General features: G+C 38.7%; 1 protein-coding gene across 2 annotated transcripts; it reads left to right on the top strand.

Moving 5' to 3' along the window:
- The first annotated feature begins 35,667 nt into the window (after window positions 1–35,667).
- Window positions 35,668–112,416, top strand: LOC135459280 (transducin-like enhancer protein 1). Of its 2 annotated transcripts, none has more exons than XM_064735064.1 (20): window positions 35,668–35,812; window positions 36,395–36,495; window positions 37,985–38,048; window positions 38,143–38,187; window positions 55,825–55,887; window positions 56,695–56,769; window positions 75,678–75,882; window positions 76,635–76,651; window positions 84,571–84,687; window positions 87,731–87,784; window positions 89,401–89,553; window positions 90,411–90,555; window positions 91,252–91,442; window positions 92,881–92,957; window positions 100,403–100,652; window positions 102,324–102,571; window positions 104,266–104,413; window positions 104,795–104,945; window positions 105,367–105,443; window positions 105,607–112,416. In XM_064735064.1, exons 1-20 carry the CDS (start codon window positions 35,789–35,791, stop codon window positions 105,712–105,714), a joined length of 2,313 nt encoding a protein of 770 aa, XP_064591134.1. In that variant the 5' UTR covers window positions 35,668–35,788; the 3' UTR covers window positions 105,715–112,416. The 2 variants fall into 2 exon arrangements, with proteins under 2 accessions (XP_064591134.1, XP_064591133.1); XM_064735063.1 differs by having other exon boundaries at window positions 56,695–56,799.
- The last annotated feature ends 31,763 nt before the right edge of the window (window positions 112,417–144,179 follow it).

The following is a 144,179-nucleotide window of genomic DNA, read 5'->3' as shown; positions in this document are numbered from 1 at the left end:
CTCTGCAGGGCCTCTCCCTGCCCTGGAGGGAGTCAGCAGCTCCTCCCAGTTTTGTATCATCTGCAAACTTGCTCAGTATCCCTTCCAGTCCTGTTCTGATGGCTGTGACTGATGACTGTGCTGTCTCTTAGCATTTTCAGTATTTCAAAGAAAAATCCTCTCTAAAGAAGAATCCAAAGAAAAGCTAAAAAAAAATCTAAAGAAAAAAATCTAATGAAAAGCTTTACCGGGCACTGAAGTGAGACTGACTGGCCTGTCATTTCTGGGGCCCTCCTTTTCGCCCTTCTTGAAAATTGGGACAGCATTCCCCAGCTTCCATTCAGCTGGGACCTCTCCTGATTCCCAGGACTGTTCAAAAATTATTGAGAGGTTTTTGTGATGACACCAGCTACCTCTTTGAGGATGCTGGCATGAATTCCATCATGCCCCATAAATGTGTAGGAATTCAGCTGAAGCAGTGAAAAGTTCACTAGTCAGAGATCAGAACCAGGCCTTTTAGACCCATGAAGAAGGCCTTCAAAAATCTGGCAATATTGCAGTACAGCCTACTCATGTTGCCAATGCCTTTGGGATTCCATTGAGCAAGTTTAGCACTTATCCAGTATTTCAAAATTGAGTTCAATAAGTCTTTTTACACAGTTGTGAAGAGCCCTCCCTAGTAAATAAAAAGTATTAACAACACAAACATACATATCAAATTAGATTCACCTGAAAAATATATAAACCTGATTTCATTATTACAGTTTTATTACAGTTTTAAGGAGACACAGAAGGTGTTTGATAATTGAACCCAATTATTTCTGCCAACATATTTACTGGATAATATCAAAACTTGTCTCAGTAATACAGGTTCTAAATAGCACCAACAATAAATGTAGCCATTAATTTCGCAGTTTCTCTGGAAAGCAGTAATTTACTGTCAGAAAGTTCCTTGCTGTATTTCTTAACACTTCAGGGTATTCTACAGTATGGCTATAAATGAGGATGGATGTCTAACCAGAGTATCTCATATTGCTCAGATCTTAGACCAATTAGAAATTCCAACATTACTGAGGATGCAGTTCATTTTCATCTAACATATTTGAAATTCAATTTTTAAATTCTAATATAGTTATGATCTTCAAATACAATTCAATTATTCTCTTACTTTATAAAGTACCTTACTTATAGAGAACACTCAAAGTATCTCCATAAAGGATTTAAGGTCAATTGCAAATTCTTTTATCTATGGTTCAATCGAGAAACACTGAGGAAGGCTTGAAGGCTACATATGTCTAGCTGAATTCATCTGAATCTTTAAAATTGTGGCAATAAATGGAAAAATATTTGATAATAAATATCTTTGATGTATCTTTCTCTGATACACAGGGAATCACTTTCCCCCTATGAACAATGCTTCTTGTCTGGGTAATACCATGGGACTACCATGTAAGAGGCCTTTAATTTTTCTTTCTTGGTCAGTAGTAATCACCAGCCACCAGAGACTTCCTTACTCTTTCATATTAAGCAGTGATGATGGCAAAGTCATGGACAATTTTGGTGAGAGTTATTATGTGTTGATCATTTCAAAACCAACCACAGTAATTCAAAAACATTGTAAGCTTTTCATGGATGAATTCTGGAAACCAGTCCAAGGAAGAAATGAAATCCAATGTACCTTCTTAGATTAATTTAGATAGAAATATTTTCCTAGCGATTAAGCAATATTTCTAGAATTTATGTACTATGCAGGTGCTCCAATAGGGAGGTTAATTCTGTTGCTATAGTGCTTGAAGTTCACTGGGATTTAATGTTGACTTATACTATTTACTCCTAAAAATTTTCCAGAAATGTTGTTTCATTTGACAACTGAATTGCACAAAATTCAGCAATTAAAGGGCTGACTTGTGTATGTGACCATATGAAAAATTATTTTCATTGTCTTTCTTCATCCAAATAACCACAAAAAGGCCACTAAATTTGGAAAACAATTCTGGAAAATATTGTTGCATGACTGCCAGTTTGAGGCTTTTATGACGCTGGCTTAACATTTTCCAACAAAAGTTTTTTCAGAAAAACCTTGTTTGATTGAGGCGTTATTGTGTCATGGGAAGCACAAAAGTTAATTTTGAAGAACTTCTGATGTAATAGTCAGCATGCCTTTGCAAAGCTATTTCTTCACTTGCCACCACAGCCGTTGTGCTTCTTTAAAGCCTAAAGCCCAACAAGATTGGGTAGCATACCTGTGGTACCATTTTCCCCTAAGGTGCTGGATTGTGGTTCTGTAGAGAGCTTGGTTTGTGAACCTTGCAGTATAGTGAAACCAGAGCCTGGAAGCCTAAGAAAGGCCAGCAGCTCAGCAGGAACTGGAGCCTTCAAGAATGAAAGCTTGAACTGTTGTTCACATGACTTTCACGCTTCTTTGTTGAAATGAACCACAAACGTCTTCTGCATTCACATTATCTACACAAAACATTTGACTAATTCAGAAATAGTATAAATTCATAGGTTATTTTCCCATCCATGTTTTGGTTTTCGTTTTTTTATTATTTTTTTAAAAATTAACCCATCTATTTTACATTCCAGAAATTGAACTCTGTGTAGCTGTTTTGGGGGTAAGCTTTTATTTTTCAAAAATTCCAGGGAGAGAGAAATGCTGATTTTCAACACTATGTTTGTAGCTGTTTGATGCAGCATGACTCCATGGATATGTCACTTTAATGTCTTTCAGAATCATAGCAATCAGATCTTGTTTGGTATTCCCATGAAGGACAGTAATGGGAATGGATGCTTGCCTGTAGCTGGTTTCCCTCTTGGCTTACTACAAATGAGATGAAAGGAGATCCAGAATTTTGCCTTAGTGTGAAAGCCAAATGTTACTTGGAGCATTACACTCCAAAATTATACCAAGTTTAAAGACATCAGTCAATGGGTAAATCTGCGTACTTAGCTGCACGGGCTGACATAAAGATAAAAAACACACTGTACTCATAAAGCTGATTTATCAGAGAATGTGGAGAAAAGATAAATGTTTAGACCTTTATCATGTTCATTGCACACTCTCTCTGTACCTAAAAGAAATATGCCAGGATAAAGACCATGACTGACAGCCAGTACTCTGAAACAAAGTAACTTTAAAGCCTATTAGTCATTATAGAAATCCTCTTTGTACAAAGTAGTTTAAGAGTAAAAAAGAAAACTAAAGGTCTTCACAATTTTTACCGTTATCTGTTCCTACTTCCAAGACCAAGTGCTTTGATTGCACTAACTAAACAAACTTTATATGGGCATAATAAAAACAAACAGAACCCTAACAAAACCAAATACTGTATTTTTTATATGTAAGGCTAAGAGAAAACCACAGATAGCAGATATCAGTCATGGCAGTTTAATGATCAGTTGAAGTCAATTAAGTTATCTAAGAATGAAAAATTTAGGAGAAATAAGTGCAGAAGTGCTAGGTATTTATCCAGTTGTACTGTCTTTATCCAGAAATTTTCTGACCTTCACCTACGGCTGCACATCAGTGTATTGGGATGCATAGGGCAAATAATGAACTGCAAAGCATGAGGCAGTGACATAGAGCAATATCATATCTGGAACTGAGCTGTTGCAGTGATGTCACTTCCTTGCAGCACAGCTTGTCAATAAGCAGGTTATCTTGCAAGATCCCACATTGTGTTGTGTTGGCACAATGCATCTTTGATGGCATATCTGCTCCTTGCATAGTTTACTATCTCTCCATATGAAAGTAATAGGGTATAAACACAATATTTCATGTTCTATATCAATAAAAATATATTTTTTATAATGCAAAGTATCATGAAATCAGGCTTTCTTCAAAACAGAACTCCAGTCTTCTTTGTCAATTGCTTTAGTTTTAAAAATACAGCACTGGCATTGTAAGATATTTCCTCCTTTCAAGGTCACTAAATAGGCACTTGCAAAGAGCACACATTATAATTATGCAATGAGTACCTAAGACCTAAATTCAAAGAAGCAGGTCTGTTCATATAAGAAATGGTAGTGAATTGGACTTAGGACTTAGCACTGTATTTGAGAATAGTATTTGAGAATTCTATGAATTGTGCCACTACTTTTGAAATCTTTTTCTCTAGGCCAGGCTTGGACACCCAGAGTACTGTGTTATGTTTTTTTATACTTTCATTTTTCTTAACTTTATTCCACTGCAGACAGCAATGAGCTCCAATGTTCTCAACCGAGGCATTTACCTGGTCAGTAAGTCCAAACTTCTTTAGTCTTTACAATGACAGAAATTGGGTGTTAGTCTAATGCCTGTTATCTAAGCAAATTCTTTGGGAGTTGTAGGCCAGCTCTTTTTAAAGGTGTCTAGATACCTAAAAATGTGATAGAAAGAATCATAACCTACAAGAAAATGTAGTGATGGAATTACTCTGTCCAACATGTCTACAGATGTTAGCTTCCTATGCTTTCATATAGACACAAAGGCAACTCGAGGTTGTCATTCCTTTCACTATAAGGCGCTTTTTTTTGGCAATAATTCAGATGATTTATCTGTTAAAAGGTGCAACTTCACTCCATTGTCCCTTGGAGGTTCCCATATAAGACTCCAACATTTGCACCAAAAGCCATTGAGGCTGAAGTGCCCTTGGTGCTTGCTTGCATCGCTTGATGTAAAAGAAAATGTACAAACAGCTGTTTATGTATCCCACTGTGCTTACACATTCTCAAATTCTGAGTCTTCTCACACCAAGTAAAAATTGTTGCTACTCTGCATCGTCCCAGATTAGAATACTCTCAAAGTTCAAAAATTATTACAACAGCATGTAAACATGTTCTTGACATCAAATACTGCAAAAAAGCCTTCATTCCTAGCAGGCTGCTGCTATTCATATGTAAAATGAATATGTTATTCATACTGTGTTATTAAAAAAAAGCTTCCCAAATGAAAGCCACAAATTGGAAAAGAAGACTTTAAAATAAAAGTGGATACATTTTGTGTGTTTTTGAAATATCGCCAGACTAAATCATTAACTGTGGATCTGGTTGCACAAAGCCTGCAAAATTCAACCGCAAAGCCACCACACCAAGGCTGCTGTGCCAAACAAAACACAGCAAAATAGTTATGGTCAATAAAATCTCTAAATCAAATAAATGCTCTTCATGTTTGGAACACTTCCTGATTCCAGGGAAAAGATATATGAGTTTTCAGAGATATGGGCAAGTATTATGGTGTCAATTTCTTAGTTAAAAAAAAAGTCAAAATTCAAGATCAAAAACCAGAAAGGTCAGGTAATTCTTTATCCATCTTTGTAGATTTTAGTGGGTAAAAATCAGGGGTTTTTGCATCACTCAAGGTACTCATGGAATTAAGGTTTACTCTTGTAGGCCTAGAATCTTCTTTTTTTCTGAGGAAACTTGGAGGCAAAGATATAGGAATTATAAGCAGCTTTACTAAATAATTTTTTATCCAAATACATATATTTGTGTGTGTAATGTTTAGGGAGAAGGCACCAGGCTCACACTTGAGAAAGGAATCAGGTAATCTTCGTGTGCCATGACTTATAACAGAGGTACATGTTTTCAAAAGACAAGCATTTGCTGTTTCTCCAATAAAAACACATGTCACTGAGAGTGCAAGAAAACTATTTTGAAGGTAAAACTGTGTTGGGCTGACCCTGGCAAGTAGACAAGCACTCACACTTGCTCACTGCTCCCTGCCAGCAGGCCAAGAGACAGTACAAAGACCAAAATCAAGAAAACTCATGGGCTGAAGAAGGAAAAACAGTTTTACAAATCAAGGAAAGACAAAAAAACAAGTGATGCAAAGGTAATCAATCACCACCTCCCACAAGCAGACTGATGCACAGCCACTGTCTGAGTATCAGGTATTCTAGAAAACATAAGACCCCCAAACAACACTTTCTTCTGCTACACCAGCTTTATTGCTGAGCAAGACAATATATGGTATGGAAGACCCCTTTGGTCAGTTTGGGTCAGCTGGTCTGACTGTGAGCATTTCTAATATCTTGCTTGACCTCAGTCTACTCGTTGTGGAGTTAGAGAAAGAAAAAAAAATGAGAAAGCCTTTACATTGTACAAGGACTACTTTGTAATAAACAAAAGAATGGTGTGTTTTCAACGGTGTTTTTGTCCTAGATCCAAAATACAGCATCATAATGCTTGTCAACATGAAAGTTGACTCCATCCCGGCCAGACCCATACAAAATGAAGCAGTTACGTGGCATACTGTGAATGCATTCAAATAATTTTTCTCTATAATCCAGTTGGATTACTTTTATCGGCAATTGTTACTACATGTCATACAATATGTCACACTCAAAAGGACTCAAGCTTTCTTCAGTGCAGTTATACTAGGAAAGAACTTCTTAGAAATACTGCTTTGCAATAGGTAAGCCTTTTAGCAGTTTGGTTCAAGGATTGCTGCCAGTACCCAAACTGTAATGATGAAAGGACTGAATTACATTAAACACTGCATCTGTCTTTCCTTGGTCAGATTCAGGAGGACAATCAGACAGTAACATATTCCTCATTGGAAAGGAAACTGATCTCATGATTCACCTCCTTGTAAAATTCCTGTTCCTGGCAGTCAGAATGTTGATCTTCCTACCTAAGGAAGACTTCAAAATGGTTAACAGATTTGTTGAAAGTGACTGGGAACAGAAAGTCTACAATTAAGATGATCTTCAGAAAGCTGTTTGCTATTCTAGCCCCAGTAATCAAGGTTGTCATGTCAAATCAAGTTCTTGATTATCCTTGTATAATTTTATGCATCATCACAGGTACAAAAACAAACTGATGATAAAATGGTTTTGTTAAGCAAAATTAATATTATTGGATAATTCATGCCTCTGGCCCCACCTTCCTCCACAACCCTAACACACAAAATCTGCCTTTTTCTATACTGACTTAATAATTTAGAAAGCACAGATTTTGGGGGTGATCATATTTTCATCTTGGGAAAGAAATAATTAAAGACTAACTGTACTTTAAAAATTATTGTGCATGATTCTATAACCGGGCCTTTTAAATTTCTTCTCAAAGGAGCATTCTCAAAGGAGAACTAAATAAGTTTTCACAGGCAGGAATTTGAAGGACTGGACTTTACTGGGTGGATAGTTTTCACATGCGTGGTACAAAGATCTATTAGCATTTTTAAAAAATCTTCAAAGAGTTAGTGACCAAAGCAGACTTTTACAAGCATCTATTAAATAAAGACTACTACCCTGTTTTAAGGATGAAACAGCTGACAAGCAGGGAGATCAAGCTCTTTTACTCAAACTAAATTTAATCATGCAGCAGTGATCTATTTACCATCTTCAGGTAGATTACTATGAAAAAGGCTGGTATAGCATTCTTGAATATGAAAACCTGAAAAATTGTAATAGCCAATCTTAGAATATCTATCTTACTTCTCAAGGAAAGTGAAAATGCTTATGAAGAACAGTAAAATTTCTGTGTGTTGCTGGGAAGATAATTCCCACAAGAATTTTAAAGTTTTGACTTCTTTTTGCCTTCATCTTGGAATAAAACCCAGAAATTATATAAACATTTAGGAACTGAAAATCTGAAGGAAAAAAAAAGATGAGGATCTGATCTGTCAAAATATTCAATTTGGGCTCTATTCCTCTGGTTATCCATCCGTATGCTATGTGTGTTGTCTTTACAATGGTTTCTATTGAATAGTCATTTTGATCTGAAACAAGGACATTTTTGATGAAATCTGTGGTCAATTTTCTATGAAAAATCTTCAGATTCAAAATGAAAATGACACAGTGAGGAGGAAGAAGCCTCTATTTTAGTGCCAATCCAATTTTATTAATCAGAGATTTGCAATGAACATTACATTAATGGCTCAATAAAGGCCACTATATTCAACCTGCACCTGCTTGCAAGAAACTATTTTGTGTGAGCACATATTATTTAAATTCTTCAGAGGTTAGAAAAATTCTTATAGTTTTAAGCATATCTTGTACCTGAAATCCCCCCAAAACAAAACCTGGTCTTTTCCAAGAGTTTCTGTATCCATGAACTTAGTCCTACTCATAGTTTGCACAAGATATGCAGAGCCTTTACACAAGCTAATGCAGCCTATTTTAAAAATAATTTCAAAAAAGGTTTGCTTTAAAATAGTTTTGTAAGCATATGATGTACAGTTAAGTGATGAAGTAAATGAGAGAACATTTCAGGGAAGATTAATTGGAAAACGGAGGAGCACAACTTTCTTGAACACCTGGTCCAAAACATTACAAATTGCAATCTTCTGTAACTAGCTACTAATTCTATAAACAAGAGTCTATTTTAGATCATCCATGTCAAATGCTGATTTGTTATAATCTGTAGAACTCCAAGCTAAGGATTTATTGTGCAGTTACCCTTCTGAGAAAAAAAAAATCAGAAAACAATGAGTACTAATGTTTTTCCTATAACCCCAAATACATATTCTGTTCTATTAAGCTTGTCCTTATGTCTATTGAAATTGTACCAGAGGGAAAACACGTGCTTTGGAAAAGTTATTTCATTTGCTGGTTTGCAACAATCAGGAGAGGTACAAGAAATATTAGTAATTAATTTTTTCTCCAGTATATTCATGCATTTAGTGGCTCAGAAACTTCTAGACGGTAGAACTGCAGCAGAAACTCCTGGATCTGTTGTATATCTCTTTTGTATGTGAAGGGAAATAATTCAAATTACTTTCAGCAGAAGGATTGCTTGCACATTTTTCTGCAAACTTCCACCACTCTGTATGAGATGGTATTGTGATCAAATTTATCATAACTTCAGCATCTCTTGGCACCATATTCTAAACTTTAAATGACGGCAATGTTTTTTTGATTCTTGAGTGAAGGGAATTATGTGTAAATCAGCTCTCTAAGGAATCCATAGCTATTGCAGAAGTTCTTTTGTCCCATTATTCCAGTGCAATAACTTCCCTGCTGTTAGTTTAAACATTGTAAATAATTTTTGTTCTTTTACAGTAATTGGAAACTTATGCAATTTTGTGGCTTAATATTGCATATGTAAATATAGGCTAATTGAAATTTCCAACTAATAAATGTTCCTAATATAATATTCATAAACCCAGGATATTTCATACAAATATTTGGCTGCATATGAGACGTCTGAATTAAATTTTGCTTTGAATTTTAAAAAAACCCCTCATTTTATTGAATTAGGCTTAAAATATCATACTAGACATTGGAAAACAGAGTGAATTCACACAGAAAGATTAAGACAACTATAATATCAGAAGATGCATAATCATTTAGCTATTCTTCAGTCTTATTAACAATTTATACCATAAAATTTGCCTCTGGATAAGAAACTGCAATGATTGGTGGTGGCAAAACAGAATCATGTTTTTCATGTCAATGTTTCTAATTTTGTTTCTGTTTCATGCCTATCTCTTGCATTCGAAGTTATATTCTCAGCTTGCTCATGGTATATTGCTGCTCACAGCTTCCAAAAGGTAGCAGGTATGGCATGGGACCAGTAAATTCGCTAGTCAAAATCAGAATTATTTAAAATTAGGAACATAACCCCATGAAACTGTAAATCCACTTCACTCTTTTATATACTGGGTGCTTAGGAAGAAACACTGTTTAGTGGGAGCCATCAGGCAGCTTTACCAATAAGCAGAGCAAGCCACTAACACTCCTAGCACAAATGTGTCCTGTTGCTTGAGACAGCCTTTCCACCGCTGTGCACAGGCAGCTGTAACTGCAGGGGTCTTCCCCACACTGACAGCCCCAGGTGCAGAAACTCAGCCAGAGTTTCTGCAAAATTACCAGCTGAAATATCTGGGTCAATAAGACATTAACCAAACAGCTGAAATGTTGAATGTCGTGGAGGAACTAAAATAAGTATACAGTGGAGTAATATTTTTGTCAATAATGTTAACTCTAAAGCAAAATGACAACTGTGGCACAGCTTTATGCATGTTTCCCTATTGTTTCTCATGTCAAAGTAGCTTGCTAATGTATTGACTGGTGATACAGATCCTACAATATTTATGTAATTATGAAAAATTTCTAGAGAGACCTGCTAGTGATCTTGAAAGCTCACTTGTGAACTAAGAGCATATGGTTTTATAAAATCTCTCTGTATTCTCTGAATGGGCCACAGTATTTGATTAGTAGGTAATTTAGTGAACCAGCCTTTGATATCTCACTGGGAGGTGCAACATAGCTGTCTGTGAGTTTTGCAATGGCACAATACTTCTGGTCATATATACCCATTGGTGTTTCTTCCCCATAGCAATCAAAAAAGTGGTGAAGAAGGATTTCTCTTTTCTCTGAGACACTTTCTATTACTGAATTCTCCCAATTGGATGTGTTGCTGGCTCTCAGACCATAGAAAAAATTAGACTTACATTTGTACAGACATAAGGGTTGTGTCTGTGTACACAAACCTTTTTCCCATCTTTCTTCCGAAATAGCTTGACATTTTTTTCCTCCTAAATGCACATGGCTTTGAGATGTCAGCTATCCGCCAAAAGCTGAAGACTTGCCCAAGCTGACTTTGGCTAGCAAATTAGTCAGCATGTGTTTCTACTATGTATGCTATTGGCTTAATTAGGTTTAATTAACAAGTGCTTATGTCTGTTGTAGGGGACTATGACTATCTAGTAAGGGCTTATTTATTGGCAACATATGGTATTTTGGTGAATGATTGTCAGAATAACTATAATGAAGCATTTGAAAGAACTTGTTTAGTTCAGACTTGGAACACTAAAAAGGTTTTTCAGATGTCCACACCAATCTTATTTTTTTGAAAATGGGCCTGGGTTTCATCCAGGGAAGATGGGTTTCATCCCACCTCCCATCTCTTTAGGTCATAACACACTGAAAGAAGTGTGTTATGACCTAAAGAGATGGGAGGTGGGATGAAACTGTCATAATATTAGATTACTTCAGCAAAATCTTGCATGTGAAACAATAGAGGTACTTGAAGCATAATAGCATTATTGAAAAAGAACATAATTTTTAAAACTTACTAAAATTCCTCCTTTGTGTCCTAGCACAGTTATGTATGCCCTAGACTTTACAGTGATAACCAAAGAAACAGGACCACCATTTCAAAAGACACAGAAATTTAGCATTAACTTTAAGTAACTTGTAAGGCAGCACACAATTAGAAATGTATACTCATGGACTCTATACAAGCACACACATTAAAAACAGTTAAAAAGATTTGCCACAAAAATTTATCTAAGAGAAAAATAGACAAATCCAACATAATAAAAGATGCTGGTCTAAGCAAACATGGACTTTGCAATATCATGCTTTTTAATATGATTGGCCAGTGAAAGCACAAATTCAGAACAATAGCTTGCCATTAAAGTTAATCTTCTGATCCAGGGTCAATGCTGACAGTATTTCTGTCTGGATTTTAGCTAGGAGCTGGTTGGCAGTTTACCCACCTCTGAATAAAAATCTTTATTCTTTCATGGAATTATCTATAATTTTGCTGGAAACAAAGCTCTTTCCTTTTATTACTTCTTTGAATTCTTGTTTTCAGGACTGTACCTGCAAACCAACAGTAGAAAAAAGAGCCACACCAGTCTTGGCACCGCTTTGGCATAAAGTGGCATGCAAACTGAATTTACAGGTTTCTGAGAGAAACCTGTAAAGGTTTACAGGTTTCTGAAGAAACCTGAGAGGTTGCCTTGCAAATAGAAATTTCCAAGACAAAATTTTCATTCTGGATTAGTGTGCTCAGCATCAATTCCATCTCTGATATTACTGAGGCGACTCTACACCATTCCCTTCCTCACGCCTCAGATAAAGAATGATAGATCTCTTGTTGGTAGGCAGCTTTCATAGCTCCTTTTCCCCTGAAGGAGTCAGGACCAGGAGGTTATTCTACACCACCTCATGTTATTGCCAGGGATGGGGAAAAGGGAATCTCTTCCAGGCAGAAGGGTTCCTCTGGTAAAGTAAATGGGGCAAAGGGAGCACAGGAGGACCCCACTTCCAAGCAATCATTTTCAAATCACTCCCCTGTCCTGTAGATTTCATTATTGATTGTGTTCCTGTTACTGCTCTCTTTCTCATCTCATCACTGTTTCCAGTAAATTAGTATTATCTCAAGCCATGATCTTTACCTTTTGTGTCACCAGTTCTCCTCTTCAGCATGCCACAGGGAGAAGGGGAAAAGGGGTGGGAGAGAGTGAAGGGGAGAAAGATTAAGGGGGAGAGAGATGTAGGAACAACATTAGCAAACCACTACAGAGACAAATAAGATGTACCAGTTGCATGGGACTGTGTAGTTCAGGGCTGTTGTAATACAACAAATACTGAGCCAATCTAAAGTTGAAGTGTGGAAAAAGACAATCATGGGATCAGAAGTCCTTCATGATCACTTTTGTTGGAAGTGTTTTATCAGTATAAAATTTATAAAGGAATGTCACAAAACCTCTTAATCATTGATATTTAACAGAGACTGGTGAAACCAGGTGGCATTTCAGCTTCTTGTTCTGAGAAACATTATAAAATACTTAGAGTGTGTAAAAGCTCACAAAATTAAGTTTTATACTGCTGGAAATATGCTTTCAAGGGGAAAAAGGAGGAACTATTTTTGACTGATTGAAAAGCTATTGCTTAAATGCAGCTCATAGGACAAAGCTGATTTTATACCATCCACAGTCCTTCAGTAACTGAACGATTTACATGAAGTTTGCATACTAAGGGTAAATGCAGCCCTAGTACAACCCCACAGAAATTTGATTACAGGATATACTTCCTTGTTTTAACAACTGCTTGGCTCATACTGCAGTCATGAAAAATATAAACAAGCACAGTAAGAAAGCTGAACAATGGTTTTTTTTTGGAGGAGAGTATTTCCATCATTACCTTTGTTATTGGACCTCCACATTTAGTGCAAGTGAAATCCTGGAAGATCAGAGGCACCAGTTTCTACCCAGAAAATGGGGACGTTACACAGGATTCCTCATCAAAGTTTTATGAGTATGCTTACAACAAAATGCATTCTCAAAAGTTTGCTAATAATATAGTAGACAGTTAGAGGTCATCACCCACTCTGATACAACAGTTTATTTGTTGTCCAGAGCCTATGTGAATAAGAAAAGTCTTGTGAAATATATTCTTATTTGTGTAAGGGTAAGATGCATCTTCAGAGAAACGCTGCCATGGTTATGAAATAGTATTTCATCAGAAGATGCAGAAATACTTATAGAGTGGGAAATGTAGGTAGGATCTCTTTAAATCTGCCCCAAGAATGACAAGGTAGAATGAAATATGTATAAGAATTATACTTGAAAGCGGCATTATAGCAACATAAGAGTGGAAATTCTGTTTGTCTAAAAAAGTAAAGAAGCTCCAAGTCAACTTCTCACTGAAAGCCTGATGGTGTCCCTCATTACTTCTGAAGTACATGACTGTCTTAATTATTTATAATTGCCTAATATACACACTGAGTGAAGTCTCATAACTTAATGACTGACAAGGAAAAAAGGTGCTCCTTCCTGCCCTATAACCTGCAAACATAGTGTCATACAGACCTTTTGCATATGCTGAAGCAAAGAGGGAAAAAATAAAGTATCCTCACATGAGAACAGATTTGAAATTCTGATGACTGGTGCTCAGCTGAAACAGTGCTATGCTGGACAAACAGGGAATGAAATTCTACTCTTTCCCTCTCTCCTCTATTCCTCTAATGCACTTAAGAGACTCTGGCTTTCCCAGCTGTCTAAAGAAAAGGCTAATGTCCTTAGCTGTGGATGTACATGCTCCTTGCAAGTGATAGAGCCTCTCATTCCAAAAGCAAAGCAGTGAACTTAGACACAAATTAAGACATCAAACTATCCTGAAATTTCCCTACAACCAAGCTCAGGCAGCTCTGTTTTCTCTCTAGGGCTGTCCATAGGCGTCACTCTTCACTTGTGTTGCACCCGTAGCTGGAATGCATAACACAAAACAGCAAATTCACCAAGTTTATGGTGTAAGCCCAAGGGTTGTCAGAAGTCCCAAACCCCCATATGACCTGTGGCCTCAGCTCAGGGCCTGGCCATATCCCTAAACAATTTAACAAGGTATCACACTGCAGTATGAGTAAGGATTCAATTTCACTTGAAATGGTGGAAAATGTAGCCGAAAAATATTGCAACAATTTTTAAAATCAGAAGGCCCTTTAAATCATCTTCCTTCCTACATTCTTCAAAATCCTGTAACTGTGGCCTTCATCTTAGCACCAAGCATTACATTGCACAGAGCCAAGATTAGCCTTGTCATAGTGAAAAATAACCATCTGGCAGTCCTGGTGCAGTGTAACAGTGTTTTACTCAGAAAAGAAACAGTGCATTTTAACTATGGACATCTAGGCTCATATCTAATACCATTACTGTGCTTAAAAGTAACTTTAATTGTTGTTATTTTCCCTAGGAGGACCAATGACATTTTTCCATGAGAAAGTTGGCGGCGACAAGATTGAAGAGATGTGTGCAATGGCATTTAAATTTTGTCCCTCTATTCAAAAGACTCCTTGCCTGAAGGAAATAATTTTAAAATCTATATATTTTCCAGTATCCACCAGAAATTCATTGCCAGGTGTCAGCTTTCTGTTTCAGAGCAGTATTTCCATTTGCCACTCCTCTTCTGAACGAGTCATACAGTTAGAAAAGCACTGTTGCTGACATGACCCTGATAGGCTGACATACAAACAGAAATCAAAATTATGATGTTCAGTGTCCCACTCATTGCCAGAATGCCCTTATAATGACACTACTCAGACTGGGTGTTTACTATGGGAAGGAAACAATGAGGTTTGCTTTGTATGTGAGAGTACCCTCACATTTTCCCTAACATAAAGTGACTTTCAAAAGTTGTTTTAAACAGGACAAAAATTAGGAAACTACTTTCCTTCTATGCAGTATGACAAATCAAAATTACACAAGAGGGAAATCTCCTTAATATTCTTGAACTAGTTCTTGTAGGCCAAACAATGCAAAAGCATACATGTGCAGATAAAAAGAAATTATAGAAAGAGCAATGTATTAGATTATTCATCAGAGAGTATACTATTCATCAGATGTTTGACTGCATAGACCTTTAGTTTCCCATACAGTGTCTGCTGCAGTAAAAGTTGGTGTTAAAAAGCAATGACATTTAGAACAGCAGAGCTTTAGGCTTCATGCAGTAGCTGACCAAGTAATATAAAACCACCAAAAGACAAAGTCAGAATGGACATAAGAATAACTCAGAATGTCTTTTCCTCTCCTACTTCTTTCCCATTTTAAATTAATTGCACTCCTCCATAAAGTCTAATACAAATAACCTTGTAATTACATTGTAACTACACACTTTATGTTTTGCCTGTGGATTTCACAATAATGGTTGATCTGGATGTCAACAATGTTGTCAATTCAAGTAGAGCTTACCCAGCATTTCTTCATTATGTGCATTGCTGAATTGTCCATGACAGCAGGATGTGGAATTTTGGCATGCATTTGGTTTGTGCAGTTCATGGAAAGAACTTAGGGCAAGCCTACTGCTCCCTGTTCTTCCTCTACATTGCATCTTTAACACTGATCAGATTTTATTTATTTGTCAAAAGAGAAAAAATATTCCAGGAAAGATGAATGTAAAGTCTAATTTCAGATTGTGAGTCTCTGTGAGTCTTGGCTTTTCTTTGTGGTGTTGTGTTTACCGCAAAGGGATCCCAAACCTCACCTCAGTTCAGTACAAAAAGGAGACATTAATGACTTTCTGTGAAAAGCACACAGAAGCACAATCATGTGAGCATAGATTTTGCAGTATAAAATGGCAATCATCCATGTAAGAATGTATTATTTTTACAGCATTAAACAATTTCTATTTTTAGCAAACAAGAGAAGCCAATGGTGAAGAATGTAGTAATGCCTGCAAAATTTTCACAACCTCATTAATTAAATATGAAAATATAAATTAATATAAGCAATCTCAAACTCATGAAAAATTGGTTCCATGCACTTGAAATAGGCAAACAGGATGTGTTAGTAATTATTTCCAAATGGAATCAAAAATGGAAGGGTAATGTTTAAAAGAGAAGTATTTTAAAAATTTTGATTAGGAAAAATATCTTAGGTAAATACAAGGTTCATAATGAAACTTTTAACTATTTTTTTTGTTACAAATTGAATGATCTCTCAGTCTCAAAGACTTTCTTTTTCTTTAAGTAAATTGAACTTTGTTTGCGTATCAATCAAAACTCTACTGTAATATAACATAATGAAATCCCAAGCTGTAAAAGTGATACTCAGAACTTAAAGGTGCACATGGGCAGTTCATTTAACTATTAAACATGGAATTCTCAAGACAGACAATTTAATCTTATTATTCATGTAATGTTTTTTCACTATGTGGCACATATGGAAGCAGGGTACTGACTCAGTGATCCAGGCAGTCCTTTTCTGTACTCATGTATAACCTTTTTCATTTCCCTGAGCACTACCAAAGTTTCTTAATCCTGCTCCTCTCCTCTCCTCTCCTCTCCTCTCCTCTCCTCTCCTCTCCTCTCCTCTCCTCTCCTCTCCTCTCCTCTCCTCTCCTTCCTCTCCTCCTCTCCTCTCCTCTCCTCTCCTCTCCTCTCCTCTCCTCTCCTCTCCTCTCCTCTCCTCTCAGATGGATCTTACAACAAACAGAAACTGAGATATTATTACTAATAAAAAGCTTCCAGCAGTAAGGAAGTTAGTTCTTTTTGTATAAAGGCAGGGTTTTTTTAAAAACAGTGTTTACTCATAGAAGCGGATTACTGGAAATGAGAGACAGGTAATTGTTTCTCTCAGTGGTAAACATGAATTACTACTTTGTTTCCAAAGGAGTTTCACACACCCTCTAAAATCTGAATGGCATGTAAGGTGAAATGCAAGATTGAAAAGATAGAAAAGCTCTTTGTTGATTTTAAGCTTAGTTGAGAAGACAAAGAGACAAAAGAGCCATGGGTTGACATCAGATATGCATGATGCAGGAACATTAGTCATGTAAACAAGGCAACCTGAAAGGATTAATAAGATAAATTATATCCTAGTTATCACCATCTGAAAATCTGAAAGAAAATACTCTATTAAAACATCAAATCACACGTTCCACAAACAAAGGATAAAAGTTGACAATCTAGATAATAAACCATATTCTTATAGGCATGCTACCAGTTAAAAAGGAATGCAGTCCATTCTCCAGGTTTTCCAGTAGCAATCATTTGCCTGTTTGCCTACTTGTGGACATTTCTCTTTAATTGAGATATAATTATTTTCCTAGCACTAACAAACAGTTTGGGCCAGAATTTTCAGGTACATAACCTCCAAATAAGCAATTTTGCCCAGTCACAAGGCTTGTTCTCCAGACCCTTCACCAGCTCCATCGCCCTTTCATGGATGTGCTCCATCCCCTCAATCAATGTCTCCTGTCATGAGGGGCCCAGAACTGAGCAAAGGACTCAAGGTGTGCCTCACCAGTGCCACATACAGGGGGATGAACCCTTAACCAGTCCTGATGGCCACACTATGCTGGATCCAAGCTAGGAACCTCATATCACTGGCCTCAGTCCATAGATCTATTCTGGCCTAAACCTTTCATTTCTCCAGCAGATCAACACTCTCTGCCTTACCTGGAGTCATCTGCAAACTGAATCAGAGGCCACTTCATCACCTTGGTCAGTAGTTGCAATCTGACAGATCTAGCATGAGAAACCTAGGCTGTTTCTCTGCCAGCTATGTGCCTGACTGTATACTGCTCCTAAATATTCTCCAGCATTCTGAGAAATGTATGAATTATTTTTTATTTTGATGATGGATGTTACATTTTCCTGTTGTATTTCTACTTTTTGAAACCTGCCCACAGAGTCTCCAGTTTCTTTTCAGAACTTACCTGCCCTCTCTGCATAAACCCTTCTAAGTCTTCCTAAGAGGTGTTTCCACCTAACAGGCAAGGCCTACAGGCTCATGGCTCACCTTGCCTATTCTGCTACCAGCTATCTGGGGATTTTGGGAATGATTTTAATTTTTACAAGGCCCTATTTTTATGGCCTTCTTTCTTGACAGCTGCTGCTTTGAAATTTTCAGAGATCAGTCCCCCCCAGGACTGGGATTGGGAGGCATGCTTGTGACAAAAGTGAAGAACTGGCACTTTGTTGGATGGCCCTGGCCCTTTGATCCAGCCTGTGCAGATCCTCTGCAGAGCCTTCTGGCCCTCTGGCAGACCAACAATCTCCTCCCATTTAGTGTCATCTGCACATTGACTGAGGGTGCCCTTGATCCCCTTGTTCAGGTCATCAGTAAAGATATTAAGCAGAACTGGCTTCAGCACTGAGCTCTGGGGAGCCCCACTAGTGACTGGCTGTCAGCTGGATGTAACTCCATTCACAACACTGGACGTGACTCCATTCACAACACTGGACATAACTCCATGCACAACACTGGATGTAACTCCATGCACAACACTGGATGTAACTCCATTCACAACACTGGACATAACTCCATGCACAACACTGGATGTAACTCCATTCACAACACTGGATGTGACTCCATTCACAACACTGGACATAACTCCATGCACAACACTGGATGTGACTCCATTCACAACACTGGACGTAACTCCATGCACAACACTGGGTGTAACTCCATGCACTACACTGGATATAACTCCATGTACAACACTGGATGTAACTCCATCTACAAAACTCTGGGCCCAGTGTGGGCCATCCCATCGGTTTTTATCCAGCAAAGAGTGCACTCATCCAAGATATGGGCTGCCTGTTCTCCAGGAGAATACTCTGGATCACAGAATCGAAGGCTTTACTGAAGTCCAGGTAGACCACAGCCACAGCCTTTCCCTCATTTACTAGGCAGGAATATGGTGTGCGACAAAAGAAGCATGGTGTGCTTTCTCAGAAACACCTTACTTGTTCTCTTGTTGTTTTTTAATACTTCCTTCCTCTCATAATAGAAGAAAATAAAAAAGAGAGAGAGACCTTTTTTTTAAGTTTACAGCATGTGAATCTTTTTAACTGGAAACCTTGAACAATGGCATAAAAATCTTCAAGAATGTAAGGAAGACATAGAAGTAACCTGTGTTTCCAATCACAATATTTATTTCCAGAAGATTTAGGCCATGAAATGATGTAGATCTTTCAAAAGTTAATGTCCTTCTCGGGCTACTGCATAGCAGACATTGCAACTTTTCTGTGCTACCAAGTCATTCCCAGGTAGCTCCTCATATCAAGGCGCATCAATGGTTCTCACATGCAATGATAACTCAAGGGAACATAAAAATTTCAGAGAAATTTATATATTCTGGTTAACCAGACCGCTTTAATATAAAAAACATTGTCCTTTAGGAAAAGAGATATTTTTTAAAACAATTTTTCAATTGTAAGTGCTTTCAACTTCAGATATGCACATATGCATATCTGCTGGTAGGTATCATGGGGGCAGGTTATAAAGAAGCAATGACATTACAAAGATGCAGAACTTCAATGTCTCTTTTCAATTTGGATGAACTTGCACTTCTTTGACAAACCTCTGTGTTGTGTTCCGGTGGGGTTTTATGTCTGTTTTTGGTTTGATTGGTTGGTTGAGGTTTTGTTCAGTTTTTTGTTTGAGTTTTTTTTTTCTTTTTTTAAATAAAAACAGTGAAAGTAGTTGATTTCTGAAAGACAAGAAAGTAAATTAAGGTAGCAGCAATAATATAGCAGGAAACACAATCAAGATTTTTGAATACTGAAAGCTGTGATCATTTGTTGACCAATCTACTAATTCCAGTCAAGACTACTATGAAAAGTCTCAGTCCTAAGGAAATATCATATGTGATTGACAGAGGGAGGTTTTTTGCCCCTCAAAAAGAATCAGACATTCTTGGGAGCAGACAAGGTTTTTGCTTTTCCTCAGTATACTACATTTCAGACGTTAGAAGCTAAATGGAGAAGGACACCCGGTAGAGGTTCAAAAGAGTGTCATGGTAGATATTGTCAAAGTGAAAGATAATTTAGTCTGACTTCTACCACATAACAGCAACTCGTTTTTTTTTTTTTTTTCTTATTTAAGAAAGGCTTATTAATTCCCACTAAGATACATCACAGGTCTAAGAAAACTGAGTCAAGATTTATAAAATGGCTAATACAAAAAAAATCGCAGAAATTACTTTTGTAAATAATGTAGGACCTGAACTACAGCATAAAGAGAAGTACATTAAATGAGTTTTATTATTTCAAACATACATATAAAAATATGGAAATGCCTGACTTTCTGCTTATGAGAAAGCTGAACATGCATTTGATTTAAAATGTAAGTTTATTGATTTTTTTCATACTTTCCACAGTCTTTATCACTTAAGTATAGATGAAACAGAGCTTTTTAGTATTACATAAACCAAACCACACAATCTGTATAGAAATGTCTGACTTCCAGCAAAAGATTGTTTTAAAGTTGTTTTTGGCCAAAGGTTAGGAGAAACTCTACCAGAATGAAGACATGCCTTATGACCACACATTATCAATGTAGCATGGGCTGGCTAGCATGAAATCCATCTGTCTGTGGATGTGGCTCCTTCCCTTTAGAGTTACTGCAGCTCTATTAGATTTAGATGTTTTAGAACACTAAGCTGTGATTTATGTTGCTTGGAGTTCTTTCTTCTCATATTGGCTTGGTTGCTAAGTCTTTGGGTACTCCAGATGCCTCTTACTACTTTTTTCAGTTGCACCTCTTTTCTGTCATGAATTTTTAACTAAAACCTTAATGTTTGACCAAAAAAAAAAAAAAAAGTATCTTTGTGATTACATCTGACTACGCACCCCAAATTTTTCATGAAGGTGAAATTGGGGCAGTACAGAGGAACCTGCACAGAACTGTTCCATGTCAAAAGCACTGTATTGCAGTTACCAGGTGAAAGGACCTGATAATAGCATCCCCCTTGGCACAAGGAAAAGGGAACTACTTGCAGTGCTCCTTTACAAGGAATGTCAACACCACTCTCTTCTGAAAAAGTAAGCTTCTCCTCTTGGCGTACCTATTTCCTATCCCTATATTTTGTGGAAAGTGTAGACAGTGTTCCCAATGGCTGGTGTTGGTCCTCTCTCATCTTGGCACTTTATTTCGTTGTGTTAGTGCCATTTCAGCATTTGCATTGATCAATAAAGTATGGTTGCTATTCCTGTATTTCAGCACTTGTAAATGCCAAATAAAAAATTTTACTACATGAAAAATTCAATGTTTTGACAGTTGCTTTTTTCCAGTGGAGGTCTGAGTGTGCTCTTTGAAAGTTATATTAATATATCATTAGCACCCAATTATATTTCTTCAGTTCTTCAAGGTTGTTTTGTGGTTATTACAGTAAGTTCCCCATTGCAATGGGTTGAACTACTTCACCCTTACTCCGGAAGGGAAGTCAGTGTACTGCGAAACTACAAGAAATTACAGAACATTTTTTCCTTGCAGAAGTGCTTCAAGGACCAGTTTCCACCAAAATACCCAGCACATGGTTGATAACAAACTCTAAATGAGATAGCATGGACACTGGAAGTGACCTAGCCGTGACCACTAATTGAAAAGCAGGTTTATGTATCTTTACTTTATTTTGGCATGCTTCCAGTCCCATTTTATATCTTTTCCACAACCAATATGTGGGCATAGACCCACATACTTTGAAGAAGAATCTTAAATTGTGGAGAATAGTTTGGTCAAATGAATGTTTGTTTCTGCCCCTTAAAAGTACATCTTTGATGACATGAAAGAAAAATATATGTCCCTACAAAGATCACACAACAATCAGGTAATTGAAGCTAAAACCTATGCAATTAGCAAACTGCTCCAAAGCAATTATTTAAAAAGTACTTTTAAAGAAGTACTCAGGGTTTTTTAGCCAAAATTTTTATTGCATTCTAGTTAAAAGAGATACAGTGCTAGAATAAAATGCTATGAGGTTCCTTTTAGGGGGAAAAAAAAGCAAAACGGACAAACCCCAACCTTTTTATTGTAACTGCTTCCCTCTGATAACCTTCAACACCTATGGAATCCTGATACTCAATTTACAACCTGCAGACTTATTTTTGAACTAAAAGGAGAGGTCTTTTAGCAGGAAGCTGTAGCTGGATCTCTAAGTTGTTACTCAACTGGAAAGAATCACTAGATGCTTAACCAGCCTCAGTGACAGAGCTCCCCACCATGTCCTTCAGATACCCACGGATAAAAGGTTGGGTGTACAAATAGCAGAGAAACGCCTGAGCCCAACCTACTTGCAACAAAATAACAACTCCACTTGACTAAACCCTTTTTCTTGAAATACTTCTAACACATGAATATTCAGCTGATTTATGTAAAAGATTAGTTTCAAGTGGCAACAAAACAACAGACACTTTGATCCAGACTGATTAAAACAAAATTTTGAATTTGAATATTTTTAATATAACAAAAAATGTTATTTGACTAATTTATTCTGTGCTTTACGGAAGCATTCTGACTTCCCTTTAAAGTAAATGGGATAGACATCAAGCCAGACTTTTATTTTTTCCAATCTGGAATGACAAGACTGCATGAAACAGGGTTTCATATTTGTGGTTGTTTTCACCCTGAAACCTGAGGGTGTTACTTGGTATGTTAAAAAAAGAAGCCAACCAGTGATTATTTTGTGGGACCAAACCAACACCACTGTACACGCAAAGTGGTGTAGGAATGTCTGAATTTATTGGCTACAATGTTCTTTCATAAAACCTGAGGACTACATCACAGCGGAAGTTTTTGGATTGCCCTAGTAAACCACTGACTCTTTCATTTTGCTGTATATCTGCTGAAGAGCAAGATGTAATTTCTGAGTGTATCCTGACAGGATTTTCTGCATCCTTGAATGACATATCTTTTCCCCCTATCACCAGTAAGCAGGCAGCAGGGATAATTCAAATGGGAAAAGAGAGAATGGTGTGTGGAAAAGAATATAATATATTCTAAAAACAGTAATGGAGAGCTTTATTTTTATTTAATTAAAATATAAAATACAGACATATTGCAATTCTATATGAGCACCAACACTCTTCAAAAATCTTAGTCTGGTATATACAAAATCTCCACTGTACAAAAATCTTAGTCTGGTGCTAAGTACAGCTTTTTTCTTGGTGACCAGACCCAGTGTGAGCCACAAGTAAGATTTCTACATGGTCTCACAGTTTGCCCTTTGTACCTAGACAAAGGCACAATCTGTTCTCTTACTCTGCTTTAACCAGACTCAAGAATGAAAAGTTCACAGCTTGTTTGCTTCCTACCTATAAATGTAAAGCACCATGTCAGCTTCCCATCTAATAAGCTAAAGGACCAAGTACATATATCAACTAGAACATCCTTTTCACCAAAACATTACCAAAATATTTTTGTCATTTCTTTTATTCTGCATAAATTAATCACAAATCCCAGTGGCTTTGCATCTCCGTACTCATTAAGCATCTTTTGATTTTTGATGTATTTGTTTGTGCGAATGCATGTGAGTGTACAGACTTGTGTAAACAAAGGAAGAGAAAAGGTGGAACAACAGAGTCTCATATTTAAAAACATGGGTGTCAAAACCCATCTGACTGAATCATATAGCCCCAGAAATGGGCAGAGTGACTTGCAACAAAAAAATCCATAAAATGTCTAAAGCACAACTTTGAATCAGTTAATATGGTGTCACTTTTACCACTGATTTTGCATTTAATAAAATCAAAATGTTTAATAAAAGAAGCAATATATGTTGCCTTATTTTTGTATAAAACTTTGGAAAAAAAAAAAAAGAAACAGGAACTCAATATGCAAGAATATTCCACCATTTCCTTATGTTAAGTTAAGGTGTTTTGGACTCTTAATTACAGAACCATCTCCAGGAGCTTTTTTCCTCTCAAGGTACCAACAGATATATATGATTTAATTTAAATTATTGTCCATGTATTATTTTGTCATAAAAGCTATATTAATATGTCTGTTTTCCCAGATACACACGTTTTCAAACAGATGATCTAAATGAAGGTGATATGCCTTCCAGCAGGCTGTTTGCATTTATCAATGTCATGCCAATACTTTCAGTGCATTTCAACACTATTTTTCAGGTGCCAATTCAGTTTGCCATTTATACTAAGGAACAGAAGACCAAAAATGCTGAAAACAGAAGACAACAGGATTTCCTAGCATCTGATGCTCTTAAAAGGAATGTTTTTAACCAGAATGTTAACATGCATTTTGAATAATCATTTGGAATGGGAAAAGAAAGGGAAAAAAAAAGTGAGGTTACTTTGGTTTGACTTCATGGCATGAACTAAAAGTTTAACACCTCTGGATCTGGATCAGGTTTTCTTCCCAACCCTTCAGGTTCACTGAATGCCCTCCCTGGGAATTAAACAGATCAGTATTTCTTATGTCATATATATGTCTATATCTACATGGATGTAATTACATGTATATATATATGTATGTATATATATGTATGTATATATATATATATAAACATAAACAACTTCCTTATTTACTGAAGAACAGTAAATTGCTTTTTCAAAACAATCAAGAAACAAAATTACACCCTGTATCATATAATATTTTATGTCTTAGCCATAATTTTGTACATACCATACAGTGCCCTAAACTGTACCTGTGGGTTGACCTTCTTGCTCAGCTAATGCAAGATAAAGCTGGGAATAGTATTTGAACATTTTTCTATTATTTCATATGTTCAGGATATTTATAAAATATACTTTTCCAGAAAATTTGGGAAAGCATTAATATTCACTTTTTCATTCAAGTGATATATCTTATTCCTATGTGGGCAGCTAATTGTCACATACTAGATGGAAGATGGAGTTCAATCAGAGGCTCAGGGTAGTACATTCTGCCCTCTATAAAGGAAAAATCTTCCTGGATTGGCCCAGATTCTAGTAGCCCAGTTTCCTGTAATAATCTCTCACTCAGTGAGAAAATATCTAACTAGGCCCAAGACATCATGAAATAGTTTCTCAAATGTTTTCAATGGAAAAAAATTCAACAAAGCAAATATCTAAAGCAGCATCTCAATTAAACTCTATTTTCCACTCTCTCGTGCTTTTAAAATACTTACTACGCCAATAAATCTTCGTTTTTACTGGAGATTTACTGTAGATATCTTGCAATGATATAAAAAAGTTCAGGGCATTATCAATGTAATCAACTCATTGATTTGAATTGATTTCTATTTTTAAAGTTCTGTTACATTCCTATTAGAAAGCTCTGTTAAATGAAAAATCCAAACAAATGATTGATAAACCAAACCAAACCAAAAAACCCAAACCACCCCCCAAAATCCTTCCAAAAACAACAAACCAAAACCCCCCAAAAAACTCCACCCAAACAAAAGCAAGTGACAGAAGGATACCTTGAGAAAGAACTCAAGAGCTGCTTATAAATATTTTTAGTACTGTATTCCAGATAAAGCATATTCTAGTACTCCTTTGTGCAAGTAAGTAAACTAATCCCAGATGTTCTTCATAGACAAAAAAAGAAGATATTAATGCAGAGCAGCAAAATTATGAAAGACCTTGAGATATGAGTGGACAAAGAGAGACAAGTATTCCCTATGGTAAAATTCTGCACACAGCAATATTTCTGCAATTGCCCAGGTTCCTTGAAAGGAAAGCTGTGCTGGACAATTACATCAACATAGGTAATTCTGGACAGTTGCTTTTTTCTCTGAGAGAAAGAAAAATTCTCAGTATATCTTAGGGCATTCAGTGTATTTTACTAAACATGTCAGACACCTAGGATGAAATCCTACTTCTCCTGAAGCGAATGGGACCTGTTAAATGCATAGAGCCCTACAGTTAGCCTGTACCTCATTCATTGAAAGTCTTTCATGCTTTATGATTCAGGGGATGGGGACACACATCAGCTTGACTTATGCCATTAAACAAGGTAGGATAATGTGTGAGGCAGAGGTTAGCGCCAGGGTTAGGGTTGGGTTTAAGGTGATGAGGTTTATGGCTGTGCTGCAGCTGGCAGCCCACATTCAAGGGAAACCATGAGACAACCATCCCGGTGCAATATTCCATAAATGACCTGTTGCACTCCTAGGACCTTCTGTGAAATGTCCAACACCCTGGGATAGAAGTAAATTAGGACAGAAGTAAACATGCCTCTCTCTAGCCCCTATTGTTTTCAAACACAAAATACACCAGACTTTGTTGAGCAATTTGCTTGTGGGGAGTTTCACTCAATTGAGAATTCAGAAGTTGTCTTGCGGTTTGGCTGACTAGTTCAAAGAGAAACAACCAATACTCAAAACTTATTTAAAGACATGTGGGACCTTGTCTGCACAATCTGACCAGTTCAGCAGGAGTCCTATGAGAACCGCTTAAAGAAAAATCCTTTAGAGCACAGTCTCTTCATTTCCTATTACATCTCAGACTAAGACTGACCCAAAGTTCAGCAATCTGTGATTTTTTTTCCTCCCTACATTTATTTGCTTTCTTTTTCCTCCCAGTGAAATGAGGAGAGGAGAGGAGAGGAGAGGAGAGGAGAGGAGAGGAGAGGAGAGGAGAGGAGAGGAGAGGAGAGGAGAGGAGAGGAGAGGAGAGGAGAGGAGAGGAGAGGAGAGGAGAGGAGAGGAGAGGAGAGGAGAGGAGAGGAGAGGAGAGGAGAGGAGAGGAGAGGAGAGGAGAGGAGAGGAGAGGAGAGGAGAGGAGAGGAGAGGAGAGGAGAGGAGAGGAGAGGAGAGGAGAGGAGAGGAGAGGAGAGGAGAGGAGAGAGATTTGACTTGCAGATGTAAAAAGAATTGATAAAAGTTCTCCTGTATTGTCCCACCTTCAGAGGACTAATAATGTATCAAGTGAAACATCTTTTTGAAAACCAAAATATGGGCAATATAAAATACTTACTTTGGTGTATAGTAATGATAAATGCTGCATGTGCACCTCTATTCTTATATCCCTTGTGCTGCTTATTCTCTGCTTTTCAGGGTTTACATGGGTAAGATTTGCAAACTATTTCATTGCAAAATTAATGAAGATATAATGGTTTCACTTATGAGATTCAGTCTGTTCCCAAAGTACAATCTCCTGCCAGTTTTAGGGCATAGACATTCTCCGGAGCTATGCTCTACAGTCATGTTGCATTGAGATTTTCTTCTTCATGGATGCTACTTAACTCGGACAGCTGAGCACCTGAGCATGTATAAGCACATTAAGAGACAGCAAAACTACAGCAGAAAATGTGAGAGGCTGGGTAGAAAATGTCTTACTACCAACTATTGAATTTATAATAGTAAATTATGAATATGTGCATACTTTTCATTGCTTTTGAACTCAGGCAGATAGATGGAAAATCCTTCTTTTTCAAAAGACACACACACAAACTCATCCAAACAAACAAGCCAACACCCGAAACAATGAAACACAACCCCTCCTTGCACCCACCATTCCCTCCACTCCCAAGCAATATTCAACACCTCACCTATACTGTACTCATTGCTCTCTTGTTTTCAAAAGATATCCTGTCAGTGACTTTGGCTGCTCTCTCCTCAACAAGCAGTATTAACTCTTCATCATGCTTTCTTACTGATGAATATGCATATATTTGCACTGCTAACCATGATTATTCTACTGTCTGTGTAATCATGATGTGGTTTTCTGCAACAGAAGGCATATCAATATTTTAGAGGCAGTAATATGTAAGTGGAATTTAATGGGATGTGTCTATTTTTCCTTACCTTCATACAAACTCCTTATTGGGTGATGCCAATGATTATGAGCATACCAGTGTATCAGAACAGATGAATAGTTGCAAGACATGCCGTTTTGATTGGATGCTTCATGTAGACATTCACTTGATGACTGAGTAGATGATATATATTAGTGACAATTCTATGTGTATGTCAAATGGTGGAATTTATCATTTTGCATTTTGGAAAATGGATATACTCTATTAATAATCATTGTTGTCATTACATGTTAGCCCCTCAGGATATAAACTGAGACTCCTGCACTGAATGTAGTGGAAGGGCAGTGTAAGTAGAAAAATTGAGAGGTGGATAGTGCTGGGTGACTCAGACAGTTAATTATTTCATTTTTATACTGTGAGCAACTGTTACAGTTCACAATTTTGACTGAAGTTCAATGGCATTTTACTGAGGAAATTTCCATATTTGTTAAGAACTGCATCACACTGGTACTGATATGTTCCCTCCTGATTTAATTCCTCTCCACAGTTCTCCTCCCTATCACTACCATCACAATCCTTGCGCAGCAAGGATACTTCTTTCACATAATTTCTCCACTTTTCATTGAGTCCTAAAAAATACTTTTGATAATTCCATTCTGACAAGAATATGGGAGCCCAGAGCTTTTGAGGGATGGGAGAAGTTGGAAACAGACTTAATGCCTTTTTGCCACCAGTCCTGGAAGAGCATTTCCACAGACGTTGCAGCTGTATTACGCCAGCCCATTACAGCATCTGCATTATGAAGAGACAGCAGGACAGGACAATCTGCTCTCATCTAGACTCTACCAGACTGAAATCTGAGGTCTGGACTAGAAGGTTGGTATAAGAGCAGCTCATACAGCATTTATAACCTCAGTAGGCAAGAACCTCTTCTGAAGGACAGAGAGGCAGAGGTATAATAGGAAACAGCTGCCAAACTCCAGCCAGCTTTCAGCTGAATCTGCTTCCTATTGGCTGACAGAGACCCATGATTCCACACAATATTTCTGTACTACATCTGTTCTTAAAGATTCCTAAAGGCTGCTGTTTTTATAGGTGGAGAACAGATACTAGGGTAGTACTAGGTAGGAGGATAGTACCTTCATGTACCTTAGCAGTGGCAAGCTGGTTGCTGCTCCTAATCCTGAAATGCCATGGCACTTGGAGCCATCTCCCCCTCTCACACAATCCCTTTCTTTGTACAATGGAAATTTCATCAGCCATTTCCACAAATGTTTTGAAAGCATCATTTCCACAAGACTATTTGCCTCAACGCTATTTCCCCTGTGGCTTTAAGTCTAAGAGTCTTTGGTGATCTGTAGACTCTTACTAATGTTATTGACAGCTTAGGGGGGAAAAACCTCCTATTAATCCTGTCAAAAGACTATGAATATGAAACCAAAATAGGATGAAAAAGTTTTCATAATTTGCCAGGCAAGGAAAAATAGTAGTGCAAGGAAAAACTGAAGTGCAATGATTAACTGTACTTCTGTGGCAACCTTCCCTTTTAGGCAGCTCCTGAAAAGGGTGATAAAACTTCCACACTTGCATGGTGTCATTGGTAAAAACACATGTGTTTTGCATATGTATGTCACACCCAACCTACTATTCTGTATGCATGGCCATGATCTGGTGTAGTCTGACAAAAAGACATCTTTATTCAAGCAGGTATTGTCATGGAGTTCAAAGGGACTGCTTCCAGGAGTAAAATGTTGTCGTGTGTGTGATGACAGGATCAGGGAGCTGGTATGATTATGCACTCTCATTTACTGTACAAAATAGACACAAACTGCTCCTTTAGTTGTCACCTCCTGCAATGGAGGCCTCATTCTGCTACGGACTGAAGTGTGGTACACTGGCAAGTGGTCTTTATTAGAAAGGTCATTGACACTGTCAAGCAGCCTTTGAAAGGTGGCATTGCACCTAGAAGGTTATCAGGCCAGAGTCATGAAGTCTACAACAATTTCTCTGTCAATATTGTAAACAGGTAATACATCTGACCTCTTTTTGTACTTAACAAAACACAGATGATTAAAGTTCTTTTGCTCCTCTTTCACCATTCTGTCATCCATGTATTCACTTTCCCCAAGCTTTGTCTTGAAGTACCCTGCAGAAGTAGTGAAGTTGAGAAAGAGCTACTTTAATTGTAAGTACCACAGTAATGAATTCAAGTGCACTCATTTATCATAAAGGGCTTCCCCATCTGTCTCTAAAGTATGCTCAAAAATGCTGTGTATTTGATAACATGAATGTTGAGAATTTAACACATTTTAGTTTTAAGCACTCCATTTTGGCTAGCTTTTTGTAAGATTGTACAACTGGCTTTTGACTAAAGGAGCAGATTGGGGGTGGAGGGGGGAGTGTGTGTGGGGGTGTGTGTGCATGTGTGCGTGCGCGTGTGTGTGTGTGCATGTATGTGTGCGTGTGTGTATGTATGTGTGTGTGTGCGTGCGTGTGTGTGTGCATGTGTGTGCATGCGTGCGTGTGTGTGTGTGTGTGTGTGGTCTCTTCCTAATTTATTTGCACTTCAACCCACTGGGATCAAGCTGCAATCCCTGTAGGCAAAAGAAGATTAGGGAAAGCGACTGACTGTTTTTTCCCAGACACAGAAGGCAAAGCGACTTCTCAAGTACCGCAAGTTTTTCTGGCCACTGTACAAATTGTTCCTTAGTATGGAGAGTTTCCAAAAGACCTAATTAGCAACTCGCTACAAACATTTCTTTGCATTAGCTAATGATCCGGCTACACTTGTAAGCAAACAGTACCAACATATCTAATCAATGCAGAAAACCAACAGAATGCCTATTAAACATCTGGATGTAATTTTCTAGTTAGACTTAGAACAAAATGAAAACATATGCAGGTTTCTTTGATCTATGCCTCAACAAAGAAACAGTCGATAAAAAAAAACACACTGGCCAGTCAATGTGTCATTTTCATAAAGCCCGGTCATTTCTTTTCAAATGTTCCCAGTTTAAATTTTTTGGTTTCCTGCAATCTCTAATTTTACCATATTGTGTGAAGCCAAAAGGGATTCTTTGGATCTGATTCTATTTGAGGTTTTACTGCTGCATGATCTGCTACTGACTTGGTTTTTTTTTAAATTCAGCTCAGGGATTTTTTATGGGTGAAGGAATGGGGGAAGTGAATACAGTCATAATGGTAAAATGACCTAGTGCAACTTTTTGAACATTTCTGCCTACAAGGAAAGCTACTAATTAAAAAGAAATCAAATTACTAAGAGGGTATGCAATGGTTATTAGCCAAAAGACAGCAAATAATTAGAAATGTAATTGCTTTACCCTGTTCACATCATTTGCACTTCACAAATAAATGAATATTTAAAAAGCGATACTGTTTTTCATGTCCTTATAATAATTACTATTCTTTCAACTGTGTAGACAGTCACTACTGTACCACATGCACTGTATGATTCAAGGTTTTTTTCTATTTCACCTGCACCACATTAAAAAACAAACAAACCAAACCCTAAAACAAACAAACCAAATAGAACAACCCCCATCTACATTAATACATGCATGTTTCTCTTTCAGTTGAAAATCCAGTGATCTATCTAAAACTTTGAAAGCGTAAACTCTACTGAATTCTAGAATTGCTTCCTCTATTGGCTTGCTCTCCCAACACAGAGAGTAGAAGAGTGGGACAAATCACACTAAATTGTTTACTGCCCACCTGCAGCTAACACCTAGTGATTAACATCATCAACATCTTTGTTTTATATGCCAGTTTGCACAAAGTTAAAAAATATTGCTCATAAAAAGTACTGTGAACACTGAAGAAAAAAATAATAAACACTGCATTAAACAGAACATTATGGTTTCACTAAAGAATGGATGCTAGCTCTGAAACCCTTCCAGTACATTTAACCTCCATTTTGGACCCAAGTGTGCTTTTTTTTCGCCCAAAGCTCCAACCGCTTCCAGTGTGAATTTTCAGTAGCCAGTTTAGGATTAGGCCCTTTGCTTTATGAGATAGGAAGATGACACTAAAATTTTTACAGTAAAAAACAACTGACTTCAAGCAACAGAGTAAAATGGGTGACTGGACAGGTTGGTTGGGAGGGTTAATACTGAAGGAGATATTTTTATTTTTGAAACATGAGACAGACATTTAAAACAAGTATTTTTAATCCAGTTGGACAATTGTGTAGAGTATATAAAGCATTGTGGCAGAATGATCTGGTATGAAATGCTACCTACTTGAATACAACATGCCTAGCCATATTTTGCTGTCTTTCTATGGTGTAAATAGTGAATGTTGCTATGGAATGATAATGTTCAGTTTCCTGGAATTCATCCAGATTTATGCCCATCCAACAAAAATAATATTTTTATGCATTAATGAGCCAGTGATGATGCATTATAATTAGTTAAACATCAGATTATGTTGGTTGTTATTCCTGCTATGTAATGTCAGTAGCTTTCATTTGAAAAAAAACCCAGCATATTTAATTCTACTTCTGCTTGTACAGCTCTTCTATCTCAAATACAATGAGTAAGATTCAAAATGCCCTTAAGTGTCTGATTCCAGAATCAAAATAGGTTAAAAGCACTTACTAATAAGAACCAGGAAAACAGAGCTTTTCTCTCTCTGTTAAAACATGCCTTGGACTTTTTAATGTTGACAAATACAGGTAACGAGACATTTCAAGTTTTCATGTAGGTGAGCAATTAAGAAAAAAACAAACCCCTTTTGTTTATGTTCCAAAACACAGTGTTGTTTTAATGTCATATCTGTCAATATCTCATTAACAACTTGTGCCAGCAGGTTAAGCAAAGTACAACAAAAGTTAGGTAAGTGTTACATTATTATAGACTCCATAGCTACTAGGTACACACACAAAGTATATAATCATGGTTTGCATTTTTATGGCACCTTTCATCTGAAGATCTGAGTACTTTAATAAGCATTAAGTAATTAAGCTTTCCATTGCCATGAACAGAGCAGCGAGTTGGCTAGTCCAAGACAACAAGGGAAGAGCTGGGAACAGAATGCAAGATTTTAAGGTTTGCTTATGCAGGTGGAGCACCAGACAAGTTTACATTCCCGTCCTGGGAACCAGAATCTATCAAAGCTCACTATCAAGGGTATTTTGTCTCATCTCTTAGAAACCAGTAAAAGCCCACGTTTATTTATATGTTCACCAGGATGCACACCCATATGCACCATGAACATAAACAGAAACACACACGTGTTCCTATACACCTATATCTACCTATAGGTGTATATGTACACCTGCAGGTACAGACCCCATCACACACAGACATATACACACATACAGATGTGCACAGAGACACAGATGTATCATTGCTCATTTACAAAATTCCGCAGTCCGGGAATGAAGTCCAAACTTTTCACTGCAGAAGACTGACGAGGTTTCATTCCCTTTTGTGTTGGATATTTTAAAGTAAAAATACAGAATATTTTAGGAATAATAATGGGAAATTATCACTCTGAATGAGTAAAGCTTTGATATTCAAAAACATTAAATTTCCTATCAAATATAAAACAAAGACTGCTCTTTCTTTAGGACTCAAGATGAAGTACAATACAATTCTAAGGAAGTAATCTGTATCTAGTAAAGACTAGTGGGGAATTATGAGGAAAATGCAGACTGCAACATTACCCCTATCAGGTTAAAATGATGCAGTTCAACATTCTAATACCTCTTTTTGGGCAGCACACCAAGTATTTACCAACAGCAAAAGTGTGCATTAAGGCAGTGTTTTAAGTCCAAAGGTATTTCACACTTCATTGTGGAATTCTACTATGAATAAGGTGCTTGCTAATAGAGGATATGTTTTGAAGTGTACTTCCCACTGCCAGCTATGTCACCATTTGTCATCTCCTCAGCAAGCACACACAGTCTGTGGAATTTGTTTGACCCTCATCTATCTCAAGTGGGCCTATAAACCAAAGTTATTGACAGCTTTCCTCTATCAAGCCCCTCTTAAAAAGAAGCCAGTTTTACCCAAAGGACAACTTCCGTCTTATCAGAGGGTCATTCCAACCAGCACAGCAATTGGCGTGCTCCGAGCCGGACAAGCACGTGGGAGGGCTTATCCCTCCGCACCTCGGCGTTTCCGTGGCGCGCTGTCAGCAGGTGGACCCGCCGCCGTCGTCTGGCGGGCGAGGCGGGACTGTGCGCCCGACCCGCCCGCCGCGCTGTGAGCGCGCGTCGCCGTGCCGTGCGGGGCCGGGGCGGGCTGCGGGCGGTGTGCGGGGCCGTGTGCGGTTGCCCTGTGCGGTGTGTGCGGTGTGCGGTGTGCACGGTGCGGTGTGCACGGTGCGGTGTGCACGGTGCGGTGTGCGCGGTGTGCACGATGCGGTGTGCGGTGTGCGCGGTGCGGTTCCCTGTGCCCTGTGCGGTGTGTGCGGGGCCGCTGCCTATGCCGGACGGGGCCGCCCGGCGGCTCCGGCGGAGGCAGCGGTGCCGCGCGCAGGCGCGGCGCGCCCGCCGCCGCAGCCCCGCCCGCCCGCCCGCGCGGACCCCACGTTACTTTGATTGACAGCTCGGCCTCCCTCTCTCCTTCCCGCCGACCTTCCCCGCCCCCCCGCGGCGCCGCGCGCCCCGCGCGCTCCCATTGGCCGGCTCCGAGCACTCGCGCCGCTCCGCCACACAAACGCTCCTCAGCCAAAGCCGAGAGGCGGTGCGACTCCGGGGCGTTGCCATTGGTTCGCGAGGCCGCGGCGCGTCACGGGCCCACGTTGGCGGCGGGGCCGGCGATTGGGCGGGAGCCCCCCCGCGCGGCGGCGTGGGCGGGGCCGCAAGGCTGGTTAGCCGGCGGAGTGTGAAACCGCGTGCTAATGTAAGCGGCGCGGGCGAGCGCGGCGTGTCCAGCTCGGCCGCAGCCGCCCTCAGGTCCCGCCGAGCGCCGCCCGCCAGGCCGCCGCCTCGGCTCCCCCTTGCCCTTGGCCGGCGCGGAGGGGACGGGGCAGAGGAAGCCGGTGGTGTTCCCGTGCGCTCGGGTTCGGATTTTTCAGCTGGGGGGAACTTTATATCCCGGGTCGACGACGAGCGGCGGGCCGCCGCGGAGGAGAGCGAGGATGAGGATGATGCTGCTGATGTCGCCGCGATGTATCGCGCTTGGAGGGCTCTGGTGAGACGCGCAGCTCCCAGATCCGCGCCCGCCTGTAAGAGGCTGTAGTGGTGCTGTTGCACGAAGGAGCTTCCCGTCTGATTTAAACCTCAAACGGACGCTTTCATCTCTGTTTTATTTTTTTTAAATCTTCCCCAACGGGGCTGGTTGCCTGGACGCTAAGGCCAGCGAGCATCTTGAGGGGTTTGCTTTCCTTTTGTCCTGGGGACTTCTCTGCAACTAACGGAAGAGTCTGTGCTGCGTGTGTGGTACCCTTTCCTCTGCCCTCCAGCGTTTCGTGCATGTGCTATTGGAGCTGCTCCGATCGGCGACGGCTGTGCAAGAGCCCCCGCCCGCCTCCTTCCTCCTCCTCCTGCCTTCCTCCCTTGTTCATCGCTCTGTGTCTTGCCGGTGGTTTGGCCCCTGCGCCGACGCCTGCGAGCAACGCGTCCCTGCCTGGAGACTTTCTGTCGCCCCCCTCGGCTTCCGACGGTCCCGCCGCGGACACTGCGATCCGCTCCCTTCGGCTGGATTTTCCCCTTTTGACAAGGGGCAGAAGAGGAGAGAGGAGTCTCCTCCGCCTGGGATTTCCGGCCTTACAATCGCATCGACCACTTGCGAGTCCGTGAAGGGGATTATTCGCCGCCTCTGAGGGGCGGCTGTGGCCTCCCCCCTGCGCCCCGTCGGGTCCCGTCCCGCCGCGCCCGGGCCTTGCGGGCGCCGCCCGCCGGTCGAAGCGCAGCCGAAAGAGCGCGGGGCGCTGGTGACCGTCCCAAGCGTGGCCCGTACGCCTTTCCCGGCCACCTTCAGCCCTCCTTGGAACAACAGCAACAAAGGACGCCGCGGCTGGGGAATGTCCCCGCGGCGGGGGCACTGAGCCGCGCCTCGCCCCGCTGCTGCCCGCGGCGGCGGAGGAAGGCGGTCGGCGGGTGTCGCCGCTCCTGTCCCCTGGGCGCACCGGGTGTGAAGCCGGGGCAGGGCAGGGAGTCTCGCCGCGAGAGCCGCGCTGCGAGGGAGAGCCGCCGCGGCCGGAACCATGTTCCCCCAGAGCCGGCACCCCGTAAGTACGGCTCGGGCCGCCGCTCCGCGGGCGCGGTGCGCGGGGCGAGGGCAGGGCGCTGCGGAGCGCACCTCCGCTCGCTTGCTCGGCTGGAGCTGGGGAGCAGGGGGGGAGGGAGGGAGAGGAAGGCGCCCTCACAAGTTAATTCTCTCCGGATCGAGCGGCTCCTCCTGCCTGCCGGAGCGGCCCCAAGTACTTTTGTTGCGTGGGCAACTTACTCGCCTTGGGCAGGACGGCGGGGGGTCGCCGTCGGGCCGGGCAGCATCCGCCGAGCACAGCGCCCGGAATGGGGCTGGCTGTGCCGCCGCGGCGGGGGTCGGCGGGAGGAGCCGGCACTTCATGCTTTCGTGTAGACGGCGGCGGCAGGAGCGGGTGGGTCGGAGCGCGGTTAACCTCGGCCCCACCGCAGATGAGGGACGGGAAGGTGGGTAACAAGTGCGCAGCGCCCCGGGGCGGGCCGGGCCGGGCGTTCTCTCCATCCCTCCGGCCCGGCCGCGATGGACAGCGTCCCCTCCTCTTGCCCGCGGGGCGGCCGCGCAGTGTCTGAACGTGCATCTTTCTCCCGTGCCGCCGCCGCGCCAGACCCCGCACCAGGCTGCGGGCCAGCCTTTCAAATTCACCATCCCGGAGTCGCTGGACCGCATCAAAGAAGAGTTCCAGTTCCTCCAGGCGCAGTACCACAGGTGAGGGCCGTCCCGGGAGCAGGCGCTGCGGGGCCCGGAGCAGCGCGGGCGGGGGCTGCAGCGAACGGGCGCGCCCAGGCGGTGGCGTGCGGCTCGCGGCTCGCCCCGCCGAGGGACCGGGGGGAGCGCGGGCAGCCCCGGTGCGCGGCCCGGCGCGGCTTCCGGGTGCGCCGGCCCTGGGACACAGCCCTGCCCCGGGCACCTGAACTGTCCGAGCCGGAGCGTTCGGCGCCTCTGCGCGTTCGAACAAGTGCGGTGTGTCTTGGGAACCCGTATGTGGAGGGGTCACTTCAGTGTATCCCGGGAAAACCTGCGCCAGTTCTGTGGCACAGCGCGTTAAGGAGGTTACTTCTCATGTTTGCTCATTTGTGTGTGGTGTTAATGCAAAAATTAAAATCCCAGCGTCCTGTGGTTAAGAGCCAGGGAGGACGGTGTAAACGCACAAGTACTCAGAGTAGTAACACAAAGTTTTCCATAATCCATGGAAGTTGTGGGATGCACTCCTCGTTGCTGCTCTGCCCTTCAGAAGTTCTTTGTGGGTGTGTGCTTGCTGCTGAGGTCCTTTCAGAGATTTAGGGTACAGGTTCTTTTTGATTCTGGTCATCTGGTGTCGAGGATCATTAACCTTCACTGATTTTGTACTAATGTGCACCTGGAACATTTGGAGTAAAGTAAAAGCTTTACTGGTTTTCCAGTCAGAAATTGCTTGGTTCTAGTTATGCTTCCTCTTCCTTTACCTATGATACTGTAGTTTTAACTTTCTTAAGCCATTTATTGGCTAAGAAATATAAGGTGAACTCTAAAAATCTGGCTTTGTAGTTGTGAGTGAAAAGTACTGCTTGCACGCTAAGTGTTCCATAGGATGCTTGTAAGTATAATTTAAAAAATCAGTTTGATAGAAAAGGAAACATTGAGGCTAAGTGAAAGTAATCAGAATTATATCAGTTTGTGATGAGACATGCAAATGCAACTTAACTTTTGTTTATGAAAAGAAACTTGCCAGTAAATGATACTCAGAATTACCAGTTTTCAAGCACTAGGCAAGGTAACATTTGCTAGAATGTATTTAAGGTAAGAATTATACTCAAGTTGTAATTGTAAATGTGAGTGGTGTAACTTGGCAGTCATTTACTAAATGCTGTATAGAAAGAAATGCCTCTATTTTTATCTTTTTACTCCTGAGAAGTACTTAACGGGAAATTCAGACCCTATTCTAACTTGTAAGTTGCAGCACTTAATAGCAGCTCTTTGTCAAAGTATGAAGAGTCGATATGTTTAGGTTCTGTAGACAGTTCAGGCCTCATACAGCACCCATGAAACGTTCTTTAAATTTCTTCTTTGGCCTTTTTATTTCAAGTATGATTAAGTCTTTCTATGTTGAAAGTCAGTTTATGAATTTTTTTTAATTAGCAGCTTCTGTCAAAATACAAATAGGGAGGGTAGATGCCAAAAAACGATGTGTTACATTAAAACATGATCTATTTTGTAGCCTTAAATTGGAATGTGAGAAACTGGCAAGCGAAAAGACGGAAATGCAGAGGCATTATGTGATGGTAAGTATATTTGTTTTTATCTCTGTTTCAGTAAATATCTCCTAATACAATGTAAGTCAGTATAAGAAAATAATGTATGTTCATTTATTTGCAGTACTATGAAATGTCGTATGGATTAAACATTGAAATGCACAAACAGGTAAGACATTTTGTTTTCTAAGCTGCAAAATCTGCAGTCTGTCTGGTGCATTTATATGTCGCTGTGCTGTTTGTGCTCAGATGAAGGTATCGTGTCTGAATCAATAGCCTGATTTGTAGCCTGATTAGTAGACCTTTGCCTACCTCCTGTCAGATGAGGTGTAAATTAGGTTAAGCAGCAGTACCTTTTTTGGTACTGGTTCTGAAAGACTTGGGCATAAATAGGAAAGGTCTTGTATCTGTGGTTTTAAAAATGCACTTCAGTAACTTATAAATTTGAGGGCTTTTTGAGTTGGGTTTTTCTTTGTTTGTTTGTTTTGTTACTGGTAGAGGTGCTGACATGTAGAACTGATCCCATGTCTGTGTAGCATATGTAGTCATAGTTACTCAAATCCCTGCCTTGTAAAGGTATGAAGAGATTAGTGACTTGGAAAGCTCCAGTTATGACTGAGTTTGCAAGTTCCCATAAAATTCACACTTATGGCCACTGTAATGGTGAATAAAAAGAGTATTGAACTGGAACAAGACACTAAGGACCTCATAAGAGAAGAAAAGCTAAATGATTGCACAGCCCAGAGGACCCTCAATTGAGTAGTCATTGTCTGCCAAATAAAGCATTAATGGCAGGGTGTAAGTATTCTGTAGATATGCTGACATTCACTTTTTCATCAAGATGCTAGTACAATAAGTCTTTCAGAAATCGATGGCCTCTTAAAAAAATTATCATTAGATGAAGTTGCACAGTTGGACACATTTCAAAGTGCAACAATACAATTCTTTCTTGATGTGTATGTGCTATTTCATCTAAAACTCTTGTTTCATTAAATTAAAGAGCATGGCTGACCGGCTAGGGCACAGCGAAGAAATTGATTAGTTCAGGCTTCAGATCTTCAGTATATTCAAAGACATTCATTAAGCAAGTGAATTACGGAGTTGAGTTTTGCTTTTGTAACTCTGAACTCTTTGAATTTTTTTTTTTTGTTGTTGTTTGTTTTGTTTTCCCCTGAAAATGCCATGTTCGGTAGGGTGGCATTGTAATTCCATGATAGCTTTCTATCTCCAAATCTGGGTAGGTACTCTTTAGGGTTTTGGAGGGTTTTTGCTTGTTTCAATTCAAAATGCCATTAAATAAGTCGTATTATGACAACCTTTTTTTTTTTTTAAATAATGAACCAAATAACCAGGTGGAACAGCAAGCTTAGTATTTGACTTGGTTCTGTACTGTAGCCTAACAAATTTTCTTGTGTCTTGTGTTTTAGAAGAATGTCCGGTTTTCTGTGAGGAGACTTTTCATAGCTTTGTGATTTTGAGGTTTTTTTTCCTCGCATTTTTTTTTCTTCAATAATTTCTTGGCATACTGTAACCTATGAGGATGCCAGTATCTGTATAGGAAGATCATTTGCTGCAAAATGGATGTTATTTTCAGGAGCTCTTTGAAGAGAATGTGTGATTTCAGTTAGTGTACTAGGAATTAACTTTAGGTAAAATCAATTAAACCCACAGGATTAAAGTGGGTGAGAACTAAGGTTTCCACTTTGACCTTAACATATGTATAAAGGTTTAATGTCCTGTATGTGTGACAATTAGAATTATGTATCCAGTAGGCGGTGATACTTCGGAAGCTTTTAAGATTTATGACAGAGCATTATATCTGTGTTAGTTGTAGCTGGGGAGAGTAGTGCACACTTGCTCTGTGTGTGCTGTTAAGAAAATAATAGGCTTTTGAAGGTATAAATACATTTCTCTGGATGTGAGTCTCAGATACTATGCTTTTACATGTTAAGTAATTCTAATTTCTGGTAGAAGTAGCACCTTCATGTTAAAGGCTATTGATTTAGATTCCTGCAGTGAGGATGCCAAATGGTGTTGCAGTTCAGTATGTATGTGGCCTTAGATTACAGGAAGAAAAAAACCAAAACAAAAGGAAAAAAAAAGAAACCACAAAAAAACCCAAAAAACCCCCCAAAAAAACTAACAATGACATTCTTCTGAATTTCCACTGCTAACGATAAGTTCTGAGGAGGCTTTTGACAGATAGTAATCATAATTCTTATTAACTGGTGACGTCTACCCCCAAGGGTGTAGCCAGGCTCAAATTGATGCTTTTTGCTGGCTGATCACCAGCATGGCCTAAGTGCTCATTATGTTGTAGAAAGGGCCTTTGGAGCTCTCATTACGTTTGACAGGAATTCTCTCTAGGGGGAAACTGGGCATTAGCTAGACTCCTGACAGGCTGAAATTATTCCTGCTTTATGGCTTATAACCAAATGCTAGCAAGGCATCATCAGGGGACACGAAAAATTGTCATTTCTGACAACATCTTTGTTACTGGAAAATGCAGTGGTGGGGAAACTTTCCAGTGAACAAGCTTTAACATTTTTAAGGTCTTCCTCCTGTTTGGATGCTGTACTTGCTCTGTTGAAACTCTTCAGATTGCTTGGGCTGCTGTTTGAAAAACAAAATTACACTGCAGCAGAGCTTATTTATGGAGTGTGGTGTGTACATCACTGTTAAGGTACAGTCACTTAGATAAAATGAAGTACTTGCTGTATGCCTGCATGTAAATGAGTTTGAGTTCTTGTACTGATGGATATGTGTCAGCAGTTCTGTCTTAGTTTAATTTAATAATCTGTTATAATTTAACTAAAATAAAGTTAGTCAAGACTTGAATGTTGTTATTAACAGACTTAACTGAGGTGAACTTTGCATACACAAACAGCAGAGCTCATCACTTGAATATGTTGTATTTAAGTCCAGGAATGGCCACAGAAGGCCTTCCCTTTCAAATCTAGCTTTGGCTCTTTGCAGTGATGTGATGTGTGCTTAAATCAAGGTGCTGCTGTGTTTCAACCTGGTGGCTGAAAAGTGGTCGGGAAATAATCTTTTTGCCACATTTTTATCTGGTTTAGATTTGGTTTTGTTTGTTTCTCTCTTTTTCTGCATAGGTTTTTAAACTTTAAGAATTCCAGAGATTTCTTTTTATTAAGAGCATGTTTTATGTACACACCTACATTGTGTTTGTAGAAATTATTTTAAGGTGAGTAGTTACTGACCGAGTTTTGCATATCTGAAACAGAAACAACCACCTGAGGATTTGTTTAGGTAGGATGTGGTTTGATTTAGATGTTGTTTTCATATGTGTCACGATAGAATGAATAAGAACATTGTGTGGTCTTCAGTTTCTTTTCTGTGTTATGCTGTCCAAGTGAGATTTTCCCCAATGTGACATCTGTGGCTGGCAAAGCAGATGAATCAGCTGCTATTGCCAAGATGAATAGTTGGTTGGTTGGGTGTTAAAAATCCTGCTGTACTTAGAGTTCCTGCCCTTGGCTCCTCGGGCACTCCGTCTTTATTTTCGCCAGCTCTGCTTGTCATCTTCTGTCATAAGTCAGAAGATAAGGTTTCCTGTGCATTTAATGTCTGGATTGGTTAGGTGCAAGATTATCTTTTGTTCATTGGCAGGCAGCCACAGGAAAAAAAAATTCGGCAGTGCTGAACCAAGTGCTAGACTTATAAACTACTGCAGCGTCTGGGTTTCTGCTCTCCCAACAGTTACAGCAAGGTTTCCTTCTCTTTGGGTGGGTCTTTTTGATCCCTGTGACCTGCCTGGAGGCAGACCTGTCATTCAGTAGCTTGCCTGTTGTAGAAAAGTATACCAACTCCAAAGCTGCATTGTGTTAACCAGTTGTACAGGAGTTACATGTCTGTTTTATCCTGGACTGTTCTGTGGAATCATTTCTAATGCTTCATGGCAAAGGACAAAGTCTTCTAATGATATCTCATTAGAACATCAGTCTTCAGGAGAGGGTTAAACAGGAGGGAATTAAGGAGCTTAGTTAGCTCTCTGCAGCTCTTGAGTAGGATGGCTTTGCTGTTGAAAGGGATTTAAAGATAAATTAATTTTCCTCTCTTTTTCCTACATTTTAATTATTGGAATGAAAAACTCCTTAAGGTTTTGGTGGTGTGCAGTGAATGTTTCAAGAACATTTTACAGTTGGCACAGCCACAAAAGACATGCAAAAACTGTTTTTATTTAAAAGAGAAAATGGTAGGCTTGATTGTGACAGTATTTTTCTCTGAAAAAATTGTACTTATTCTACAAATATTTGGTTTCTAAATGAGTACAGTTGTGTCAGCAGCCTAGCTATTTCAACCACAAATAGAGTTGCCAGTTTTAAAGAGGAGAAAAGACTCGAGTAATTACCTCAACTTTCGTGACTTTTGAACCATATTTCAAGCTTGAGGCCAACATTATTGTGAAGGAGTTATCTGACAGATTCAGGGCACTGTGAAGTACATCTCCATGTGGCTTTCATAAAACCATGTTGTCAGATACCATCTATTATGTCAGCTCCATATAGAACTTAATTCAAAAGCATGTCAGAGTGTAAACACTGTACATATGTTAAATAGGGACTGATCATCTCTCATTTTAGACTTAGTCTACCAGATTTCAGGTTCCTCAAGGAGCCAGAGTGAGGAACACTATTCCTACCATCTACATTGTTACATTTTCCTTGCGTTGCTGGAGCTTGCATTGCAGCGTCTGTTGCTGTAGTTTGTGTGTCTGTTCAGTTGGAGGGAAGGAAAAAAAAGTGCTGGTAACTTCCAGGGTTGGGGGAAGAGTAGGAGGGGAAATGCTTTCTAAATGTGCAATATCCTTTTGTCACAACAGACTATGTGGAGAAAGCTTAATGGTTTTCCTCCTTCTGCTGGTTGTTATACAAAATGAAGCTGAGCATCTGAATTGCCTTTTGTCCCCCTCTACTTGAGTGTTTGCAGAAAAGTGCTAAAAATGCAGCATCTCCTATGCAAAATGGAAAATTAGGATCCTTTAGACTTGATGGATCACCACTGGCATACAGTAAAAGCCTTTAAAACCAATTTTGGATCAACTGGCACTTATCGGAAGACTGCACAGTACCTACTTTAAACATGATGACAGCTTTGAATGGAACTAATGAAACTTTCAACTTGGGGTAAGATTTAGGGACATCTAATGGCAATTATGTCAAACACCACTATTGTCACTTTCAGTATCACACTTAGTTGGATTTTTAAGTGTAGGTATTTGAACAATAGTTGCTTACATAGCTCCTCTCAGAAAGGGGAAAAACAAAGGCAGGGAGAATTCACAGTTTTGTCCACATTTAATTGTCAAAACAACTAGTTTAACAGATTAGTCCTTTATGATTACTTGAAGGCTACGACTTTTGAAGTTCTTGCAAGTTGATCCCATAGTCAAGCTGAATTTGCAATCTGTGTTCTTGTAAGTGTCAAATTTCTACCTAAAACAGTTTTTTGGAGGTAATATTGCATGACATGTCAGGGCAACACTTTCTAGTGTTTGACCTGCCCTTATTGTGAAGAATTTTGTCCTTCACCAACTGGGAGTTTACCTTTCCGCACTGGTAACCATTGTGTGCCTTTTGTTCTTCTATTGTGCACCTCTGAGAAGGAGCTGACATAGTCCTCTCCATAATCACTTCTTTTTCAGCAATGAGGTCTTGTCTACCCATTAATCCCTTTCTTCCTGAAGCTGATCAAATATATTTTCTCCCTGATATGATGTGTGTTCTGATTGCCTGATCATCTTACTGGTGGCACTTAGAGACTTGCTCCAGTTTACCAGCATCTTCCTTCTTGCCAAACAAGGGGAACAGAAAGGAGAATTGTTTCAGTCAGTTTGTAGCCAGTTGGTTACAGTCATTCTCCTGTGTCTTCACATGAGGTGTAGCCTCCATCAGCACGAATGTGGGGCTGATGCATATTCAACTTGTTCTCCAGAGCCCTCCTCTGCAAAACTGCTTTCTAGTGTGTTTAGACTATTGCTGAGCTGTTGTGGGGAGAAAGTTGTTCCAGATTTAGGACAACCCCCACCTTTGTTTGCTTTGAACCTGGTTTCCACTGTATTAGATGGTCACTGCTTCTCAGGACAGAAGCTGTTGATGCCTACCTGTGTTTTCAATGGAGTCAAAGTGGTGTATCTCTTGCAACCCATCTGTGTTGACTCCTTATAAGCTTGGGCAGTCTCAGTTTAAACAGTTGTGAAGCTTTCTTTGATCACTTTCTTTTTACTCAACCTTTTTGAATTTTTAACTTAGACTTTTGAAAAGGGGAGCTAGATGCAGCTCTCAGGATCCTGGTGAATGAGAGATTTGTATTATCACCTTTTTCTGTTTTCTGAATGGTATTTGTTTGGGTTTTACTTTAATTTTTATTTCTTTTTCAGTAAAATTTCCAAGTTTTTCCTTTTCACTGCCATGAAATGCTTAACTGCTGGAGACTTGTTTCACATTTGAGTTCTTACCATGAATGATAATTGTAAGCTCAGGGACCATCATTTTACGTGGCTAGGGATGTCTATTCCTAGTGTACGTAAAACTTGTTTATGTACAATTGTTTCATTGCCCATTTACTCTTTTAAGGTCTCTTTGCAATTATTTAGCTGTTGCTTTTACTTTCTTTTGGATAAAATAATGCATTTCTATTTCCTTGAAGTCTTTGTGTTTACTTTCTTTCTAATTCTTTTATGGAGCAATTCCTTTTATGGAGCAAGTTTTCTTACTCGCCAGTTGCTGTCTTTTCCAGGCTGTGCTGCTGATCATATTAGTAAAAGAGATTGCAGCAAAGGCCCCTGTGAAACTCCACTAGTGAACTGTTTCTGGCATAGTGCTGGTGGTGATTGAAAAGTGGATTAGAGCTTGCTGAAATTGAGTTTAATCTTAACCGAACTCTAGTTAAATCAGGTTAGACTTAAAAATCAGTTATTTCCTGAGGTTGTTGTCTCTTTTAAGAAAGAAGCCCTGGTGGTGCACAAACAAACACCTCCAACAAAACCAAAATTTTAAATGCTACAACCCTGTGAAATAATGCTGTAAGCCTTTTTTTATTCCAATTTCCCTTGAAAGTATTTTGATTATATTTTCAAGTTAGAGATTTTAACCGATGATTAAATTACAGATTTAAGTTCTTTGAGGAGTGTTAGGTAAACTTTGTGTCAGGGCTGTCTATCTGAAAGTATTTTGTACTTCACACGTGATCTGAATAGCTAACTACCCTTTTTGGCTATGTGATAATAAAACAGAAAACTGAGGTCAAATTGTGTTTTGGTTTAAGACTTCTTAATTTGTTTAGGTTTTTGGATTTTTTTTTTTTGTCCCCCTCCCTCAGCAACATGGATGTTCTCTTTTTTCTGTTTGGTCTTTTTTTTTTTTCCTTTGTCTTGAAGCTTTTTGATGTTTGTGTAAACAGTTGGTCCAAGTAACTTACTTGTAAGGTGACCAGTCACTGTATTGACACAAGAACAGACACAATAGAAAACTGCATTAGGAGGCAAGCCGCTGGGATTTGCAGTAAATATATTACAGAACACAAGTGCATTGCCGATACTGCTTGTTTAGCAGTTTGCAAGGGCAATGGTAGTATGGATTTTTGAATTAGAAGGGAAGGACTGATCTTTCTGTGTGCTGAAACATCTAGTTGATGGCTGAGGATAAAATTGATTTAGAGAACAAAATGCTGCCATCTCTACTTGTGCCATTTTAAAGTCTTCTATGGATTAGCAAGCAAAAACAAAAGATAGCTTTCATTTTGGAGAATGGGAACAGGAATGGGTATGCTTGCTGACCTGCATCTTGATAAGACATTAAGTCTATGACAACCTGCTTTTGTTAGCTCAAGAAAAAGAAAGGACATCTGAAACTGGGTGGGTTTTATGATCTGTGGAAATCTCCCTATTTATGAGTTTGTTTTTTAAGTGCTCTAAACCCCTTGAAATGCCATGCTCTCTGCTTCAAGACATGATTATCTCAACTTTGAGTATAGAAATTTGATTTAAGCTGGGAAGAAAGGATGAAAACCCTACACTTTCTTGGGAAAAATGACTCAAAAAGATCATTCTTTTGTACTTTTGCTCCAACAGTTCCTATTTACAACAAAGCTTTTCATTTCACTAAAGAAAAGGTAAAACATTCATCTTTCTTTAAGGTGCAAGGTCATTCTGAATTTCTGTTGTTGTAAAATATTGGTGTAAAATTCCCGTTGTTTAAAATGGCTGGTTATAAGATTTCCAGCCATTACTTTTCAGACAGTAAACTAGTCTAGCTGTCTGTGGCCTCAAATGGTGACTATAAATTGTCAGTTAAACAAAAGCAAAATTTTCAACAAGACCTATGGAAACCTTTTAGGTTGTTTATTCAAACTGAAATATGAACTCTAGAATCACGTCATTAGCAGGGGCCTAGTGCCTCCCTGTGTCCTCCTAGCAGGATCAGCTATACCCATGTCATTACTGATAGGATGCTTGTTCTATCTGTTAGCAAAGACTTCAACAGCAGTGGCAACCCTCAAGCTCTTCAGGTAACAGATTGCTTTTATGTCCTTGCTGTTGAAGTGCTTCTTGAGTTACAGTTTCAGTCTTTTCTGTTGTAACTTCAGCTCTTTACTATGCATTTTCTTCACCCTGGACAAGAAGAGCAAATCATTCCCCTGCCTTGAAGAACCGTGCTGCATACCTCTGAAGTCGAGTGTTCATTCTCTGAATGGTGTTGCCCAGCTGAAGTACAGTACTCCAGGGAGGAAATGCCTTGCTGAGTGGCACAGAAGGCTTGCTCTGAATACGGCTTACTGCGGTGGCAGCCTTTTCTGCAACAGCCTGCTATTGACTTATGTTCAACTTCTGATCCTCTGTGACCGAGAGTTTCATTCCTAAGGCCCATTATTTCCTTTTCTTTTATGTTCCTGTCTAGGCATGCTATGGGCCTTTATCCCTGTCCTTTTTACTTTTCAGTCCATTTTTCCATTCACTGTAAAGTGAGTTCTGAAGCTATTCTCTAGCATATTCTGTCTTTCTCAGCTTGAAACTCTTTGCAAATTGAGGATTAGGGTAAATGAAGAGATCCTTATGCTTGTTAGTGGGAAACACTAAAAAATACTGGACTTATCATGAATGCAGGACTTCTTAGTTTCAAAAAAAAACTCAAATGATTTTATCCATACATGGTTTAGTAATCAAGCGGTTTTGTCCTTTTTCCCATGAAATTTTTGATGTGCTGCTAGTGTTGTTCCTAATAATGCTATGACTGTCAGATTCTTAGCAAAGATGTTAACATCATCTTTCCCTCTTATCTGTAATTACTTTACCTTTTTGGACTTTGCATATATTTAACATCATTTGCATAAATCTGATGTTTTTTGCTGAAAAATATTTCGGACCTGTGGTTTTTTATGGCATTTTTGTCGATTAGAATGCAATTTAGATAGTCTTTTTACTATTGTTTCTATTCTGTAAGCAACAGAATATATATAAAAATAATAAAATGGGTAAGGAATTTAGTGTCATGTTCCCAAAGTTTTGCTGAAAGATTTGCGAACCTTTTTCCCTACACAGTGAAAATATCCATTATGTTAACCTTCCTTGCAAATCCTATGTGGTGGGTAGTTCCACTAGTTACTATCAAAGGAGTTGTCAATCCTTTTAACTTGTTATTCATTAGTGAGTCACCTGATGGCACCTGAAGCATTGATATGAATAAGTGTTTAAATTGTTTTTCTGACTTGATAGATTTTTGAAACTGAGCTGTGACTATACTAAGTATTTTAAAATGGTGAAACTACATTTAGAGTAGTACATGTGACTTAGTTGGTATGCTTACTTTGGTAGTTATTTCTAAAGTCTGATTGTTGCATAATGATTAGATTCTCCCCCCCCCCCCCCAATAGTTCAGACCCTTGTTTTAATATTTCTCTACTTATTGTTCTAGTAAATAAATTCTTGTCTTACTGCTGTTACAGTCTTACTTGAATGTTGATAAGAACAGAATCCTGACTGCAGATTTGTTATTGACTTGCATACTGTAAATGTATGTGCTTGGTTTGAGGAACTTCATGCTCTGATTTTTTAGAAACTGATTCCAGGTACTTCTCCAGCTCTGTAAGAGCTTTGACTTTCTACTGCCATCCCAATCAAGCGGCTCAGTGTGACACGTACTAAAAAGATATTTGCAGAAATAGGAAGTAGTTTTAAAATAGCATCCTAAACTAAATTAAGAGCTGCTGGTGCTCTTTCCTGGTAGGAGTGTAGCAGTTAGGGTTATACTTTTTATGTTCTTTTATCTTTCTGTGCTGTTTGTCTCCTCCTTATTACTGTGTGGTGCAATGTTGCTCAGTTGTCCTGAGTAAATCAAGTTCTTAGTGACCTTAAAAATAATTCTGCGAAGTGTGCTGGGTAATTTTGGAGACCATGCTGCTTATAGAGCACCATAACAACTCGTTAGATGAGAAGAGGGGAACTCATTGATAGCTTATGTTTCTCCCAAAAACCTCTTGGTTCTCCTGATACTTTGGGCTATTCTCTTACTGGATGGATGTCTCCTGTGAGTTTATTTAGCTACCTGATATAGTGGTCTACCAAGCCGGTCTTTTCCCAGTTTGTATTGTAGCAATGTTTTCTGCCTGATTAGTTGTTGAGATGTTTGGCAGGTCTCTAGATGTCTGCAGTGTGGTTCAAAGAAATTGTGTCCCTGGAGGCAAAGGTGGCAAAGACCTCTTCTGGATTGGAGTCAGCCGTTGATTCTCTCAGCATCTCTTGTAATCTAAATAAAAGTGGGAACTCTGTGTCCTGGAAAACAGCTTGAAAGTAAAACAAAGCTGTGTGCTCACTTAAGAGATTTAAATACTTCTGTGTGTATTTAAGGTTAGCTTAGGCTTGGAAACCAAACAATGGAACTAAAATTTAGATAAACACACCTTTTGTAGTTGTGAGTGCTTAAGCAAGATGGGCTGAAGTTAGATTAAAGGAGAAATGTGGTAACTGCCCTCTTTAGCCAAGTTTAAGAAGAGTCTTGACATAGTGAAGATATGTGAAAGGAGCACTTTGACATCCTGACAACAGACTCTTTGTTGCCCGTTGGCTTTGTTTCAACAGGACTTACAGCTGTAAATGGGATGGGCAGTTGTGTACAGTGGTTCATTGAGTTACACACAGCCTCTCTCTATTTTTATAAAGCATTGAAATTAGACATCTGAAATATATCCAGTCACTTTACACTTGAATGGGATCCAAATCTGTAGTAGATATTTGGCAAGTGTAGCTGTTGTCTTATGCATCATATGTAGCTTATGTTTAAATTATTGTGACCTTTCTGTAATTACAAATGAACATCTAAGAGGATTCAGATAAAAGTAGTTTAGGTACTGAATTAAAGCTCTCTAATTTCATTTTGGAAACTATGTAGCATTCAGTATCTTTATAATTTTGAATTTTTATTCTGTTAATATTTCTGCTACTTCTTTTCCCCACTCCTACGTGCAATAAAGTGGTTTTTTGGTTTTTTTATTGCTAAAGATTTTTCATCCCAGTCTTCTGGGATTTTAATATCATTTTGTGGGTGACTGATCTCAAAATGAGTAGTACTAATGTGGGGCAGAAGGAAACTGTATTTATTAATTCCATGTCATGCTAAACTGAAGTTTATGCCCAAAATTCAGAGATTATTTTTGTTGCTGAAATGAATGCTACCCATTGCTTCTTGTCAGATTGAATATTAAGTATCTGTTGAGAGTAAACCTTCTCACTCCTTCCTATTGGTGAGAGTATTGGTGATGAAAGTGTTGTAATTTTAAATACAGTTGGAAGGCCGACTTCCACAATTTGTCACAGGTTGGTTAGTACAGCAGTAAAAGGGGAGATGGATGTGGCTACTTGTGCAAGTCTATTACTCAGGAGGCCTGTAAATTTGATTGGCTGCTGCAGTTCTTCCAGAATCATTGGATTTGAGAGCAATAGAAAGATAAGATATCCAATTACCCAAATGATTTGCAGGGTTAGCCAACGTTGTCATGGAAACGCAAGTTGGAACAAATTAAATTTTAAGCAATAAAATAATCTTAAAGCACGTCTGGGAACAAGAAAATTTGGCAGTGGCACTTACCTGAATTGAATCTTAGCTTGACACGCTGTTGTTTGACATTGATATAGTGTGGGGGCCTAAACTTTTAAATGGCATGTTGCCTTTATTTTTATTTATTTTTTCTTTTGCAGCCATTGCCAAAATGGAATGTAGTGTATTAATTTTAAATTAAAGGGCATTCATAATATATGCATATCTCTGTGCTCAACCTGGATTCAATAACATGAACAGCAAAGTTCACAGAATGCTAGCCTTAATCATTTGAAGCTTTTGAGTGTTTAGGTTTTGAGATTTAATTATAATTCCAACATCCCCTCGTCTCCTGAATTCTTAGCAACTAATTTTTGAAGGTGCTGGAGTCATGCTGTAGCAAGTACTAACAAAGCATACAGAAAGCTAAGTACAGTGAAATACATTTTTTTCTGTAATTGCTCTCTGAATGTGTCTGCTTTCTCTTGTTTTTGAAGATTTTGATCACAAAAAGAATAAAGGCTTTGTCATTTAAGTGCATTGCTTGTTTTAATGATTCTGTTGGAAAAAATAAAACACTAAATGGATATTAAACTTCAACACAAGATTAAAATATACAGTTTCTTACTGCATTTGACAAGTTTTGGGTATTTGAATGAGTTCTGCCTTGCAGCAGGAATTTAAAAAAAATGGTCAAGCATGTCCCAGAAGGAGGGCTTTTATTCACATGCCTTATAGACGGATGGAGATGAAAACTGGGCTGAGGTCAAGCCATTCGCAGCATTCTCATAGGCTTCGATTTTTCTTCTCATCCCCACCACAGATAATCTCAAATGATTCAGTAATGACCAAAAGTGCAACGTTGACCTTTCCTCCCCAGTGGATTACTGTGTTACATGCTGTAAATGGCAGGAAGTCCATTTTGTCCTTCCAGGAGGAGTTCAGTGTTGTACTTGGCTTTCTAATTCCTGAAAGTGTAAGCAGAGGCAGAATGCTTAAGAATTACCTTCTAAAGCTTTTGTGAATGTGTTTTAACAGTATATTCCTTTGTGTGCATTAAAGGCTGATTCTCTGATTCTTTTGCTTGAGGGGAATCATTTGGGACATGCTTCTTTGGTATTATCAGAACATTGGTGGTTTTTGCTTTATTTTTAATCATATTGTTCCTAGGCTGTATTTTTCTGAATTTATTACAAATTTTACTTGCAAAATTGGATCAAAATAATAGCATAAATAAAAATGTAACAATACTTCAGAACTGGTGATAGATCAGATCTGAAAGCACTGCTCTAACTTTGTGATACTGGAAGTTCAGTGCAGGAATGAATAACAAGCTTCTGACATAAAATGGACATTTTTAGCCAAGCATCACTTTGTAAAATAGAATCTGGACAGCTTTGATGAGCCTGAGCCATAATAATGGAGCAGCTGTTGCAGGGCAAGTGATTGCTAAAACTGACATGTTGTAAGATTTAATTTTTGTCTTAAATCACCACGGATCCTATAGCTGAAGTTAGTACTGGGATATGTATTGGTAGACACTGCTTGGAGCAAACCCAAAATTACTCCCCTTGAAACCTCTGAAGCTGAAAGGGGATTAACTAATTCTCCTCAGAGAAAGTCTGTGTTCTTCACTCAGAAGTTAAACTGCTGGTTCCCATGAGTTAGGGCTTCTTACATAGAGCTAAAATACACATGGGTGTTTGTTATGCTGTGAAATACAACTTGAATACTTGTGTTATACTTCCTTTTAATTTCATTGCAAAAATCTGTCCTTTTCAAGAATTTGTGGTGATTTAGGTATGATACCTTATGTGGAACTTTGGAAAGTACAGGCTATCAAAGTGCAAAATTATCTGGAGCAGACCACTGTAAAGGAAAACAGGTCAATACTTTTTTCTAACAATACAGAAGGAAAGCAGAATTCAATTCTACAAACAAGTTTAAGTCCATAGTAAAAAGCCTTATTTAAATGAGTGTTGTATTTAGTAACTAGTCTGGCTGCTTTGTTCTTTGTCATTATGTTAAGAATTCACTTTAACAAATGTGCAAGACAAACTTAAGTACAAACACTTGAGTTTGGCAATGGTTAGGTCAAAACATTTAAGTCCTTAACTAAATGGAACAGAGGCAAAAAAAATTACATAAGTGAAGAGAAAAAAATCCATCTGCTGAACTTAATTTTACAAAATGCAGCTGAATTCCTTCATGTTAATTTTTAATGATACTTCAGAAAGGAGGGTAGCACTTCAGTCAGGGGTCTGACAAGCTAGTCATTTGCAAATAAATCAAAAGACAATCATTACAGCAGCAAGAACCAGTGAATGATGTAGTTTTGTTATTCTTTGATGGGCCTCACACTCAAGTTCTCTATTAAAAATGAATGTATTCAAGAGGCTCTGCATTAAGAACACAAACAATTAAGGGCACTTCAGATGCTTTGCTAAGAGCTGCTGTAGAGCTCAGAGGACTTTCATGAAAGATGCAGGCTTCTGTAGCCTGCTTTACCAAGGAGCCACAGAACATGAGCAATTAGTCATGTTTGTCTATGTTTGAGCAGCTTTCTGCCAAGTTTCCTTTGTTTATTCATCCTTAGGACCTCTTTATTTATATGTCTCAAAATGAGCAGTTAGGTAATAGTTATGTTATATTTGAAGGCCTCTAGAAACAGGAGATAAGTACCTTTATTTTAAGACTTTCAAATTCTGAGCCCCAGTCTGTGGGCTTACTCTAATGACACCAGTAACTGATGTCTAGTCTTGGTTAATGAAACTGTCCTTGACTCTTTCAGAAAGGGGTTTTGCTTTCCAGAATGAATGTGTACACACTTACAGGCACGCGTGCACGCATACTCAAGGGTATTTCACCTTAAAAAGCAAACATGCATTGTCTATTGAACTGTTGCATTTACATTTAAAGTAACAAATGTTCATTATTTCTTAATTCTTAAGACAACCTCTTTATTTCTTAATTCTTAAGACAACCTCTTGCAGCTCTTGATCAGCAAAATTACATAAACTGTGGATTTGACAAATTGCTAGACAACAAAAAAATTTTTTGACATGTTTGTGAATGACATTTTTTTACTTAATATTAGAGTGCAGCAAACAGGAGCTGCATGAAATTGCATAGTAGATAAACAGTTCTAAGTACTTAAAACGTGTGTGAAAACTGTCTTAGACAAACTGCCTTCTAAAGGCAAGCAGACTTTTTTATGGTTAATAGACTAGTCATTTCAATTTTCAGTGTAGGTGTCTCTTAACTGGCACTTGTAACAACAGCAAGAAATCTCAAAATAAACTTATTTTAGGCATGTGCATTTAAGTTTCTGTAGCACTGTAGTTGAATTAAGGTTGCTGTTCACATATGGTCTTCAATGATGCCCAGGTTTGGTAAAGACAAACTAAGAAGAGTACACATTTTTGTCTTACTGTTTGATGTCATGTATGATATGTTATTACAGTGTAGGTCAGACGTTTGGGATTCAGAGCAGAAAAATCCAATAATATGGACAACTTGCATGTTTTACAGACTCCACCAAAAATAGGATTGCATTTTTTCCCTTATAGCAGCAATAAGAACACTTACCTTAGAATAGGGTAAACGTGTAGGCCATTTGTGTGGCCCATACAGGCCAAATAACTTTACAGTAGAGACCAAGTGAGTTTCTTTATTCCTTCTCTATCCTCTCTTGTCACCTGCTGTGATTCGTACTTGTTCCTGGCTGAAAAACAAAATTATTCCCATTGGTCTAGGGCAATTAAGTCTTGGATCCTAAACATCTTAGCTAAACATCAGCCAAACAGATTGCTATGCAACAGACTACCTTTCCACAGCTGATGTACCCTGCTTTCTGGAGAGATATACTAGGTATGTGGAAAAATGCCCATTAGTACATGTGTTTGGTTTTTTTCTTCCTTTAACATAGAAATACCAACAGATTTGGTAATAGTTAAGTCTCATGACCAGTAATAGATAAGCTGGTAACTTCCAAGTGTTGACTTTGCTATTATGTGTGTAGTATGAGTACTAAAGGCTAAATATGGAATTATAGATGTTTTGTGGTTGTGGTCCAGACAGAACTCTGTGAAATGATAGCTGTTTCAGTTGAGAATAGAGATATGGTCACCTTCTTGTAGGGGGGCAAGGATTTCCTGTAAAGCAACTGTCACTTCATTGCCCTTAGTTAAGGGAAACCTTTTAATCCTAGGAAGAAGCCATCCCGGAACTTCTTTGGAAGCTTCTGCAAAACTGTATAGTTTTGGATGTGTCAAATATCAGGCTTTGGTCAGGTGGAGTGCTTCACATCAAGAGAGATTATGTGTTTTACAGGTCTAGATGCCATCATGTATTTTCCCTGTGTCTGTCAGAGGTTTGGAAGGAGGTGTCCAAGTTGCTAATTATGCTTAGATCCCAAATCACCTGTCTCCTGAGACATAAAGCTAGACGGTTGATTTTGTATCCCAGTTAGGATGTGACTGATGTATGAGGATCAACATACCACAGCATCTTCTTGAAAAACCTCAGAGTTATGGAAAGATTCAGGAAAGGGCTTGGCAGAGAGTTAACAGTTTTAGTCTGACTTAAGTGAGTTTATCTTCGCTCAGCTTTAATACATGCGATTTCATAGAAGGCCTAATGATTCCTAGTAGTGACTGCTTGTTTCTTCTGTCTTGAAACATTAAAAAAAAAACCCCAGCTAACCAAGAAATGTCTTTATGGATTGATTATATGACAGGGATGGACAGGAGCTTTTCAGTGTCTCTTACATAAGCTGTATTCTTGTCTAGGTGCTGATTTTGGTTTTGTGCAACTGTGCTACAGTGACTGAAATTGCTGTTTTTAAGGAAAACTGAGGAAATTGTACAGGTAGCTTGAGGGTTAATTATAATAGCGGCTCTGAATTATGGGCAGATGTATGGGTCTGAAAGGCTGTAAACACAGATAACACTGAGTAATGAGAGAAAAGGATCCCTTTACCCCACCAGGAATCCAGGGTTTAGGTTGACATGACAAAGTGGGACATAGAGAAGTACAAGATATATGAGGTTGTTAAAAAGTGTGGCTCAAATTCTTTGTCCTGCTGTAATCTCTGTTGATTTCCCTGAAGGATTGTTCTGTTCTTTTCTGGTTCCTAACCTTGTTCTCCTGCTGTTCCTGGTTTCACAAATGTGCTGTTCACAAGATCACATTTTCTGATCTATTTCTTTTTTCCTTGTTTGCATTATTTTAATTCTCTTTCAATATGGATTTTAGAAGTCTGCACTTTTTGTCTCCATTCTTCTGTTTTAGTATTTCTTTTGTATTCCCAATGGTGCATTTCTGTCGTTTTACCTTCTAATAGGCAGATAAAATTGATCAGGAAAGAAGCATTTTTCTTCTACTCCTGCTGCCTTCATATTATGCTGCTTGATAATTTGAGTAATAATAAATCTACCTTTTAAAAGGCTTTATCTTGGAGTTAATGGATTTCAAAAATGCTCTGCTTAATAATGAAGTATATACAAGGACCAGATTTGTGCCTAAATGTGTGTACAGATTAGGTGCTTTAGACATGGCAGATGTCCTAGAGTAGCTAACAAAATCTCTTCCCATGTCTGGGCTTGTATGTTAAGTACTTATATTTGCAGTAGTGTGAAAAATGGGTAATATTTTGTTACTTTCTTCACTGTCTGAACTTAATATAATCCTGTATAATAGTTAATATGTCAAACCCCTAAAATGCAGTTTTTAATCAAAATACTTTTACTCTGTAGACAGAAATTGCGAAGAGATTGAATACAATTTGTGCACAAGTCATCCCATTTTTGTCTCAGGAAGTAAGTAAAACTGTTCAGCTGTTAAAATGCGATTATGTTGTTTTTCTGTTTGCAAATTAGCTAGTTTTAAGATGTTAATTTTATCACAATACACAAGTGTAAGGAACATCTGTTATAGCTGAAGTGTGCAAACCCCCTGCTAATGTGATCTAACAAATCTGAGTTCAAACTAGTGACAATGGCTCAGCCTCATTCAGTGCCTGAGGAGAGTGGAAGTCTGTAAAATAGTAGCAATACAAGAAAATGCTTTTGTTTCTAATCATGGTGATTGTTTATTAGATATTCAGTTATCAAGTATAGATCTAGTGAAATAAGCATGCTTATGTTATGTATAATTTATGTCAAAGGTGAGTGTTTAGCTCCTATGCAAAACACTATTTAAGTTTTTAGACCTACATTTAGTCTGAAGGACTGTGATTTTAGCATGTTGTGGGCAGCTTTTCCTTGTTTAAAATTTCAGTTGGTTTTGCTATGTAGGCACAGAGTCCATAAATGTTAAAATTGAAACTAATGTAAAGTTGACATTGTCCTGTTGGCTCAATTAAAAATGATTATTCATCTGCCAGACAACAAATAATGAAGGGACTTGGGGGAAGAGATAAGCTGGCTGCCTTCAGGTCTCTTCTTTCCTTTTGAGCAGGTGAAAAATAGGGTATTGTTACCTTTTACCTGCATGAGATGTCTTGCAATGCGTATTGTGGGCTTCTGCAGACAAGCTGGTTATTCAAGTATTTGTGATCCTGGTTTGATATGGTGTGGTAATGCCTTAACACAAATTCCTCCTTATACCCCTTCTTCTTTCAACAGCATCAGCAACAAGTGGCCCAAGCTGTAGAACGTGCCAAACAAGTGACCATGGCTGAATTGAATGCCATCATCGGGGTACGTGGCCTTCCAGGTCTACCTCCTACAGTGTGTATAACTTGCTTTCATATCTTACTGCTTTGCTATTTTTTTAAAACAAACTTAATGTTTTGATTTCTGACATTGTTTTGATGCCCAGTGTTGATGAAGTGTTTTTGCTTCACGCAGGTTTTAGCAGAGATAAAGGTAGTAATTTACTTTGTCAGAACATAATTTTGGTCAGCGGTGCTGCATGTAACAAAACTTTTCCTGCAAGAAATAGAGTTTTAGGAGAGTTGCTTGTTTATTTATGGGTATTGTATGTCAGTTGAGCTAGATACTTTTTCCTCATGCTTTTTGTGACACTTGAGTTCTTGGAGCTTATACAACTATTCATTCTTCTTTCTTTCCCTTTCTTGTGAATCTTTCATGAATTTTAAATTAGCAAGCTACTGAATAGAAACTTCACTTCCTTTTGAAGTAGTATTAATTGTCTGACACAGTGTTCTAATAGCCTTTCACCAAGAATGTGCTTTTAAATATGCTAAAAAAGTTAATACTACTTGCTTGTGACTGGTTGTCAATCACAAGTCATTTGCTTTGTATTAATGAACTTTTTGAACCATACATTCCTTCCACTGTATGAGTTCATTTCCCCTGCCACTAAGTCTGGAATATTTCTCATGTTTTCTGCCCTTCCAACTAAGTGAAAGAAGTAGCCGAAACAAGAACCTGTCCTTTCTGATTTTATTCATATGTGAGCGCCTTGAGCGGATTCAAATTACTCATTTATCAATTTATGTTAATTGCTTGTGAGAAGATGCCCTGCTGGTCTTTATAGTTCCCTCAGACACTTTGTAATGATAATTAGACATGCTGCTGTACGGATTAACAGTGCCATAGTCCAATGACGTCTACAGACAATGGAACCAGTTAATCCATCTGTGCTTAAAATTACATCCCAACTGGAGATGGAAAAAAAAAAATAGGAGAGAGGGAGGATTAAAAGAATGAGCCTCAGCTTGAAAATGCTCCTTTCATCAGTTTCTCAATTGCAGATCTGCAGTCGGTTTGCCTGTGGTAAGCTATTGGCAGTCAATTAGGTGAAATAAACTGGGAGGGTGACCTTCATTTCCTTTTAATAGCTTTTCCTCCCTGAAATGGGGAGCTTCAGTGGATTTTCAGCTTAAATTTTATTCAAGCTGCTTTATTACACTTGACAGATTAGCTTTGCATAAACATACCCCCCCTGCAAATCTGTGCTGTTTTTCCTTCGTATCAAATTTTGACTGTTACTTAGTTGATTTGCTAATCACATCTTAGAAACCCACACAATTACATCTGTATTTGTCAGAATCTCCTCTATGCTTTGCTTGTGTAATGAATTAGTTTATGAATACCTGATTTCATCTTTGAAATATGCCACATGTACATTTGTGGTATTCGATTAGCAAAGATTAGAGAACTGTACTTTCTTACATTTTTTAAAACAAATCGCTTCTTAAGGATGAAAATGAAATGGAAAACTCTTCATTATGAAGTAATTTTAAAGAAGAGTTTATTCAGTAAAAGGAAACATATTAAAACATACTTTTCAAGATTCTTTCTTGCCTTAAAATAGTGCTACTTAGACAAACCAAATTTTGCTATCTCAGGCATGTCAACTGCTTTTTTTAATGTCTGCACCAAAGTCTTAAAAGCCATAGGATCTACAAGTACCACATGCAATTAAGAACTTTAGGGGTTTTGGGGAGCAGGGAGGGAAGCTCTTTAGAAGCAGGAATAGTAGGCTCTAACATTTTGGTTTTATCATCATCTGAGATTTACCTGAAGAAATACTGTTCCTGTGTCTTCTGAAAGACTCCTGAATGATGCCATACAAATCCAAAACTGCGAGTGAGGAAATTAACATGCTGGGCACAAAACTTGTTTGACCACGTAGGTGCATGCATTTCCATAATGCCAAAATTAGATGTATGTCCCAGTGATCTTTTACAGTCTTATTAATCGATAGTTATCTTGTGCTCCACAATAAGTTTCATGCTCTGACATATGCTTGGTTTTGTTTGAAAGGGACGGTGTATGTCCTGGAAAATCTGAATAGCATAAAATCAGGCTGACAATTCAGTGGACCTTTGCTCCCCCTCACTGAGCACTGAGGGTGTCAAGCCCTTTCCCCAGAGGGGAGGACACATCAGAGGCCTGTCTGTTCCTACAAGCGGCAGCTGCACCGAGGGTGAGCACGGCACAGTTTGATAGCAGCTGTCAGTATTGTTCAGGGGCCCGACTTAGTGTAAAGAACAATGGAAGGGCCATGCTGCTGAAGTGCAGGGTCTTTCAAGATAAGAAAAGATATAGTAATTTAACGGTTTAGACACCTATTATGGGCATGAAAGATCATCAAACTTCTATTCAGGGTGCAAATAGGCTGGACCAATCTGTAACAGTAGAAGATGCAATTGGTGTCACACTACCTAAAATACATGCATATGATAATTCTTGAGGATAGGAGGGAAGTTTATTTTGCTAGCTGGTACTAACTTGCCTGGTTTCTCTTTACTAAATAAAATTCTGCATTTCTGCTAGGATTTGCCTTTTTCCCCCCTCTTCCTTTATGTCCTTAAGGGCCCTTGTTTCCTGACACCAGATGATTCAAGAGTTTCCCAGTTGGCTTCCTTTAGTTAGAGAAGTTCATGTTACTCCTGTGCAGTGTATGAAATCTGGAAGGAAACAAGGGCTTTTAAATTACTGGAAAAGTGTTTTGAAATACAAAATTATTTTGAACTAAATTTATTTTATACTTTTTATTTCCAGTTGAAAGGAGGGAAGCCTATTAGAGGACAGACTATGAGAATAGAGACTTACAGTCTCACAGGACCAGGATTTTTCAGAGAATTTGACTACAAAATCAAAAACTAGGCTTTGGAATAGGTGTATATTAAGCACGTACGGAACAGAATGAATAAATTGACACATTTTTTAAAGAAAGTAATATAGTTGGACTCAGTGAGCTTGCAAGCAGTGCTAATCCTCTGTGTTGATTAAAAATTCTTACTTCAGGAAAGAAACCCTGGATGGTGTTTGGTTATTAACAGTCATACTCCTGGCCTTACACTTATCCTACATGTTCTTGAAGGCTTTTACTGTCAGCCATGGGTTAGCAGTGTGGCTAAACAATCTCCTTTCAATTTTTTTAAAAGATAGCACCATTTAATATTTATTATATTAGAGTAGAATGAAGTAGCAATTTTGCTAGATAAATAATGAACAAAGCAGAAACCCTAACTAAAAGGATAAGTGCCCCCATTAACTCCTTGGCCTTGCTGCAGCTGCCAGCAGTGTCCACTTCTGCAGTTAAGGAAGACTGTAGATCACGGTATGAAAGAATTAGGTAGACTATTATGGTGTAACTTGAAGGCTTGTTTTGGCTTTTTTGTGGGTGGTTTGGGTTTTTTGTGTTTTGTTTCAGTGTCTGCTTGGTTTTTTGTGGGGCTATTTTAGTGAGATATGTCTAGAAAATAACAGGTTCATGTTAGGGAGTAAAAGTGATTTAATAAGTTAAATTGGTATGTCTAGGTGTGAACAATTGAAGATTAGATTTACTTTCCAATCAATAAACTAGTTTTATGAGTCAAATATGAAAATATCTGAATGAGAAATACAGGCAGCAAACAGGAAACTTTCTTCAGCACAGTTATTTTTGATGCACGATTTCAGCATACCACTGAGAAGCCAGCTACGTCTTATTTTTCCTGTTGAGGTGTGTTGCTAATGATTTAGTGAAATATAGTATCATTTGGGCTGACAGTTCTCCTGAGACAGATTGAGTTGTTGGCCTCCGAGAGGCCTCTCCACTGTTGCATGAGGTGATTGGCTAAAGGATTAGCAAGATGTGGGATTATTTTTTCTCTCTTGGCTGTGGTTGCCAGCTATCTCTGGGATTGTAGTGTGTGAAGCTTAAGAGGATGAGGTTAACCTCTTGAGGGTTTATTCTTATGAGTGTGTAGTTAATCCTTAGAAAGCCTATAAATAACTAGGCTGTATGTTTCATTATAAAATAGAAATACAGACTAGAGCAGGAATGAATGCAGAATTTAGTGCAAGGGAAGAGCTAAGCAGCTGTAGCATTACTTTAGATCCTTCTCAGGCATGATCTGCATTATGTGCTGAGGGAGGGGAAATTGCCTAGTTCTTTTAAATTAAATAAAATGAGATCTAGTAAGCACAAGGCACTCTCCTCACTTTTAACATAAACTGCATAACCGCAAGTCTAAATTACTGAACTCTGGCAATAGGAGCTCTATTGTGTAGCAATATCCTGGGTTATTCTTCATATTTGAGAACACACAGAAACCCTAATCTAATCCTAGAATTCATGGTAATTTTAGTAACTACCCAACTTAGTTAACCAGTTTAAAGTAGAAAGCACAGGAGGAAGCTACCTGTCAGCATGATGCTGAGTGTTCTCAAAATACCAGTCCCCAAACAATGGTCAGATTTTTACTGTTGGTGTCACTAAGCCTGGAGGAAAAATATGGAAGTGGTACTGGTATGTATTGGTAGCTTTACCTACTCAAAAGAAAAAATCTGTTAGAAGGTGTGTAAAATATGAAAGAATGGTATTAATCAAACTTGTTTTCCTCTTGATGCCTCACCCCCACACACCCACTCTCTGTGGACTGATGGGAAATGAAGAATCTTGGAGCAGCAATATAGAGGAAGGTAGTATCTAAACAAGACAATTTTCTGCAGAAGAAGATATTCTCAGTCATTCTGGAGAGAGCAAAATTGCATCCAAAAGTCAAATGGAATGGAGTTGCAGGCCAGACCTCCCTTGTCTTGTAAGGCTTCATGTGGGTTGGATGGATGGAAAAAGCTTCACCTTGGTTCTTGCCCAAAAAGAAAAACAAAAGAACTTCAGGTGGCTCTCATAAGATCTAGTATCTAAACTGCAAGTCAAAGGTGAGACCAAGTATGCTGTTGCAAATTTGTGAAGCCTAAGAGCTTTCAGGAAAAGAGTAAAAGTGTGACAGCTGAACAAAAATATTGTTAACTAGTGCTAAAACCTGAAGATATGCAGCTGCAAATGTGAATGCTGAGAGAGGGCAGATTCTTATGAGATAACATAGGGGGTACCAAATGTGAGTTGGTGCCACTTGCTAGATTCCTTCTTATTGAGTGGGTGTTGTGTACACTTTGAATGCTGTAGATCTCTAAAGTGGTCTGTTTCTCAGCAGAGGTGGAGTAATTTTGGTGGTAAAATGTGTGTGTGATGATAGTGAGAAAAAGAAAGTTAATTGGAACATGTGGTTTCAGGAAGGGTTAGATAGAAGGATTTGATATTGGAGAGTTGATTGATTCATTTTGTGTACTTGCCTCCAAATGATTCTGTTTAGACTGGTTTAGAAAGAATGATTTTGGTGACATATAAGGGACTGAAGTTGGATGCAAGTGCTGGAATAGTGCAGTTGAAAGAAAGAATTTGCAGAATGTGGTTGGAGCAGTATGTCTATATATTCATATATGTAATTGGCACAGAGGGTTTGTTATTTAATCCTAGAGGAAAGTATTACTTCCTCTAGAAAGTGATTTAACTCACCTCTCTTGATTCAAGTGTATAAACAGAATAGCTTATGTGCTTTGAAAATAGTGTTAAAGTGGATAATATTCATAAAAATGAAGCTTTTAAGTAAAAGGAGACAAAATGAAGAGATGTACATAATTTTTCTCTCTTAAAAATGTCTGCTTTGCTTTCATGCTTAGTGAGATGTGGGGGAATTGGAGTAGATAAAGAGTCAGTGGGCTGAGATAAAATATGATGTCACCTTCAGTACTTGTCTGGAAAGTGGTTGGAAATGTGGTGTGTTGGGAGGAGGAAGGAGTTGGGTGGGAGAGCTGAACTCTGTCTTTGGTGCAGACAAAAGAAAAATTCAGCTTGGACTCTGTATGAGGAGAAATGAAATGTGAAGAAGTTAGTTGAGTAAGGACAAAGGGTGGTTCTGTTCATGGAGCTGTCCCATCCCAGTGTGAGTAGGAGTAGAGAAAGTTGTTGGGACTTAGTACGTTGAACAGTGTAGAGCTGCAGGTTGACCTGCTTTGCAGTAAAAGTGGTGCAAAGAATGAAACATACAGATTTTGAGAAGAAAACACTGGTAAACTGAGGTGAACTAATTGCCACTGTGTGGATGGGAGTGATGTGGGCTGCACAGGCAAAATACAGCTCTGACTAGGCGTCAGTGTCAACAGTGGGGACACTTGAGAGTAGGAAGGTGCAGACAAAGATGCAGGGGGAAGAAGAATGGGGGGACACAAGTACTGTTAATATTAAACATTGGAATTGTACAAGAAAATAGCAACCTGCTTGCTGTGTTTTTCATGGAAGAAAAGCAAGACAGACTTGAGATAGGGGCTGTGGGAGGACTAGACAAGAAGCTTGCTTTCCTTATTCTTGATTACAGAGAGGCTAGCATAGGCAGTTAGGACAACTTTAGGAGATAGTAAAGGCATGACAAAGATAGGGTTTCTCCACAGTAACTCTTCAATATGCATAAGAGTTTGTTTCAATTGCAGAATTTCTGCTGTCTAGTAACTGCATTATTTTGGAATTTTTCAGAGTACTTGCTGAACTACCAAGGTCATTATCTTGTATAACAGTTAATTGCCTGAAATTGATACTCAGCTGCCTGAAACAATGTCTCATACTATTTATAAAGGTGCTGGCTAACTGGCTTTTCAGACTGAGTACTTACAAGCAGCAGTAGTTAGTAAGTAAAAGCAAGAATTAGCAAAAGTGCTTAAATGCCTGTTCAGAAGTAATTGTTTGGTGTGTCAAAGTTGTTGTGGAATGTAGAGAAAACATACAAGTTTCTGATCTTGGCTTGGAACACTAAATAAAGTGCTGCTTTTCTTATGACTGTCATATTTTTAATTTGTTATTGTCTCTGAAATGTTTTTGTAGTTAGTAGTAGGTGGGACAAAAGGATAGTGAGTATAATTTCAAATCCTCTATTTACCTTGTGGATTTTAATTTACAAAAAGCCTTGCTACTTAATAATTTCTGTCATGTTCAGGAAGAGTTAAATTTCTGGAGACTAAAAGTGCCTGAAAGGAAAATAAATACTTTTTAAGATAATCATACGTCAGTAATAAAACCCTCTAGAGCAATATCTGTAAGTCATTTCCAAATTGGTGCATGCTTGAACTAGTTGTTTTTGGCAACTGTGCAGTAGGAGCATGCTTTTGAAATGTTGTTGGATGGTAGTGGTATGCTAACAGTAGCTAAAAAGGCAAATACTAGATTTGAGGTTAGAAGGTGAGTAATAGCAGGAATTTATGATTGCCGCAGAAATGAAATGTGCTGGCAGTTTCTGCAGAGCAGAAGCAGTGGTGCTGACAGCTTCATTCTAGAGACTTCAGGCTTGCATCTGAGCCTTCAGAGAAGGCAACGTGCTTGTCTAAAATTAAAGAAGAGCTTTGTTCTTGAACTGACTTACACTGACAGTGATAGAGGAACATGAATGTTTTCAGAAAACCAGCCTTTGTCTTGTCTGGACCAGGAGATTTTAAGGTCATCTTCTGCCACTTTTAGACTGTGGTTCTGAATTTATTACTTTCTCTTAGAGTCTGGGAAGTCCTTTGGTGGAGACATGTTTTCCCAAGCAAGGATCATTTTTTCTGTGGTGACTCTGACTCTCCCCTTCCCATCCTGTGGCATCAGTTTTTTTACAAAGGCTTGTCTGGCTCTTCCATTGTGGCAGTCCTTCTCTCCTGGTTGCCTTCGGCTTTGCTGTTTATCCCTTATTTCTTCAGAATTTAGCCTAAGAAATAAAAAAAAAAAAAAACCAACAGCAAGATTTTATCTAAGTTAAAAACAAGGTAAATAACATAATTAATACAAAGTCTCTTAAAAACATGGTCTTATGATTCAGTTCTGTTTGGTTTTTTGAGGTTTCTTTTGCTATGAAGTATTTGAGACAGGTATTAATCTTAAATGAGCTCTGCAATACACATTTTTTATATGTTCAAACACATCGAAGAGCTACATTTTTACATAGAAACATAAACACTCAATATGTATGTAACATACACAGAACAGTACATGTAATATATAATAAAAGTTGTATGTAGCAATATGTTAGTGATACATTGAGATGTAAAATATTGTGTATTATAAAGTATTTATAAAGTATGGTGTGTTTGTACGTACATAAAAGGTTAGACGAGCAAAAGGGCTTCTTTGGTTTGTCGGCTGCTTGTTGTATTGCTCTACTCATGCTTCAGTGGGTCAGCACTGCACTGGTACAACCTACAGTTTTAGGCTGACTTGCATTGCCTAAAAGCACGGGGGAAGGAGGAAAACCCTTTTCTGTCAGCAAAAGCCTTTGTGTGGGTGCAGCCATGGTAGGGGAGTGTTAATGCACCTTGGGGAGATGTCACTGGGCTGGAAGAATTCCATCTGCTGGCAATGCCCTGCATCCTTGCTGCAGGGCTCTCCCTGTGTGCCGTGGGATGATCCACAGGGGCTGCCCAGCCTGGAGAGGCTGCTAGTGCAGGCCTGCTCCGGTGAAAATGCCAGTCCTGCTGGCAGTGCTGTATGATTATTCCCTCTGTGATAATGGGAAATCCTGCCATTTAAGAATTATCACTAAAAATTTGTTAAATAGTTCATTGCTGGTCACTTTGGTGGAAAAGCAGCCGATGGGCTTATTCAGTGGGTGTGGTGGAGAATCATTTGGGTGAGGCCACCCACACCTGTCATTTAGTGTTTACAAAAGTGATCTGAAGTGTATTATCTCTTATCTTTGTAATTCTGGTGCCTGGGCTTGCCCTCGAAGATGCCAGGAGAAAAGGCAGTGAAACCTAGCTGTTTACAGTAAGACAGGAAGGCCCAGAGATAAGAGTTGCTGCTCAGATTTGTACGAAGTGAAAGATAAGAGTAATTTCTCCCTTGCAATATATAGTGGAAATGTGGAAAAGAATCAATGATAAATAAATTATCCTTGAATATTAATTTTAAAATTCTTTTTGAATTAGGAAGCACTGAGGACCTATTTCTTAGTTCTGTAGGTGTAAAACTAACTATATAATTAAAATTAAAGAGTGGGATTCTGTGATTCAGCAAAAATACTATGTATGTACTGGTACTGGCCATGTAATTAAGAGCAGCCCAAGCCTTTCTGGTATTGGAAGAATTTTATTCTCTTCATGTTGAAAAAATTCAAAATTTCTCATAAAAGTAGAAAATATTTCAGAATGCAAGCCAAAGAATACATATATTCAGAATCAAAGAATGGGTAAGGTTGGAAGGGACCACAGGGGGACATCTGGTCCAGCCTCCCTACTCAAGCCAGGTCATCCCAGAGCACATGGCACAGTACTGTGTCCAGATGGTTCTTGAATATCTCCCTTGAGAGAGACTCCAAAACCTTTCTTGGCAATCTGTGCCAGTGCTCAGTCACCTGCACAGTAAAGGAGTTCTTCCTTGTGTACAAGTGGAGCTTCCTGTGCATCAGTTTCTGCCCATTGCCTCTTGTCCTACTGCTCAGCACCCCTGAGCAGAGCCTGGATCCATCCACTGACACTCTCCTGTGAGATACTGCCAGACACTGATAAGCACCCATCCGTCATTCTTCTTGAGGCCTCTCTCAGCCTTTCCTCATATGGGAAGTGTTCCATTTCCCTAATCACCTTAATAACTTCACCATGTGAAGGCTTCACTAGGGCTGAATAAAGGGGCAGGATCACCTCCTCCACCCTGCTGGCACTGCTCTTCCCAATGCACCCCAGGGCACCGTTGCCCTTCCTGGCCACCAGGACACACTGCTGGCTCATGGACAGCTTGCTGTCCACCAGGAACCCCAGGCCCTTCTCTTCAGAGCTGCTTCCCAGCAGATCAGCTCCCAGCCTGTGCTGGTGTCTGGGGTTGTTCCTCCCCAGTGCAAGACCCTGCTTTTGCCCTTGGTGAGTTTCAGAAGATTCCTCTCTGCCCATGTCTCCACCCTTTTGAGGCCCTTCTGAAAGACTGCCCTCTGGGGTATGGCCACTGCTCCAGCTCTGTGTCATCAGTGACACATTTGCTGAGGAGGCATCTGTCCCTTTGCCCGAGTCACTGATAAGCAAGTTAAACAATAGTGGAGTCATTTTGAACCTTGGGGTACATGCTTCCAGTCAGGCTTCATGTTGTTTGGAAGTCGGTTCATGGACTACTTTGAGTATTTTGCTGGACCTTCTGCATCTTTTTTATTTTAATAGTTAAAGTGACAACAAGAGCTTACTGTACTTGCAGTGGAGCACTGAAATACAGCTTCTCTGTCTTATTTCTTACCTTAGAACTGAAATTATTTGTGGGAAAAGGGCTGTTTGGGGAATGTATGTGCAAGCTGCCTTTATCCCTGTATAGCATCATTTTCTGTTTTATGAAAGGCAATTTATGCAACCCTTTACTGCTTAAAAATGTTGTTGTGGAATTGATACTTATTAGTGTGGTTTGCATTGTCTGAACAAGCGAAAACAGGAAATAGGAAAAATTTTGAAGAGCTTTCTGTTCAGAAATTTAAGACTTGAGTTAACTTACATCTTCTTTCTGACTTGGATATTTGCTTTCTGACATAAATTCTCTTCCCACTAAAGTTGTGGGTGTAATTTGGATTTTTTTGTGGGAGAGGAAAATCAGTGTGAAGACTCCAAGACACTAACTTGTACATTTCCTTTAATAAAGCATGAAAAATTAACAGGATTTCACCCATGAGACAGTTGGGCCTTTAAGTAATCGTGCCACTGACACACAAATTCTATATGTGTGAAAAATATGGTTTTGACTAGCTTTTGCCAATGTTGTCCTTTTATGGACTTAAATTTCTGTAGTGCAATGACATTTCATGTGGTTTATAGATGGAAGAGACTTACTGAAGACTCTGTTCTTTGTTTCTGAAGGGACATTCTCTTCCCACATTAGGCACTGTGGCTTGTATAAGGATAGTTCTCAAACAACTTCTGCTAACCCACATTCTTGGTTCATTAACTAGACATGCAGTGGTGGGCACTTTAGAGTTTGTTTACTGTTGTGGAGTGTGGCTTCCTGTCAGAATAAAGGATTTAGAAGACAAGGAAGCAAGGAAACCAGATTGACCAAAATAAACAAGTATTTCAAAGGAAGTATTTAGAAAATTAAAAAATTATAGTAGTAGGTGACTCACTTTGATAAAACTTGTTTAAACAGGGAGACAACAGTAAGCAGTGAGAATTGGCACATGGTCTAGTGGCAGGCCTGTCACTAGCAGGGGGCTACAAAGTTGGTTAAGGAACTGAACCATCTCACTTATGAAGAAAGGCTTACAAACTTGGGTCTGTTCAGCCGTGGGAAGAGATGACTGAGATGACATAGTTGATCCGTATCTGGAGGGAGGGTGTCAGTGGATGGATCCAGGCTCTGCTCGGTGGTGCTGAGCAATAGCACAAGAGACCACTGTCACAAGCTGATGCCATGGAAGTTCAATTTGAATATGAGGAAGAACTTTTTTACTTTGTGGGTGACATAGTGCTGAAACAGATTGTCCAGAGAGGTTTTGGAGTCTCTCTCACTGGAGATCTACATGGACACAATCCTTTGCCATGTGTTCTGGGATGACCTGGCTTGAGTAGGGAGGCTGGACCAGATGTTCCCCTGTGGTCCCTTGGAGCCTCAGGTGTTCTGTGATTCTGCAGTCTGCAAATCATAAAATTGGTAAGGTTGGAAGAGACCACTGGAAGTCATCTGACGTACTTGCCCCTGCTCAAACAGGACCACCGAGGATGAGTTATGCAGGACCATGTCCATACAGCTTTTGAGTTTGTTCAAAAATGGAAACTCCAGAGCTCCCTGGGTAGCCTGTGCAAGGGCTCAGTCAAAAATGAGTGTGTTCTAATGTTCAAGAAGAGCCTCCCATGTGTTAGTCTGCACCCATTGCCTCTTGCCTTTCGTCAGGCTACCATTGGTGATAGGCTGTAAAGGTAAGGGACTGGGGAATGTCATATGAGGAGGGGCTGAGGGATCTGGGACTGTTTGTATTGTTGGATGCTCTCTATTTTGTTCATATCTCATGCAAGGAGAAACTCAGAACAGGATATGGTAATCCAGCTGTAGTTTCCACAGTGAAAAGTAGAGACGGATCCTCTCTCTAGACCTGCTGCAATACTTTGTCTGATGCAGCCCAAGACTCACCTGCTTTTCCACAAGGGAACATTGCTGCTGACTCCTGCACAATTTGGTATGGAAGGACCTTTTCTGTAAAGCTGCTTTCTAGCTGTGTGGATCCCAACATAAATGAATTCATGGTATTGTTCCTCCTGGTGTAGGATATTGCACTTGCCCTAGTTAAATGTTGTGAGATTCCTGTGAGTCCATTTTTCCAGCCTGTTGAGTTGTCTGTGAATGTGATCTCAGCTGTCTGGTGTATCAGCTGCTCTTCACAGTTGTGTACAGTCAGCAAAAGAAAGCAAACTCAGACCTTAGTTTTGTAAATTGCTGCAGTGGTACTGAAGGTTAGGACTGAAATAGGTCAGAAGGAAGTGTCTTGTGGGGACTATTAACACACTTTATTGGTGATATTATCAAGGAAAAATAAACATGTAGAAGCATCAAGAAGGAAACATGACAGCTGCTGCCAAAGCAAAATTGGGAAATGGAGCAGTAAACAATGCATATTTGGTGTTTCATAAATAAATCTGTTTACCTATGATAGAAAGGTTTGGATTGGAAGAAACGTTCAAAGATCAAACCAAAACCCTCTGCCATGGGGACAGGAACACCTTTCACAAGACAGGTTGCTCAAAATCTATCCAAACTTGACTATGAGCACTTCCAGGGATGGGGCATCCAGTGGCTCACCACCCACTACATAAAAGTTTTGTCATTGTGTCCAATGTAAGCTTACCACCTTTTAGTGTAAAGCCACAGCCTCTTGTTCTGCAGCTACAGGCTCTGGAAAAAAGTCTCTTTCCATTTTCTTACAGACACACTTTGTATCTAAAGATCTCAGTAAGGTGTTCCTGGAGCCTTCAGGCTGAACAAGTCCAGCCTTGTATTTTTTCCTTAGGAAAGGTGTTCCAGCCCCCTCAGATCGTTTTTGTGGGCCTTCTTTGAACCTGCTGTAGGCCATTAATTTCTTTTTTGCACTATTGACCCCAGAGCAGGGCATGGTACTCCAGTAAGCATCTCATGATGTAGAGGGAAGAAGAGGAACAGAACCCCTTCCTTTGACCTGCTGGCCAAATCCTTTTGATGCAGCCCAGGATAGAGTTTTGTTTCTGGGCTGTAGATGCAGTAATCAAATGATTTATCTTCTAGCCCCCACCAATCCTTTTCAGCAGGGCCATTCTCAAGCCCTTCATCCCCCCAGTCTAGGAATTGTCACAGGTCAGTGCCAGACATTGCATTTGGCCATGTGGAACCTCTTGAGAACCATATAAGATGGTCCCACTTCTTGGACCTGTCAAAGTCCATCTTGATGTCACCCTTTCCCTTAAGTGAATCAATTGCACTGCATGGCTTGGTGTCGTCTGCAAACTTGCAGAAGGCACAGTTTTTTCAGTCCCATTTCCTGTGTCATTGATGAAGGTATTGCGTAGTGTTGGTCACATTTTGGGCTTCTGAGGGACTCAGCTCATTCCTGTTTTCCACAGAGGTGTGAAGCCATTGACTCTTTGGGTTAAGTTTCATTGACTCTTCAGATGCAGTTCCTCATCCATGTAATAATCCATCCCTCAATGCACTATTTCTTTGAGTGGCAAGAATTTTGTGAGGGGCCGCATCAAAGACATGCTAGAAGCCTTAAGTAGATGGTATCTTTTACTCTTCCCATGTCCACTTTTGTAGAAGAATATGAATATATTCTTCCAAGTGCTTGTTTGTTGTCCTGAAATATGTTCTTCCCTATAGCTGAAATACTCTTTAGAAAGTACTTACAGAAATTTAAATGTAAGTATTAATTAACAGCTTAGAGTGTCTGTTGAGTTTCCTCCTGCCTAATTTGACTGTTCTTACAGTGGATTGTACATACAGAGCTTTTGGCTTTTTTTAGGATGAGGGAAAAAACAGGATGTGAAAGGAGCATAGTCTTGAGTTACTTCCTTTTTTGAAAGGTTATATTTGAAATATTGGTTTTAAGAATATTTCTAAACAGTGATGGAAAAGGTTATTCCTTGATCAACTACCTGTATGTGCTCAGACAGTGTCCCTTTTGTGTTTAGTGGCTGCAGATATTTGATGCAGGCACTCATTTCCTTAAGAAATTCAAGGAAGCAAGTGAAAGACTGTAAGATGTTCCTTTGGTAAGGAAATGAGTGTGATAATGAAACTGAACACAGTAATATGTGGTTTTTTTCTCATGTCGGCATGAGTTGAGCAAAATCACATTTCTTCCATTTTACAAAAGTTGACATGAAATAGTATCCTTTACATTTTAGGTCTCTAAATGTCTTGTGTTTTCCAGATATTTTTTCAGAACACCTCTGTGGAACTTGGAGGCAACTGTTGATAGTATTACTGATGCTAGTGCTGATAAGATTTTGGAAACATTTTTCTGTGTTTATTTTTCAAGTGTTTATTTAGAAAAAGCCCAAGAGAAGACAGCTCTTGTAGTCTGGGACAAAGCATAACCTTTTTTCCACCATTCATTTGCAGTAACATCTGACTTTTTAATTCAGTGCTTTTCAAGAGATACAGAAGAGTACATCATACATCTGTTTAAGAACAGAAGAATGCTCTAAGTACTTAATGATAAGGAGTAAAAACCATATATTTAAGTGAAAAAGGTGTCAAAAGTAAAATCAGGTGTTTGAGACCTCACCAGAGCTGCTTTAATGTGAGGAGTAGGATTGTAAGAGCTGTTTTTCTGTCTTTTATGAGCAAGGAGCCTAAGGGAGACCTATCACTGTTTAATTATAGGAGCTCTGTTTCACAAAGACATACTAACTCTGTCTTTGGAAGTCTTTGTCGGAGATTGAAAATCTAATTCTGCATTTTAAGTCTGGATTGAAGATCTCTTCATAGCTGGACTTTGCCTAAAATGTGGGAGTTAAAAAGCTGTACTACCTTTAAAATTGTTAGGAGGTGCTTGCTCAGGGACAGTAATGCTGTTTTTTATATGCCGAGTTTCGATCTTTACGGTTTAGTTATGGAGACACTGGGAAATAAAAAACTGAGGCAATAGAACCTATATCTAAACAGTACAGTAATATGAGTTTGTCATTCCATTTCTCCCCTTGCAAATAGGAAGAACTTCTAGGTTTGTAACAAAATGGTGGGTGAACTACAGATAATTTTAAAATCACTGCTGTGGCTAATTATCTTAAGTGCAGTCACTTAAGTATGCATCATTGCACTCTTCTCTACCTTCCCACTTTCCTCTGAAAGTGGACACAGCCTTTGCTCTGCAAGTAATGATAATAATTGGTACTAAGACAGACCTGTTACTCATCCTTTTTTGAGCACATTTCTTATGGCAGATGTCTAGTTTTTAATTAACTGCTAATGAACATGCCTAGTAGACCATGATACTGCTGCCAGCCTACTCCGTTTTATATCTCACTGCTGCTAAGCTCTTAAAAGGTTACAGAGCAGGCATTAGTCTTTGAAGTGATGGGAAAGTGATTATATGCATAACATAATTATTTGTAGGATCTACTATGGCAAATGTTAGTTACTAAATGCATCTGGTGAACATTGCTGTTATCCCTCTCCCTATTCTTTATTTTTTTCCTTTGTGTGCAGCACATATTCCTTTTATCCCTTCTACAAAGATAATACAATGTGCTTTTAAAAATTAAGGTTTTTTAAATAAAAATAATATGAATTTCTGGAAAGGATCATCTTTATGAATGATCCTTCATCTCTTAGGGAGAACTTCAAACCTGTTATGAATAAATAACACATAAGCAATAAATCAATGTATTGAAGCCCTGAACAGCGATGAACATCAGATAATAAACATAAAATCATGATATAACACTGGTGGCTTAAAACACCATAATCAGGATTTCAGTTATAAGTCAGTTTCATGTAATGCCATATTTACAGATCTTTGTGTACAATGCCTGTAACTAAACATTTGCAAAGCTACAAAAATGTGCAGGGCAGCTTTGCAATGCACTTGCAACTCTCACACCACACCTTGCCCATTGCTCCCCACTATCTGTGTGCAGCACCACCAGAGAGCACAGGACCCAACCCTTCCACTCTCACCTTTAGAACCTCTTATCTGTTCAGAACCATTTATCTGTTCCTCATTTCTCAGACTATTTTCATAATGTGTGGTATGTAGGCTACAAACCAGAGCTGGAGATATGGTAGGTAAGGTGCCCCTGACATTTCTTAAAATGTTAACTTGTGCTTCTTGAAATCAAGTGTCTTAACTTGTTTGCTAATTAAACCAAGCAGGATAGAGATGAATAAGGGTTATCCTCCTACACTTCCCAAATAGTAGGGGCAAAAATGGAAACAATTTAACTCCTGTTCCAGGTTTCAACCTTCCTATGGTCACTCTGCAAAAGAAGCTAGTTTGGGCTTAGTGCCGGAGAAGGGAGGAGCCTTTTTGCCATGAAACAAGTTTGGAAGGAATAAATAAATTTTTATTTTTAGGAAGTTGCACATAAAATTAGGTAATGTGGGGTGATAGTGTAGCTGGGGACAAGTAAGACTGATGCCAACAATGCTGCACAGTACTGCTCATTGAAGTTGCCTCAGAGCTAGAGTGCAGATGACTGACCTGGCTGAAGTGAGGAAGGAAGTGACTAAGTTACCATCTCTGAGAGAGACACCCAAAATATCAGGTTATCACCCGTTTTGAGGAAATGTGCTGGAAACTACTGAAGTCTTATTAAAGTCAGTGTGGAGAGGGATGTCATATTGCTCTTTAGAGGCTGGATTCAAAAAACAGGCAAAACCCCCAAACCAAACCTCTGCAGACCTGTCAGACCTTACAGTGCTCCTTACTGATAGTTCTTCACTTAAGTGAAGCTTTACTAGCAAAAACTGGTTGATATTGTAGAAAGTGGTCTACTGTGTTAACTACTTTAAAATCAAAATGGTTCCTAATGCTTCCTTCAAAATGTTGCCTTTTGTAAACTCATTAAATTAGAAGAATAATAATAAGTTCTCTTTTACCTTGTTTTCCAAACTGAAAAGGGTGATGATCAGATGTATGTTTTGAAGTGTATACCAGCATGGCTTTTTATGCAGCATTCAAAAATAAATTCCTGATATGTGTGTGAGAAAGATTTGATAAATATGTGGCTTTACAGAATTGACTAAATGCATTGTGGTAAATTTAAAGATTGAAATTTAGAGATTACAATCTTTATTGTAATTTAGAGATTACAAGACAATTAAAGATTGTCTTGTAATTTAAAATAAGTAAATGCACGACAGTTAGGACAGCAGAAAAGTGAAAAATTAGCAAGTGCAGTGTAGAGTTCTTGAATGTCAGCCCCTGTGTCTGCATAATTTTATAAACAGCTCAAGGCATGTCTTGAGATGGGGTTATGAGAAGTAAAAGTGTAGGAGTTCAGTAGTAATATATATAAATAGTGATAAATAAATTCATTCATATGCTGGTAGATGTTATACAGGTATTGTTGACTGGTTGTCTTGAAAAGATTTCATACGTAAATAAACAGATTAAATATTGCTGCATTATTTTGAGTAGAGGTTTTTTTGGTGTGATGCATGAGATATTGTAAACTGCAGTCCAGGAATGATTTCAGTAGCAGTACATGTAAAAATTTTACATGCTGCTGCAGGACCACTAGCATTCACCTGGTCAGAGTTGAGTTCATCCTGTTCAGACATACGTTTTTTTGTCTCCTTTTCGATCCTGTGAACTGGGGGGCACTTTAGCTTTTGCCTGGTGTCTGCCTTGAGCAGAGGGAGAGTGACGAAGGTGGAGAGGATTGTTCTGTCTTCTATTCACATGTCCAGACACAAGGAAGCAGGAGAGAGGGGCAGAATACCTGTTAACCTGGAGCAGATTATGGGAGCTATGACTAAGCTAAAGGTGTTTTTGAAGCTTCATTTTCTAAAAAAAAAAACTGTGCTAAGCATTTTAGGCAAATTAAATGGATAGCTGAACTTGGTAAACATTAATAAAACCATGGAAGCTTGAACTAGAAAATATCTTAATATTTAAACTATGGGGAAGACATTCTAACATTAAAACTCTGTTTCTAAAATTACTTACGGATTATTTTAGCAGATTGGTTACTGGGTTGTGTGTCCACTCATTATGATTTTGATCTTGCAAACTCCTTTTAAAAGAGGTGGATGTATTCATTAATACCATGTTTCTTGTTGAGAACTCCATGCTATCTAAAATACCTGGATTTTCAGCTCAAATCTGGCTCCTAAACAGAGCATTAAGTCATGAATAATTTCCCCTCTTTCCCTTAAAAACCTTGGCTAGAATAAAATACAAATGAAACTTTACTAATATGGAGTTCATTGTATCTTTTACATTCTTTAATATTTAGGATAGAAAGGTACTTGCTGCTTCCAGACTGGGGAAAGAGAGGGATGTGAGTTTAAACCAATCTTGCTGCTGGAACTTTTTTTTTTCAGAGTAGTGATACGGCTTTCTCTGGAAAGGGAAAGGTGTTTGATTCTTCTGCTGCTGTTCTGTGTTGTCAGAGATGCTGTGGCAGGCAGTAGCTGCCCAAAACAACCCATAATTGCTGAACTTATGTGTCAGGCTGCAAAATAAGTTTTTCTGGGATGTGAGCAGAGTTGTCCTCAGACAGCATGATACAATGCACTTATATAGTGCGGTGGGTTAAAGGGGGGGGCTAGACTAAGAGGAAACAAATAAATGTCAAAATTCACTATAGATTCTCAATAATTAACCAAACTTCTGCCTTATCCTTCCCAAACTGTCTGCTGTACGTTGTTCTTCTGGGGATGATTATACCACTGGGAACAGCAGCAGCAGTTGCAGGCTCAGCATCTCTCCCATGGCCACGGACCTCCAGTGCCTCTAACACCGCATCCATCAGGACTTCAGCCTCCAGGAATCCCTCCACTTGGAAGCAGTGCTGGCCTTCTTGCCCTCTCCAGTGCTTTGGGTGGGCAGTCTCACTTGGCAATAAAAGATGACAAGAAGCATCATGATGCAGACCACCACAGAGGTGAGAGGCATGGCAGGCCTGATTAGGACATTGTCAAATTTGCGCATTGCTGCAAATTATATGCATCTCTAAAGAATTCAAGTTACATAGAACAAAAAAAAAAAAAAAAAACGTTGGCAAACTTTAAAATGTCTGCATATAAACCACTGAAGAAAAATTCAACTTGGAATTTTTCAGTATTTTAAAGGGGATCACTAGGTGTCACCTGCTCTATACTTTGCAGGGCCTTTTGACATCCTGGTAAATGCTTAGTTGTAATAGCAGTGGCCTGCACCATATTGTGGAAAATTGTTAAACTGCATAATGGTGATTTTTTTCAAACAAAGTAATGTTGTTAAATGGGTGGGTGGGAAAGTAGGGGGAACAAGAAGTTAAATTTTGGAGTGAATGTGTTCAAGCAAAGGATTTAGATAATTGCATCTGTTACTTTAGTTTCATAAGCTTAAATTCTAGTACTCAGTTAAATATTGGGCAAAATTGCACTTGACTAATTTTTGAAAAGAAAATAATTTATTCTGTCATGAAATAAAACTAGGCTTTGTGTATGGTTAAACTGTAAATCATGTTTACAAAATACTGTAATTTTCAGGAAATCACTGTATTAGGAATGTGCAATGACTTATATAAATAAAAGCCATTTTAAAACTGTTTGTGGCTTGTGTTCTAATTTTTTTCCCCCCTTTTTTATTTCTGTTCTTGCCTCTGTGTCTGAACGGGCATGTCTGTCCATTTCTTGGTTACTGCGGGAGCAGACAGAGAGCCAGGCACAGTAAGTACCAACGTCCCTGCTAATGTTTCCATTTCCAATAATGTGATAATCAGATGATGTGCTGTTTGTCTGTTTTGTCTTCCTTTTAGTTATTTTCATGATACAAGGTGTGTGTGTTTTCTGTTAAGATATGTCTTGGTTTATGCGGGACCCCAGATCATCTGTTTGATGGACTGTACAAAGGAGTCTTGTTTCTGAGCAGAATGCTTTTAGGTAAACTCGAGCTTTAGTTTGCTTGTTGAAGGCAGAAAGGGGGCACAAAGTTACAAATCAAAAAGGACGTTGCAAATACAGCATTCTTAGTCCAGAGTTGAGATTTTCAGTCTCTAGGATTTTCAGGAATTAAGAGTTGGAGAACAGGTGAGAAATTTAATTGTGAGAATTTTAAGTGTGTCATGATGGTGTTTGGCCCTAGGAGGTTTTTTTAACTGCATCTGTTGAAGCCATACTAATGTCACTGCTGCTTAATTTATGCTTCAGGTATAACTCCTACAGTGATACTTTTTTTCCTGTAGACAGAAGCTGTAATAGATTTGGCCTTCTCTGAAAATCCCTCTAAAGAACTACTTGCTGCTTTTCATGCTGTTTGGTTTTAAGTGATATTGCTGTATTAATCTGTTAGAGATGGTCATGTGCAACTTAATTCAAGTAACAAAGCTCATTCTGTTTGTTTACGTCAGAGGTGAATTTGGGCTCTGTTTTGTTCCTTTTCACAATTACAAAAGACAAGAACTAGGAAAAATTATTTGACAGATAGTTGTACAGTACTAAATTTCTGACTTTTATTGCTGCTTATTTAATATATATAAAAATTATTTCCAGTAAATAATTGCTTGACAATTATTTACTGGAAAGTATCTGCATATCTTTTGCAGCAGTCTTTTAGTTTTAGATTACTAAGCAAGAAGCATTCATTTCAGCTTGCTTAATGTTATTAATGACAGTGTGTCTGCAGAAATAATTTTAAGTTGGGTTTTTTATTAAGTCTCTGACTTATTCAGGGCTTTTTGCTCAGTGTGGGACGTACTTCTTTGAGTGCTGTTAGTTGACTGCAGGAATCCCCAGCTAGTGGTGGCTCTGTGTTTTGATTTGATATGTTTCATGTCCTTTCCCTGGTCCCAGCTTCCTGCCCTGTCCGTCATGCAATTTGGTTTAATTAATTTTCATTTTAAGTAATCTTGATCGAGGGTTTGAATTTAAAGTCAGGTTCTTAGCATTGTGAAATTTGGACTCTGACTTAATCTTGTAGCTGAGAGTACTTTTTGCCTATGGAAGGAAAAGTATCAAAAATTAAACCTCACTTTTGGGTTGTGGGAGAGTTGCAGGATCACTTGCTTAGTTAACTATAGATCTAAATTTTACTTAAACTATGTAAAGTTGTTGCTGCAGTTGCTTCTGTATCCATATGTCTAACTGATGATTGCTTGCTTATTACTTGCAGCAGAGTGTTTTTATGTTGGTTTATCAGTAATTAACTTTTAAATAATCTGAGTCTTTATATCATAAAGGAATTTTGCCATGTGGATACACTGAGTTTTGCATACTACACTATGGTCATTCTAGTTTCTTTTTGGCCTCAGTGCAGGATAATACTGCATAGCTAACTTAAACTTTAGTAGCTGAATACGGGTGAACTTGAACTTAAAATTCTTAAATACATTGTTACATCAAAATCTTAGCAGTAAAGGACCCCTTCAATGAAAGAATAACTCAAGAGATAGTTAAGTTCAACTCTATGACTAAAATGATCAGCTGGGAATTATGGGCTCTTCAAGCTTCTCTAATTCTCTTACATTTTTAATGGAATTTTCTTTTAATCTAAAATATAGTTTTAAGGATAATAGAATATGGGTCCCAAGTACACAAGGGATAGCAACAGGTTTGTTTGGTTGTTTTGTGTGGTTGAAATCACTTTATAACATTTGGGTCATCAAGATAAAATCAATTTGATTTTCAGAACAGAATTTTAAAAGTAATGGTGCTGCTAAAAATCCTGACAGGGATGCTTTCATCATCCAAGCCACCAAACCCCAGGCAGTTTGTAAGTTACCTGTATCCACCATGATGTTTGCTGTTACTGTGCAGTTCTACAGTATGATTTCCATCAAATATGTCTAGCATGACCTTCAAGCCCTATCAGTAAAAGCTAAAAGCTGGAAATGCCAGCTCAAAACGTTAAAATTTAGCGCCTGTGTATGGGGTTTTAAATTGAGGTTTTGTGACATAACTTTGGGTTAAAGTGCACTGTGACAGATTGGAGCATATTAATTTTTAAATTAGATGTGGATTTATTTTTTTAAAGTCTCCTTACATAAGCAGTAATGAGCTTTTATGTATTGTATATGGAGAAATAGACCAAAATGAGTGACATTCTTGTATTTATAAATTAATATACAGACATGGTTTCATCATTTTTTATTTTGGCCAGTTTAACTACTTTTGTTATATCTAAATTAGCATGACGTTTTTCTTGTATATATTAGCTCAAGTTCCAGAAAGTAAAATTAAGAAAAGTTTTTTGGTAAATCTCACTCATTTGTCTAATGAGTAACATATAAGTTAGTAATAATAGTATACTTCCTACATGAATGCTAAAACTGTGTTGTCAGGTTTAAATTACATGCCTAGGTGGGTAATGGCTGGTGGGTTTTGACTGATTTATCTCTTAACTGTCCCAAACTGGGTCGTGTTATTGTACAAATGCAGGCATCCCTTCTAATGTGGCAAATTCTGGCTGCAGGTAGTGAAGCCAGACGAAGGAAGCAAGTTTTGCAACTGAATCTGAAAGCTTTGGGAGGTACCAGTATGAAAGAACTTTGATATCCACGTTTTTTTCTTTAGGAAAGGTGCTTGCAGCAGTTTTCAAACTCATTGTATGTTTTCATTTATCACTTGTGTTCCCACTAGTCTAGTATCCTGTTTGGACAGCACAGAAATGCAAATGTTTTGATGCACTCTGTTGTAACAGTAGTCATTTTCAGACAGTGAAATCTTACTTCATTGTGTGCTTAGGGTTTACATTAGTTGGTATTTGTCTTTTGTCCTCATGAAAAATACTGAGCTTATTTTCTAAGGCCTAGGAAGTATTCATAAATTTTCCCAGATATTTTTTTGCCTTCATTGTTAAGTGTAAACATTGCTATTGTTTTGTAAAGCAAATGCTCTTTTCCTACAGTTGAAAAATATTCTATGCCCTGAGCTCTGTATCCTATTCTTTATCTCCCCATCTTGGAGAAGTTGGGCATGAACAACTGAGTGCTATTTCATTGAAGATATTATGTGCAAGCTGGTTTTGTGTTTTAATTCTTTCAATGGGGGAAAGAAATTCATAAAAGTTGTTATATGGAAGTCTGTGGTACTGATCAGCATACCACAAGTATATTTCTTGGATTTTTTGAAGAAAGAATGGCTCCAGGGATTGCTGATATATAAGAGCTCTGGGATGCTAGAGCAGTTGCAGTTTAGTTTGTAGCTGATAGAAGGCAGCATAAGGTTGATGACAAAGGGCAATGGGTTTGAGATGGTTTGATAAAAGTTTTTATGGATACCTTGATTTTGACAACAATAGCTCGAAAATACTGAAATCAACTTATTCTTTGTTAATGTAATCTGATTGTGAACTCAATATAAATTAAAGTGGTACTTGAAAAAAAGGAGAGGTCAAGTAGCTTTCCATCAGGAGTAATTTGACACAAAACTTACTGACTTCCTAAGTCAGCTTTTGGGTTTTTGACATGCGTGTTTGCAGTAAAGCATATTGAACAAATTGAAGTTAGTAATTCTGGAACAGAATAGCTTTGAGTGCAATCTTCTTTTGCCTGTCTGGGGGATATTAAAGTCCATTTCCAGCATCTACTCTATTCCTGTCAGTGAGTCCTAACAAGGAGCAACTGGTGTTTTGGGTGTAGTTGTTAGACTTGATCCTGTTTTGCCTACTCAGCAAGGAATTGTACCTGTTCCTGTCCATTTGTGCATATCTGTAGATAGCACTGGTGTGTGGTGCAGTGGCAGGGCAGAGGCCCCATGCATGGTTAAATAAAACAAACACAGAGGCTCCACTGAGCACAGCAGGCAAGCCCAAGTCGTTAGCTGTGGTAACTGGCTGTAGTGGCTGAGGGATGTGCAGCGAGTCAGGGAATGGCCAAGCACAGAGCAGGCCATCACACATCTTTGGGGAAAAGGGGAGTGAGAGGACTAAGGAGCCCAGCACTAGAGAACATCTTAATTGGGACCAGGTGCAGTTGAACCATCTGCACAGATGTCATGTAAATACTGTCATTTAATTGATGTAATGATCAGTATAAAGTCAGTTGTCAGTTCTGCATGTGCTATTCTGTATGAATTGTCTGTGCTGTATTATAAGTGGGGTAATGGGATAAATGAGGTGCTCTCAGCCCACGCCTCTGGCCCAGTTGAGGTTGGGAAGTGGTTCCTGTGGGGAGCAGTGTGGCAGTCAGAGGTGCATTTGAAAAATGTGCATTAGATTGCTAGTAGGGAGCCTACATTCTTACTGTGCATCAGGACCAGGTTTTTGTTTCGCATTTGCCTTCTGGTGGTTTCAGTATTTAACTTTTGCTGGCAGCAGAGTTGCTTCCAGATCGCAAGTTGCCTGTTGTACAGCATTTATACAGTCTGGTAATTCTGATAGGAAAACACATGAAACTGATTTTGACCACTTCCTCTGATCTGAGCTTCATGATTGGTAAATGTTGCATTGGTAATCCTTAATGAACTGAACTCTTAAGTATGAAAGGAGTATCCTCAGTCATGTATCTAATCTGTTGAAATTAAGACAAAATAAAATTTGATGCTACGCAGTTTCTCTTTAGAATATAAACTGCATGCATGTACATATATATATATATATATATATACACACACACATTATTGCCCTTTTTGCTGAATCATTATTGAAGAGCTATCCCAGATGAAAATTTCTGTAGAGTTATTTTAAACAACTTACAACCAAATTAAAAATTCTTGTCCCACTTTTGAAAATAAGTCAGTTGTTAGTAGACCTAGTTAGGAGAACTAAACAGATCACTCTTCAAAAGAGAAAATAAGGAAACTCTAATGTTGTGAGGCTGTTGCTGCTGCCTTCTGGCCGGCCCTGTTTGACAGTGGGCGTACAGCAAGTATAAACTCTACCAGAGCTAAAATGAGGAAAGGTGGCTTTTAGTATGTTCTCACTGTTCTCTGAACCTTATCATTACAAAGGTAAGAGATATTAATAAAGGCATCTTTACCAGTTCTTGTATTTTCATTTATTGAATTTGTTCTTCAGTGTTCTGGATTTACTATTTGCACTATTGTAAAATATTCATATTTTCACATTGTTGAATGAAATCTTACCTATTTGGTAGTTTGAATTATGGTAGTAGTTTACAGTAGCAAGCTGTTTTTTCTTTACCTGGTTTTAGTCAAAATTGTTAGAACTTTCTTGAACTTCTATGGGAAACAAAGCAGGAACTTTTTAATTTTTGAGTTTACTCATAGATTTTGCCATAAAAAGAGCACGATCTTATTTGCAATTTCTGATGTAGCTGCTGGGAAATGTAGAGCTGCTCTACAACAGCTTCCTAGCATGGATGCTCTGATCACAGAGAACAGTGGTTTAAATTAATGTGGTAAGTTATAGAAAAGTGGTGTGAGTATGACCACAGAGGATATGTTTTGCAGAATAAGCTTGTGATGTAATTATATGTTAGTGTGAGAAACCAGTCTTTTGGAGAAAAAACAAATCTAATAATCTTTGTTTGGTGTTTAGGACTCAGTGGGACCTGGCATTTCCTATGTTATATTTCACAGTTTTGAAATTCGACAAGACAAACAGTATAAAATATTGTCAGCATTGTTTAGGTAGAGTAAATTTAAAAAGAAAAAAAAAATCAGCTATAATAGTTATGCCTATAGGTTGTCACATTTTGCAAGCTGTAACTCCAAATAGCAAGCTTGCTAAATTTTTTCCAAGTGTTGCCTCTTTGGCACCTTTCTGCTCTTTCCTTTTTTTTAAATTAAAGTGAGGAGCTGACTTTTTTTCTCTTTACTGCATTTGCTTTAATTATTTTAATCTCAATTCTTCAGTAGAAAAATAGAAATTTTTAGTTATTTTTATTAAGGAAAGTATCATCTCTTAACCAAAAGACTTTCTTCCTTAAGAGGAAGAAACCTTCTGGTCAAGTTTTAACTGACATCTTACTTCTTAAGGTATTTCTGCTGCTTCTTGAGATGTTTCTACTGCCACAAGCATGATGGATTTAACATTAAAATGTTGAAAATTAGTTTTAATGGTTTTCAGACTAGTGAATCCCTGAGTTTGTGTGCATCTGGGAGGAGATAAGGGGTTAAATTCCGAATGTATTTGTCAAGGCAATTAGTTCAATGATCCAACAAGCCCACCTTTTAGCCACAAAACATTTCGGTAAAGACATTATTTTGAGCTTCTTTATTCTGAATTTCAATAGACCCTCCTATATGCTTTATGTAAGCCCTTTGGCATTTGTTTAGCTTGAATAGTCATGAATAAAAGAGCTTAGAGTTGGCTTTAAAGTGCAGCTTCTGAATTAGGAAAAAGAGGATTCAGATTGCCTTATGTACCCTGTTTCCTTGTCCTTCTCCTTGGGGCTAAACATTTGTGTTTGAGCAAAACTATCTTGATGTCTTCAGGTTTTGAAGGGGAAGCTATTCAGTGCACAGTTCACTGGCTATTTGTATAAATTTATGATATATTAAGGTAAATATCTGTCTCTTGGGTAGATCTAAATATGTCCTTTGAGGGCTTACACCGAAGTTCATGTTGGTATTAGACTTCTCTCTTGAGAGAGATACGTGTCTGGATGTAAACGCCTGTTTACTTATATATTTATGTGAGCCTATATTTATTTATCTAAGCATGTACTTGGCTTTTAGGATCTAGGCTTACCAGGTCTTTGTGAAAGGAGATTTTTTTCTCAACCCATTCAGTATTGTTCGCAGCATTAACACATCAGTGAACAAATTGCCCTCTTGCATATGCTAATCCTGCACTTAAAAGAACTCATTGTAACACATTTTAATGCTTTAGCTGGAACTGAGATGGAGATGGGAATCGGGAATCACAGGCATATCAAATTGTCATGTGACTGAAAAATGTCTAAAATGCTCTTTGGGTCAACAGTTTGTACTTAGCATAACTTAGCATGAATGAAAGCAGTCCATGTAGTTTGAGGAAAAGATTAGTCTTTGCTTTTGTCTTTTGTGTGCCTGTGTTGGCCTCAGTTTTTCAGATCAAGTCTGATTAAGCAACACTTTAGCCTTAATTTCACACTAGTAGTGAATGTTATGCTGGAAGTAAAAATATTTGATCTTTGTTTGCAATCCATTTGTTGAAGGAATCAAATTGGAGTTAACTCCAGCTAACAATTGATTACTGCATAACCGTATTCAGCACATAGTTGTTATTTTAGGCATTAAAGGCAAGCTGCTGTTTATCTGTCCATACCTGCAGGTGTAGGTACCAAAGCTTCATCTATTTATGATGCTCTAAAAGTGACTGATCAATCGGATTGTGTAGTAAATCCCTTTTATTATATGTAATCTGAACATTAAAAAAATAATTAAATTGTTACTTGCTCATGAATAAACTGCAAGCCGCCTTCTTCTCCTAAACAATAAATTCAGTTGAATTAATTAGTTAAATAGATGGTGACTGACAAGTGAACTAAACTTTTGATAAGTTGAACAATGAAAAGCCAAGCTTCTTAGAATATATGGAGCTGTATATGTTTGCCTGGAGGACTTTGTTTTGAATTAAATTGAATTGAAAGACTTAAGTATGTATCACGTTTCTAAAACATCTATCACATCAATTTGAATTTTTATGAATATATGGAGGAATCCTAAAAGGAATCTTTGATTGACCTTGGTTTTTGTCTTTACAGAGTAATTCTCTGTTGGTCCCCGACAGTCTACGAAGCACAGATAAACGCAGGAATGGCCCTGAATATGCCAATGACATCAAAAAGAGAAAGGTGGATGATAAGGATTCCAGCCACTATGTAAGCAAATCTGTGTCAAGGAAATGATTAATTAATTTGCACATACTGTGCTTGTATGAGGAGTAAAAGAGCTGTGAAGACCAAGGCAACATTCCTATAGATGAAGTAGTACATGAATATATGTGCCAGAGAGGCACAGATTCAAATCTTAGGAAGGGCTGTGATTCAGTAGTTTAGGATATTGTGAAGTAATAGTCCTCAATAGGAGTAGCTGTTTGGGATTCACTGTGCTCTGGGGCATTTTTCAGAGTTTGAGTGACATTCTTTCTGGACTCCTCTAGAAACTGCAGGTTTGTTTGAAATGGAGAATTTTGTTATTGAGAGGAGTTGGTAAATTTTAATGATAAGTAGTTATTACCATGCTGAGTTATAATTACCATTACAAATTGCATATGCTGTCAAGCTGTACCAGCTTACTGAATTTTACTTCTGGCTGATAAGGCAATTCCAGCAGAAAGCAAATTCAAATGTTGAAAGTTCAGAGTTTTGTGTTCTGCATTTTTAGCTAGCTTGCTTGTTGCTTGGTTTTAAAGAGACACTTCATTGCAACAATGTGAGTGAACATCAGAAGGTTCACGTAGGCTTTTGACTTCACGTCTAAATTCTCAGCCAAAACACAGGATGGTACTTAAACCGGCCTAAGAAACTAGGACTGGTGTGAGAGAGTACTGAAAAGCAAAATTCAAATCTATTAGAACATACTGCACTTTAATACAGCAATAATGGGGCAAATTATCTGGTTTATGTGATTCGGATCACTAATTAGTTCTTGGTTACTGAAACCCAAGACAAAATTAGGTGCCATTTTATTTTCTCAGTATTTGGAAGGGTAATTTTAATTTCTCTCCACTTGGATAATGTCTTTGAGCAGCTATTAGATATTTTAGTGCTGTTAATGGCTTTACAAGTTGTTTTTTCCACCACTTTCTAATAATAATGTTTTGATTACAGAAGGGTTTGGCAAACTTCCCCATCTTACTCCCTCAGCTTTAAGGGTTTGATACTCTATTGGCATTTTTCATTTTTAATGTTTGGAGATTAAGCATTCTTAAGCTATGCTTGATATAAAAAGGAAGGAAAAGCGTAACTTACTTGTTTTTCTTGTGTTTCTACCATAAGGAAATGTAAAGGATGCTATTGCACAGTAGAAGCAGTTTTTAATCCACATTTTAAATGTTTTTGCCCTGTTTGTTTGACATGGACTTTACAGCTAAAGGCAGCATCAAGTTAAAAAATATCCAAGGATATTGGAAAGTTCCAGATTTATTCTAATCTTGAAGACAAGTGTTTTTGGAAGGCCCACCAATTAAGCAAATACAGATCTGCTGATTTTGAGCTCATTTTAGATTAATCCCTTGTAGCAACAAGGAAATACTGCTTTTGTCAAAAGGCACATAAATGAGTTCTGGGACCTGTAGCTTTTGGAATAATAATAAAAAGTGAATTTTTTCCCCCTTTTTAACTTTTGACTAATTTTCATATTAGTACCGATATAGTTTCACTGCATGAATTTATTAGTGAGGAGACTTCTGATATTGGTAGAAGTTACTGGAGATGCCTTTGATAGTCCCAGGAAGTTTCTGTTTATTAAGATGACCGAGTTGCTAGGGTTCACTTAAACATGGCTTTGCAACTATTTTTGTCCTCCAGAGGGGCGTTTCTGGCAAACCAGTGCCCCTTCTCCCACATGCTCCCACCTGTTCTAGCACTCTGGGTGCTTCATGCTTCTCAGGAGATGGCAGATAAATGGAGCTAAAGCTTCCAAGTCTTTTGTTTTCGCCTGTTGATTGGATAGCTTCCTGAGTTGCAAATAGAATGACCATTGGCGCTCTTGGATCCCTAATATCCCTATTATGTTATTTCTTGGCGCAAGATTCAGCTGTTAACAGAAGGGAAGGGTTGAAACTACCTGTTGATTAGGGAGCATTTTTCAGTTCAGTTTTTGTGGGTGTTTCTTTTGGTTGGTTGGTTGGTTTTGGGTTTTTTGTTTGGTTGGTTTTGGGTGGCTCGGTTTTGTTTTTTTTAAAGCATTGTGGCCTGAAGTGAGAGAAAGTATTGAGTTTTATGTGTGAAAGCTCAGACACTTTGAAAGCAAGAGATGGAGGATAGCTGAGCAATCTTGTATGTCTGGTTTGTTTGTGTAGAAGCTTTTTAACTAAAAGTACTTTTATTGAAAATGTCAAACTTCTTCCCACAAGAATTTAAGTTTTGACATTCACTTCATTTCTTTGCTTGATTTTGAGTCAAGACTTGCCTTCTGATTGAAACACTCTGGGGTGCTGTGGAAATCACTAGACCTCTGTATCGGAATGTGCCTACTGGGGCATCCTGGCCCCTGTTGGAGAGAGGGACCAGGAGGCACTACCATGACAGCAGTCACTGGTAGACCAGCTCAGGTGAACATCAACCTAAGTGGAACACTCAAAATGCAATTTGACAAGCTGCAGTAGAACATTTCTGTTTAGGAACATCCAAGTATTTTGCTTTTCTTGGGCAGAAATGTTGAAATTCTTTGGCATTTCTGAAGTTTTTTTCTTCCCAGAACTTTTGATTTCAAAACTTGCCTTTCTGAAAAAGGGGGGAAATGGTACTATCACTTTAAGAAAGATGATTCATCAAACAAGGCAAAAAGCTCTATTTTCCTGACATCTGTTTTTTGGTGTTTTTCCAGGTATGCACAAACAGTACTTTCTCTAAATTAACACAAGTTTAGTGTATGAACAGAGTACCTTTCTCTTTTAGGAGAAGTGATAACAACTGTTTATGGTGGTATTGAAGGGTGGATTTTGGACCATCTTGCTGACTGATGATGAGATCCCCATTCTTAAACTAGTTCTACCTTACTTGGGTTTTACTATTATAGCAGAAATAAGGTGTTGTGTTTCTTTTTTAATTATTGTCACTGCTGCTAATAACTTAATGACAGGCTGTTTGTTTTTTATTTAGGAAAAACAAAAAATGTCTGAGTAGACGTGTAGTTTTTTCTGTCTGGGCTCTTATTGTACTAATTGAAATGAACACTATATTTATTTATTTTTAATAGGACAGTGATGGGGACAAGAGTGACGATAACTTGGTTGTAGATGTATCCAATGAGGTAACTTTTTTCATTTTTGTAGTCTTGACGTTTGCCCAAAGGTGAAAGGAAAAGTACATTTAGTTGTTAGAAGAAAAATAATCCTCTGTGGATATGTTAAAATATTCACAACTTCTCCTTTTTATTAGTACTATGTCTTCCTTTAAGATTTTTCTAGTTGCCTTCTCAGTTTTTTCTTCTGCTGCTTTGTCCAGGTCTTCTCTCTCTGCAGTTAACATTCTGACACTTCACAGCTGCCCTGTAGTGTAGAGGGTTGTGGTGAACTGCATGTGGAAGGCTGAGGTTTTCAAACTCCTGTCTTTGAATGAAAAAGGAAGACATTATCTAATGTTCTATTTCATAGTAGGGTTGTTATTTTAAAAATTACCTTAAAAATTGCTTGTATTTTAATCTCCTATGTTAAAGACATTTTCCATAAATGCTGTTTTTCTAGAATGAAGTTATTTTACAAGATTGTAGACATTTTTACGAGATTATAGACCCTTTTTTTTTTCTCCATGGTTGAGATTTGGTAATGGCATCAAGGTAAAGGGATGGGTTGCCCCCTTTTCTTCATCTTTTATTTCCTGTAGCACACAGATTTAGGAAGCCTGAATATGGTAGTGAGGTTCTTCAGGTCTGTGAAACGGAGAGAAGCTGGTAGGGAGACAAGAGCCCTCAGTAGCCCAAGGTGCCCAAACAATGTCAGCCAAGTAGAAAAATGAGTGTCCAACTAGTGATTTTACTAATCCTTTCAGAAGGTCGGCGTACAATGAAACTGCTTAATAATCAGTCAGTAGACTTATAGCCCTTTTGTGAGGTGTGATTTCTCCCTGGTGCTATTCTTATGAGCCAGAGGAGCGTGGAGAACCTGCAGAGCTCTGATAGCATTGTAACTCATGGGGCTGGCTATTTCAAGTTAAAGTAAATGCAGAGAGTGCCTCAGGAACAGAGAAAAATAATCACCTGAGAGGTGATTTCAGTTTTTCTGCAGATGTAAGTGGCAAGGCAATTACAGATGGTGTTTAGCAAAAATGTGGCAGCTATTATGGCATATAAAGATCCCTGTATGAGCCATTCCACCTAAGAGCTGGACTCAATGATCCTTGTGGGTCTCTTCCAACTCAAAATACTGTGTGAAATCTGTGAAGGCATGAGTCTGCCTCTTCTTCTGAAGGTAGAGATAAGCAAGGTTTTTATCACCTATAAGAGATTTTTGAAATGTTTATTGCAACTAGCAGAGCATGGAGAACATACATGATAAAAACCGTGTCAAGTTACTGCAGTTTCTGTTGGTCTTCCTTACTCTTACCACATTTGCTGCACTTTCTTTAGTTTGTACTTAGGTATGCTTTGCAAACTGTGCTTGAAAACAATTTATGATTACATGTAGTGTACAATAAAAACAGATTGCTTATTATATGACTTCATGTACTTCTCTAGGTTGATGAAGGGATTTCAGGTTTTTTTCTACAAAGATAACAAAACATCTTGTCATTTGCACTCACTGTTTAAATTCTTCTAGTTTGGTGGGGTTTTTTTTGTGTTTTTTTTTTCTCCCATAGACTCCTTAGTGGTGTTTGTGTACCAGTTTATGACACAGTTCTATGCTGTTCTTCCCTTCCCATTGTTTCTAGGATCCTTCTTCCCCAAGGGCAAGTCCCACTCATTCACCCCGTGAAAATGGTATCGATAAAGCCCGCCTGCTGAAGAAGGATGCCTCCAGCAGCCCAGCATCTACAGCTTCTTCAGGAAGTTCCACTTCCCTCAAATCCAAGGAAATGGGTCTGGTAGGTAGCAGTCAGTGGTCCAGCTAGTCTTCTTTCTTGTAAAATCTGACTCTCCACTTTTCTGCTACTACTTGTGGCACAAATTACCCCTCATTAAACATTTGAGGCTGCAATTGCCTACTGTTTTTTCCAGATCTTTAAAGTATTATTTTATCTTTAAAGCTTTCTTCCTCAGCAGTATTTTCTGCCTTGTTTTGATTTCTTCTATTTCCTACATTTCTGTCAAATGAGTTGCAAATTTATTACAAGGAGCAAGAGTTGCTTAAGCATTGGCTTGGTGGTTTTGTTGGAAGCAATAACTTTCGGTTTTACATGGCATGTAAAACCACCATGGCATGTAAAAATCACTAAGAAGTTTTTCAGACTTTTTTGTTAAACTCTTCTAAATAGGCTGTTATTCCTTGGAGACTTTTTCTTGTAGTATCCCTAATAATTTGATCTGATTCTCTGTGTCATGGTTTTTTTATACTCTCAACTATATTTTGGTGGTATTTTGTTTTTTGCAGTTAGATTTTCTGTGTCAAATAATAATTTAGATATTAATGATTTCAAACTAAAGTGGTTTGGTAATGCATACTGTATTTTCCTGAAGAAAAAAATTAGCTCAGGCATTCCTTTTTATATGTCAGTAGAAGAGGGAAAATAACTTTCTACGTTTCTTATTTTAATTTTGGCAGCAATCAAAAAGGTCAACATTTCTCTCTCACGAGTTAATGTTGTCAGCATTGTGTGGATTTATGAAAATTGGCTGAGGGACTAGGTAGTAGGTGCCCAGCATCCCAGCTGCTGTTGTGATAAATTGTATAATATGGCCTGGATTAAAAATAATACTCATTTAATTTGTTTAATGATACCAGCATGAAAAAGCCAGCACGCCTGTTCTGAAATCCAGCACACCAACTCCTCGAGGTGATGTGCCAACCCCAGGCACTAGTGCAACTCCAGGACTCCGTCCAGGCCTTGGCAAACCTCCAACAATGGACCCTCTGGTTAACCAAGCTGGTAAATGCATTACCTCATGGTTTTTTATTGTTCCAGAATTAATCTTTTTTTTACACATGTGACTGCTAACTAAATATATTGCTTTGTTCTTGATATCAAGAGAGGGCTTGATGAGAAGCAGATGTTTGGATTATCAGGAGTTTGAATATCTTTCTGTCTCTTAGTCTTCTTTGTTTACTTTTGTCTTTATCTTTTTTTGCAAATAATCCAGAGACTGAATGCAATATAAAAAGACTTCTCAGAAGTTTCTGGTACTTACTCTGCATGCAATCTCTTCTACAGTTTTTGTCTGAATCTACTAATATTTGCTGCAGTGCACAGCTTGACAAATGCCGGGGGAAGTTTACTTTTGCTATTCAGGCTGGTACACACAGTTGCTTCAGACATGAGCTGTGTAAACCATGTCTGTCAGCTTTACTGCTTAATTTGGCAGAGAAGAGATTAATGTAAACAGGGGAATATTACAGAAATGGAAATAGGTAATGCTAGAAGAGATTGCTAGAAGTAATCAGCAAGTTCAGACTTCAGTAGATCTTATTTACACTGAAAAGACCTGGTGGTACTGACAAATTATGGCAATGTTTCTTGACAGCGTGTGAGGGGGGAAGGCGAGGTGTTTTAGGAGAGAAAAAAAGTGGCTTCTTTCCTGTATGCAGGAATACATAAATAAACCCACTTAATTTCATGATTCTGTAGCTGCAGGTTTGCGGACCCCGTTGGCAGTACCAGGACCGTACCCTGCTCCATTTGGAATGGTACCTCACGCTGGCATGAATGGAGAGTTAACCAGTCCAGGGGCAGCCTATGCCAGTCTGCACAATATGTCACCCCAGATGAGTGCTGCTGCTGCTGCAGCTGCCGTGGTTGCCTATGGAAGATCTCCTATGGTAGGCCATACGTTGCATGCAATCTCAGTCCTTTGAGTTGCGGTTCACTGAGAAAAGCTGCATGCTTCATTTACCACTGCAGGATTCCCAACTCATAACAGTGCCAGAGGCTTGACAGCTTCACTGCCTGCTTCACTGCATGCTTCACTTTGCTGTGTGGCTGAAGAAACAAATTTGCACCTTGAAAGCAAAGAATTTCAGTGTATTAGTGTATGTTTTCTTTGTCCTTCACCTTCACCAGGGCTTTAACTGATAAATAAAGGCCAAAAAATTATTTTGTGCTGCTGTAAATGAAAAAGGAGTTTTGGTACACACAAAGTATTACACTGCAGCTGTGGACATCTGCTTTTTGGTTGCTGAACCACATTTGTATTCCATATAGACATAACAAATTAATCTTGAAACATGTAAAAGTTTTTTTTTTTTTTTTTATCTGGGTCTCTGTACCTGTTTTTTTGGGTTTTTTGTGGAAATCAACCTGAGAAATTGGTCAGTACCTATTTTGGAGCTCTGAGATCAGGTGTGTTAAGAATAGTTGCAGTTGTGGGTGTCGTAAGTAAATGGAACCTGGTTGTTATAGTGGCTGTCACACAGCATAACCTAGGGTCCTGACTCTCTAAACATGAGCTTTGTCTGTGCAGAAAGCTGCCATAAACTTACCTACTTGTAAATTTGCAAAGTTGGATTTATGCTTGTCAACTTCTCATTACTGTTTCTATGACCACTTTTTTCAAACTGGTGAACAGGGCTTTTGTGTGAAAATGTTCAAATTTTAAATAGCTTACACACTTTCCTTTTAAAGCAATAACAATGTATAATGCTCAGAAGAAAAACTAAGACTTTTTGGTCAACTTTTTCTGCTTGGATTATTTTATAAACATACTAAAGATATAAAAATTCAGTGAAATTGCAGTATGTAAAGAGAATGTTGGGTTTTTTTAAGCTGTGGATGAGCTTGTTTGCACCCCACAATGTGTCTGAGAGATCTCTCAGCTGCTGTGCCCACACAGAATGCTGTGGAGGGATTGAGATCCTAGCTGGGGCCCAGAGCTACTTTCCAGCACCTCCCTGTGCCAGCCTGAGTACGTGCTAGCTCTCCCAGGAATGAAAAGCACTGGCATAGCTTGTTGCTGACATGGACTCTGATTCCAGGGCCAACACAGGACTCTCCCTGCTAACCCGGACTGCTGGGTAATGCTCAGTGTGTGAATGCATGATAAATTATTTTCTGCTTTCGTATGAGTGCTTCTATCAAAAGAATGCTCAGAAAAAAGGTCTGGGTTCTGCCCCCCAGTGGAGGGCCATGCAGTTGTCTGATACTGGGGGTAAAAGCCACCTTTTGGTTAAATGCAGAGTATCTTGGGAGTGGAGAAAAGAGACTTGCTGAGAAATGGATGAGAAATTCCAAGTGTAAGATTAATTCACTTTCTGTTGTCAGGTTGGGTTTGATCCTCCTCCTCACATGAGAGTACCTGGAATCCCTCCAAATCTAGCAGGGATTCCTGGGGGAAAACCGTAAGTAACTTTTAACATTTTGGTAACTTCTGCAATATTTAGAGGGAATGAAGTTATTATTATTTGTCAGTGAACAGGGATTTCAAAGGGGATGGTGTCTGGTTGTTTTTAAGAGGGTATTTTAGACTTCTCTAGGTAAAACCTGCAGCATAAAAGTTCTCAAATGGTAGTTGTCATATCCCAAAACAGGTATGTATTTCCTAACAACTTATTTCCAAGTCGTTGAAGGTAAATGTTAAGGTTTTTTTTATTTCATTCTTTCTGGGGAAAGTTAAGGGGATGACAAACTAAACAGTAAATAGTGGTAAAATGTGTTAGATAAAAATATGTTGAAACTAAAATTTGCACTACATCAGGATAAATGGGTTTTGCAAACTTGCTGACTCCTTGTCTCGCACGTGTTTTATCAGGCATGGGAGTCTGCAACTGGTGACAGGAGGTATCTGGAGCAGTTACTTTAGCAACAGATTACACATACTTTGCATAATGGAGCAAGCTATTTAGAACTTTTGTGTGAGTGCAGCTGGAGAGCAAAAGGATGATGAAGCAGTTGTGGAGCAGGTGGTGCATAGATACAGAAGAGGCTCCACAATAAGTATTTTTATTTAAAAGTTTTGGTTATTGGTGAAGCAGTTATTAAATAAAATGGTTCTGTGATGCTGTGACTTATTAGTGTTTCAATAAAATAAGTTCAGCAGCATACATGAAATGTTTCAGTAATTTGGCTTTAGTAGACCATTGACTCTGAACTTCACCAGTGCAGTAGACTCATGAGCATGTATGACCTCTGAAAATACACAATTAATGTTTACATATTTCTGGATGGGTAGTCTATGTGGGTACTAACAGAGCAAATTTAATTCAGCTGTTTTTCTGGAGAGAATGAGGCAGAGAGTACTCCTAACAGTTTTTTCAACACTCTGTTAGAACCTGTTCTTTGTTCACACTTGACAGTCAGTCCTGACTTCTCATTCAACAGGAGCTTGCAATTAGAGTAGTTTTTCTCTACCTAGCTGCTTACATAATTTTGAAACTTATTTAACACATTGGACTTTCTGTGCAGGATGTTAATGTTTCATAATGCCTATTTACCAATCTATATTTAATTTTTCCTTTTGCAGTTTCAGGAAACATTTAGAAACTATTACTTTTAGGATGCCAAGTTGTCTGACAGGCTTTGGTGAAAACTATATACTCACGCATTTCTGTTTGCTTTGATTTTGGACTAGTGATACCTTCTAATGTCAGTCTTGCAAACATCCTTGAAAGAATACCAGATTACAGGCCAAAAAAAAAGTATGTTTTCTTCTGATTTTTTCCTATAACAATAGGGAAGCAGCAGACTTGGTTTGGAAAGCCATCCTGAATGTGTTTTTGTGGTTATCCACCATGCTTCTGGGAACAGGCTTAGCTATCTGTTGACAGTGTGAGAAACCTGTTAAATCTTGGTTGTACTTAGAGCTGGTGGTGTGTTGACAAGATTAGTGAAGTGAGGGCTCAATGAGTTGGTGTTGTGTATCAAATGTGGTGTATTTAAATTTAGTGCAGTAAGGATCAGGCTTTGTACTCAAAACTCAGACATAGTCTTGCTGACTGTCATACAATTTGGCATACTTAAATGCTTTGAAAATCACTTAATTGAGTGGCTCTGTGTTTTTACTTCTAAACAAGTGTGTTCATAAGCTTTCAATAACATATTACATTGCCTTGCAATATTTTATATTGTAATCTAGTGAAACCTATTTTTGTTCAGAAATTCTGTTCACAGAAGTTTTCTGTGGCTGAGTTCTAGTCGTTACACTGTTCAAGGACAGCATACGTATACTGCTCTACTTTGTATCCTGGTAATTTCGCTGAATTAATCAGGAGTGGGGGAAAACTATGGGAGTTGCTTGGGTTTTTTAAATGTTTTTACCACTTTATTAAGACTGCTTCATATATTGCCTGCTTCGATACATACGCCCTAGTCACCACTTCATTTAATCTGTTCTGCAGTGTTTGGGGGTTTTTGTGGTCATGTTACTTGTATATTTCTTCTAAAATTACTTCTTTGCATATCTTAATGAAGCAAGTCTAAAATTTTTATAAACTTGTGGAATTGTCTTTCCATTGACAACTATAAAACAATCTCATGTTCTAGTCTTGATTGGCTAGATGCTGTCTGCTACCTGCAGCATTTGCAAGTATCTCACCTGCTTCAGGTTTTTCTCCTGTAGTTTCTGTAGAGAGCAGATATAATCACGCAAACTGGTGGAGTATGCTTTGTTTATTTTCAAAGTCAGCCTTTTTCTTGATTGCCGATACGCTGACGCATTGAATTTGTTTTATTAGATGTGAAGTTTTAGTGAGTCTTGTTGCAAGTGCTACAGAGAATTTTTTAATTGAGCTATTGAATCCTCATTCATATGTGTATGCTTTAGGCTGCACATTTTTTATCAATGGTTATGATTATACTGTTTTTTGACCCAAGAGAAAATTATGCTCCCTTCTTTCTAAAGACAGACGCTTCTGATAGCACCCAGGTTTTTGTGAGCCTTGTATATTCTGAGGTCTGTTATTGATCTTCTTGTTAGAAAAATATGTAGCCTGTTAAAAACCCACTTGGACATGAACATGTGGTGTCTGAGTCTTGAATGCTTTTGTTCTGATGCTTTTAAATATGCCCTGGATTGTAAGTTTTTCGTGTGTTGCTCTAATTTTTTTTTTTTTGCATAGTCTTTCTAACAAGTACTTAGCTTTTAGTGTTCTATAGCTGCTGAAATAACATTCTTGTGGATTTCTGGTTTATGTGAACCATGCCTTCTAATAGCTGGATTTTGGACTAAATACAGAATTTCAAGATTAGTGGTAAGATTTATGTCCACAGTACTGCTTCCTTGGTATATAAAATTCTGACTTAATGTTAATATTGAGAACAAATGTATTTCTCAGCATGTTTTCCTGGGCAGTGAAAGCAGCTGAAAATATATGTTTCTAATTCTAGTAGGAAAGGAAAACTTTGTGGTAAATGTTAAATCTTCCTGCTTCTACTTGTAAGTTGACTTTTCACTGTGTTTGTGGAGAGGTATACTATACTCTTTTGGAATTGCTTATTTCAGTTCTGTTCTTCAGATCTTCATATTTTACAGTGAATGTACAATGAGAGCTACTGTAAAGGACAGCTAATTTTACTGTATTATAGGAGATTAAGGGCTGTGTGCATCCCTGCCATTTATCTCTAAATAGAATCATTTGGTGACATGTTTGAAGATGAAAATTCAGTCATTTCTGTACAAACATATCTATCCTTGTTTCTTGGCATTTTGTTCTATATGATGAAACAACACACGCAGATATTCATGTTTTTTTGTGATAACTACAATTAAAAATGAGCTGGAGTGCAAAGAAAAGCTGAAAGCAAAATGCAGTTGTGAATGGAAGGAACTTTTTGCTTTCTTATTTTGCTGTGGGTGGTACTGTTCTGCTAGTTAAAGAAGTCTGTTTGAATTGAAGGGATGAAGTGGAAGTTTTTGAGGGATTTTTTTTTTTTAAGACCTTACTTTACTAGGCAGGAATTGTGTGCATTTGTACATCAATCTGAATACTCAGAGTAGCTGGCAGGTAGTTTAGTTCATTTCCTTTATTCTTGGGTAGTGAATTAATTATCCTGAACTCTCCTCAGCATGTCAGATGATACTGACTTGCTGTATACTTATTTGGAAATTTGAGAATTAAGCTGAGAAACTGGTTTGTATTAGTATCACTTAGCCATGTTGCTGGGCATAGGAATTCTGAGGGTTCTCAGTACTGAGACGCACGTGGGAGAAGTCCCTGGATGCAGTAATTCAGAAGATTATTTCCATTATTCAGAAATAATATAAGTATACTATTTCTCAGAACTCTTTGAAGCAAAATGCACAGACATTTGTCTTATAATTGTTCTTGTCGTAATATTCTGTTAATATGTATTACTTGATATGTACTTACCTTATTTTTATATTGCATTTTTAAATTGCATTTTTAGAAGATAATTTTCTTTGTTTGTTGTTAGCCCAACACAAGGAAGGACTCTCCTTTAACCAAAGAGGGATAATCATGGAATCAATGATAGGATAGCCATCTTTCATACAGGCAGAATGTTCTGAGCAAGACAGAAAACTGTGCTAGTCTTGAGACTAAACAGCAGTTTCTGGCATACGTGATCAGTTCTAAAAGAAAAATGGATGGTCGAGTGGTGCCTGTTAAGTCCCGACCTTTAGGAAACTCAAGAATTTGCCAGATTTTGCTAGTTGTTGACTCCTATGAGGTTAGATAATGAAAATTCTTGTAATTTTTGAGAATTGAGGCCTGTCTAGTGCATATGTCTAGTGCACTAAAAATTGAATCTTCTGTAGGTGTGGACCTGTAAGTACAGTCCTCCCCAGATGTAGCAGGATCTCTTTCATGATGAAGAGGAAGGCAAAGACTGCAGCGTTTGAGCTGCAAATAATCATTTGCACTTCTGCTGTCTCCGGTCCCGTGTTCTTCTGGAGACAGACACTTTTCCTTGTCCAAGAGTGTATGGAGTGTCAGTCTGGCAAACCATGCAAGCCTTTTCAAGGTTAAAAGGTATCATGTAACAAAAGTGATACCATAATACCTAGCAGAGATGAGTCGCTAGACTGCCATACCGTACGTATGCTGGCAGTGGTGATGTCAGCATTACATGTGACATACCTCAAAGCAAACAGGAACATTTACTGTTTTGTGTGCTTGTCTTGGCAGAGGGATTTGGCAAAGTGTAGCCATTTCTTTCTACAGTGGATTGCAGATGAGTTGCACTGTAGAAAAAGCTGTCTTGGCTTGTAAGAAACTGGTCTGGTTGTTAGGCCATCAAACTAAGCAAATGCTAAAAAAGAGGGACTGCTTCTATGATTAGTATAGTCCCTTTTTAAACGTAGACATAGTGGTAAAATTCTACATGATTTAAAAATACAGTAGGTAGGCCTCTGATATTTCAAAGCATAAGAGTCACTACAGTTCTACAGTAAACAGGAAGTACTTGAAAAATGTTTCTATTGTCTTCCTCACACCCCATCTCAGCAAGAACTGAGGAGCTCTGTGTATGCACCTAAGCATTTCAAAACACTAATTATTTAGGTAGTTTGAATTGAACAGAGCATTTAAGCTGTAACCTTCAAATTAAAAAAAAAAGTAAAGGACAAGTAGATTATTAATCTTGGACATGCTGGAAAAAATTGCCTAATACGTGCTTAATTGTTTTGCTTCAGTCCATGATAAAAGCAAGGGTGGGCTGAAACTTCAAAGTTATATGATTCTGTGTACTCTTACTGTTAGCAAATACTCTGCAACTGACTTTGATCTGGAGCCCAGGATGGGCAAAGCTTTTCAGTGTCTTGATGCTGTGACTCTTTTGTTGGATTCTGTAGATGAACCTGCGCAGTTCAGCCTCAAGCAGCCTTGTTGCCACTCCTGTTCTGCTTTCTCTCCTGCCCCATGTCTGATCTGTTTAGTGAATACCTACTTTGGGATTCAAAGGCAGGATTTGTAGGGCCTACAATCTTGTCTCTCTTCTTCTCCGCAGAAAGGAATGGGTTTCTAGTTAAGCCTTTATCATTACTGTAATTCTTCATAGAAAAAGACAAAAAGGTTCCCACGAGACAAAATACATTTGATATACTGTGTGCTTTGTGTACATGTAAGGGAGTGAACACTGCACTTCCTTTCTTACTTTACATTTCCCATTCCTGTCATTTCTGTGCCAAAAAAGATGTCATCTTTTGCACTTGCTTGTTCTCTATTTCTGTGTAAGCTTTCTGCTTATACGCCCAACCATGAAACATGAATGAGTACAGGAATTGCATGCATATGTACTATTCATTTCTCCTCTCTTTAAGAGCAGTTGCTGTTAAACATTTTTTGCCCTTCACTTAAGACTTGGGATATTGCATAGATTGACTGTTTCCAGTCTTAGTTTCTGTATGAAAGAGCTATGGAGTTCTTTCATCTCTCCTCATGGTTTTTCAAAGGAATATCTTATGCCCAGAAGCAGAGCAGATTCAGTTGCTTTGTGATGTCTGTTCCAGAACCAGGCCTCTTCCTTGTTCCTTCATTTCAAACTATGTGATACTTGGGAACATGTAAAAAAATGCCTTGAAAATACTAGCTTATTATTCAGGACTGAAGATTTAATACAAATATAGCTATTGTTGGGTTCTTGGAAGATGGATGGAGTACTAATAGTTGAACTACAATGATTGAAGATTTCCGAGGAAGAAAGTAGATTTGGAAAATAAAAGGAAGTTCTGAACAGAAGAATATATTAGAAAAATAAATGTTTCAGTAGGGCGATGGCATCTTATTAGTGGAAAAACCAAAAAAAGAATACTTATCTCTCAGCATTTTTTATCCACTTTGGCCTCTTGAAGGATGTTGTTGATGTAACAACAGCATCAAAAGCATGATGGATGCACTTACAACAAAAGTAACAGAAAAGGAGCTCACTAGTATAGCAAAAGCCAGTATTTTACAGTAGCATTTTCATTAGTAGTTAAAATAAACAAAAAAAGAACCCCCCCCCCATCTGAAACCTTTATTACTTGGGATTTGTGCCCTTGCCCTTGAGCAGAGCTGACTTACTTTTCAGTGACCATGAAAAAATAATTTCATGTACTTTCCCTAAGGAGTGTTTTTAATTCAGTGCTAGAACGTCACTTCCTCAGCCTTCAGTTTCCACAAACTGGAAATCATGCAATGAATACAGATAAAAGGTATTTCTGAAGTGCCAAAAGTATCTGGAAAACTGAGCCTTTCAGGTTTTTCAATGTACGTATTCAAGAAAACATAATTTTGAGAAGATGATATCAGCTTTCTGATGAAATCTGTGTGCAGCCACTCTGTGTTTCTATTTTCTGTGTTTCTGTTTTCTAAAGCACTACTTACCAGCTGGAAAGAGGGGTATATGAGCACAGGAAGTGGTGATGTTACAAATGAGGTGCAGGAATCAAGCAAAATTTTGTTTTGTGGTGCCACAAGGCAACAGGTGCAAGCCTCATGGAGGGATGAGTAGTGCCTGGTGAGGCACTGCTGCTGTAGTATTTCTGTTGATGAGACTTGCAACTGCTAGCTGGAAACCGGGGGCTGAAAGGTCTTGCGATTATCCAAGTGGCTGAGGGATAGCGGCCATGACCTTGGTCTGTAGAGTTAAGGGTGGAATTTAACCTGCTTTCCCATGACACAAACATTTCAGCTGAGTCAAACTGAAAATTTCTGTTGTGACTATTTGTCTCCATTTGAGGTTTCATCTGCCTGAATTACTTGGCACTGTAGCTCTTTGCTACAGTAGATTTTTGCAAGATGATTGGCAAAGAACTAAAATTAAAAATACTGTGTTTTTCTTGCATTGTAGTTCTGTAATGGCTGATTTTTTAAATTGTTTTGTCTTCTCTCTTTCCCTTCCCCAAAAGAGCCTACTCCTTTCACGTTACTGCGGATGGTCAGATGCAGCCAGTCCCTTTCCCTCCTGATGCCCTCATCGGTCCAGGAATCCCTCGCCACGCCCGTCAGATCAACACCCTGAACCACGGGGAAGTTGTGTGTGCAGTTACCATCAGCAACCCCACGAGACACGTGTACACGGGTGGGAAGGGATGTGTCAAGGTTTGGGACATCAGCCAGCCTGGCAACAAGAGCCCCGTCTCTCAGCTGGACTGCCTGGTAGGTGAACAGGAATTTATGCACAAGGGTAGCTTCTCCTCAGAGACTCAAAAAAACGTCCTTGTTTGGATTTTGTTCATATTAGAAGGAAATAGCAGATCTGTTTCCTGGTGTCCTTTTCTCTTTTTTCAATACATAACAGTGTCATGGAATGTAGTGCTGGTTTGTTTAGTGATAATTATCACTAAGGGTCAAATAACAGATTAGCTCAGATTTCTGAGCTAAGAGAATGTGTATGTCATGTTTTGAATAAAACACAGTATTTTTTCCCCTTTCTAGTTATACTGATGATTTTTGTGCATGAGTTTAAAAGGCATATAGCTTGTCTTATGCAGGGCTGCGGAGAACCTTCCTAGGTCTTTCACAAACACAAGGAGCAAAAACCTCATTTCTGCAAGATGATAGCAGCCACATACTGGAATAATGAGACACAGTAGCAAAGGTCACTTAAAGTTTTGCTATGATTTTTGTTCACGATCCACTAGTTATACATATAGGCTGGTTATTTTCACATGTGCAGGGTACAAAAGGGACTGGATGCAATAGTATATAGATAGCTGAAAAGTTAACTCAAAAAAAGTAATGGCTCAATAAGAGATGCTTCTCACTAGAGGCAGCGTAAAGGTCTGTGCGGTGTTAAGTGAGAAGACAATGCTGTCAAGCACAGCAATATGTATTGTGAATGAAAATTCTAACTTCAGTGTAGATCTAATTAAATGTGGTGGGTTTTTTACCTTTTATCCTTTCTTTACTGCTATCATTTTGTAATAGCTGACTAGTAATAGTGAAGTTGAATAGGTATTCTGTTCTGTGGCATGTATATCTGTCTGGATGAAGAGCCTTCATTTAAGTCAGGGAGCAGTAATGACTGATTAAGTCAACATTTTCACTGCCCTACTTCCTGCTCCTTTGCTGCAAATTAAAAAAATATATCATAGTAGGAATACTGTTAACTAATTCTTGCAGTGTTTTTTTCTGTCTTGAGTTACAGATCTTTATCATCAATTTTGTAAAAAAAACTGTTGCCAGTCAAGCAAGGCTGTAATAAGGGAAGGTAGAAATGTCTTCTGTCACTAATTCCCCCACAGTACCTCTCAAATCAACAATAACATCATGAAGGAGAGATCAATATGTACAATAAGAATAATGTTGAACAACAAAGGACCAACATAAATACTGGACCAATATAGGAATCCTTAATCTTTCAACTTTAATACTGTGAATGAAAAAATAGTATTTGAAAGAAAAATTCAAAAACCTGAAGCGCAAGAGACTAGAACGACATTTTCATATAGGGCTGTTAAATGCCAAATGAAAGGTCATTTGCTTTAATATTTCTATTGTTGGTGACCTTCACTGATGGAGTACATTTGCAGAAAAGCAAGCTTACTTTGGCTCTATTTTTGTGTAATGAGATAGAAAACTTGCCATTTGTCACGTTTGAAACAGAGTAGACTGTGGCAACAGGAGTCTGCAGTTTTAATTTCTGCAGCTGCAGTTTCTAATTAGTGATGAGAAGTAGGTGTTTCCAACCTTTTAAGATCTGCTGGCTCCTCTTCAGTACTTTGGTAATGGAAAAAGTACCACACTGCTTGAAACTTTGATGCAGTCAGAATTATATTAGTGGTCATTACTGGCAGGCACATAACTGAGGTGATTTGTGTTGTACAGAACAGAGATAACTACATCCGCTCCTGTAAATTGCTGCCCGATGGATGCACCCTCATCGTTGGCGGGGAAGCCAGCACATTATCCATATGGGACCTGGCAGCTCCAACTCCTCGCATCAAAGCAGAGCTGACATCCTCAGCACCTGCCTGCTATGCTCTGGCTATCAGCCCTGACTCCAAGGTGTGCTTTTCCTGCTGCAGTGATGGGAACATTGCAGTGTGGGATCTGCATAACCAGACATTGGTCAGGTGAGTCGTTGTTTACAGAAAATTTTAATAGAAGTTACTCTTTGGACAGCTACATAAATATTTATCTCCCTGAATAGGGTTTAAAGCAGCAAAGTAAATAGTGTCTTTTATTCAGGGGAGTGGTTTACACCCAAGTCAGGCAGAAACTAGTTTTGGTAGTTTCGGCCTAGTCTCGGAAGATATCTTTTAGGGTTTGTCCATAACCTGCTGTAGTCAATGTAGAAGCTCCTGCAGGTCCTCCCTGTTATTTGATTGGTCTGCAGGTTTCTACAAGCAGCGTTCTTGCTGGTTTGTTACTGGTATGGACTGAACATGCCTTCTAGGGAACGTGTGAGATTTGCTCTTTTCCTTTGTCTTAGGCCTTGTTAAGTAGAAAAAGAGTATTTTCAATTCCTATTTAGCAAGGATAAGTAGTAAAATTAATCTTACAATTAATCTTACAATTTTTCCTAAAGAATTGATCCTCTCAGTTCTTTAGGAAAGCAGAGGGGCTTACTATAAGATAAATTTCCTTTAGGCTTATCAAAGCAGTGATGGCTTACAATATTTTGAGAAGAGTTCTGAACACAAAAACTAAAGAATATGCTTAGTCCACTGTGTTTCAGTTAAACTTCCTGTATATCCACATTTAGCTGAAAATTACAGACAGAGAGTCATGTTAATGTGCATGCAATTTTTTTCTTTCTGTTGAACTTAAGGTCAAGAAGTACAGTTTTAGTTACATAAAGTTTGCACTTTATCATGTGCATGCTTAGTCCCTGTAAGGCTGCACTGTGCAACATCTATACACATCTGTGAATGTCTTGCCTTTTAAATGTTTGCTGTATGTGTTCCCACCACTTGCACGCTGATCTTGCTGGTTGATAGCACATGGAATTTTGAGACCAGAGCTACTAAACAAAACATGCCGTGTGACCTTTCTGTGGCAGCTCTTGGTGATTCATACCCTTCCTTCACAAGCTAGCTGTCTTTTCCCCACCCGCCCTCCGCCTTTCGCACTGAGGCACAGGACTTTGCTAAAGCTAATTGCTGATGAAAAATGCAGAAGCTCCAGAAAGCTTTTGCCAAAGGATTAAGAAAAAGTTGAGATGACCTTCTGGTTGCTGAAAGCTGAGATTTGCTAATGAGAAGGTTATAAAACTGCTCCGTTTAGATTTTTCTAATCTCCTGCCACAGAGAATGCAACTTTGTGACTCAGCAATGCTTGTGTTTAACTATCTGGATCTCTATCTGGATCCCTTTCTATTAGTATATCTGCTTGTTATTTATCTTCTTGACCTGCAGCCAAAAAAAAAATGCAGAAGCTGTTTTCTGAAACTGGAGGTTTTATTCTCTGACCGCTTCAATTTTATCTGAGTTATCCTTAGTGGTTTTTAACTGTAGTTACTGGGCTTTAATATTCTCACAAGTGGGTATAGGCTCTTTTGGGGGGGTTTGTTGTTTTGTTTTCTTTTTTCAAAACCTGATAGGAAATATTTTACTTTATTCAGCTAGCCATGATGCAGATCATTTCTCTAGCACCTGGAAAATGTTTTTTATTAATACTGGTATTTAATGCTCAGTGAGAGGCTGATTCTTGCTCATCGTCAGACACAGAACAGATGACACATGTTCAGAGTCCAAAACTAACACCACAAAGTGTTTACCTTGAGCTCTGGCAGGAAATCATTATTCAATCTGGTTTGTTTTATCAGGCAATTCCAGGGCCACACAGATGGAGCCAGCTGTATTGACATTTCTAATGATGGTACCAAGCTCTGGACAGGAGGTTTGGATAACACTGTCAGATCCTGGGACTTGAGAGAAGGGAGACAGCTACAACAGCATGACTTCACATCACAGGTAACTGGATTTTCCTACAGCTTGTGGCAATATGTGGGGTGGGAAGGAAACCCATAGGATCAAAGGTAAGACTGAGCTCAGTAGAAGTAGCAGATTGTTCCCTCGCTTCCTTTTGGCTGCTCTCAACACAATATTTTGAAGCTTATTTATGTGCTTAGATTACAGAAGAAAATGATAGCCTGACACTACTCTTTTTCTAAGTTAATGTGTAAAAACAAGGGTTATTTAGTTACTCAAATTTTGAACTGCAGTTTTGCTATTGAACTATGTAAATTTGCCCTTATCTCTCTCTCCTCCCCCCCCTTTCCCACATAATTTTAACTGCAGAAAATTTATCTATAGGAAAATAATTAAAAGGTGTAAATATGATATAATTTTCAGATATTTTCCCTTGGTTATTGTCCTACTGGTGAATGGCTAGCTGTGGGAATGGAGAGCAGCAATGTCGAAGTGCTACATGTAAATAAACCAGACAAGTATCAACTGCACCTTCATGAGAGCTGTGTATTGTCACTCAAATTTGCTTACTGTGGTAAGTTGTCCTGAACATAGAACTGGAGGTCAGGGCTCTTAATTCATGTTTTGCTGATTATTTATTTCATAGTCATTAGTTATTACATCTCAGTTTCTTAAGTAATGCATAAATATCTCTGCTTTGTGAATTCAAATGCACTTATCTACAAACAGCCATCTGTTTGTCTAGAGGCTGCTGTGAGGATTGATTCATGTGTAAAAAGCTATGTCTGTTTGAAGTTTAGGGATTTCCTAGTATGTAACGCACTGCAAACGTGCTGAGCATCCACATTGCTTGTAAGCAAAAGTACTGTGTTGATTTGTAGTAAGAGCTTTTATAAGGGCAATTAGTTAACAGATTTCATTGGTGTGAATTGAAAACCCAAAATCTGTCACATGTCTCTTTCATGTTTCTGTAATCCTTCTCGTTTATATTCTAGGTAAATGGTTTGTGAGTACTGGGAAAGATAACCTTCTTAATGCATGGAGAACTCCATATGGAGCCAGTATCTTCCAGGTGAGGATAATGTTGCTTTTCATGAAGAAAAAAAAAATAAAGCAGAGTTCCAGGAGTGGATTCAGATATCTTCACATATGTAATCTACCTAAAATGAGATGATGGAATGATGGTAAACAGACTTTTTTTTTAATGATGTAATATATTTCTATTTTTCTTCTAGTCCAAAGAATCTTCATCAGTGCTTAGCTGTGACATCTCTGTGGATGATAAGTACATTGTCACTGGCTCTGGAGACAAAAAAGCTACAGTCTATGAAGTTATCTACTGAAAAACATGATGGGGATATTCTTTTAGAGGTTGAACTGGGCCAAAATTGTTTGTAGAAGTAGAAAGGTTTTGAATTTTTGAAAGGAACAAAAGTGTTGAGGTTCCAGACCTTGCCATGAAACTACTCCGATTTTTCAAAATAGAAGGCAACGTCCTGCAACTAAGTATTGGCTACATGGACCAGACGGAACACAGAGGCAAGATGGACAAGTGTAGCCTAGGTTTTTGACATAATTTTTAAAAGCCAAGTCTACTGAAGAACGTTGGAGCCTTTTATTTTTTTTCTTTTGTGACCTCATGCAATTTTTTCTCATTGCCTGAATATGGGGGATAAATACCTTTCTGTTCCTTGCAGTTCAAGTTGCATTCTGTCCTGGGTAGAGCAGCCATGTCTCAGATGAACTTGTTTCCTGGTTTTGCATCTTGTGATATGTTTTTGTATTTTTGTTGAAGGTCAAACATTTGTATAAATTGTAAATATATTTAGTTTACTACAGTAAAGGCTTTAGTACCAACAACCAGTCTTCCCCCTTGCCCCCTCCCTGCTTGCCCTGCTTATTTAAAATTAAAAACCTTTTGGGGATATAAGTACCTTTTTAGAAGCAAGAGCAAACACTATGTATAGTTTGAAAATGGTGTCTTATTCTTTATAACTGTTCTTAGATTCCTTTATCATATTTCGAAGTAGATGATTTGACATACTAGGATATCAAGTCCAGTAGATATTGTCTTGTTCTACAGAAAACTTAAAGGCAGTTTTGTACTAATTATAGTGTAAATATAAAAATTGAACATTTCATAAAGCTGTGCAGTTTATTTTGATGTCCCATGTATATGTTCTTTGGTAGATACAGTAATATGTGCCTGATCATAACACATTTGGTCATTTCTCTAGAAGAGGAGGTGTCTTCCCTGTCCTTTTTCCCCCCCAGCTGAACAGAATTCATGTGAGACTACATTTCAACTAAGTACATCAGAGCCTTTATTTGTTATATGAGGATGTCTGTGATTAGAGAAGTTGCATCCTTCATGTGTTACAGAGAAGTGGTAGTTAGTGGCCATTTCCTTTTTAAAATCTTGTCTATACTTAGATACTCAGGTAAATTTAACTAAATTACCAAAAGTGTGAGTTTACAGGGGATTTCTTAAAGATGTTAAATACTTGCAGGGTAGCAAGTTAAGTGAATTAACATAAACTAAGTTAAAATCGCTTCTTAATTTCTTGTGAGAATAATGACAAAGGAATATTTTGATTTTTAACTAATCCACTCTACAAATTAATTAGAATTAATTTTCCTGAGTGTCCTATGTTATACAGGCCTGTAGGCTCCATGTATTCATGCTGAGCAATCTGTGAGTCCTTTCCATTGTTGCATCACTGTGTGACATCTGTGAAGAGCCATGATAAGCAGCCAGTTACCAAAGCTATGCATCTTCAAGTTTTCTTAGTGTACTCAAGAGCAATGGATGAGGAGAGAATGTGTTCACTTTATTTAACTATTATTTTTTCAGGCTAATGTGTTCTACCACTGTGTGCTAGACAACAGACTTTGCTGTTGCACTGGTGGGAGCTGTACATTTCCTACATTCTGTAATTTGGTTATAATTTCTGTTGCTAATGGAGAGCACAGATGAACAGAAGGATATCTTTGAACAATTAATTTAGATTACACAAACTGGCAGACAGAAGAAGAGCTGCTTTCTCATTTTCCTAGCATTTGACGATGGCCTATATCCCTGCTCTTTCAAAGACACGCAGTTAGGAAGAAACAAGCTTGACTGACAGGTGTGTTGATTGGATAAAGAATTTTTCATGTGGGGGCAAATTTTATCTAAGATTCTAGTCTGAAGGGACGTAGGTTTTCCTTTTGATTTACATGACCGTTCTACTGAAACCAAATTATAGCATCTAAAACTGTAATAGCCTTAACGTACTAACATTCCATCCAGAATGTAAAATATTACGCATCCAGGATAATCTGGTCTCCTAGAATTTTAAAAATAGCATTGTATTAATATGTATCCATATATTTTTGTTGATTTTTTAGTTGTTAATTTGTATCTGTATGAAAATGACGGACAAGTTTAGATGCTGGTCATGTTGCTTTCAGACATAGTGGGGCAGAAAGCAGAATCATGAGGCTTTTCAGAGAATTAACTGTATTTGCTACACTGAAATACTGGGAAGTGCTGTGCCATTTTTACAAGGGAAAGTTTTAAAACAAGAGCATTTACAAGATTACTTGATTTTTACACTTTTCATATTGAAATTTCTCTGAACATCTGGTTCTGGCAGTGATCATTGACTTTAGCAGCACTGGCAAATTTGCTTTAATTAGGATCTTTTGGATTTTTGCCAAACTGCTATCACCTTGGCTTTTACTTTATAGGTATCCTTTTGCTGTTCTCTGAAGTCAACATCACACAGGAGCCAAGAATACAAGTATTCTTACACATCTATATCAATTAAAAAAGACCCAACAAGTGTAATTGGTCTGCTATATATTGTGGCATAGGGCTTGCTAGCAAGGTCACACTTGTCAATCCGGAGGTTCAAAATCATAGTGTCAGGAGAATCATAAAATACCTTGTTTTCTTGGCTTCTAGAATGTACAATGAGTCAGAGCAGTTATGGAATCAGAAATTTATGTGCATGAATTTAATCATATTTGTACCATGTATTTCTTGATTGTAATTAAGAAATTAATTCCTTTTTTCCCCCCTATTATAAGCCTTGGGTCTGAAAATTAGTGGATACATCTGAAAGCTTCTGGATGCATCATCCATACTTGTGGATGAGTAGTTCTCTCCATTTGTTGTTTCGGATTTCACTTAATGTTTATAAAATTGTGAGTCTTTTGATTTGTCAAGAGAGTAAAGCATATTCTACTTGCAGATGTAATTTTTAATGAAAAGAGAGGTTTGCTGAACTTCTAGCATGTCTGTCTACACAATCACCTAAAAGATGTAAAACTTGTGAAGCTTAAAATTTCTGTAAGTTGTTATAGCCCTGTGTAAAGTAGTGGGTGGAAATAATTGCTCACTGAATGAAGAAACAGACTAACCAAGGTCAGCAGTAACAGAAAAGGCACTGGGGAAGCTATGTGGAGAAGAGAAGTGCATCAGTAACTATTGTATAGGTAATTCTGTTTTTTGTGGGAGGTCAACCTAAATACGGTCCTAAAATATTCCTTTGGTTAGCACCTTTTGGGACAGTCTGTGTGCTAGGTGGCCTTCAGTATTCAGAGATGTCTCAGAGGCACTCTGGTAAATGCCAGTTCTGGATAGAAGCAGGGAGTCCTTACAAAAGACATTTTGGATGTCAATGCAAACAATAACTGATGAAGAGGGGATTTGTGGTGATACCAATTCAACTGAACAAAATCCTTTGTCAGCTTTAATATGTATATTTTGTGTATGTGCACTTGGTATAACCCTTTATAAATCAATTGAGCAGAAAGTCAGGATATCATTCCACACAATGTATTTGTCAGTGTGTCAGATGTTCTTTTCAATTATAATTCCAAGCAATGGCAGTTCCCCTTGTTAGCATACAAGCTACTGGTGTCTTGAGAGAGAATTTTCATCTACATTAGTTCTTTCTAATTCATTTGGCATTTCAAAGGCTTTTGTTCTTTTAAAGGAAAGAGAGACCACTAAATGAACATCATTTTCACAGACTGTTATAACAAGTGTTATTTTTTAATATAAACATCAATGTAGAATCTGTATATGAATGATTGACCATAATTTTTGGGCCACATTTTTGCATTGGTGTGATACAAGTAGAATTTCAGAAGCTTCTAAGTTACTCAAGTAGCTTTAACTCAGATTGACAAACTGATTTTTTGTTTGGTGTTTAATTCCTGATAAAGTTTTTTGTTTGTTTGTAGTTTTGTGGAATGGCTGGCCCACTTAGGATCCCAAGGGATTATGTAGTCTAGTTAAAATAGTCTTTCATATTTTCTATTTTATTGGTGCAATTTTGAGTTGATGGGGAAATTCCACCATTCTATTAATTAAGAAAGGTGGATTTTGAAGTTTTTTGGCTAAGGAGGAGTACAGACTTCTGATTTCGCACTACTGATAAAGTGTTTACCCCTTAAATCACTTCACTGGATAATCTGGACTGACTCCAACTCTGCTGTCTCTTTGAAGGATTTTGGGTTTTTTCTCCTACCACAAGCGCACAGAAAGAATTTGAGAATGTAGGTTTATGTAAGACTTCAGCCAATTCATTCGGTCCTGCCAGACAGACAAACTTCATTACATAATGGGAAAGGAGGAGTAACTCAGAGTTGAACCTGACAAACACCAGAATGCAGGTGAGTTATGGCACAGAAATTCATGGACAGAACCACTTCAGTTAAAAAAGCCCTCCAAGATGATCTAGTCCAACCTCTGACTGAATATTACGTGTAAACTAAACCATAGCATTATGTGCTGCATCCAGTCATTTCTTGAATACCTGTGGGATGGATGACTCTACCACCTCCCTGGGCAGCCTGCTCCAATGCTTGACAACTTCATCCATGAGAAAATTCTTCCTGAGGTCCAACCTGAACCTCCCCTGACTTAGTTTGAAGCTGTGTCCTCTTGTCCTGTGGCTGAGAGGAGAAACCAAGTGACACCCAGCTTGCTACAACCTCATTTCAGGGAGTTGTAGAGTGAGCCTTTTCTCCAGTCTAAACAATCCCAGCTCCCTTAGCCACTCCTTAAAAGACTTGTGTTCCAGACCCTTCACCAGCTTCTCTGCCCTTCTCTGAGCATACCTCAATGTCCTTCTCATGAAGGCCTGAAACAGAACACGGGATTTGAGGTGCAGCCTTTCCAGTAACAGGGGCAGGGAAAATCCCGGCCCTAGTCCTGCTAGCCACACTATTGCTGACACAAACGAGGACACCATCAGTCACCTTGGACACCTAGTCACACTGCAGGACAAGAGGAAATGAGAACTAGAAACACATACATTTTAGGTGTAATCTAACATGCAATCTACGCAATTCACCTAGAATGAGATTTCAGAGTTCACTGACATCTGTTTCTCTGTAAAGTTGTTCAAATGTTTCTGCAGTTATTCAAGGACCCTTGAGTTGTGTGTTTGAACTAGAAGTGGACATTTCTTTGATATCCATAAACATCTAGTCATCTCATCCTAAGAGGGAAAAGGAGTTAACTGACAGCCAGTTCTCTACATTTACCATTACCTTTTATTTCTGTAGCTCAAGATCTGCTTCCAAGCACTTGATAATCCCATTTTCAGCAACATGCTCCCAAATGTCCCACTGCAGCTTAAGTGCTTAGTGCTGTGTGGTAGGTTTTGCTAGGGAAATCAGACATGTAAGAACTGGGTGCTTGAACAATGGGTCTATCTTACTGACATTTCTGAGAAATTTACCCAGGATTTCTGCTTAGCTATATAGGAGAGCTGAAACACTCGCTGAAACATTTTCTAAATCAGCAAAAAGTGTGTTTTGAACATATTTTAAGCACATGACTGGGCTTGGGGGTTTTTTGGTTTGGTTTGTGGTTTTTCACTATTTGCAGTTGATTGATTTTTTTTTTCTTCTGACATTACTTTAAAAACTATGAATTGAATATAACAAGAAAACGTGAAGGGAAATCAGAAGAATGAATAATAGCCTTCAGAGGGCAGAATGTTGTTGAAGATGCAAAGAACCTACTGCTTCTGTGATACATTAATTCTTGAGAGAGCTGGATTTCTATTTCCTTGAGGCTAAAAGTGCTGCTCAGAAAACTGAATACCGAAAATGTCTGTTGTGGGGACAAATGTTAGTTATCATTTTCAAATCTGAGCAGGGTTTTTTGTGGGGTTTGGGTTGTTTGGGGTTTGCCCTCCCCATATTTCTTAGATCTGGGTCTCACAGTTCACTCTGAGAAGCTGAAAAACTGTCCATGTTCTTTCTGGCGCTATGCTCTACTATACATTAGTAAGAATTTAGTTGCCTGTTAATGATATACAGTATACAGGAAAATCTGATTGAATATTTCAGTGGATAGCTGCATAATTATATTGGGCAGTGTCTGGTGTAATGATTTCCCTTACTAATGCAAGCACTCAGATATAGGATAGCTGCATTATTCTATACTCACATTTTCATTGTTTATGAATCCCTGGTTTGGCATAGTTGACTCTTCATAGAAAAAATTCTGTGATGGCTTCTGAGGTAAAACATAAAATTATGATATTTTTCCTCTCCTATAATTTCACATGTGATTTTGCCCATATTTTTAAGATTATATTGATTCATAGAAGAGATGCTGCAAGCAACTCAACATTTATATTGTGTACAGCTTGGCAAGGGTTGCCTTTGCTATGTTCACAGCACAAAAGTATCTCTCAAACCCTTTTTCAAAACCCTGTTTTCTGCCAAAAATTAGTTTGAGGTGAAGATAACACATAGTCTGGAGACTAAGCAATCAAACATACTGTTATCATTATCCCTTCTGTATACTCTGTCATTAACATAGAAAATGGAGATGATAGTCTGTAACTGCAAACAATAAATGCTGTTTTTCCTTTGAGCACTGATTTTAATGGCAGTTTAAAAAAGTTAACAAGCAGAATGAAGGGGTCATAAATGAAAGTTAACCCACAGCAGTTGGAAACTGAGAAATCCTTGTTACTTTCCTGGTAGTGAGCCTAATTTGTTTAAAATAAAATCCATCTGCTCATTTCACAGTCTTTTGTCACACTTCCTTCAGTGATTCACAATGGATTACCCCCTTACTTTAAAACCTGTCTGAAATTATGATAAGCTAATAACTCTTATTTTGTGGTTTGCTGTAGCATAAAGTTTTGCAGTCCAGCGAAGATGCCCTTTATTCTTAAAAAATAATCAGCTATTGGGGTTTTTCTGCAGTTGGAAATTATTTTTTTCAAATTGGATTTCAAATAAATATACAATCTGATGGTTTTGTGGCCACATTAAATTTACTAACTGGAATAATTTTCCTTTTTCATACAGAAATCAGTTTACTACCGTCTCCTTTATGTTTCCTCCTGGATATACATTAGATCTCTAGAGATGTTTTAATGAGTTATACATACATAATGCTTCTAATTTTTCTTTGTCCTTCTGATTGTTAGATATGTGAGATGTGTATTTCTGACAGCAGTTGAGTGAATATTCACAAATATATGATATAATTGAATTTTTGAATGTGTACTTCAAGAAGTTTATAGACTTGTATAGATAAATCATTGATTTTCATTTGTCAAATTCAAGATTTTCAAGTCCTGATACTCTTGTATTTTTATCAGTGAATCTGTTAAAGGAAATACTTCTGGATTTTGAATGGTTTTCATTGCTTTTTAAATTTGTTTATGTAGATACTCTTCTTTGTTGAGTACAAGTTATTGACCTGGTATTCTATTTATAATTCTTCCTGGTTCTTCAGTATTTTATCTAGCTGTAACTTATTAAAAACCACAAATATGAAATGGGGATATTAATGACAAGTGGTTTAAATGTGAGAGTTTCAAATGCATGTTAGAATATTTCAACACTTTGTTCACTGTAATTTTACATTTTTTCATTACTTAAGTAATTAAAAAAAATCCTTAGGGTTGAATTATACTAAAATTTTATACATCTCAGTACTAATTTTGTCTCCCAGTGGACAGCAATAATTTAGATGGGATTGTTTTTACTCTACCTAATTTATTCTTGGGCAGGGGGGAAGGGGAAAAATATTAACCTTGCAAATTTTGCTAATTATAATAATTTCATTGCTATTGTTAATTGTTTTTAATAACCTCCATGCCTTCAGAAATTTGTTCTTCTATATTTTGAAGAAAACATCCAGATATACAGGGTTCTGTAATAGAATGTGTTTACAGTATTTATCCCCTGGGTTAGCTATAACAGTAAGGGGAAGTATAGTGACAGATACCACTTGCAATAGTTGCTAGTGCAATGTGCCTTTGAACCATTTTCTTTAGTTATTAAATTTTCTTGTAATCTTAGGTGAGGTGAGCAGTTTTAAATCAGTTTCATTTCTATCAAAGTGGATATGACAATACATTCTTAGAGCTTTACTAGTCTTACTAAATTCAAATCTGCATGGTAAATGGTTACATGGATAGTTTTGAACTGATTTTACTGTTCAGGTTAACTTCTTAGGTTTCAAAACCTGCTAGAGTAGAGGGAGAAATTGCCAGTTATATTTGGGGGTTTTTTATTGCTTTAATTTTGTACTATATATATCAGTGGGACTTTCATAACACTGTAGATGTGCTCAGTTTTAATGTTGCCATAGTTTGCTCCATCTGTTTTCCTTGAATTTAGCTTAAAAATTAATCCTTTTCTATAGGTGTCTGCTTTGAACCTTAACAAATATAAAAATAATCAAAATATCACTATTTGATAGAGACACTGTTTATTTCTCTATTTCTGATGTGGATATTGTTTAGCAGGGCCTGTCTAGTTAAAAGGCAGTTAAAATAGTAATCACACATGATCTGTGTCTGTCATTCGTAGAAAAAATGCTACAAAGTGATATGTGGTGGTAACAACTCAGAAGGAAAAGAATATGAAATTCAGATAGCAGCTTGAATAATTTACTGTTAGCATGGGGCCCAATAACACTACAAAGCTATAAACTCTGTCCTTCTAGATTGCCCAGTTAGGTGGCAGAGATGCAATTTGTCTTTTCTGAAGCCGCCTGCTGCTAGCTAGCTCCATCTCCTGTCACAGCCTATTAGCTCCCCAAGAAAATTGGTGGGAAATTGCCTGCAGATTGTAGGAAATTGCATCTCCAGCCCCAGGAAAAAATGTAGGATAGCACAACACTGATCCTCCCAGAGCAGCTATTAATACAGCAAAAGCTGACCTTTGGCATGGCGTGAAACGACTTTGCTGAATAAAGACTGTATTATGTGTGGTTGAAGGAGGGAAGGAATTATTATCCTAGCTATGCTTGTAGTCAGCCTGTTCCAGGAAGCTTAACTATGAGCAGCAGGTTCTGCTGCCCCTCATTCCCACTGGAAGGTGGAAGAGGACATTTTGCAGCCTTATACACAAATTTCATTGTACAGATGGGCAAAAAACCCATTATGTATTTAAATTATGTTAGTACATATAAAATTCAATGGTTTAGTGACAAAGTTGAAAGGTAATTTATGAAGCTAATTGCAAAAAATTTAATAGGTATCTCTGCTCAGGTGAGTCTTGGTCAGACTAGGAACAACTTTTTGACTATTTAATTCTATTTATATATACATATTATACATTTGATTTTGGAGCAGTTACAATGAAAAGGAACTGATTTGTTCTGTAACTGTGAACTGTAAAAAGTCATGGAATACGCATTACTTATCACAGATTTTAGCATTAAATTCCTTGCTGCTAGGAAGCTCACTTCTGTTATGTTTAAACTAATTCCCATATGTTCTTTATGGTGTAATATAGAATGAGTTTCATCCTCTGTCATTTCTACTACAGCTACCTTTCTAATTTTGTACTTTACCTCAGTTTTACAGGGCCTTTCAATAAAAGACTCAACTTTTCTGTAAATTCTGAGAGAGGGGGTATGTATAGTTAGGGTTTTTTGCAACATAAAAATAAATGTCAGTATTTTCTTTGAGCTTGCAGTTGTACTTAGTTGATTCAAAGCCTCCTGAGGAAGATGTGGTTGTGAATCAGAATGGCGTATTGATCAGAAGTGAGTATGAGGAGGCCGGCAGCAGCAGGGAAAAAATCATTTTGCAATCCAAGAGCATTGCTGTTTTCAAACTCAGATGAGATCTCTTGGTAACTGGCAGCTGCCCAGTGGGTTCATTTCCTGTTGTATTAGTGTCCACTGTTGTAAATGAGCTAGCAGGGCTTATGAACACTCTCACCGCTGATTAGAGAAAATTAGTGGCCTGCCTTATGGAGCTGAGGCAGAGGCAGCACGGCAAAAAAGGTATTGCACACAGTTCAAAGCACAGCTGAAGGGGATCAAGAGAACTTCATGTCATGGGGCTCTCTGGACTGCTGTTTTGAATTCTTATGATCATAAATGCACACATATGTCAGTCTGAAATGCTAATTCGTTGAGGCATTGATTTTCTAATTTCGTTATAGCACCTTTTATGAAAGTTATGCAGTTTAGTGCAGTGTGTCTTTTCTTGTAAAACAAATACAGGAACAGAAGAGCTGTGGTGCTTGAGCCTTTATTCTGTATTTACAATAGCTGTTCATCTTCCAAGGTATTACATATTAATTGCATTCTCAAAATAAACCTTGCCATTTAGTAACAAACTGGGTTTTTTGTATAGTTCAATACTTATATTGGATGAGCAAAGAACATTTCAAGGACACAGAATATCTTCCCTGGCTAATCACTGAATTTGCCTTTTCTTGTAACAAACACAAAATAAATTGGGTGATACAGTATTCAGGATTTCATTTCCTCTGGCTGATGACACTATGTGCACTGTTACCTGCATGCATACTCTGAGGCCAAGACTGTTATTCTACATAGAGCAAAGAGAACTAATCATTCTGTATGAAAGGCAGAAGCTTTCTTTCCATAAATTCAAAGCTGCAAGCTCTTACTTTCCTATGGAAAGAACCAAATTTAGACTGGGCTGTGAGGAATTTGGAGTGCACCAAAAGCTGCTCTGGACAGTTGGTTGGTATAAAAGAGGACTGGCAGGGGAGAAAAACCAGCTCCTGACAAACCAGTTCTCGGCCAACACTTAATGACTGGAAAAGATGTGCAAACCATAAATAGCACCCTTTATCCTGTAACAGTTGATGAGCTCCAGCAAAAGACAGCACACTAAACTTAGTTCAAAGAAAGTTTGTTGTCAGTCTATGTTCTGATCAGTCCAACTTTGGTCAGACCGTGTTTTTCATAATGCATTATTACAACAAATAACACATCAGAGAAACAAAATCCAAGTTCCTTAATTAGTCTGATTTTACTTTTTTAATTGTGCCTTCCTACATAATGCTTCTCACTTGCCACAGTATGGAAATGTAGCTTTTTCTTAAGCATCTCTGTTCAAATTTCTGGTATTCCAAGTGCAGAACCATGAAATGGTCCTAATTTTCTGTGGTATGATGATGAACATTTATCTTTTTTGCTAGCGTCATTTTTTCTAGCCTCAGCAGAAATTTTTACCTATTTTTTTTTTCAACTTTTCATTGTACCAAGACATCATATTCATGGTTATTCATTAAAACAATTCAGATTTTTTTTCAAGTTCTTTATCAATGGCATTTATTGGGTGTTTAATTTTTATGAAAAAATTGTATCTGAGTATTCCTGAACTCTGTGATAGTATCCTTTCTCCTGCACCATAACTTTCTGATACTCTAGCTGAGAGTAAACCAAGTCCCCACCATTTTCTCTGAAGAATCCTGACACTGTGAAAAAAAATCCAAAATTGCTTGGTCCATTTAGCAAAAAAAGCTTTTATTTCTTTGAACTCTCCCAACAGTTTTATTTTATATTCCATCAAAGATTAAATTTTCTGCTATAAAAAGGCACTAAGAAAGCATATAGCATAACTACAGCCCTTCCAAAGGCTTTTCATGCTGGGATGGTGTGGGGGTAGTTGAAATAGGGTGGTGGGAATGAAGATGAAGAGCAAACCCTCCATTTAGAATCAACTGGACCATAAGCTGGGAGATACCAGTGGCCTCCAAGACAGAGCCAGCAAAGTTTTGGAGGAGCAGAGATGCCATGTTCTGGTAGACCCCTCATAAAGCTGGTCACAGAGAAATGTAAGCAACACTGTGCATGCAGGGTGGTATCTGTATTTTGGCCTCAGTTTTGCCCAGGCAGCCCCAGTGCTGTTAGAGATAGGGCTGGGGCTGAAATGCTGGGCAAGAAGCTGAGGAATGGGGAGGTGCAGGAGAGGAACCAATGTTTGAGGGCTGCTGGGAGAAAAAAGGGAGGAGAGTGTCAGCAGGGGGAAATTGTGATGAAAAGACTGTGCATAAATCTCTTGGATGAGGATAAGCCCCAAAATTTCTAAATAAATAATTTACACCCCCATCATCAAGTATTTTTGGGGATCTGGGCTTGTCCAAGATGATTCAGGGACAAGTGAAGAAAAAACCCAGGAGTGAAGGGGTTTGTGCGGTGACACTGTCTTTGGCTGGTCATGGCCTCTTCCACCTGGGGCGTGTCCACTAATTTCATAGTGAACTTCTCATCTCCCTCACCTCCCTGCAGCAAGCTGCTGGGCAGTGGATTCAAAGCACCTGAGGGGAAGGAATCGCACACCCTGGCTCTGCTGCATTTCTCCAGCCAGGGCAAAGGCCTTTATCTAGGGCTTGTTTCCTGGAAAAGAAGGTAACTGTGGACTGGATTGGAAAAGAACATTGTTTTTCTGCCAGCAGAGAAGACTTCCATTAACAGAACAAATTGAGATACATTAAAAATAGCACGCTTGAGCAGCAATGAAGATGAAACATCAAAAAGGTAAGCCAAGACTTTTTACTTGATTAGAGATATTCAGGTGGAGTATTACGTTTGCATTTAACCAAATATGGGAAAGCTGGAACACATTATTGGTTGTTCTGAGTTTTTCTTAGTACCCTCAGGAAAGAAGGCAGTGGAAGAGCAAATAACCAAGCAAATGTTTATCTGTGTGTTTGATAAGTTCCTGAGAAATGGTCTTATCCAACCAGGTAATGGCTACCAACCGGGTTAAAGTATAATGTGCTTTTGGCAGAGATTTCAGCATTCTTGGTTGAGACAGCTTGCTTTAAATTGTTCTAATTAAAACAAGCTCTATGTAAGTACCATCAGAGGTCCTCTCTGTTCCCAGGAAAGTATCTTACTTGTAAGGAATTTCACCTTCCTGTTCAGGAGCACAATATCAAAAAAAGACTGAAAACACCCAGCACAAGTATGTTGATTATTAACTCTTGATCAGTCAAGCTGGAGACTTTGAAACCTGGATATATACAGTGAGAAACAGATCAGGTCTTTGCCCAGATGAAGGCTCTGCCTTTTTTAGCATTACATAACTACAGTATGATGTTACAAGATCCTGTTTTGATGTAATACAGGCCCATATCACTAAGTGCTTAACATTCTATGCCATTTACCTCCAAGAACAGAAAAAAAAAATCTTTGGTAATCTTACTGAAAATTGTTTACTCTTTAATTTTTTGAAATCTGGCAAATAATACAGAAAACCACAGGTATTGTTCAAAATTATTGTAGCTTTTCTAGATCTGCTACAATAGAAATCCTTGAAAGTGGGTTTTATATTTATGTGAGTTGTTATGCTCATGTGTAGTGACAGAATACTGTTTGGCCATGTTGCTTTGAAACGTTTCACATAGCAGTGTCTTCCCCACTAGACTGCTTTTAAAAGTCAAAGACTTATAATAGCAATTTCCCGTGCTTTCATCCAAAGCCTGAAAATATGCCTTGAGCAAGACATTAAATCAAAAGGAAAACATTGCCAGCTATTTGACTGTCTGTCCGGCTCCTTGGGAGGTAGTTTTCTGCTACGCCAATGTGAAAAAATTCATATTACAAAAGCAAAATGAAAGAAAACAGAAATTAAACAATAAGAGCAGCTTCAGCTCTGAGCAATTCTCTGAGTATTCCACAGCAATCAACTTTTCCCTTCTAGAAGAACAGCTTTCATTTGATCTTACTTTCACTGATTTATTTTCTGCTTCAGTTTTGAGCTTTTAAAAGGAAGTGTTTCCTTTTTCCAGTGTCTCTAGCTGGAGATTTGAAGGAACTCTCTAACATCTGTAACTCTTCTACTCTTTTTTTTCTCCTTGATGTTTGTTTGTCTTGGAGTTGCACATAAGCAAAACATCCAGTTCTGAGGAATCCATGTGGTGAGTGTGTTGGGTTGGGCTGCTGGACTATTCTGCATGAATGGGTAAATTAGGACTAACCTCTTTAGATGGAACTAGTTAAAAATGGTTTTAAATCTCAATCTGCTGGATGTTGGCAACTCAGGAGGCAACAGTGGGTAATATCTGCTTGTACGGGCAGAAGGAGCTTTCTTGTCGTTTCTGCTAGCTTTGCAATGAATGTCATTTTGTGCAATCAATACGAGCTTGATTTCCTGCTGTGGGTGGAGGAAGGGTGTCTCATAGCTAACAATTCAGGCATCCAGCAGGAAATTTGTTGGGAAAAAACTACAACAAAACCACAACAACCAAACCAAACAACTGACTGGAAAAAAAACCTTTCTCCCTAGACCTACTTGCTCCACCAAGGGGAGGATGACACATTTCACAGCCACTGTAGGTCTCCTCTATTATACATCAGTGCCAGTCTTCGCTAAAATGTAGTTAATTTTCAGCCAATTCTCTTGTATTTGTCCCATAAAACAACCCCATTTACTTAGTGTAGGCCCTTATCTCCATATATTGTTCTTGCTCCCTAGTGTCTATTCATTACTTCAATAAAACCAAGGAGGAAATATAATTCTTATGCTGATGTTTATCTTAAAGGCTTCTCACCTTCTGCCAGCTCTTTTTCAAAGCTGAGATGCTTAAGACTGGTCCAGTTGGATTTTGCTTAATTCTGAGAATAGAGATACCAAATATTTTCTGGACAACATTTCAGTGCCTACATATTCACATTATGGCTTCTCTGCTTTTTGGGGAGGATTTTTTGCTTGGGGTTTTTGGGATTTTTTCAAAATGCTATTGGGAGTAAGGACCGCTGCCTCTTTTCCATTTGCTGTGCAGATCAAAGAGATGTGCCTTATTCTGTCTGGCAGAAATAGCTTGGTGGGAAAAAAGATTTGTGGGCCATTCTTTCTCTTGAGTAGGGGAAAAAAGGGTAATTTTAACTCCTCCATGGTTATGATTCAGTCTTGAGTGGGCTGTAAAGTCATGCCATGTTTTTTTCCCCTTTCGTTATATGAAGAAGGAATTTTTATCTTAAAAATGCCATTGTGGTTTCCATCCTTGAGAACTGTTAAAACTCTTCTGTTTCTAAATCACTCCCTCCCATGAAGCAGCTGAGATGACTCTACCTTAACTTCAAATGCAGTGCTTGAATGTGGCATTGACTTTATGGAGAAAGACTTATTCTTTTGCAGGTGAACTGCAAAAGCACTAGAAAGCTCTTACTGTGCTCAAGTTGTCAGAAAAGGTCTTTGTATAACTTGAGCACTCATAGGAACATTAAAATTAACTTGGAGCACTGGAATAAGCTTGGCTAGTGATGATAATGCAAACTGTAGATTCAAAAGGACCGTAGTCTTTTTGTGGTCATCTTCCTCTGTGCATGCTTAATGGAGAAGGGCTGCGAGTACTTAGCACTCCTGTTGGTGCTGTCAGATATGCACCTGTATCCACGAACACAGTATGATGGACCAGAGGAGATCCTAAGAGATCTTCTTTTCTGTTCCTTATTCAGCTATTTGTAGCTTCAGCTTTTCTAAAATCCATTGTGCTCTTGTCCACTTAGACACTGTGTACTCTACAATGGCATTGAGCTGTACAGATTATGTTTGCTAGTTGCCAAATGTAAGTTAAAGTTCCTGTGATGCAGAAATACTGTTTTCCCAGTGTAATAAGCATAGAACAGAAACAGTGTGAGGATATTGGTGCTAATGCAAAATGTGCCCTACAAGATGAAACACAGTGAATAATGTAGCTTGCAGACACAGGTGAAAAAATTGCTCCAGGAGATTCAAGGTTCACTGCAGTGCAAACAGAAATCAGGGGCGACCTGTTCTGTGTTCTCAAGACATAGTAAATACATCCTTCTTGCCACTGCTTACCTTTTGCTGGGTCAGGTATTTTAATACACTATGGGATTTTTCTCTTTGAGAAAAAACTCCAAGGCTCAAATTCCTATCTTTCAAACAGGATTTCATTTTGTTATCCTAGCAAATTTTAATTTAAGTGTGTTTGAAACTTCAATCTTTGTTTAAGAAAATGGTTGTAAAATTCTTGGTTTTAGCAGGAGGCAAATTCATCTCCAGGGCAGAAAGTTTAAAAGTTTTTAGAGATGAGCATGACCTGGGTATCAGTTGTATATAATTTTGTTGTGCTTCGTGAAGGGCAAGTATATTGTGCTGAATGGAGAACCGGGCTACTTCAGCAGATGTTGAACACTTTCCCCTAGTTCAGGATTTTGTATGTGCTGTCTGTGTACTTTAATTGTTGGCTTCTGCATTGTTATTTGCTAACCCTAATATGACAAGTATAGCTTGTCTGCTCCTCCTTTCAGGTGGGTAAGGAGAAAAAGTGGAACATCCATCTATCCTGAGGAGAATAGAGAGTGATAAATTTAAAGAAGTTATTCTGAACTACGCACATTTTGCACTCTCCTAGGAGCTCACAAATAACATATATCTTATGGGCAGGTGCTAATCTTTTGTGTTTGTGTCCGCGTGTGTGCAAAATACTCATTTTAGACACTAATGGACTCATGCATTGACTTGGGTGTCTGTAGATAGTACTTGCTGAAAAGGAAGAGCAATAATAGTGGCTGTCTGAAGGAAAAGAAGCTACCAAATGAGGTTTTCCTTATTTGTCATTTGACATGATGATTCCCATTCAATTACATAATTTTGGAGCAGGTACCAGCAGGCTTTCAAAAGAGCCATGGAGCCTATCACAGATTACTGCTGTGCCAAATATGATGTTGCTAGTCATATACGTGGGACTGGAGGAAGAAAAATACTCAGCAATCTGCCATAACTTAATCCAGATGGTCAAGTTTATGTTTTCTTTAAAATGCAAACTGTCTCCAGTGAATTCATTAGAACCATATTGTAGCTTTCTTTTCTAGTATAATTTTAGCAGCTAGGTTAAAAAGCCTTGGTCTGCCAAACTAATCTCAAGTGCCCAATTATTTTATTTTTTCAGGATTTAAACTATTCAACGAATCTTTTTCTTCCCCCCCCCCCTTTTTCTCGTCTAGTTTTTCTTTCCCTTTTCTATTTCTTTTTTAAGTACACCAGGGTACAACACTGAATTATTGGCTTAGGGTATCTAGAGATAGCTAATACATTGTGTTTTGTCTGGGATTAATGTAGATGTTTGAACACTGTGGAGCGGTAATTGTAATGCATTCAGCCGATGCTTCTGCCTTGTTCCTACCTATGGCTGGATCAGATTATTGAATAAGAATCATTGGTCCTAAATAAGATAGATTTCTTTACCCATGCTTCCAGACTCTTCTTCCTATAATTTTTTGTTATTTTGGATTTCCTTCTTAACTTATTTCAAAGATTTGCCCAAAATACCCAAAATTTGGGACAGAGGCTCTTATTAAATAATTCAATTTAAATTTAATCCTATTTAATCTTGTTTAATTAAAGAAGGCTAAAGCTGAAGTAATTCTGAGAAACTAAATATAATGTTTTAATGTGAATTGATTCTGGTAGAATTAAATCTTTAAAGACACTCTAACACCTGCTACTAGTGGAGGAAAAAATTCCATCTGAATAAAAGACCCCAAGAAAATACCAAACTACTAGCACCAATGAATAAGTATGCCTGGGGTTTTCATCATATGTATTAGGCAATTTTCAAGTGAAGCATTTTCTGTTTTCTAAGATGCTTCCATCCCTGCAGTGAACTTTAATATTCAGAGCCCAGTGCTTGCACATGAGCCAGTGAGATGCAATCAACCATAGTAATGTTTGGACAGTGTTTGCTGTACCTGGAACAACGGGCTTACTTATTTTGCTGAAATGCTGCTTTCAGTATTGAAGTAGTGTCCAGTAGAAATCAGCATTTAATTTGGCTCCAAGCAAACTTTCAACTTTGCTTGTTGAAACAAGCAAACTAAAAAGGCATCTTGTGCTAAAGACTATAGGGTCTGCTTTAGAGTAAATTAAACAAACAGGAAGAAAAGTGGAGTGCTTGACCAGGTTAAGCACTGTAAGGTTTTGGAGTTTTTTACTGGAAAACAAAAGAAATAAATGGAAGGCATAGCTTTTTTATAACACAAGAGAAACAAGCACTGCTGCTTGCAAGGTGTTTTTATTTATGAAGTAGCAAAGCATTCAGTGGAACATGCCAGTGTTGGTCCAAGACAGTACTGCACAACAAGGCGCTGTGCAATGATATTCACATCCAACCTGGCAAATTTTGTCTTGTGCGAGAATGCAGAAAGAGATAGAGGTGGAATCAAGATGCTTAGAAAATTGCCACCTGTCCCAAAATCTTTACAAATGCATTTCAGGTATCATGGGAGGATGTGATAGAAGATTCTGAGATGCTACAAGGAGACCTAGGACCACAAGACAGACACCTGGTACAAGTTACTGGAATTATTACAGTAAGACATATTCCCAGAAGCATGTGGGATTCAAACTTTGGGCTCACAATGGAAAGATGGAGGGGTTTTTGGGTAAGCTTTTGAAAACATACATTCATTCAAGCTTGTAGAAATGCTGTCATTGCAGTGAATCTGGAATTTTATCACATTTTTCAATGCCATATTTCTAAAAGCCTGGTCTGCCTGAAAAAACAGCTAAATCTATTTTATTTTCAGTATTTCTTCAGGGGTCTATTGAAGACCTAGTGGAAATATTCATAATTGCATTTCTGAGTGGTATGAAAACACATGAGAAACTTCCTTCTTTTGTTGGATTTCTTTTTTTTTTTGTTTGTTTGTTTTTCAAAAAGATAATGCTTTGTGATGATGAATTACCTGAGGTGGTTTATGCCTGTTGGAGCTCTTGTTAGCTCATCCACCTAAACTTTCAGTAGCCCTTTTACTGGGGATGCCAGTATTTCCTGGGATACCTGAATCATAAAACAAGCTTATTTCCCTCTAGGCACTTCTAATCTCAACAAATCATGATTTAAATGCATTTAAATGCACTTTTTGGACACAATTTCCAAAAATCAGTAAGTCTTTTGGTGAAGGATTTTTCTGACAAAACCCAGCAAGTCTTCCTCTAGGAAAGCTGCTTCTTTTAGAGGAACTGTCACCAAAAAGAAGCTGAGTAAATACTAGGTTTAGTGCATGGCAGGGGATGGCCCTAGGCAGCATGAGTGCTTTTCCTCAGTTAACGATCTTCAATTTTCGGCAATTCTGTTGTGAAACAACAGTATAACAAAGACCATGACAGCACAGCTAGCACTTTTAACTTACAGCTGTACACCACACAACGTCATCCTTCTGCTTTTTTTCTCTTCTGCCAAGAAAATAAAAACCTGAATAGCCAGAATTAGTGCTTCTTTAGTACCAGTTCACTGCTTGCCCAGCAATTTTATTCAAAAAACCAGACAATTTGGTATGTGAAAGAGGGCTGGTAGGGACCTCTCTGTGAGGTTCTTGGAAGGGTAATCTCATTCCAAAAATCTAGGTGGCTGGAATTCCCTCCCCCTCTCCTTTAATACAAATCCTTAGGTGTCAAGTCAGGCACAAAATTAGTCTAGTCCACATTTATTTTACTGAATGGCAGTCAACTCCCGCCTAATCTTTCAACATATATTTGTTCAGTGGATCAACAGATTGTGTAAGCAGCATGATGGATGGGTTTAGAAATGTGTCTGCTTATGTTTGGTTTGTACTGAACCACTGACCATTTTGTGTGTGAATTCATCATAAATTACATCTCCAGGTTACCCAGTACAGGTGAGGAGGGGAAATCCTTGTTCTCAGTGCTGAAAGGCATCTTACACAGCTGTCAGCTTCCAGAATGGAAGCTGAATCACATCAGTACAACTTTGGCTCTGTTTTTCCAAAGCTGAATGGGTATGGCTCTGCTTTCACAAGATTTTGCTAATTGCAGCTCTACTGCTCTTTGAAGATAACATAAGGCAAAAGGCAAGAACTGTTATTGTGAATTAAATGTGTGATAATTAGGGAACAAGGATGTGATAGGGATTGTGTATGTTATTTTAGGTGCATTTGGCAAAACCAAGACTATACAACACCAGAAATACATAAGCTTTTTAAATAATGAAAATACATATTAAAATTTCATTGGTACAACAATGAAGAAGTGACCTGGTGGGTTGTATTTAATAATATGTGAAAGCCAGCTAGGAGGGTGCCACATCAACAGGAGTGTGGACTTTGATTAACTCTTGATTAACTTTGATTAACTCTTCCTAATCTGAAAATTGTTTTTAATATACTTGATATGTAATTACTGCTACAGTGGGAGATGAAGGAACAGGAGGGAGCTCCCAGATCTAGAAAGTGCTCTTCTGCAAACAGGAAAATGGGACATTTCCATGTCCCCTACTCCTTGCCTGAAAATGACCAAGGAGTAGGGGACATGGAAATTACCAAAGTCCTGCCAAGCCCCCCTTCCCAGAGGCCAGGAAACCAAAATACAATGTCTTCTACCTTTGGTGATTGCATTGGTTTTGAGCCACTGCCTACACAGAGAGCATAGACATGTGGAAAATGCCACAATGCTTCCTTACCCATATGCATCCTTTCCCAAGGTTGGGTAAGGGCTTAGAAAGGGAGAAAATATGAATAAAGGGTCACCCCTATTGTTGCCACCCATCCTCACTTCCATCTAAAAGTTACGGTATTGAAAATAATTTTGAAGATGAAAGAGGATTGCCTTATTCTATCTACATTTCTGGAGGCAGTAAGCCCCTGATGTGACTCCCTGCAGCCTGCCCCAAGCTTTGGTTAAACAGGTTGAACTAGAACTGAATGGCATTGGACAAGAAAGACTATGGAAACAGAGCCAGAGAAGAAAAAAGACACGAGGCAGAGCATTAGGTTTCTTTATGCAGGCGGTGGGGAGAAACTGAAGGAGAGTGATGTTGGTCACTTTGCTCTTGTAGATGGTTATGTTCTCATGAAGGCAAGTTTTTGATTCATGTGGGGTTTTAGGTGGGATTTGTGTTATCCTCTTTTTTTGTCTTTTGTGCATTGAAACATTTAGTCTCTTGTGCATTGAGAATTTTTAGGATTGGTAGAAAATTTTTGAATTTTTTGAAAGGCTAGACTTCAATGGGAAGCATGCACTATTTTTTTTTAAAGAAAGCAGAGGAAAAAAGCAAATTGTGTCAACCAAAGTGCATATAATTATGTTTTAATTTAATTTCTTTAATTTTGTGTTGAAGAGTAAATTTGCCATTTCTCTATGGAATAATGTTTCCAACTTTCAGTTCAGCAGAAAAATAATTTCTTTCTGATGATCTCTAATAAGATCTGAAGAACCTGATAAGTAGAAAAAAAAATTGAGAAGGAGGAAAGCAGCTTAGACATTACAAAGAAGAAAGTAGCAATGAGAAATTGAGCATATCTATAGAACGAGATTTAGGGCACAGAAACAAAAATGAAGCTTGTAACAGAGAGTAGCATGAATGCTACCCTGTGAGCTTGAATCCACTTTTTCTTACCCATCATCCTCTAAGACAAAAAAAAAATCTCACATCTATTCAGTATAGTAATCCCTGGGATATCATTTAAGTAATTTTACTTACTGTATTTCTTTTATATAGGTCATAATACTGACTGAAATTTCCTCACCCTCTTCTGTCTTGCTGAGATGCAGGGGGCTTTAGAAACTGCTTCTAGAATACAGTATTTTCCAAATACTAGCTCAGGGAATAAGATGACTATGAGTGCCCATGTTTGCTGAAATAAATATCCTACACTGTCCTTGTGAATACTTCTGTTGTTTTTTGCATTCCCTTTAAAAAAAAAATAAAGTTGAGTGGGATGGTTTGAGTACCCCCTTAAGTACCATTAAAGGTTTCAAATATCACATTCTTGCTTTTATCTTAAGGTTTTTTTCAGCTCTTCCTTCAAACCATACAGAGTTCCTTTCTTAACCAAAAACTATAGTATTATTGCCAGTTCCTTCATTTTGAAAAAAAAAAAAAAAACCTTTTGAAAAAAATAAATTACATTATTAATTCTAAACAAAAATCCCTTCACCCAGGAACAAATGAATAAACTTACCAATGCACAGATAGAAATATGAATAGATATCTTTACTATTTTTACAGCTACTGCTTAATATAATATACTTTCTACAAATATAAGTGCTGTTTGGTGAATGACTCCTTTTCATGAATGCCCTTGTGTGTATATACACTAAATATCAAGGTTGTGACAGAATTGCTTGAATTAAAATTCATCATTTTCTCTCAGTGTGAAGTATTTGTGAGGCCAGCATATTCAAAATTGTAGTACGAGAAAAATATTAATCAGCTCATTTGAGCAGTAATTCCTTTAGAAGTGTGTATTATTTCTATATCACTATCTAATGAGAATTTCTTTGTTGTTGTAATGATTAACTACAGAAATTCAGTTAAAATATCTGCAGCCCCTCTACCAATAAAAAGGGAGTTGCTGTTTGTAGCAAAGGCTAATTGAAAATCTGATTTGTTTTCAAGAATCATGTTATCTTTTCCATAGAAAATCTATTTTTGTTGTTGAAAATATAATTCCTTCTGTTGTCAGATGCTGCAGTCTTCTTTGTCCTCGGGTTCCTCTTTCTCCTAGTGCTTAAAGTTTCTGACTAGATTTCATTGTGGGAATTCTGGAGGAAATACAACCACTCTGAATACAACTAATGCATCTCAAGAAAACATGGGTTAACTGGGCAGATTTATCTACAAGAAGAATATGGACATGAAATCTTCAAATTAGAAGCCCCATGTAATATGATTATAAAACATATTTTTTAAACTTTGCTTTTGCCCCTTGAAAATTTATCTCCATCTTGCCCCTTTCTTCATAATACTTTGAATAATTTAAAATGGGAAACATAAGTCCTCTTTTGGAGCTTGAAGTTGCCATGCAAGTCCAACGATTCAAAAGTAGGACTCAAAGTGCTTTTCATTCTGTTTTGAGTCCTGCACTCAAGGTACACAAATTACAATTTATTCTCATTCTGGTTGCTTTTAAACCACATAATATAGCTAAAGTAGCATGAATCCACTCTTCAAAGTGTTGAAAAATATCCACCAAGAGAGGATAGACAGCAGAAAACTTATGGTGTGTCACACCGATCCCTTTGCCAACACTGGCAAATGTTTAGTTGTCGCTGAGACAGAGGATGCGGTGCTGAGGCACACACAGATGTAAACAGTGTTAATGCTGCAATCCTTTCTGAGATGTCTTCTGAGTAGTCTGAAAACATGTCAGACATAAAGAGGATCAGAGACGCTTAAGCATGGTCCTCTATGCATGTTACACATCTGCTCCCTTCTGCAAGTAACCAAGAAATTCAGCATTGGATATCGAGCTCTGCTTCACAGATTTCTCTTTCTTGAACCATGTAGTTGGAATTTTGTTTATTCAAGCCAAAGACTTCTCTCATGGATGTTTTAAATAAATATTTTAAAAACTTTTGGCTTTTAAAAACTAGGAGTTTGCTATTTTTGCCACTTGGTTTCTAAACTGGCATAATCTACCTTTGTTTTATTCTATCAAAAGGGTGCTTCGATGTGTTTTTTTCCTTTTTCTGTCTGCTGCTTAACTTGCTTTTTATTAATGTTAGAGATTAGTAAAAAAAGCTTCAGTGTTCTTTAGTGAAGGAAGATACAGTACAGCACAGTAGAGTAGAGTGGCTGGCTAAGAGCCAGCTTGTTTTTAATCATCTGCTAAAGAAATACATTGCAGTTTTAGATGGTTACTGACATTTTCATATGGAAGCATGTTTTGATTAGTGTCTTTCTTTGCTTTTCACGTATAAATTGGTAAGGTTCCAAGTGGTTTCAGCAGTAGGATCTGGTTTGAATAGAGTCTGAAAATATGGCACTGGAGCATGCTAGAACAGAAAAAGCACTCCTGGTGAAAAAGCAACGGAGAATACATTTTAGGGGAAGGCCAGCCTGTGGAAGTGAAGTCTTGCAAGGTGCCTTGTGCCTTGTCCTTATTCTTTTGCCGCATCAAGGGTTCAAGATCCACAGCATGGCATGGAAGCCTTACTCTTTGAACCCCTATCTCCAAGTTGTTTCTGAAGTTTTTCTGGCAGGCAGGGAGAGATCATTCTGGCTCAGAATGTTACTGAGCCCGTGTAAAGTGTCAGGAATGTCTTTTCTGAGCAGCCTCTTGGAGGCTTTTTAACCACACTGTCTCTCACTCTTATTTGTCTGCTTAATGACAGAAACATTGCTTACCATCTTCTGTATTGTGCTTGAGATTCGCATCTAAAATGCCGTGTAAAAGCTAGGCAGTGCTAATCTATAGTGGCAGCTTGTTAAAATGTCATGGTGATGCATTTGTAACAACTCTAACATAAGATAAATGTGACAAGTGCTAATTCCAGACACCCACAATCCTGAAACTGAGAACAGCTTAGTAAAGCACTTCGAATTTCCTAAGGACATCTGAGGTCTATGGTTACAACATCTCAGTCTGCTTTTACCTGAGCATCTCAGGCTGCTTTTACCTGAAAAATTAAAATGTTACATTAATTATTCAAGATTAAAAGGTGAATGCTTGTTTTAAAAGAGGTTAGGGCAAAAATGTTACGCATATGTTTGAAATCTGCAAACATTTCTTATTCTCCAGACAAAGAGAAGGAAACTATGGGGTAAGAATAGATGGATTACCCCATGGGAAAATAAATAAGGTAATACCCAAGCACCTAGACCTATGCATTAGCACAACTTCATTTGTGAGTGTCCCTCTTAATGAGATTTTCCTGACAAGTCTGTGTCATGGGCACAAAAGATCCTGATGTGAAGAGGAAGCCAGTCTGGGGGAGGAAGATATAACTGTTCTTCAGATGACATGTTATTAGAATGATGTCCTTTTTTGGTTTGAGTGGGAGGTTCTGTACACAATAGTACTGAAAGGTGACCCCATCAGTATACAGTGAAAGCAATAACAATTGCAGGGATTTGGAAATCTTCATTTAAAAAGGAGAGAGACAGAGAAAGTGAAACCACATTATCTTCAAAATACTTTTATCTATGGGATTTCCATGTGGAAGGTGTTAAAATAATGAAAAGCCTGATGTCAAATTAGAAGAAAGTGCAAGATATCAACCACGTCCTGAGGAATCACTGAACAAACAAGCACCTTGCTAGTGCTAGTGACTTCAAGAAGGTGAAAGGCCCTTGTATGACAGTAAAAGGTGCTGGGGTGGTGGTAATATCGTGCAGCTGCAGAACGAGGACAGGATGGTGGGCAAAAAAAAAGACAAGAGGTGTGTGAGCAGTCTGCGAACCACGAGGCAGGGTGTCAGCTATACTATGTTGGGTTTGGAGGTTAAAAGGTAGTTTGTGCATAACTGCTAGAAAAGAGTACAGAGAAAGCTCTTTCATGTAGCAAAAGAATGACGCTTATGATGGGGATGTGTATCTTTTACTGTGTGGGGCTTATTTGGAACAGCGGGACTGTGCAGAAAGAGGGATTCCTTTCCCATCATAAATCTCATATACCGATACTTTTCATCTCCCAGCAAGAGCAATATAAGAAGCTTCGCTAAAAGAACAATAATTATGATATCTTTTCCACTATTCTCTCTAGGTTATTCTGTTGTGAAATAATTTTCCAGAAACTACAGTTCTCTGTAGATATTTAGACACAGGAAAAGGTTTCTGGGTTCTAGATCACAAACAATTAAAACTGTGTGTGTAGAGAATAACCACAAAGAAGCAGGGAGAGAGATAATTAATCTTTATCCTACTTGCTAAAAATTTCACTTAGCCTTGAAACAGATGATGTATCTCTATCCCTTTTCTGTTTATCTATCTTTTTATCTTTTTTTCCCCTCTAGCTCTTAACCCCTGAAAATATCCTAAAAATGGCAGGTTTTCTAATAGAGGAAAGTATTTTTTCTTGGACTTTTGTTTTCCTCTGAAGCACATCATGCAGTTATTCTGCATACTTACAGCATTTTCCCTGACACTCCACTACATCTTCCTTTGGTTCTTGTTCCTTTGTGTGAGATGTGATTGCTTTATTGAAGTTATAATGATCTTATCTTCATGAATCACTAGAGATCAGCCAGACTAAACTCTCTGCATTAAAGTTCACCTAACACTATTCACTGTAACCTAATGTTTAAATAAAATATCTCCTTATTATACAAACCAAGTGCAATAGTAAGTATGTAAAAATGACAGATCTACCAGTATAATTTACTTATTTTTATCATAGAATATCTTAGTTTGGAAGAGACCTTAAAGATCATCTAGTTCCAGGTACAGACACCTTCCACCAGACCAGGCTGTTCAAAGCTCCATCCAACCTGGCTTCAAATATTTCCAGGGGTGAGACATCCATAGCTTCTTTGGGCAACCTGTTCCACTGCCTCACCAGGCTTACAGTAAATTTTTTTTCCTAATATCTGATCTAAACCTATTTACTTTCAGTGTGGCGCCATTCCTCCTTATCCTTATCACCACATACTCTTGCAAAAAGCCCCTGTCCAGCTTCCTTGGCACTGGAAGGCCACAATTAATTCACAGTAAAGTCTTTTCTCCAGGCTGAACAATCTCCATTGTCTCAGCCTTTCCTCACAGGAGAGATGCTCCATCCCTCCAATCATCTTGGTGGCCTCCTCTGGACTCATTCCAATGTCATTCCTTTGCTGGGGACCCCAGAGCTGATGCAGCACTTCGGTGGGATCTCACCAGAGTAGAGTAGAGGGGCAGGAAGAATTTATAAATGGTCAAAAGACTATTTTTCTATCAGGTAGCTATGTAACAATTAAAAATGTTTCAAACTTTTAATAATGTTCCAAAGCACTTGTTACATTGAAACAAAGCAGAAGTTTAGTGCCTTAAAAATAAAAGGAAAATTATTTGGATTTTAAAAAATCTGCATGCAGCATAAGGCAGGAAAAGAGCATTGAAACTCATTTTCTTACCTTACACTTACTTTGAAATTGTGTAACTCATGTGTAGCTTCTTCTCATTTCACATAGTTTCTAATTGTAAACTGAACAGGAGCAACTGTTTTTCATTTGATGTGGTATAACAGCAGAAGTCTTCAAGTTAGGCGCTGTATATCTGGAAAAGAAACTTTCTGGCTTAATTTTTACGCCTTTCTCTTCAGGAAATACCTTCTTCAGGGCTAAGATTCTGTTTGGAAGCTAGACATCTTAGTACTTAAATTAGCTCTTTTAAGAGGGAAGTTAGACAGTGAGTCAGCATCTTGTTCTTCTGATCTGGGAAATGTCTTATAGAACTACATGTACTGTCAAGGGCAGGAGTGAAAGGTGGGGGAATTTGGAGCATTGGTAATACAGCTGCTTTTAAAGGCTAGAGGAGCATGAAGACTCCCCCTAGGAGGCTCTGTCCAGTGTGACCAAAATCTCTCATTAAGATTTCCAGTAGAAACTTCTAAATAAATGTATTTGTAGCTCTTTGACCCTAGTTGTAGTTTTGAAGTATTTTTTCAAGTATTTTTTCTTCATACTAGGCTCTTTTCCTTTCTGCTTTAATGTATATAATGTGGTATCTTTGCATAATCTCCTGAGGTTTTATTGTGCAATTAATCTGCATGTTGTTCTTAAGCTTAAAGATAAACCTGTTCTATAATGTCTTCCTTCTCTTATTCCGTTATTTGCAAATCTGGGAAATGGTCACTGAGTTCAGGAGGCAGTGGGACATGACTGTCCATGGAAACTCTCTCATGTACCATTAGAGTAATCAAGGAGACAGATGATGAGTGACCCTGTACTTTTCAAGTTGTGGGATTTTAAGTTTTATGACTTTGGCTGTGGAATCTGCTGCTGACTGTGAGAAAACAGCTTAATCATTCTGTGTCTCTATAAAATGGTTATAATAATTCCTTGTTGCATCAATGTTATGATGAAAATGAAGCAATGTTTCTAAGTGGTGGGTAGTGTGGTTGTAAGGTCAGGCAGTGAAAGCTAATCCGATTGCATTTGCTGACAAAAAGTTATTGAACAGTAGTCCTTGAATTTCTATGCACAATATGCCTGTCTGTGTGCAGGGAAAGTGATATAGCTGTAAATCCATTGCCAGCATGGTTTATGAATGAGGGAGAGGGAGGGAAGTTCTGGGGTAGCTCCTCAGGCTGCCTGGAGTGAGGAGTACTGATGAGTCATGCTTAGGTAAGGATGAAATGTGTGCATCTCCCTCCTCAAACATGCATTTATTTTTATTGTTTAGGGCTTTGCAATAATCTTGATCTCTCTCCTTTTGGCATAGCTTGTACCTCTGAGTAATGCCCATCACAGACATATGATCATAAACACCAAAATTATCTTATGACTGAATCTAGTTAGCCCTGAATCTTCTCATCTCCCCACTCATGTCCACCAATGGACGTAAATCAGCTTAGTGCCAGTTGGCAGCTGTCTTTCCCCTCTTGGATGCACGATGGACAAGCAACAGTGGAGCAGCATAATGCTTTCCTTTTGCAGAAAATAAACTGGGACCAGAGTCTGTAACTGGGTGTCTCTGCCACGGTGACCCCATGCTGCCAAAAACACCCCTTCTCAAGGTTAGTGTATTGATTTAATTGGATTTTTGTGAGCAGCTGTGGAAAGCCTTGAGGAAGGGTGCTCTCTTTTTGCCAAGGGGGAATCAGTAGTACAGCCAGATGAGCTAGATATTTCCTTCTTCTGAGATCTGAGCTGTGCAAATCTTCTGCAGGTCTCCCCTGGTCATGATGGTGCTGCTAGCAGACTCAGTGCTGGCTGCCTGAGCTGCAGCTGGTGCTGCTGCTGGCCTTGCTTGAGCCAACTTGCCTGGACAAAACCTGTCTCTGCATTTGCACTCAGGGTGACAGGTCAGCAGGTCCTAGTTGTCCTTTGTATCAGGCGCCTACTCACATCTTAGCTGCCTTCACCATTCAGGCAGCCTTTAGAAGGGTCTAACACTGTCTTAAAATTCTAATGGTAAGGACACCAAATGGGCACATGGGAGACTACAGGACAGTGAAGTTCACAGAAAATACTCTTCCCTGGTGTTAATTTTCTTATGATAATAATTTGTCTGCTTGAGACATAAGGTGGTAAAGCTGGTCCAAAAGTCACAATTCTAGCTTTCTGAAACAAGTAGAAATTCCAAACTTTCCTACAGAAAGGAAAAGTAAATATCTTTGTGTTGGGGGTTAAGCTTTTTCTTTTTTTTCTTTCTCTCATGGAATTTTTCTTCCCATGTTGTTGCCCTGGAGATGATGAACAGAGAGTATTAAGAGACAAAAACATGGTTGGGCATCTTCAAATTCCGCTGACATGGTCCTGGGGGAGGAGGGGGGAAGGGGTATGGTTGCAGCAGTCTCTTAGCTGGGGAGTAAGCTCTCTGCTTGGAGGGTTTCTCGTGGGAAGTGACATCATGAGATCCTGGGGTCTAACCAAGACTTGTCTGGGGGTCAGGGGCTGGGCTCAGTCCTTTCTCTTCTCTGCATTCAGAGGGGAGAGCAGCCATTTGTGGTATGGGGAGCAGGTGCCTGTCCTTCCCTTGACAGGGCTGAGCTGTGGTTTGATCCTGGGGTCTGTCTATTCCTTTTCTTCTGTTTTTACCAGCTGCCGAAAGCAATTGCTGCTCACTTGGGCCTGCCTGCCTTCACCACATTTGCCAGTGAGTGATGCCAAGGTCCACTGCTGCCCAATAGGACCCTGCTTGCCCCTGCTGTTTCCTGCCACTACTCGGGGGTGGTTTGCTACCCCATGTCTGGAATCCATGGTTTCCTCCACGGTGGCTCTGAGACTGGCGGCTCCCCATGAGTTTCACAAGAGAAGCCATCTCCCCTCACCTAAGCTGCCATGACGGCGCGGGGAGCCTCGGCCGGGCCGCCCACAGCGCCCCCTGCAGGCGCGGGGGAATCACCGCACCCGCCCGCCCGCCGGGAGCCAGCGGCGCCCCCTGCCGGCCGCCATCGGAACCGCACCAAAGTGCTCAAAGAGCGGGAAGAGACTTCCCTGGGATTTCTGCTCTCGCTGGTTGTGCCAGCAGTGCTGCTGTTCGCTTGCCTGGTTATACAGACACACACTGCTGCACACACTAGTGCACACACACTAGCAAAGAACCGGTATTTCTTTTCCATATCTTTGCCTGAAAGCCCTTTAATTTCAAAGTTTTAGTAATTTGGAGGGAAGAGGGTCACATTTTTCCATTCCAGGAAGTAAGTTTTTGGTCAGGACATTCAATGAGAATTCAGACATAAAGATATAATGTTGGGAGCTCCATTTTCTAATCCTTTGGCTGGAAATTGAGAAGTGTTCAGAAATGGCCATCAGTTTCAATAAGTGACAAGAAAACTTTAAGGTCTTGTGGTGGTTTATGGAGTGATTTATTGTAGTAAACCCCTCAGGTTTAGCCAGGGCCCCTTGGAGAATAGAATGCTGACACAGCGGCAAAGAAGTTTCCTGTCTCCAGGGACATCCGCCTTGTACCTTATCCCTATAGCCATGTAAGGCAATATTGTGTTAAACCCTACCATTGGTCACTTATGGTCACTCTAACACCTTTGCCATTGGTCAGAATTGGATCCAGGCCAAGGGTATAAAAGTAGCATACTGTACCCCTACTAACTCGGAAGAAGAAGAGCTGAGACCCTTCACGGACCCTACAATAAAGCCATACTCGTGGAACAGCCAGTGTCTTCTGCTTCTCCTCTCTCTACCGTCTGCTGGAGCCTTAGGCCAAGGGAAAAGCTACCTAGCAAGCAAAGCTGAAATCACAAGAGCTGCATAATCACTAAGAGCTGAATATCTCCCTGCTTGCTAGGGGCTAACCCGCGGCCTTGGTCCGAGAGCGAGCTGGCTTCTAGCACCCAGTCCCCTTGGGGACTGAGCTCTGGAGCTGTAACAGCTTGCATAGGATACGACCAAGCAAGGCTCATTTAATTTATCAGGAAACTTCTGAAGCAGACTTACCATACAGTCTTTGTTCAGAAGTTATCCCAAACAGTGCAGATATTCCTGAAGAATAATGTACATTAATGTGATAAATACCAGACGTAAAGATATATGGCATGTTACATTTTTTTGGAGAAGATTTAGGCCTGTCCCTAATATGCAAATTCTGAGCACAATTAGAATTAATTACACTTAATTATTTTAAGTGGCAATAATGCACCCGTGGGGACAGTAATGTCAGAGAATTAAGCCTCACTTCTTATCTAAACTTTGCTTACTATCCTTATTTATGCTTCTTCACTTCAATTGAAGTACTAGAAAATAACTCATATAGTGAGGTGTAGCCTTCATGTTTGGTTGTAGCAGAGGGTGATCAGCTTTTACAGGACATCATGTAGGAAGACCATGCCAATACCATGTCAGCAACTAAACATGGATAAAAGGCTAAGGCTTGCAATGCTTTCTTTGTCTAGTTATAGTAGCCAGCCCCCCAAGGTGGAAGACATGGATGGGGAGTAAAATGAAGGCCCCACATCCAGGAGGAAATGCTCAGCAACCTGCTTAAATTTTTGGGGGCTGGAATAGATCTACCTGAGGTTACTAAGGGAGCTGGTGAAAGGACTCACTGAGCCATGTTCATGTGGTTGTGTCTAAATGGACTTAATTTAAGTCATCAATACAGTTTCCCACAGCCCTGTCCTGGAGAAAGTGGCTGCTCATGGCTTAGACCACTGCACTCTTCACTGAGTGAAAAACCCACTGGCCCAGAGAGGGTTGTTGAATGGTGTTGCATCCTCTGGGTGGCCAGTTACCAGTGAGGTTTCTGAGAGCTCAGTGTTGGGACCAGTTCTGTTTAACATCCGTATCAACAACCTGGATGAGTGCTCCTTCAGTCAGCTTGCAGATGACATTGAAGTTGGGTGGGAGTGTTGATCTGCTGCAGTGTAGGAAGGTCCTGCAGAGGGATGTGGACTGAGACTGAGAGCAACAGTAGGAGATTCAGCAAGGCAAGTGTCTGGGTCCTGCACTTGAATCACTGCCCTACTGATTTTGGGCAGAGTGGCCGAAAAACTGCCTAGGGGGAAAGGACCTGGGGATGCTTGTTGACGGATTTGAACATGATTCAGTGTCTGCCCAGGTGGCCAAAAAGGTCAGCAGCGTCCTGGTTTGTATTAAGAATTATGTGGCTAGCAGGACTAGGGAAGTGATTGTCGCTCTGTACCCAGCACTGGTGAGGCCACCCCTTGAATCCAGTTTAGAGCCTCTCATGGCAAGGAAGACATCATTGAGGTCGTTAAGTGTGTTCTGAGCAGAACAACTGAGCTGGTGAAGGGTCTGGAGCACAAATCCTGTGAGGAGTGGCTGAGGGAGCTGGAAATGTTGAGTCTGGAGAAAAGGAGACTGACATGAGATCTTATCACTCTCTAAAACTACCTGAAAGGAGAGTGTAGTGAGGTGGGGGCAGTCTCTGCTCTCGAGCAGGAAGCAACTAGATGAGAGATAATGGACCCAAGTTGCCCCAGGGAAGTTTTAAATTGGATACCAGGAAAAATTCCTTCACAGAAAGGATTGTCAAGCAATGGAAGAGGCTGCCCAGGTAGGTGGCTGAGTCACCATCCCCCCTGGAGGTGTTTAAAAGACTAATAGATATGGTCCTTAGGAACATGGCTTAGTGGTGAACTTGGTAGTGGTGGTATAATAGTTGAACATGACATCTAATTGTTTTTCTAACCTGAATAATTCTATGTTGTATACATGTACTGGTGGATATTTCTGAGCAACACAAGAAGGGTGGGGGCTTAGAGCATTGCTTAATCATCTGAAGCACCAAGAATGAATTGTAACATTGAAATTGTATTTACATGTTGCTGAAGGCATTCTGAGAAAATACAATATTTATAAATAGTTGATCGTACAACCATGAAAGCTAGAGACAAGAAAAAGTAATAAGAATATACATAGTCCATATTCCTACTGCTATAGAATTTTCTTTTTCCTTTGGCAAATATGGCTGTCTAGCCCCTCTTTTCCCAAAACCTAATAAACATTGCATTCAGCTAGCATGTGAAGACTAAATCAAGTAATAAAAATATGCATTTGAGATGAGTTTTTAGAACTAAATTAAGTGTCCCTATCTTACCCACCATACACAAGTACACTTACAATTTATATTGTGATGCATTGTCTCTGAATTACATGAATTCTGTAGTTGTGTGATAGAATGATTTTTATTGAAAATGGTAATTGAATTTATAATCCAGTGGATTCTTAGGCAATGGGCTATAGGTATCTGAGATGACAGCTTTCTTTAGTTAGGGCTACCAGTACTTGTTGTTTTACTGAGTTTCATACCAGTTTAATCAGGAGAATGAAGCAGACAGAGGGACACTATTAATTACAGAATTACGGAGTGATGCTGATATCATTGTTTAACTGGATGGAAAAGAAACGTTAAGAATGATGGAGGCAAAAAGGACAGTCAGACATCTAATGCATTCATTCACACTTGCTGATATTTGTTATTGAATCCTATAAAGGACATCAGGTATGCTGGAGGCACCAGACCTGCCTGAGCATATTTAAACTCTGAGAATCAGATTTTAGATTTTTTTTTTTAGCGACTAAAATGTGAATGATTTTGTGCCTGAGGTTTTAATTTTGAATGAATAGGACGAAAAAGAATTTTGTACATGTTGCTGATGTTGCAAGAATAGTTATTTTAAAAAATTCACAACTCTATATATCTTCCATTTACACACACAATTATTTAATCTGCCAAAAATAATGACAACCATGAAACCATAGTCAAGTATATAGCGATATAGAAAAAAAGCAAAATAGTAACCTTTATCCTCTTACAAACAATGCAACTGTAGTATCCATTGTGAGTAGACGTTTAATACTGTGGGTTTTTCTGGCCTGGCAGATGTTTTTGGGCACTCACCTTTGTAGTCACCACCACTGAAGCAACATCATGGACAGTGTCATGGTTTGGGCCTGGCACAGAGCCAGTGCCCCCATGAAAACACCCTCTCCCTGGTGTCTGCTGTGAGATGTGACCAGGAATAAGCAAAACAGGCTCATACTTAAACATAAAGAAAACTTTATTACCTAAACTACAGGAAAATAGGAAAAAACTATAAGGAAAAAAAATTTGAAAACCTTACAAAAAAACCACTTTCCTCCTCCCCACCACCAAAATTTCCCAATCCGATACATTCTCCCAAATCACCAACTGCCCAGCCTGGCACCACCCTTTAGAATACTCAAACTTCAGTCCATGAAGAGGAGAGGAGTCCTTCTTGTTCCATAGGCTTCCCCTGGAAACACGCTGAAACCTTGTGCGCTTCCAATGTCACTCGGCACCGCCCAGAAAGTCCTTTTGCCGCTTGTGACATCTTCCTTCCATGCCCAGTGCTCTCACCACTGTGCATGGACCAGAGCTGCTTCTAGGGCTGTCTTTTAAGGATGCCTTGTCTCACTCCAAAAAGGCACAGTCTCTGCTTTGGGACATCTGTCCCCCCCATATTTTTCCAACCCCCTGGGGCTGAGGGGTCCCCACGATGAACCCTCCTGGTTCTGAGGCACTGCCTCCCCCTAAGTGCAGTCTCTGTGTCACAGGAATAAAACTGAGTCTATGGCTACACAAAAGGCCACTCCAATCATCTCTCCCCACTCAGTCAATCGTCTCCACGTCCTTCAGGCCAGGTCCTTGTCTCATCTCATCTCCTATCTCCCTTCTTATTCAGCTCCGAGGAGGATCAGCATTTTTTTTCAGGGTCCCAATCATGAAAGAAAGGGGTTAAAACTGTCCCGGCACTCCCACACTCGCTGCTGCTGCTCCGGCCGGCCGGCACCTCCTTGGCACCTCCTCGCTGCAATTCCCCCCCCTTTTCCTCCTGGGCCGGCTGCTATCACATTCAGACGCCGGCTCTCCCTCTCTCTGTCTCCTGGGGGGGAGGGAATGGCTGCCCGATGGCTGTCTCTTGGGGCTCCTCCACCCTTCCATCCTCAAGGGCCTCCTCACCCCCCATCTCTGTCCAGGCCCCGGGCCTACCGCATGGCTGCCCCTCCCCTGCCCAGCAGCAGCGGACAGGGAGGGCGATCCAACCTCTTTGCCTCGAAGTCCCAAGAGGCCTCTCAGCGCTGAAGCTCTGCTTTTAACCCCTGTGTATTCTCGGAGGTGTGTCCAAACCCCACTGGACACACCAGGTGCCAATATCAAAATCCAAGCACCATTGGTTTGACCACAACATCCCAGAATTCCCACTTCTTCCTGGTCAAACCACCACAGACAGTCAGAAGATCAAAGATCTCTCACTAAAGGTTAACATCTGAAATCCAGTTTTGACAGGACATTGTCATGCTTTGCTCTGTCCAGTCCCTCTTTCCCATCTCACATCCCAGGAGACCTCCCAGCTGTGCAAGCCATTGTAATGTACTGGAGCCAGAGAAGTTTCTGCAGATTATGTGTTAGTCCTGTCTTGCGCCATTCTGTCATGCATTCCTTCAGTTTTTTTGTGTCCTCGGAGCTCTGTTAGTACTTCTATTTGCATTCAGGTGAGAAGAACTGTTGTTCTTCTTTTTGCAGTTTAAAATTCAGTAATGGAGTACACATGCATGAGAACTTAAGTCCTATTTAAATTGCAGTGAAAGAAAAAGAATATTATGTATAAATTAAATATTTAAAAAGTTCTATTATTCTTTTTTTTTTTTTTTTGAGGATAAGCAGAAACAATCCTTTGTGTAGGGCAAAAGCAAATTTAATTTTGTAAGTGGAGTCTTAGAATTTTTTGAAATAACAGGGTTCTTGTACTTATCTTCCTGGTGAAGTTCATTATCTTTCCTACAAAAGACTGAAAGAGAGCCATTCACATTAGATAAGGAGGTATGATAGCTTAAGCCAAAAACTTTTTTGCACTGAGAACTATGAATAAGATGGCAGCATTATCTACAGGTGATTCTGTTATTTCTTATAATCTTCTCCTTCCCACCAACAAATGTAGGAACCAATGCTGGTTTTAGTGCTTTCTGAATCTAGATTTGTCTTCTGATATGTAATATACTGTCTTAGAGGTGGAAAAAAGTCATTGCTTTGGGATTTGATGGCTAGTGGACCTAGGAAAATATCTGAGTGTCTGCTAGAGCTGACTCGCAAATCCTTCAGCAGGGAGCTTTTTACAGGTCTTTACTGCTCATTCTGCATTGAATAATCTTTTTCCACCCACTTGGATTTTTATCACTCCATGTAGTAGTAGATTTTGCAGAAACATTATATATGCTGGACAATACCTTGTGATTCCACAGTAGCTGTAGAGGAGAAAGTGAGGTCTTTAAACTTGAAGTTGAGATATTGCATGCTTTTTATCTTCTCTATAAACCTGGCTATTTAACAGATGCATGCCCTATCTAGCAAACATGCATCAGACATACTTGGCCTAGGAATGGTGAGGATGGTCACCAAAAAAAAGTGCTTGTATCTACGTATCTCATTCTTTGCAGAGGACTTTCTTAAGCATAAGAAAGCATCAGACCTTGAGAATGTTGTCCAACTGAGCAGTGAACTGATTGTGGGAACATGCTCAATACCCCTGTGACTTAAGGCAGATGGAAGACTCATCACTTTAGCAATTTTCAGGATGGCTTGTAAATTTCCTCTGGCAATCACTCAAGTGGACATGTCTGAAAAATGGGCATTTATGTCACTTAAGAGATTTTAAGGAAGTCTACCAACATGGTGAAAATCAAGAGGAGCATGCTGTCATTCAGATCTGGGCCACACAAACTGCCTTCCCCTGGGAAAATCTGTTCTAAAGAGGCACGTCAGAAACTTGTTGATAAAAAGAGCACTGAACTTTCTTATGGTACGAATGGTTGATGGTTATTTAATCTCAGTTACACTGTGCCAGATCAACTAGGAGTGAATTTGGACTGAGAGAAAGACTGTGTTTTATGCAAGGGTACTTTTTGCTGTGACACATTGCAGGAGTTGCTATAGAAGGGTGAAGAGGACTCTTTCTCACTTTATCTGTGATGAACATCCTACATTTTACAGGACCAGATTTGTGTAGTACAGAGGTGAAATATGTTATCGCACTTTTTTTGGGTTATCGTTGCCAGAGAGTGAGATGACTCACAAACTGAAACTATTTTTTCTAGAAGAGTCAGCTGAATATGTGAAGATGCTTCTTCTAATCCCTTTTCAGAAATTTGATAGATGGACAGTAATGCACTGGCAGGAACCCTTGGTAATTCATATGAAGGAATAAAACCCTCTACTTTATTTGGGAACGTTAGGACTTGCAATGTTTTATAATAATACTTTACAATATTTAGAGTGGCTGCCTACATACAGTATGTACTGTATAAGTTATTTCCAATATCAAAACTAGAATTCTTGGCAAAATCTGAAATGCAAAAGTTCATATATTTTTAAAGCAAGAAGGAACTGTTAGATCATCTATTTTAATAGGCACCAAATGGGACACTGGTTTTCTCAACTTCTATACAGTTTATTTTTTACTTAAATATTCTAGAAGTTTAGAAGGGCAAGAAGACAAATGATCATGAGTTGATGTTTTTCATAAAAGCAACACAGCAATCTTTTGCTTGAAGGGATGCTGCTAACATTTAAGCCTGTCTGTAGCTGTAAATGGATGTGAATTTATGTTGACTGTAAATAAATGTTAGCAGAATAATGACCTACTGAGACAGCTTTATATTATTCAGTAAATTATTGTACATGTAATTTGTCTCATACAGCAGCTAAAACAGGTGCAACAACAAACCACATCCTTAAAAAAATCTCGAAATATATTAATATTTAAATTACAAAAATCTGCTGTAGTTTTTATTGCTTTACCATGGGAACATATTTATGTTGGTTAGACAATGTCTAATTGTCATGCAAATCTAGGAAGATAAGTTTCAAATGGAGGCATGTGGCAGAATAGAAGTCAGATATATTGCACAATGGTGTACAGAGATGACAGTGGAAATTTTCTCTTCTCTATAAAAAAATCACATTATCTATCCCATGCGATGTGATGATGCTTGCTGCAGAAAGTATCTTATCTGCTGCAAGAACTAATCAAAATATCTGTTTTCCCTAACTCAAAATTAATCTAGTTTCAGTGTCATTATTATGTGCTAAGTAACAAGTTAATACCAGCTCTCAATCCCCTATGCTCCTTCCTGTTTTAAAATCAAAGCTACTGAAGTGAGTTCAAACTGTGCTTTCTGCAAACATATGTTGCTTTTGTTTGTCCTGCTATATTTAGTAGAAAACCAAAAAACTCACTTTAATTCTGACAGTTGGTGGATGCTGATCTTACATTAGAGTGTCTGATAATTTCACTAGTGTTAGCATGCTCACCATGTAGTGGGTGGATGAGAATCCATCCATGTGTGTTGTTATTTTGCTCTTGAGAAGACAAGGTGCCTAATAAATGCCTACAACAAACCTTCATTATCAGAAGTGCTATAGTGCCCTAAATGGACAGCCTATGCAGTGAAGGGTATGCTCTGGAATTTATGAACAGCAATGTAAGTTAGGATATAAAAGACTCTGGTCCTTTTCCAGCTACATTGATGGTTAGGTAAAATATAGATTTTTTTCCTCCACACCATAAACTGCAAACACAGCTGCATAATATACACAGTCAAATGCCAAGGACCTAATAAGATTTTGCTTTCCAGAAATATAAATAATTTAATCAGATTAATGACATTGTTCTACCTGAGGGATTCTATAATTAGTAGATTATTGAACC

Source organism: Zonotrichia leucophrys, chromosome Z (genome assembly GCF_028769735.1).
Source record: "Zonotrichia leucophrys gambelii isolate GWCS_2022_RI chromosome Z, RI_Zleu_2.0, whole genome shotgun sequence".
NCBI lineage: Eukaryota > Metazoa > Chordata > Aves > Passeriformes > Passerellidae > Zonotrichia > Zonotrichia leucophrys.
This window is presented reverse-complemented; position numbering and strand designations above follow the sequence as displayed.

Bases quoted from the DNA above. Each gene is read 5' to 3' on its own strand.
- LOC135459280 (XM_064735063.1), top strand. From the start codon at position 35,789: ATGTTCCCCCAGAGCCGGCACCCC. The intron at 90,556-91,251 runs GTAAATGCATTA...ATGATTCTGTAG, and splicing joins CCCTCTGGTTAACCAAGCTG to CTGCAGGTTTGCGGACCCCG. The intron at 102,572-104,265 runs GTGAGTCGTTGT...TTGTTTTATCAG, and splicing joins CATAACCAGACATTGGTCAG to GCAATTCCAGGGCCACACAG.